The 104,302-nt window shown below is 47.7% G+C and overlaps 4 protein-coding genes across 4 annotated transcripts; 2 read left to right on the top strand and 2 right to left on the bottom strand.

The window, feature by feature from the left end:
• Positions 1 to 29,715: 29,715 nt before the first annotated feature.
• Positions 29,716 to 65,542, bottom strand: LOC306968225 (uncharacterized protein). The gene is made up of 13 exons (XM_079563562.1): positions 65,398 to 65,542; positions 64,333 to 64,484; positions 61,168 to 61,314; positions 55,275 to 56,048; positions 55,117 to 55,200; positions 54,865 to 55,029; positions 54,436 to 54,617; positions 54,266 to 54,327; positions 53,216 to 53,336; positions 48,658 to 48,778; positions 41,992 to 42,787; positions 41,814 to 41,915; positions 29,716 to 29,826 (listed from the first exon to the last, which is right to left on the bottom strand). The coding sequence occupies exons 2-13, from the start codon at positions 64,426 to 64,428 to the stop codon at positions 29,822 to 29,824; spliced, it is 2,655 nt and encodes an 884-aa protein (XP_079419688.1). The 5' UTR covers positions 64,429 to 64,484; positions 65,398 to 65,542; the 3' UTR covers positions 29,716 to 29,821.
• A 1,017-nt stretch (positions 65,543 to 66,559) lies between these two features.
• Positions 66,560 to 79,195, bottom strand: sae1 (SUMO1 activating enzyme subunit 1). The gene is made up of 9 exons (XM_079560012.1): positions 78,975 to 79,195; positions 77,578 to 77,689; positions 77,299 to 77,472; positions 73,606 to 73,751; positions 69,706 to 69,805; positions 69,427 to 69,532; positions 69,009 to 69,153; positions 67,988 to 68,057; positions 66,560 to 66,744 (listed from the first exon to the last, which is right to left on the bottom strand). Exons 1-9 carry the CDS (start codon positions 79,073 to 79,075, stop codon positions 66,652 to 66,654), a joined length of 1,047 nt encoding a protein of 348 aa, XP_079416138.1. The 5' UTR covers positions 79,076 to 79,195; the 3' UTR covers positions 66,560 to 66,651.
• Positions 79,196 to 79,326: 131 nt separating this feature from the next.
• Positions 79,327 to 96,003, top strand: zc3h4 (zinc finger CCCH-type containing 4). The gene is made up of 14 exons (XM_079560258.1): positions 79,327 to 79,621; positions 81,418 to 81,700; positions 83,062 to 83,166; positions 83,683 to 83,857; positions 85,505 to 85,647; positions 85,709 to 85,790; positions 85,881 to 86,017; positions 86,089 to 86,190; positions 86,264 to 86,383; positions 88,868 to 88,972; positions 89,053 to 89,456; positions 89,536 to 89,789; positions 89,861 to 90,088; positions 93,711 to 96,003. The coding sequence occupies exons 1-14, from the start codon at positions 79,542 to 79,544 to the stop codon at positions 95,177 to 95,179; spliced, it is 3,687 nt and encodes a 1,228-aa protein (XP_079416384.1). The 5' UTR covers positions 79,327 to 79,541; the 3' UTR covers positions 95,180 to 96,003.
• Positions 96,004 to 98,896: 2,893 nt separating this feature from the next.
• On the top strand, positions 98,897 to 100,214 carry LOC306970139 (uncharacterized protein). Its single transcript, XM_079566005.1, has one exon. The coding sequence runs from the start codon at positions 98,902 to 98,904 to the stop codon at positions 99,688 to 99,690; it is 789 nt and encodes a 262-aa protein (XP_079422131.1). The 5' UTR covers positions 98,897 to 98,901; the 3' UTR covers positions 99,691 to 100,214.
• The last annotated feature ends 4,088 nt before the right edge of the window (positions 100,215 to 104,302 follow it).

Here is a 104,302-nt window from a genome sequence, read left to right as displayed (position 1 = left end):
GGAGAGTGGAGTGAAGAGAGGAGCGGGGAGTGAAGAGAGGAGTGAAGAGAGGAGAGGGGGAGTGAAGAGAGGAGAGTGGAGTGAAGAGAGGAGCGTGGAGTGAAGAGAGGAGCGTGGAGTGAAGAGAGGAGCGGGGAGTGAAGAGAGGAGTGAAGAGAGGAGAGGGGAGTGAAGAGAGGAGAGTGGAGTGAAGAGAGGAGAGGGGGAGTGAAGAGAGGAGCGGGGAGTGAAGAGAGGAGCGAGGAGTGAAGAGAGGAGAGTGGAGTGAAGAGAGGAGAGAGGAGTGAAGAGAGGAGAGTGGAATGAAGAGAGGAGAGAGGAGTGAGGAGAGGAGTGAAGAGAGGAGAGGGGGAGTGAAGAGAGGAGAGTGGAGTGAAGAGCGGAGAGAGGAGTGAAGAGAGGAGTGAAGAGAGGGGGAGTGAAGAGAGGAGTGAAGAGAGGAGAGAGGAGTGAAGAGAGGAGTGAAGAGAGGAGTGAAGAGAGGAGTGAAGAGAGGAGAGGGGGAGTGAAGAGAGGAGAGTGGAGTGAAGAGAGGAGTGAAGAGAGGAGTGAAGAGAGGAGAGTGGAGTGAAGAGAGGAGAGTGGTGAAGAGAGGAGAGAGGAGTGAAGAGAGGAGAGAGGAGTGAAGAGAGGAGAGGGGGAGTGAAGAGAGGAGAGTGGAGTGAAGAGAGGAAAGTGGAGTGAAGAGCGGAGAGAGGAGTGAAGAGAGGAGTGAAGAGAGGGGGAGTGAAGAGAGGAGTGAAGAGAGGAGAGAGGAGTGAAGAGAGGAGTGAAGAGAGCAGTGAAGAGAGGAGTGAAGAGAGGAGAGTGGAGTGAAGAGAGGAGAGAGGAGTGAAGAGAGGAGTGAAGAGAGGAGAGTGGAGTGAAGAGAGGAGAGTGGTGAAGAGAGGAGAGAGGAGTGAAGAGAGGAGAGAGGAGTGAAGAGAGGAGAGAGGAGTGAAGAGAGGAGTGAAGAGAGGAGAGTGGAGTGAAGAGAGGAGAGAGGAGTGAAGAGAGGAGTGAAGAGAGGAGAGTGGAGTGAAGAGAGGAGAGAGGAGTGAAGAGAGGAGTGAAGAGAGGAGAGTGGAGTGAAGAGAGGAGCGTGGAGTGAAGAGAGGAGCGGGGAGTGAAGAGAGGAGAGAGGAGTGAAGAGAGGAGTGAAGAGAGGAGAGTGGAGTGAAGAGAGGAGCGTGGAGTGAAGAGAGGAGAGAGGAGTGAAGAGAGGAGTGAAGAGAGGAGTGAAGAGAGGAGAGTGGAGTGAAGAAAGGAGCGGGGAGTGAAGAGAGGAGCGGGTAGTGAAGAGAGGAGAGAGGAGTGAAGAGAGGAGAGTGGAGTGGAGTGAAGAGAGGAGCGTGGAGTGGAGAGAGGAACGGGGAGTGAAGAGAGGAGCGGGGAGTGAAGAGAGGAGTGAAGAGAGGAGCGGAGAGTGAAGAGAGGAGAGAGGAGTGAAGAGAGGAGTGAAGAGAGGAGTGAAGAGAGGAGCGTGGAGTGAAGATAGGAGCGGGGAGTGAAGAGAGGAGTGAAGAGAGGAGCGGGGAGTGAAGAGAGGAGCGGGGAGTGAAGAGAGGAGTGAAGAGAGGAGCGGGGAGTGAAGAGAGGAGTGAAGAGAGGAGCGGGGAGTGAAGAGAGGAGTGAAGAGAGGAGCGGGGAGTGAAGAGAGGAGTGAAGAGAGGAGCGGGGAGTGAAGAGAGGAGAGAGGAGTGAAGAGAGGAGTGAAGAGAGGAGCGGGGAGTGAAGAGAGGAGAGAGGAGTGAAGAGAGGAGAGAGGAGTGAAGAGAGGAGTGAAGAGAGGAGTGAAGAGAGGAGTGAAGAAAGGAGCGGGGAGTGAAGAGAGGAGCGGGGAGTGAAGAGAGGAGAAAGGAGTGAAGAGAGGAGAGTGGAGTGAAGAGAGGAGCGTGGAATGGAGAGAGGAACGGGGAGTGAAGAGAGGAGCGGGGAGTGAAGAGAGGAGCGGGGAGTGAAGAGAGGAGAGAGGAGTGAAGAGAGGAGTGAAGAGTGGAGTGAAGAAAGGAGCGGGGAGTGAAGAGAGGAGCGGGGAGTGAAGAGAGGAGAGAGGAGTGAAGAGAGGAGTGAAGAGAGGAGAGTGGAGTGAAGAGAGGAGCGTGGAGTGGAGAGAGGAACGGGGAGTGAAGAGAGGAGCGGGGAGTGAAGAGAGGAGCGGGGAGTGAAGAGAGGAGAGAGGAGTGAAGAGAGGAGTGAAGAGAGGAGTGAAGAGAGGAGAGTGGAGTGGAGAGAGGAACGGGGAGTGAAGAGAGGAGCGGGGAGTGAAGAGAGGAGTGAAGAGAGGAGCGTGGAGTGAAGAGAGGAGAGTGGAGTGGAGAGAGGAACGGGGAGTGAAGAGAGGAGCGGGGAGTGAAGAGAGGAGTGAAGAGAGGAGCGGGGAGTGAAGAGAGGAGAGAGGAGTGAAGAGAGGAGTGAAGAGAGGAGCGTGGAGTGAAGAGAGGAGCGTGGAGTGGAGAGAGGAACGGGGAGTGAAGAGAGGAGCGGGGAGTGAAGAGAGGAGTGGGAGTGAAGAGAGGAGCGTGGAGTGAAGAGAGGAGCGGGGAGTGAAGAGAGGAGAGAGGAGTGAAGAGAGGAGTGAAGAGAGGAGCGTGGAGTGAAGAGAGGAGCGGAGAGTGAAGAGAGGAGCGTGGAGTGAAGAGAGGAGCGGGGAGTGAAGAGAGGAGTGAAGAGAGGAGAGGGGGAGTGAAGAGAGGAGAGTGGAGTGAAGAGAGGAGCGGGGAGTGAAGAGAGGAGTGAAGAGAGGAGAGGGGGAGTGAAGAGAGGAGAGTGGAGTGAAGAGAGGAGCGTGGAGTGAAGAGAGGAGCGGGGAGTGAAGAGAGGAGAGTGGAGTGAAGAGAGGAGAGGGGGAGTGAAGAGAGGAGCGGGGAGTGAAGAGAGGAGCGGGGAGTGAAGAGAGGAGTGAAGAGAGGAGAGTGAAGTGAAGAGAGGAGAGAGGAGTGAAGAGAGGAGAGTGGAGTGAAGAGAGGAGAGAGGAGTGAGGAGAGGAGTGAAGAGAGGAGAGGGGGAGTGAAGAGAGGAGAGTGGAGTGAAGAGAGGAGAGTGGAGTGAAGAGCAGAGAGAGGAGTGAAGAGAGGAGTGAAGAGAGGGGGAGTGAAGAGAGGAGTGAAGAGAGGAGAGAGGAGTGAAGAGAGGAGTGAAGAGGGGAGTGAAGAGAGGAGTGAAGAGAGGAGCGTGGAGTGAAGAGAGGAGCGGGGAGTGAAGAGAGGAGAGAGGAGTGAAGAGAGGAGTGAAGAGAGGAGAGTGGAGTGAAGAGAGGAGAGAGGAGTGAAGAGAGGAGTGAAGAGAGGAGAGTGGAGTGAAGAAAGGAGCGGGGAGTGAAGAGAGGAGCGGGGAGTGAAGAGAGGAGAGAGGAGTGAAGAGAGGAGAGTGGAGTGAAGAGAGGAGCGGGGAGTGAAGAGAGGAGAGAGGAGTGAAGAGAGGAGTGAAGAGAGGAGTGAAGAGAGGAGAGTGGAGTGAAGAAAGGAGCGGGGAGTGAAGAGAGGAGCGGGGAGTGAAGAGAGGAGAGAGGAGTGAAGAGAGGAGTGAAGAGAGGAGAGTGGAGTGAAGAGAGGAGCGTGGAGTGGAGAGAGGAACGGGGAGTGAAGAGAGGAGCGGGGAGTAAAGAGAGGAGCGGGGAGTGAAGAGAGGAGAGAGGAGTGAAGAGAGGAGTGAAGAGAGGAGAGTGGAGTGGAGAGAGGAACGGGGAGTGAAGAGAGGAGCGGGGAGTGAAGAGAGGAGTGAAGAGAGGAGTGAAGAGAGGAGTGAAGAGAGGAGAGTGGAGTGGAGAGAGGAACGGGGAGTGAAGAGAGGAGCGGGGAGTGAAGAGAGGAGTGAAGAGAGGAGCGTGGAGTGAAGAGAGGAGCGGGGAGTGAAGAGAGGAGAGAGGAGTGAAGAGAGGAGTGAAGAGAGGAGCGTGGAGTGAAGAGAGGAGAGTGGAGTGAAGAGAGGAGCGGAGAGTGAAGAGAGGAGCAGGGAGTGAAGAGAGGAGCGGGGAGTGAAGAGAGGAGTGAAGAGAGGAGAGGGGGAGTGAAGAGAGGAGAGTGGAGTGAAGAGAGGAGCGGGGAGTGAAGAGAGGAGTGAAGAGAGGAGAGGGGGAGTGAAGAGAGGAGAGTGGAGTGAAGAGAGGAGCGTGGAGTGAAGAGAGGAGCGTGGAGTGAAGAGAGGAGCGGGGAGTGAAGAGAGGAGTGAAGAGAGGAGAGGGGAGTGAAGAGAGGAGAGTGGAGTGAAGAGAGGAGAGGGGGAGTGAAGAGAGGAGCGGGGAGTGAAGAGAGGAGCGAGGAGTGAAGAGAGGAGAGTGGAGTGAAGAGAGGAGAGAGGAGTGAAGAGAGGAGAGTGGAATGAAGAGAGGAGAGAGGAGTGAGGAGAGGAGTGAAGAGAGGAGAGGGGGAGTGAAGAGAGGAGAGTGGAGTGAAGAGCGGAGAGAGGAGTGAAGAGAGGAGTGAAGAGAGGGGGAGTGAAGAGAGGAGTGAAGAGAGGAGAGAGGAGTGAAGAGAGGAGTGAAGAGAGGAGTGAAGAGAGGAGTGAAGAGAGGAGAGGGGGAGTGAAGAGAGGAGAGTGGAGTGAAGAGAGGAGTGAAGAGAGGAGTGAAGAGAGGAGAGTGGAGTGAAGAGAGGAGAGTGGTGAAGAGAGGAGAGAGGAGTGAAGAGAGGAGAGAGGAGTGAAGAGAGGAGAGGGGGAGTGAAGAGAGGAGAGTGGAGTGAAGAGAGGAAAGTGGAGTGAAGAGCGGAGAGAGGAGTGAAGAGAGGAGTGAAGAGAGGGGGAGTGAAGAGAGGAGTGAAGAGAGGAGAGAGGAGTGAAGAGAGGAGTGAAGAGAGCAGTGAAGAGAGGAGTGAAGAGAGGAGAGTGGAGTGAAGAGAGGAGAGAGGAGTGAAGAGAGGAGTGAAGAGAGGAGAGTGGAGTGAAGAGAGGAGAGTGGTGAAGAGAGGAGAGAGGAGTGAAGAGAGGAGAGAGGAGTGAAGAGAGGAGAGAGGAGTGAAGAGAGGAGTGAAGAGAGGAGAGTGGAGTGAAGAGAGGAGAGAGGAGTGAAGAGAGGAGTGAAGAGAGGAGAGTGGAGTGAAGAGAGGAGAGAGGAGTGAAGAGAGGAGTGAAGAGAGGAGAGTGGAGTGAAGAGAGGAGCGTGGAGTGAAGAGAGGAGCGGGGAGTGAAGAGAGGAGAGAGGAGTGAAGAGAGGAGTGAAGAGAGGAGAGTGGAGTGAAGAGAGGAGCGTGGAGTGAAGAGAGGAGAGAGGAGTGAAGAGAGGAGTGAAGAGAGGAGTGAAGAGAGGAGAGTGGAGTGAAGAAAGGAGCGGGGAGTGAAGAGAGGAGCGGGTAGTGAAGAGAGGAGAGAGGAGTGAAGAGAGGAGAGTGGAGTGGAGTGAAGAGAGGAGCGTGGAGTGGAGAGAGGAACGGGGAGTGAAGAGAGGAGCGGGGAGTGAAGAGAGGAGTGAAGAGAGGAGCGGAGAGTGAAGAGAGGAGAGAGGAGTGAAGAGAGGAGTGAAGAGAGGAGTGAAGAGAGGAGCGTGGAGTGAAGATAGGAGCGGGGAGTGAAGAGAGGAGTGAAGAGAGGAGCGGGGAGTGAAGAGAGGAGCGGGGAGTGAAGAGAGGAGTGAAGAGAGGAGCGGGGAGTGAAGAGAGGAGTGAAGAGAGGAGCGGGGAGTGAAGAGAGGAGTGAAGAGAGGAGCGGGGAGTGAAGAGAGGAGTGAAGAGAGGAGCGGGGAGTGAAGAGAGGAGAGAGGAGTGAAGAGAGGAGTGAAGAGAGGAGCGGGGAGTGAAGAGAGGAGAGAGGAGTGAAGAGAGGAGTGAAGAGAGGAGCGTGGAGTGAAGAGAGGAGCGGGGAGTGAAGAGAGGAGCGGGGAGTGAAGAGAGGAGTGGGAGTGAAGAGAGGAGTGAAGAGAGGAGCGTGGAGTGAAGAGAGGAGCGGGGAGTGAAAAGAGGAGAGAGGAGTGAAGAGAGGAGTGAAGAGAGGAGAGAGGAGTGAAGAGAGGAGTGAAGAGAGGAGTGAAGAGAGGAGTGAAGAGAGGAGCGTGGAGTGAAGAGAGGAGCGGGGAGTGAAGAGAGGAGAGAGGAGTGAAGAGAGGAGTGAAGAGAGGAGAGTGGAGTGAAGAGAGGAGCGTGGAGTGAAGAGAGGAGCGGGGAGTGAAGAGAGGAGAGAGGAGTGAAGAGAGGAGAGTGGAGTGAAGAAAGGAGCGGGGAGTGAAGAGAGGAGAGAGGAGTGAAGAGAGGAGCGTGGAGTGAAGAGAGGAGGGAAGAGAGGAGAGAGGAGTGAAGAGAGGAGTGAAGAGAGGAGAGTGGAGTGAAGAGAGGAGTGAAGAGAGGAGTGAAGAGAGGAGAGTGGAGTGAAGAGAGGAGCGGGGAGTGAAGAGAGGAGAGAGGAGTGAAGAGAGGAGTGAAGAGAGGAGTGAAGAGAGGAGAGTGGAGTGAAGAAAGGAGCGGGGAGTGAAGAGAGGAGAGAGGAGTGAAGAGAGGAGCGTGGAGTGAAGAGAGGAGTGAAGAGAGGAGAGAGGAGTGAAGAGAGGAGTGAAGAGAGGAGAGTGGAGTGAAGAGAGGAGTGAAGAGAGGAGTGAAGAGAGGAGAGTGGAGTGAAGAGAGGAGTGAAGAGAGGAGCGTGGAGTGAAGAGAGGAGCGGGGAGTGAAGAGAGGAGAGAGGAGTGAAGAGAGGAGTGAAGAGAGGAGAGAGGAGTGAAGAGAGGAGTGAAGAGAGGAGCGTGGAGTGAAGAGAGGAGCGGGGAGTGAAGAGAGGAGAGAGGAGTGAAGAGAGGAGTGAAGAGAGGAGAGTGGAGTGAAGAGAGGAGCGTGGAGTGAAGAGAGGAGCGGGGAGTGAAGAGAGGAGAGAGGAGTGAAGAGAGGAGTGAAGAGAGGAGTGAAGAGAGGAGAGTGGAGTGAAGAAAGGAGCGGGGAGTGAAGAGAGGAGAGAGGAGTGAAGAGAGGGGCGTGGAGTGAAGAGAGGAGTGAAGAGAGGAGAGAGGAGTGAAGAGAGGAGTGAAGAGAGGAGTGAAGAGAGGAGAGTGGAGTGAAGAGAGGAGTGAAGAGAGGAGAGTGGAGTGAAGAGAGGAGCGGGGAGTGAAGAGAGGAGAGAGGAGTGAAGAGAGGAGTGAAGAGAGGAGTGAAGAGAGGAGAGTGGAGTGAAGAAAGGAGCGGGGAGTGAAGAGAGGAGAGAGGAGTGAAGAGAGGAGCGTGGAGTGAAGAGAGGAGTGAAGAGAGGAGAGAGGAGTGAAGAGAGGAGTGAAGAGAGGAGTGAAGAGAGGAGAGTGGAGTGAAGAGAGGAGTGAAGAGAGGAGTGAAGAGAGGAGAGTGGAGTGAAGAAAGGAGCGGGGAGTGAAGAGAGGAGCGGGGAGTGAAGAGAGGAGAGAGGAGTGAAGAGAGGAGTGAAGAGAGGAGAGTGGAGTGAAGAGAGGAGCGTGGAGTGGAGAGAGGAACGGGGAGTGAAGAGAGGAGCGGGGAGTGAAGAGAGGAGCGGGGAGTGAAGAGAGGAGAGAGGAGTGAGGAGAGGAGTGAAGAGAGGAGAGTGGAGTGGAGAGAGGAACGGGGAGTGAAGAGAGGAGCGGGGAGTGAAGAGAGGAGTGAAGAGAGGAGTGAAGAGAGGAGTGAAGAGAGGAGTGAAGAGAGGAGTGAAGAGAGGAGCGTGGAGTGAAGAGAGGAGCGGGGAGTGAAGAGAGGAGAGAGGAGTGAAGAGAGGAGTGAAGAGAGGAGCGTGGAGTGAAGAGAGGAACGGGGAGTGAAGAGAGGAGCGGGGAGTGAGAGGAGTGGGAGTGAAGAGAGGAGCGTGGAGTGAAGAGAGGAGCGGGGAGTGAAGAGAGGAGAGAGGAGTGAAGAGAGGAGTGAGGAGAGGAGCGTGGAGTGACGAGAGGAGAGTGGAGTGAAGAGAGGAGCGGAGAGTGAAGAGAGGAGCGTGGAGTGAAGAGAGGAGTGAAGAGAGGAGAGGGGGAGTGAAGAGAGGAGAGTGGAGTGAAGAGAGGAGCGGGGAGTGAAGAGAGGAGTGAAGAGAGGAGAGGGGGAGTGAAGAGAGGAGAGTGGAGTGAAGAGAGGAGCGTGGAGTGAAGAGAGGAGCGTGGAGGGAAGAGAGGAGTGAAGAGAGGAGAGGGGGAGTGAAGAGAGGAGAGTGGAGTGAAGAGAGGAGAGGGGGAGTGAAGAGAGGAGCGGGGAGTGAAGAGAGGAGCGGGGAGTGAAGAGAGGAGTGAAGAGAGGAGAGTGGAGTGAAGAGAGGAGAGAGGAGTGAAGAGAGGAGAGTGGAATGAAGAGAGGAGAGAGGAGTGAGGAGAGGAGTGAAGAGAGGAGAGGGGAGTGAAGAGAGGAGAGTGGAGTGAAGAGAGGAGAGTGGAGTGAAGAGCGGAGAGAGGAGTGAAGAGAGGAGTGAAGAGAGGGGGAGTGAAGAGAGGAGTGAAGAGAGGAGAGAGGAGTGAAGAGAGGAGTGAAGAGAGGAGTGAAGAGAGGAGAGGGGGAGTGAAGAGAGGAGAGTGGAGTGAAGAGAGGAGTGAAGAGAGGAGAGTGGAGTGAAGAGAGGAGTGAAGAGAGGAGTGAAGAGAGGAGAGTGGAGTGAAGAGAGGAGAGTGGTGAAGAGAGGAGAGAGGAGTGAAGAGAGGAGAGAGGAGTGAAGAGAGGAGAGAGGAGTGAAGAGAGGAGTGAAGAGAGGAGAGTGGAGTGAAGAGAGGAGAGAGGAGTGAAGAGAGGAGTGAAGAGAGGAGAGAGGAGTGAAGAGAGGAGTGAAGAGAGGAGTGAAGAGAGGAGCGTGGAGTGAAGAGAGGAGCGGGGAGTGAAGAGAGGAGAGAGGAGTGAAGAGAGGAGTGAAGAGAGGAGAGTGGAGTGAAGAGAGGAGCGTGGAGTGAAGAGAGGAGCGGGGAGTGAAGAGAGAGGAGTGAAGAGAGGAGCGGGGAGTGAAGAGAGGAGCGGGGAGTGAAGAGAGGAGTGAAGAGAGGAGCGGGGAGTGAAGAGAGGAGTGAAGAGAGGAGCGGGGAGTGAAGAGAGGAGAGAGGAGTGAAGAGAGGAGCGGGGAGTGAAGAGAGGAGAGAGGAGTGAAGAGAGGAGTGAAGAGAGGAGCGTGGAGTGAAGAGAGAAGCGGGGAGTGAAGAGAGGAGCGGGGAGTGAAGAGAGGAGTGGGAGTGAAGAGAGGAGTGAAGAGAGGAGCGGGAGTGAAGAGAGGAGAGAGGAGTGAAGAGAGGAGTGAAGAGAGGAGAGAGGAGTGAAGAGAGGAGTGAAGAGAGGAGTGAAGAGAGGAGTGAAGAGAGGAGCGTGGAGTGAAGAGAGGAGCGGGGAGTGAAGAGAGGAGAGAGGAGTGAAGAGAGGAGTGAAGAGAGGAGAGTGGAGTGAAGAGAGGAGCGTGGAGTGGAGAGAGGAACGGGGAGTGAAGAGAGGAGCGGGGAGTGAAGAGAGGAGCGGGGAGTGAAGAGAGGAGAGAGGAGTGAAGAGAGGAGTGAAGAGAGGAGAGTGGAGTGGAGAGAGGAACGGGGAGTGAAGAGAGGAGCGGGGAGTGAAGAGAGGAGTGAAGAGAGGAGTGAAGAGAGGAGTGAAGAGAGGAGCGTGGAGTGAAGAGAGGAGCGGGGAGTGAAGAGAGGAGAGAGGAGTGAAGAGAGGAGTGAAGAGAGGAGCGTGGAGTGAAGAGAGGAGCGTGGAGTGGAGAGAGGAACGGGGAGTGAAGAGAGGAGCGGGGAGTGAAGAGAGGAGTGGGAGTGAAGAGAGGAGCGTGGAGTGAAGAGAGGAGCGGGGAGTGAAGAGAGGAGAGAGGAGTGAAGAGAGGAGTGAAGAGAGGAGCGTGGAGTGACGAGAGGAGAGTGGAGTGAAGAGAGGAGCGGAGAATGAAGAGAGGAGCGTGGAGTGAAGAGAGGAGTGAAGAGAGGAGAGGGGGAGTGAAGAGAGGAGAGTGGAGTGAAGAGAGGAGCGGGGAGTGAAGAGAGGAGTGAAGAGAGGAGAGGGGGAGTGAAGAGAGGAGAGTGGAGTGAAGAGAGGAGCGTGGAGTGAAGAGAGGAGCGGGGAGGGAAGAGAGGAGTGAAGAGAGGAGAGGGGGAGTGAAGAGAGGAGAGTGGAGTGAAGAGAGGAGAGGGGGAGTGAAGAGAGGAGCGGGGAGTGAAGAGAGGAGCGGGGAGTGAAGAGAGGAGTGAAGAGAGGAGAGTGGAGTGAAGAGAGGAGAGAGGAGTGAAGAGAGGAGAGTGGAATGAAGAGAGGAGAGAGGAGTGAGGAGAGGAGTGAAGAGAGGAGAGGGGGAGGGAGAGTGGAATGAAGAGAGGAGAGAGGAGTGAGGAGAGGAGTGAAGAGAGGAGAGGGGGAGTGAAGAGAGGAGAGTGGAGTGAAGAGAGGAGAGTGGAGTGAAGAGCGGAGAGAGGAGTGAAGAGAGGAGTGAAGAGAGGGGGAGTGAAGAGAGGAGTGAAGAGAGGAGAGAGGAGTGAAGAGAGGAGTGAAGAGAGGATTGAAGAGAGGAGAGGGGGAGTGAAGAGAGGAGAGTGGAGTGAAGAGAGGAGTGAAGAGAGGAGAGTGGAGTGAAGAGAGGAGTGAAGAGAGGAGTGAAGAGAGGAGAGTGGAGTGAAGAGAGGAGAGTGGTGAAGAGAGGAGAGAGGAGTGAAGAGAGGAGAGAGGAGTGAAGAGAGGAGTGAAGAGAGGAGAGTGGAGTGAAGAGAGGAGAGAGGAGTGAAGAGAGGAGTGAAGAGAGGAGAGAGGAGTGAAGAGAGGAGTGAAGAGAGGAGTGAAGAGAGGAGCGTGGAGTGAAGAGAGGAGCGGGGAGTGAAGAGAGGAGAGAGGAGTGAAGAGAGGAGTGAAGAGAGAAGAGTGGAGTGAAGAGAGGAGCGTGGAGTGAAGAGAGGAGCGGGGAGTGAAGAGAGGAGTGAAGAGAGGAGCGGGGAGTGAAGAGAGGAGAGAGGAGTGAAGAGATGAGTGAAGAGAGGAGCGTGGAGTGAAGAGAGGAGCGGGGAGTGAAGAGAGGAGTGAAGAGAGGAGCGGGGAGTGAAGAGAGGAGCGGGGAGTGAAGAGAGGAGTGAAGAGAGGAGCGGGGAGTGAAGAGAGGAGTGAAGAGAGGAGCGGGGAGTGAAGAGAGGAGCGGGGAGTGAAGAGAGGAGTGAAGAGAGGAGCGGGGAGTGAAGAGAGGAGTGAAGAGAGGAGCGGGGAGTGAAGAGAGGAGAGAGGAGTGAAGAGAGGAGCGGGGAGTGAAGAGAGGAGCGGGGAGTGAAGAGAGGAGTGAAGAGAGGAGCGGGGAGTGAAGAGAGGAGTGAAGAGAGGAGCGGGGAGTGAAGAGAGGAGCGGGGAGTGAAGAGAGGAGTGAAGAGAGGAGCGGGGAGTGAAGAGAGGAGTGAAGAGAGGAGCGGGGAGTGAAGAGAGGAGAGAGGAGTGAAGAGAGGAGCGGGGAGTGAAGAGAGGAGAGAGGAGTGAAGAGAGGAGTGAAGAGAGGAGCGTGGAGTGAAGAGAGGAGCGGGGAGTGAAGAGAGGAGCGGGGAGTGAAGAGAGGAGTGGGAGTGAAGAGAGGAGTGAAGAGAGGAGCGGGGAGTGAAGAGAGGAGAGAGGAGTGAAGAGAGGAGTGAAGAGAGGAGAGAGGAGTGAAGAGAGGAGTGAAGAGAGGAGTGAAGAGAGGAGCGTGGAGTGAAGAGAGGAGCGGGGAGTGAAGAGAGGAGAGAGGAGTGAAGAGAGGAGTGAAGAGAGGAGAGTGGAGTGAAGAGAGGAGAGTGGAGTGAAGAGAGGAGCGTGGAGTGTAGAGAGGAGCGGGGAGTGAAGAGAGGAGAGAGGAGTGAAGAGAGGAGTGAAGAGAGGAGAGTGGAGTGAAGAAAGGAGCGGGGAGTGAAGAGAGGAGAGAGGAGTGAAGAGAGGAGCGTGGAGTGAAGAGAGGAGCGGGGAGTGAAGAGAGGAGAGAGGAGTGAAGAGAGGAGTGAAGAGAGGAGTGAAGAGAGGAGAGTGGAGTGAAGAAAGGAGCGGGGAGTGAAGAGAGGAGCGGGGAGTGAAGAGAGGAGAGAGGAGTGAAGAGAGGAGTGAAGAGAGGAGAGTGGAGTGAAGAGAGGAGCGTGGAGTGGAGAGAGGAACGGGGAGTGAAGAGAGGAGCGGGGAGTGAAGAGAGGAGCGGGGAGTGAAGAGAGGAGAGAGGAGTGAAGAGAGGAGTGAAGAGAGGAGAGTGGAGTGGAGAGAGGAACAGGGAGTGAAGAGAGGAGCGGGGAGTGAAGAGAGGAGCGGGGAGTGAAGAGAGGAGAGAGGAGTGAAGAGAGGAGTGAAGAGAGGAGAGTGGAGTGGAGAGAGGAACAGGGAGTGAAGAGAGGAGCGGGGAGTGAAGAGAGGAGTGAAGAGAGGAGTGAAGAGATGAGTGAAGAGAGGAGAGTGGAGTGGAGAGAGGAACGGGGAGTGAAGAGAGGAGCGTGGAGTGAAGAGAGGAGCGTTGAGTGAAGAGAGGAGAGAGGAGTGAAGAGAGGAGTGAAGAGAGGAGCGTGGAGTGAAGAGAGGAGCGTGGAGTGGAGAGAGGAACGGGGAGTGAAGAGAGGAGCGGGGAGTGAAGAGAGGAGTGGGAGTGAAGAGAGGAGCGTGGAGTGAAGAGAGGAGCGGGGAGTGAAGAGAGGAGTGAAGAGAGGAGAGGGGGAGTGAAGAGAGGAGAGTGGAGTGAAGAGAGGAGCGGGGAGTGAAGAGAGGAGCGGGGAGGGAAGAGAGGAGTGAAGAGAGGAGAGGGGGAGTTAAGAGAGGAGAGTGGAGTGAAGAGAGGAGAGGGGGAGTGAAGAGAGGAGCGGGGAGTGAAGAGAGGAGCGGGGAGTGAAGAGAGGAGTGAAGAGAGGAGAGTGGAGTGAAGAGAGGAGAGAGGAGTGAAGAGAGGAGAGTGGAATGAAGAGAGGAGAGAGGAGTGAGGAGAGGAGTGAAGAGAGGAGAGGGGGAGTGAAGAGAGGAGAGTGGAGTGAAGAGAGGAGAGTGGAGTGAAGAGCGGAGAGAGGAGTGAAGAGAGGAGTGAAGAGAGGGGGAGTGAAGAGAGGAGTGAAGAGAGGAGAGAGGAGTGAAGAGAGGAGTGAAGAGAGGAGTGAAGAGAGGAGAGGGGGAGTGAAGAGAGGAGAGTGGAGTGAAGAGAGGAGTGAAGAGAGGAGAGTGGAGTGAAGAGAGGAGTGAAGAGAGGAGTGAAGAGAGGAGAGTGGAGTGAAGAGAGGAGAGTGGTGAAGAGAGGAGAGAGGAGTGAAGAGAGGAGAGAGGAGTGAAGAGAGGAGTGAAGAGAGGAGAGTGGAGTGAAGAGAGGAGAGAGGAGTGAAGAGAGGAGTGAAGAGAGGAGAGTGGAGTGAAGAGAGGAGAGTGGTGAAGAGAGGAGAGGGGAGTGAAGAGAGGAGAGAGGAGTGAAGAGAGGAGAGAGGAGTGAAGAGAGGAGTGAAGAGAGGAGAGTGGAGTGAAGAGAGGAGAGAGGAGTGAAGAGAGGAGTGAAGAGAGGAGAGTGGAGTGAAGAGAGGAGAGAGGAGTGAAGAGAGGAGTGAAGAGAGGAGAGTGGAGTGAAGAGAGGAGAGAGGAGTGAAGAGAGGAGTGAAGAGAGGAGAGTGGAGTGAAGAGAGGAGCTTGGAGTGAAGAGAGGAGCGGGGAGTGAAGAGAGGAGAGAGGAGTGAAGAGAGGAGTGAAGAGAGGAGCGTGGAGTGAAGAGAGGAGAGAGGAGTGGAGAGAGGAGTGAAGAGAGGAGAGTGGAGTGAAGAGAGGAGCGTGGAGTGAAGAGAGGAGCGGGGAGTGAAGAGAGGAGAGAGGAGTGAAGAGAGGAGTGAAGAGAGGAGAGTGGAGTGAAGAGAGGAGAGTGGTGAAGAGAGGAGAGAGGAGTGAAGAGAGGAGAGAGGAGTGAAGAGAGGAGTGAAGAGAGGAGAGTGGAGTGAAGAGAGGAGTGAAGAGAGGAGAGTGGAGTGAAGAGAGGAGAGAGGAGTGAAGAGAGGAGTGAAGAGAGGAGAGTGGAGTGAAGAGAGGAGAGAGGAGTGAAGAGAGGAGTGAAGAGAGGAGAGGGGAGTGAAGAGAGGAGCGGGGAGTGAAGAGAGGAGAGAGGAGTGAAGAGAGGAGTGAAGAGAGGAAAGGGGGAGTGAAGAGGAGAGTGGAGTGAAGAGAGGAGAGAGGAGTGAAGAGAGGAGTGAAGAGAGGAGAGTGGAGTGAAGAGAGGAGAGAGGGAGTGAAGAGGAGAGTGGAGTGAAGAGAGGAGAGAGGAGTGAAGAGAGGAGTGAAGAGAGGAGAGGGGAGTGAAGAGAGGAGCGGGGAGTGAAGAGAGGAGAGTGGTGAAGAGAGGAGAGAGGAGTGAAGAGAGGAGTGAAGAGAGGAGTGAGGAGTGAAGAGACGGTAAAAAGCCCCTTTTTAAACTATACTTGCTTGAAATTATACAATATATCATTCAAGCAACCCCAAAGCTATTAATAATAGCCCTTTTTTAGGTGCCCCTGCTAAGGGCTGCCCCTTTTTGTCATTATGTATTATGATTATTTTAAAACCCCTGACATAAGTGTTTGTACCGCTACTATAACTCTATGACCTCACTGTGTGACCTCACTGTATGACCTCACTGTGTGACCTCACTGTATGACCTATCTGTGTGACCTCACTGTATGACCTCACTGTATGACCTCACTGTATGACCTATCTGTGTGACCTCACTGTATGACCTCACTGTGTGACCTCACTGTATGACCTCACTGTGTGACCTCACTGTGTGACCTCACTGTATGACCTCACTGTATGACCTATCTGTGTGACCTCACTGTGTGACCTCACTGTATGACCTCACTGTATGACCTATCTGTGTGACCTCACTGTGTGACCTCACTGTATGACCTCACTGTATGACCTATCTGTATGACCTCACTGTGTGACCTATCTGTGTGACCTCACTGTATGACCTCACTGTATGACCTATCTGTATGACCTCACTGTGTGACCTATCTGTGTGACCTCACTGTATGACCTCACTGTGTGACCTCACTGCGTGAGGAGTGAAGAGAGGAGAGTGGAGTGAAGAGAGGAGAGAGGAGTGAAGAGAGGAGAGTGGAATGAAGAGAGGAGAGAGGAGTGAGGAGAGGAGTGAAGAGAGGAGAGGGGGAGTGAAGAGAGGAGAGTGGAGTGAAGAGAGGAGAGTGGAGTGAAGAGCGGAGAGAGGAGTGAAGAGAGGAGTGAAGAGAGGGGGAGTGAAGAGAGGAGTGAAGAGAGGAGAGAGGAGTGAAGAGAGGAGTGAAGAGAGGAGTGAAGAGAGGAGAGGGGGAGTGAAGAGAGGAGAGTGGAGTGAAGAGAGGAGTGAAGAGAGGAGAGTGGAGTGAAGAGAGGAGTGAAGAGAGGAGTGAAGAGAGGAGAGTGGAGTGAAGAGAGGAGCGTGGAGTGAAGAGAGGAGCGGGGAGTGAAGAGAGGAGTGAAGAGAGGAGCGGGGAGTGAAGAGAGGAGAGAGGAGTGAAGAGATGAGTGAAGAGAGGAGCGTGGAGTGAAGAGAGGAGCGGGGAGTGAAGAGAGGAGTGAAGAGAGGAGCGGGGAGTGAAGAGAGGAGCGGGGAGTGAAGAGAGGAGTGAAGAGAGGAGCGGGGAGTGAAGAGAGGAGTGAAGAGAGGAGCGGGGAGTGAAGAGAGGAGCGGGGAGTGAAGAGAGGAGTGAAGAGAGGAGCGGGGAGTGAAGAGAGGAGTGAAGAGAGGAGCGGGGAGTGAAGAGAGGAGAGAGGAGTGAAGAGAGGAGCGGGGAGTGAAGAGAGGAGAGAGGAGTGAAGAGAGGAGTGAAGAGAGGAGCGTGGAGTGAAGAGAGGAGCGGGGAGTGAAGAGAGGAGCGGGGAGTGAAGAGAGGAGTGGGAGTGAAGAGAGGAGTGAAGAGAGGAGCGGGGAGTGAAGAGAGGAGAGAGGAGTGAAGAGAGGAGTGAAGAGAGGAGAGAGGAGTGAAGAGAGGAGTGAAGAGAGGAGTGAAGAGAGGAGTGAAGAGAGGAGCGTGGAGTGAAGAGAGGAGCGGGGAGTGAAGAGAGGAGAGAGGAGTGAAGAGAGGAGTGAAGAGAGGAGAGTGGAGTGAAGAGAGGAGCGTGGAGTGAAGAGAGGAGCGGGGAGTGAAGAGAGGAGAGAGGAGTGAAGAGAGGAGTGAAGAGAGGAGAGTGGAGTGAAGAAAGGAGCGGGGAGTGAAGAGAGGAGAGAGGAGTGAAGAGAGGAGCGTGGAGTGAAGAGAGGAGCGGGGAGTGAAGAGAGGAGAGAGGAGTGAAGAGAGGAGTGAAGAGAGGAGTGAAGAGAGGAGAGTGGAGTGAAGAAAGGAGCGGGGAGTGAAGAGAGGAGCGGGGAGTGAAGAGAGGAGAGAGGAGTGAAGAGAGGAGTGAAGAGAGGAGAGTGGAGTGAAGAGAGGAGCGTGGAGTGGAGAGAGGAACGGGGAGTGAAGAGAGGAGCGGGGAGTGAAGAGAGGAGCGGGGAGTGAAGAGAGGAGAGAGGAGTGAAGAGAGGAGTGAAGAGAGGAGAGTGGAGTGGAGAGAGGAACAGGGAGTGAAGAGAGGAGCGGGGAGTGAAGAGAGGAGCGGGGAGTGAAGAGAGGAGAGAGGAGTGAAGAGAGGAGTGAAGAGAGGAGAGTGGAGTGGAGAGAGGAACAGGGAGTGAAGAGAGGAGCGGGGAGTGAAGAGAGGAGTGAAGAGAGGAGTGAAGAGATGAGTGAAGAGAGGAGAGTGGAGTGGAGAGAGGAACGGGGAGTGAAGAGAGGAGCGTGGAGTGAAGAGAGGAGCGTTGAGTGAAGAGAGGAGAGAGGAGTGAAGAGAGGAGTGAAGAGAGGAGCGTGGAGTGAAGAGAGGAGCGTGGAGTGGAGAGAGGAACGGGGAGTGAAGAGAGGAGCGGGGAGTGAAGAGAGGAGTGGGAGTGAAGAGAGGAGCGTGGAGTGAAGAGAGGAGCGGGGAGTGAAGAGAGGAGTGAAGAGAGGAGAGGGGGAGTGAAGAGAGGAGAGTGGAGTGAAGAGAGGAGCGGGGAGTGAAGAGAGGAGCGGGGAGGGAAGAGAGGAGTGAAGAGAGGAGAGGGGGAGTGAAGAGAGGAGAGTGGAGTGAAGAGAGGAGAGGGGGAGTGAAGAGAGGAGCGGGGAGTGAAGAGAGGAGCGGGGAGTGAAGAGAGGAGTGAAGAGAGGAGAGTGGAGTGAAGAGAGGAGAGAGGAGTGAAGAGAGGAGAGTGGAATGAAGAGAGGAGAGAGGAGTGAGGAGAGGAGTGAAGAGAGGAGAGGGGGAGTGAAGAGAGGAGAGTGGAGTGAAGAGAGGAGAGTGGAGTGAAGAGCGGAGAGAGGAGTGAAGAGAGGAGTGAAGAGAGGGGGAGTGAAGAGAGGAGTGAAGAGAGGAGAGAGGAGTGAAGAGAGGAGTGAAGAGAGGAGTGAAGAGAGGAGAGGGGGAGTGAAGAGAGGAGAGTGGAGTGAAGAGAGGAGTGAAGAGAGGAGAGTGGAGTGAAGAGAGGAGTGAAGAGAGGAGTGAAGAGAGGAGAGTGGAGTGAAGAGAGGAGAGTGGTGAAGAGAGGAGAGAGGAGTGAAGAGAGGAGAGAGGAGTGAAGAGAGGAGTGAAGAGAGGAGAGTGGAGTGAAGAGAGGAGAGAGGAGTGAAGAGAGGAGTGAAGAGAGGAGAGTGGAGTGAAGAGAGGAGAGTGGTGAAGAGAGGAGAGGGGAGTGAAGAGAGGAGAGAGGAGTGAAGAGAGGAGAGAGGAGTGAAGAGAGGAGTGAAGAGAGGAGAGTGGAGTGAAGAGAGGAGAGAGGAGTGAAGAGAGGAGTGAAGAGAGGAGAGTGGAGTGAAGAGAGGAGAGAGGAGTGAAGAGAGGAGTGAAGAGAGGAGAGTGGAGTGAAGAGAGGAGAGAGGAGTGAAGAGAGGAGTGAAGAGAGGAGAGTGGAGTGAAGAGAGGAGCTTGGAGTGAAGAGAGGAGCGGGGAGTGAAGAGAGGAGAGAGGAGTGAAGAGAGGAGTGAAGAGAGGAGCGTGGAGTGAAGAAAGGAGCGGGGAGTGAAGAGAGGAGCGGGGAGTGAAGAGAGGAGAGAGGAGTGAAGAGAGGAGTGAAGAGAGGAGAGTGGAGTGAAGAGAGGAGCGTGGAGTGGAGAGAGGAACGGGGAGTGAAGAGAGGAGCGGGGAGTGAAGAGAGGAGCGGGGAGTGAAGAGAGGAGAGAGGAGTGAAGAGAGGAGTGAAGAGAGGAGAGTGGAGTGGAGAGAGGAACAGGGAGTGAAGAGAGGAGCGGGGAGTGAAGAGAGGAGCGGGGAGTGAAGAGAGGAGAGAGGAGTGAAGAGAGGAGTGAAGAGAGGAGAGTGGAGTGGAGAGAGGAACAGGGAGTGAAGAGAGGAGCGGGGAGTGAAGAGAGGAGTGAAGAGAGGAGTGAAGAGATGAGTGAAGAGAGGAGAGTGGAGTGGAGAGAGGAACGGGGAGTGAAGAGAGGAGCGTGGAGTGAAGAGAGGAGCGTTGAGTGAAGAGAGGAGAGAGGAGTGAAGAGAGGAGTGAAGAGAGGAGCGTGGAGTGAAGAGAGGAGCGTGGAGTGGAGAGAGGAACGGGGAGTGAAGAGAGGAGCGGGGAGTGAAGAGAGGAGTGGGAGTGAAGAGAGGAGCGTGGAGTGAAGAGAGGAGCGGGGAGTGAAGAGAGGAGTGAAGAGAGGAGAGGGGGAGTGAAGAGAGGAGAGTGGAGTGAAGAGAGGAGCGGGGAGTGAAGAGAGGAGCGGGGAGGGAAGAGAGGAGTGAAGAGAGGAGAGGGGGAGTGAAGAGAGGAGAGTGGAGTGAAGAGAGGAGAGGGGGAGTGAAGAGAGGAGCGGGGAGTGAAGAGAGGAGCGGGGAGTGAAGAGAGGAGTGAAGAGAGGAGAGTGGAGTGAAGAGAGGAGAGAGGAGTGAAGAGAGGAGAGTGGAATGAAGAGAGGAGAGAGGAGTGAGGAGAGGAGTGAAGAGAGGAGAGGGGGAGTGAAGAGAGGAGAGTGGAGTGAAGAGAGGAGAGTGGAGTGAAGAGCGGAGAGAGGAGTGAAGAGAGGAGTGAAGAGAGGGGGAGTGAAGAGAGGAGTGAAGAGAGGAGAGAGGAGTGAAGAGAGGAGTGAAGAGAGGAGTGAAGAGAGGAGAGGGGGAGTGAAGAGAGGAGAGTGGAGTGAAGAGAGGAGTGAAGAGAGGAGAGTGGAGTGAAGAGAGGAGTGAAGAGAGGAGTGAAGAGAGGAGAGTGGAGTGAAGAGAGGAGAGTGGTGAAGAGAGGAGAGAGGAGTGAAGAGAGGAGAGAGGAGTGAAGAGAGGAGTGAAGAGAGGAGAGTGGAGTGAAGAGAGGAGAGAGGAGTGAAGAGAGGAGTGAAGAGAGGAGAGTGGAGTGAAGAGAGGAGAGTGGTGAAGAGAGGAGAGGGGAGTGAAGAGAGGAGAGAGGAGTGAAGAGAGGAGAGAGGAGTGAAGAGAGGAGTGAAGAGAGGAGAGTGGAGTGAAGAGAGGAGAGAGGAGTGAAGAGAGGAGTGAAGAGAGGAGAGTGGAGTGAAGAGAGGAGAGAGGAGTGAAGAGAGGAGTGAAGAGAGGAGAGTGGAGTGAAGAGAGGAGAGAGGAGTGAAGAGAGGAGTGAAGAGAGGAGAGTGGAGTGAAGAGAGGAGCTTGGAGTGAAGAGAGGAGCGGGGAGTGAAGAGAGGAGAGAGGAGTGAAGAGAGGAGTGAAGAGAGGAGCGTGGAGTGAAGAGAGGAGAGAGGAGTGGAGAGAGGAGTGAAGAGAGGAGAGTGGAGTGAAGAGAGGAGCGTGGAGTGAAGAGAGGAGCGGGGAGTGAAGAGAGGAGAGAGGAGTGAAGAGAGGAGTGAAGAGAGGAGAGTGGAGTGAAGAGAGGAGAGTGGTGAAGAGAGGAGAGAGGAGTGAAGAGAGGAGAGAGGAGTGAAGAGAGGAGTGAAGAGAGGAGAGTGGAGTGAAGAGAGGAGTGAAGAGAGGAGAGTGGAGTGAAGAGAGGAGAGAGGAGTGAAGAGAGGAGTGAAGAGAGGAGAGTGGAGTGAAGAGAGGAGAGAGGAGTGAAGAGAGGAGTGAAGAGAGGAGAGGGGAGTGAAGAGAGGAGCGGGGAGTGAAGAGAGGAGAGAGGAGTGAAGAGAGGAGTGAAGAGAGGAAAGGGGGAGTGAAGAGGAGAGTGGAGTGAAGAGAGGAGAGAGGAGTGAAGAGAGGAGTGAAGAGAGGAGAGTGGAGTGAAGAGAGGAGAGAGGGAGTGAAGAGGAGAGTGGAGTGAAGAGAGGAGAGAGGAGTGAAGAGAGGAGTGAAGAGAGGAGAGGGGAGTGAAGAGAGGAGCGGGGAGTGAAGAGAGGAGAGTGGTGAAGAGAGGAGAGAGGAGTGAAGAGAGGAGTGAAGAGAGGAGTGAGGAGTGAAGAGACGGTAAAAAGCCCCTTTTTAAACTATACTTGCTTGAAATTATACAATATATCATTCAAGCAACCCCAAAGCTATTAATAATAGCCCTTTTTTAGGTGCCCCTGCTAAGGGCTGCCCCTTTTTGTCATTATGTATTATGATTATTTTAAAACCCCTGACATAAGTGTTTGTACCGCTACTATAACTCTATGACCTCACTGTGTGACCTCACTGTATGACCTCACTGTGTGACCTCACTGTATGACCTATCTGTGTGACCTCACTGTATGACCTCACTGTATGACCTCACTGTATGACCTATCTGTGTGACCTCACTGTATGACCTCACTGTGTGACATCACTGTATGACCTCACTGTGTGACCTCACTGTGTGACCTCACTGTATGACCTCACTGTATGACCTATCTGTGTGACCTCACTGTGTGACCTCACTGTATGACCTCACTGTATGACCTATCTGTGTGACCTCACTGTGTGACCTCACTGTATGACCTCACTGTATGACCTATCTGTATGACCTCACTGTGTGACCTATCTGTGTGACCTCACTGTATGACCTCACTGTATGACCTATCTGTATGACCTCACTGTGTGACCTATCTGTGTGACCTCACTGTATGACCTCACTGTGTGACCTCACTGCGTGAGGAGTGAAGAGAGGAGAGTGGAGTGAAGAGAGGAGAGAGGAGTGAAGAGAGGAGAGTGGAATGAAGAGAGGAGAGAGGAGTGAGGAGAGGAGTGAAGAGAGGAGAGGGGGAGTGAAGAGAGGAGAGTGGAGTGAAGAGAGGAGAGTGGAGTGAAGAGCGGAGAGAGGAGTGAAGAGAGGAGTGAAGAGAGGGGGAGTGAAGAGAGGAGTGAAGAGAGGAGAGAGGAGTGAAGAGAGGAGTGAAGAGAGGAGTGAAGAGAGGAGAGGGGGAGTGAAGAGAGGAGAGTGGAGTGAAGAGAGGAGTGAAGAGAGGAGAGTGGAGTGAAGAGAGGAGTGAAGAGAGGAGTGAAGAGAGGAGAGTGGAGTGAAGAGAGGAGCGTGGAGTGAAGAGAGGAGCGGGGAGTGAAGAGAGGAGTGAAGAGAGGAGCGGGGAGTGAAGAGAGGAGAGAGGAGTGAAGAGATGAGTGAAGAGAGGAGCGTGGAGTGAAGAGAGGAGCGGGGAGTGAAGAGAGGAGTGAAGAGAGGAGCGGGGAGTGAAGAGAGGAGCGGGGAGTGAAGAGAGGAGTGAAGAGAGGAGCGGGGAGTGAAGAGAGGAGTGAAGAGAGGAGCGGGGAGTGAAGAGAGGAGCGGGGAGTGAAGAGAGGAGTGAAGAGAGGAGCGGGGAGTGAAGAGAGGAGTGAAGAGAGGAGCGGGGAGTGAAGAGAGGAGAGAGGAGTGAAGAGAGGAGCGGGGAGTGAAGAGAGGAGAGAGGAGTGAAGAGAGGAGTGAAGAGAGGAGCGTGGAGTGAAGAGAGGAGCGGGGAGTGAAGAGAGGAGCGGGGAGTGAAGAGAGGAGTGGGAGTGAAGAGAGGAGTGAAGAGAGGAGCGGGGAGTGAAGAGAGGAGAGAGGAGTGAAGAGAGGAGTGAAGAGAGGAGAGAGGAGTGAAGAGAGGAGTGAAGAGAGGAGTGAAGAGAGGAGTGAAGAGAGGAGCGTGGAGTGAAGAGAGGAGCGGGGAGTGAAGAGAGGAGAGAGGAGTGAAGAGAGGAGTGAAGAGAGGAGAGTGGAGTGAAGAGAGGAGCGTGGAGTGAAGAGAGGAGCGGGGAGTGAAGAGAGGAGAGAGGAGTGAAGAGAGGAGTGAAGAGAGGAGAGTGGAGTGAAGAAAGGAGCGGGGAGTGAAGAGAGGAGAGAGGAGTGAAGAGAGGAGCGTGGAGTGAAGAGAGGAGCGGGGAGTGAAGAGAGGAGAGAGGAGTGAAGAGAGGAGTGAAGAGAGGAGTGAAGAGAGGAGAGTGGAGTGAAGAAAGGAGCGGGGAGTGAAGAGAGGAGCGGGGAGTGAAGAGAGGAGAGAGGAGTGAAGAGAGGAGTGAAGAGAGGAGAGTGGAGTGAAGAGAGGAGCGTGGAGTGGAGAGAGGAACGGGGAGTGAAGAGAGGAGCGGGGAGTGAAGAGAGGAGCGGGGAGTGAAGAGAGGAGAGAGGAGTGAAGAGAGGAGTGAAGAGAGGAGAGTGGAGTGGAGAGAGGAACAGGGAGTGAAGAGAGGAGCGGGGAGTGAAGAGAGGAGCGGGGAGTGAAGAGAGGAGAGAGGAGTGAAGAGAGGAGTGAAGAGAGGAGAGTGGAGTGGAGAGAGGAACAGGGAGTGAAGAGAGGAGCGGGGAGTGAAGAGAGGAGTGAAGAGAGGAGTGAAGAGATGAGTGAAGAGAGGAGAGTGGAGTGGAGAGAGGAACGGGGAGTGAAGAGAGGAGCGTGGAGTGAAGAGAGGAGCGTTGAGTGAAGAGAGGAGAGAGGAGTGAAGAGAGGAGCGTGGAGTGAAGAGAGGAGCGTGGAGTGAAGAGAGGAGCGTGGAGTGGAGAGAGGAACGGGGAGTGAAGAGAGGAGCGGGGAGTGAAGAGAGGAGTGGGAGTGAAGAGAGGAGCGTGGAGTGAAGAGAGGAGCGGGGAGTGAAGAGAGGAGTGAAGAGAGGAGAGGGGGAGTGAAGAGAGGAGAGTGGAGTGAAGAGAGGAGCGGGGAGTGAAGAGAGGAGCGGGGAGGGAAGAGAGGAGTGAAGAGAGGAGAGGGGGAGTGAAGAGAGGAGAGTGGAGTGAAGAGAGGAGAGGGGGAGTGAAGAGAGGAGCGGGGAGTGAAGAGAGGAGCGGGGAGTGAAGAGAGGAGTGAAGAGAGGAGAGTGGAGTGAAGAGAGGAGAGAGGAGTGAAGAGAGGAGAGTGGAATGAAGAGAGGAGAGAGGAGTGAGGAGAGGAGTGAAGAGAGGAGAGGGGGAGTGAAGAGAGGAGAGTGGAGTGAAGAGAGGAGAGTGGAGTGAAGAGCGGAGAGAGGAGTGAAGAGAGGAGTGAAGAGAGGGGGAGTGAAGAGAGGAGTGAAGAGAGGAGAGAGGAGTGAAGAGAGGAGTGAAGAGAGGAGTGAAGAGAGGAGAGGGGGAGTGAAGAGAGGAGAGTGGAGTGAAGAGAGGAGTGAAGAGAGGAGAGTGGAGTGAAGAGAGGAGTGAAGAGAGGAGTGAAGAGAGGAGAGTGGAGTGAAGAGAGGAGAGTGGTGAAGAGAGGAGAGAGGAGTGAAGAGAGGAGAGAGGAGTGAAGAGAGGAGTGAAGAGAGGAGAGTGGAGTGAAGAGAGGAGAGAGGAGTGAAGAGAGGAGTGAAGAGAGGAGAGTGGAGTGAAGAGAGGAGAGTGGTGAAGAGAGGAGAGGGGAGTGAAGAGAGGAGAGAGGAGTGAAGAGAGGAGAGAGGAGTGAAGAGAGGAGTGAAGAGAGGAGAGTGGAGTGAAGAGAGGAGAGAGGAGTGAAGAGAGGAGTGAAGAGAGGAGAGTGGAGTGAAGAGAGGAGAGAGGAGTGAAGAGAGGAGTGAAGAGAGGAGAGTGGAGTGAAGAGAGGAGAGAGGAGTGAAGAGAGGAGTGAAGAGAGGAGAGTGGAGTGAAGAGAGGAGCTTGGAGTGAAGAGAGGAGCGGGGAGTGAAGAGAGGAGAGAGGAGTGAAGAGAGGAGTGAAGAGAGGAGCGTGGAGTGAAGAAAGGAGCGGGGAGTGAAGAGAGGAGCGGGGAGTGAAGAGAGGAGAGAGGAGTGAAGAGAGGAGTGAAGAGAGGAGAGTGGAGTGAAGAGAGGAGCGTGGAGTGGAGAGAGGAACGGGGAGTGAAGAGAGGAGCGGGGAGTGAAGAGAGGAGCGGGGAGTGAAGAGAGGAGAGAGGAGTGAAGAGAGGAGTGAAGAGAGGAGAGTGGAGTGGAGAGAGGAACAGGGAGTGAAGAGAGGAGCGGGGAGTGAAGAGAGGAGCGGGGAGTGAAGAGAGGAGAGAGGAGTGAAGAGAGGAGTGAAGAGAGGAGAGTGGAGTGGAGAGAGGAACAGGGAGTGAAGAGAGGAGCGGGGAGTGAAGAGAGGAGTGAAGAGAGGAGTGAAGAGATGAGTGAAGAGAGGAGAGTGGAGTGGAGAGAGGAACGGGGAGTGAAGAGAGGAGCGTGGAGTGAAGAGAGGAGCGTTGAGTGAAGAGAGGAGAGAGGAGTGAAGAGAGGAGTGAAGAGAGGAGCGTGGAGTGAAGAGAGGAGCGTGGAGTGGAGAGAGGAACGGGGAGTGAAGAGAGGAGCGGGGAGTGAAGAGAGGAGTGGGAGTGAAGAGAGGAGCGTGGAGTGAAGAGAGGAGCGGGGAGTGAAGAGAGGAGTGAAGAGAGGAGAGGGGGAGTGAAGAGAGGAGAGTGGAGTGAAGAGAGGAGCGGGGAGTGAAGAGAGGAGCGGGGAGGGAAGAGAGGAGTGAAGAGAGGAGAGGGGGAGTGAAGAGAGGAGAGTGGAGTGAAGAGAGGAGAGGGGGAGTGAAGAGAGGAGCGGGGAGTGAAGAGAGGAGCGGGGAGTGAAGAGAGGAGTGAAGAGAGGAGAGTGGAGTGAAGAGAGGAGAGAGGAGTGAAGAGAGGAGAGTGGAATGAAGAGAGGAGAGAGGAGTGAGGAGAGGAGTGAAGAGAGGAGAGGGGGAGTGAAGAGAGGAGAGTGGAGTGAAGAGAGGAGAGTGGAGTGAAGAGCGGAGAGAGGAGTGAAGAGAGGAGTGAAGAGAGGGGGAGTGAAGAGAGGAGTGAAGAGAGGAGAGAGGAGTGAAGAGAGGAGTGAAGAGAGGAGTGAAGAGAGGAGAGGGGGAGTGAAGAGAGGAGAGTGGAGTGAAGAGAGGAGTGAAGAGAGGAGAGTGGAGTGAAGAGAGGAGTGAAGAGAGGAGTGAAGAGAGGAGAGTGGAGTGAAGAGAGGAGAGTGGTGAAGAGAGGAGAGAGGAGTGAAGAGAGGAGAGAGGAGTGAAGAGAGGAGTGAAGAGAGGAGAGTGGAGTGAAGAGAGGAGAGAGGAGTGAAGAGAGGAGTGAAGAGAGGAGAGTGGAGTGAAGAGAGGAGAGTGGTGAAGAGAGGAGAGGGGAGTGAAGAGAGGAGAGAGGAGTGAAGAGAGGAGAGAGGAGTGAAGAGAGGAGTGAAGAGAGGAGAGTGGAGTGAAGAGAGGAGAGAGGAGTGAAGAGAGGAGTGAAGAGAGGAGAGTGGAGTGAAGAGAGGAGAGAGGAGTGAAGAGAGGAGTGAAGAGAGGAGAGTGGAGTGAAGAGAGGAGAGAGGAGTGAAGAGAGGAGTGAAGAGAGGAGAGTGGAGTGAAGAGAGGAGCTTGGAGTGAAGAGAGGAGCGGGGAGTGAAGAGAGGAGAGAGGAGTGAAGAGAGGAGTGAAGAGAGGAGCGTGGAGTGAAGAGAGGAGAGAGGAGTGGAGAGAGGAGTGAAGAGAGGAGTGAAGAGAGGAGAGTGGAGTGAAGAAAGGAGCGTGGAGTGAAGAGAGGAGCGGGGAGTGAAGAGAGGAGAGAGGAGTGAAGAGAGGAGTGAAGAGAGGAGAATGGAGTGAAGAGAGGAGAGTGGTGAAGAGAGGAGAGAGGAGTGAAGAGAGGAGAGAGGAGTGAAGAGAGGAGTGAAGAGAGGAGAGTGGAGTGAAGAGAGGAGTGAAGAGAGGAGAGTGGAGTGAAGAGAGGAGAGAGGAGTGAAGAGAGGAGTGAAGAGAGGAGAGGGGAGTGAAGAGAGGAGCGGGGAGTGAAGAGAGGAGAGAGGAGTGAAGAGAGGAGTGAAGAGAGGAGAGGGGGAGTGAAGAGGAGAGTGGAGTGAAGAGAGGAGAGAGGAGTGAAGAGAGGAGTGAAGAGAGGAGAGTGGAGTGAAGAGAGGAGAGAGGGAGTGAAGAGGAGAGTGGAGTGAAGAGAGGAGAGAGGAGTGAAGAGAGGAGTGAAGAGAGGAGAGGGGAGTGAAGAGAGGAGCGGGGAGTGAAGAGAGGAGAGTGGTGAAGAGAGGAGAGAGGAGTGAAGAGAGGAGTGAAGAGAGGAGTGAGGAGTGAAGAGACGGTAAAAAGCCCCTTTTTAAACTATACTTGCTTGAAATTATACAATATATCATTCAAGCAACCCCAAAGCTATTAATAATAGCCCTTTTTTAGGTGCCCCTGCTAAGGGCTGCCCCTTTTTGTCATTATGTATTATGATTATTTTAAAACCCCTGACATAAGTGTTTGTACCGCTACTATAACTCTATGACCTCACTGTGTGACCTCACTGTATGACCTCACTGTGTGACCTCACTGTATGACCTATCTGTGTGACCTCACTGTATGACCTCACTGTATGACCTATCTGTGTGACCTCACTGTATGACCTCACTGTGTGACCTCACTGTATGACCTCACTGTGTGACCTCACTGTGTGACCTCACTGTATGACCTCACTGTATGACCTATCTGTGTGACCTCACTGTGTGACCTCACTGTATGACCTCACTGTATGACCTATCTGTGTGACCTCACTGTGTGACCTCACTGTATGACCTCACTGTATGACCTATCTGTATGACCTCACTGTGTGACCTATCTGTGTGACCTCACTGTATGACCTCACTGTATGACCTATCTGTATGACCTCACTGTGTGACCTATCTGTGTGACCTCACTGTATGACCTCACTGTGTGACCTCACTGCGTGGCCTCACTGTGTGACCTCACTGCGTGGCCTCACTGTGTGACCTATCTGTGTGACCTCACTGTATGACCTCACTGTGTGACCTCACTGTGTGACCTATCTGTGTGACCTCACTGTGTGACCTCACTGTGTGACCTCACTGTGTGACCTGTGACCTCACTGTGTGACCTATCTGTGTGACCTCACTGTGTGACATCACTGTGTGACCTCACTGTGTGACCTCACTGTGTGACCTCACTGTGTGACCTGTGACCTCACTGTGTGACCTGTGTGACCTAACCGTGTGACGTCCCTCTGTAGAATGTGGGGTCCTGTGGGGACAGCCCAAATCCCAGGCAGAGTTTGAGTAAAAGCAGCACTTTTTTCTCTCCACTGCTCGTCTTTTATTCATCATTGGAAACTGAAGCTTTTCACTTTTATAGCCTCTCTTGTTGTTGTTCAATAAATAACAGATAAACGATAATTGTTTTAGCTCGATATTTATCGTCTGTACATTTATAACCATTCCCCCATGTTATCTTTGTAAAACTTTGATTTCTATCTGAAGCCAATTCAGTAACATTATGTTTCATGTTTACCACAGCTTGTTTGGTATGTAAGGATATGATTAGAACAAAGGTTTTACTGATTACTCATTTTTATGACCTGAGAATTGACAGTATCTAGTATCGTTAGAGTCAATAATATCGTTAATCGCTATCGTTAACATATCAAACTTCAAATTTGTTATGGTGACCGGCCTAATCTCAGTGCAACTTAAAAAGAATAATGCCTCCAAACTGTCCTACAGCCTCCAGCTCCTGTCCCCAGTCTCACAGCGGGCACAGACTGCCCTGTCCTTCTGTCCCGGCTCAGTGTGGTTCTTATCCTTCACAAAGACACGACACACAGGAGGAAATGCATAGTTTATCAGAAGACAGTCTACAACAGCCTGAGCCTGAGTCAGACGCTCAGCTTCACTCGGAAGTTACACAGCCTACTGTTCAATAGGAAAAGAAACGTCTACAAATGAGCAGGTGAGGGGAGTGGCACATTGACAGTACACTGGCGGCTGGAGAGGCCACACTGCTCTTCAGGGTGCGCTACAGTCCTGATACTTTACAGCCGCTCAAGTCAGCGCGCTCAGCCCTGAGGACCGCAGCCTGGTACGGGACACTTCAGTATGGCACTGTCCTGGCGCCATACTGAGCCTCAGTATCAGGCTGCTCTGTTGTGGGACAGTCCCGTGTGCATAGTGTCCTGGAGTCACTCTGCCCTCTGCGGGCACGCGCTGACGCTTGTGTTGTTGTAGTGCGTGTCCGAGGGCTTCCAGAAGAAGACGTAGTAAATGACAAGCACAAACGCAGCCACGGACACGCACATGAAGTACGCCACGGCCATGGCCACTTTGACCCAGATGCGCGCGGACCTCCGGGCCTGTTTGTCCCGCAGCTCACCGGGGTAGCTCGGCCTGCGCCTCATGTCCCCTCCGTTCAGCTTGTGCTGCTCCCCGCAGCTGGACGCTCTCATCGCGCTTCACTGACGGGGCTGGTTCCCCTGTGGAAGTCGGCAGCGGGACCATAGAGTCCTCAGCGGACCAATGGAGGAGTTCGGACTTGTGCAGGAGCAGCGGAGGAGGAGGAGAGGGATGGGGAGGACCGAGCGACTGTTGTCAGTGCGCACTGACCGGACACATCAACTCCAGCGACTCCAGCTGCAGCTGCACGGGACTCTGTCAAGCGGAACTCACGACGCAGGCTTCCGCCACGGCCTTTCAAAATAAAACCCGTCAAGCAATCATTAGTCCTTGTCCTTGTCAGACATCCATCTGACCAGGAAACCGGAGTTCACCCCAAAAGCTCTAGCTGTGCGTGCTGTTGAAAGCACCCAGCCATACTGCGACCCAAACCCCAGGACAAGTCCCTCTGCCGGGCCATGCGGTGGACTTCCTGTCCGCTCCTCGGTTGTTATGACTTTGACGCATGTTGGCACCAGGAGGGGCTGACGCTCCGCCTAATGACCGCGGAATAAACGGCCCGCAGCTCCTGCAGATGAAACCCCAGAGTGAAGCTCTGACAGAGGCAGCTGGCTCGGATGGAACATTCCTGCGGCACAAAGAACACCTGCGAACCATGACTCACTTGAGGTGCAGGACTCTAGGCCCAGGGTTGAGCCACAGAATACACGCACTGCAGAGTGTATTTTGGGGAAACTGGAGCATTCGGCCAGAGGAAGAGCTGAAGCGACCAAATAAATATGTCCCAGTAGAAAGCAAAGAATCTAAAACGTTTTTGACTATGTGAGATTCCAGCGCAACTAAGGTTGTGCTGATTTGATCAAATAATGAATCTAAGGGTCAATTATAAGGGAAATTCGTTGGGGCGACCTGCAGGAGCAGTGGGCAGCCAGTGCCGGCGCCCGGCGTCCCATCTCCAGGCTGATGGTCAGAAACGCCTGGCTGGAGGATTCACCTATTGTATATGTTCTAGTGGTGGGGGGAAACTTGCAGAGCCACGAGCACTAAGCGCTGTGCTTCCATGCCACCCTAATGTGTCTATTTTTGGCCCAATAAAGAGAAAACAGTGGAACATTTGATAAAATCAAAAACAAAGCTTTATTGTGCTGCTACAGCAGTAATTCACAATTGTACAGTTCATTGCTGACCAGAGGCTTTATAGATGAACTCTGGAGACCCACAGACTCACACATCATTCAAGTGTGGAATGTTTATGATACAGTTAAAACACATCTTCACAGGGCCTGTTTGCATATGGCCGTTCAGGAGGCAGTGTCACTAACAGTTGTGAACATGATCAGCATCGAGCAGCTGTATTAAAAGACTGTACATGATTGACAAAGTCAGGTCAACAGCTAATGGATGAACCCATGTATTACACAATCATGGCTTCTTAAAACATTTAAAAAATCACCAAAGAAAGGTAGAAACAAAGCCTGGCCTTCCCAATCCACTGTCCACCTGCTGGCCACAGCAGGCCAGGGTTTATACTGAGCCACCAAAATGTTACAAAACAAACTGAAGCCTGTGATCATGATCCATCATTTTGCAGAGTGACGCACACCCCGGCCTTTCAGAGCTGCTCCACATCATAGGGACATCCCAGCGCTCACTGATGGGTGGAGGCCATAGGTGGCACTGTGGTCCAGTGGTCAGTCTGGAAAGACAGGAGGAAGTGGTCACCTGATATGCACAGAACATACATGCTGGAAAGAGCAGAGAGACACTCTGCACATTGACACAAGGCAGAGACACTGAATTTGTGCTGTGACCCAACCCCTAGTTTGATGTTACTCATGTCACAGTAGTCATGTGTGCTTGTATGTATTAGCACAGTATGTGTATCAGCAAACGTGAACAATCTAACAGCACTTCTCCTCAGAGTTACAGGATGTGCATCTAGCACTGTTGTGAGACCATATCTCCTTTTGGAACAATCTTCCCCTCGGTGAGCTGATACCACAGACATAATATACAAGAGAGGACGGTCAGCCATTCAGCCCCATTCATAGTAATGAGCCCACATAACATGGTGCACCATGAGCATGTTCTAGAACAGTGCTTCTCAAACTGTGTGCAGCCGTGTACCCTCTGATGCTTTGGGTGACGAGCTGCGTACCTCCTACTATGACGTGATTGAAAACACTGGGACTATCACATGTAATACTATGTATATTTCCTCCATTATTACAGTGAACTCAAGCAGGTTTTCCATATTCAATATATTTTTGCTAATCTTTGTGATAGGCTATTAACAATATGTTAATAAAATAAAAATAAAACGAGGCTGTTAGTGTAAAGGGTTGAACTGAGTGTTTTGCTTTTGTCACTCATTCTGAACATCAGACTCTGTGCTCTGGCCCCGCCCCCTCTGCGCCTCCCTCAGTCGTACTGTCAAACCACGGGTACAGACTCAGATGCGCTGGTTTAAGCTTTAGTTAAAGCGAAGATCATGTATACGCAGGGCATTATCCTCTTTGCATGTGCCGCGCATTTACAAAAGCTGACTTTTTACACAGTAACAGGAATCCACTGTAAATTTAACGCTGTCCTGAGAGAAAAAATGTTCCTTAAACCCCCGCCGTCTCCACAGTGCTCCAGAGCCCGCCAAAGACGAAGCTTAAACCTTTCAGGGAAAGGGAATACCCATGCTGCTGTGAGCGCTCGAATCATTTAGAACTGCACAACAGCCTGGGGACCATGCCCGAAATTTTGGCCTGGATTTGGACGAGCTATTCAATATACGGAAGCATGTAGTTTGTTTACGGATAAAACATGAAAAAAAAAAATGTTTATTTACATATCCAACATGACAGCAGCGACGCCATATTTTGATTAAGCTTCAGGCCGTGTTCTAAATAGTTTAGCTCGAAGTATTACAGCGGGTACGTCATACGTCATCAGATACGATGATATGATTGGCTGTGGCTACGTGCAGACGCATGATAGACATTCGTAGCGCCCAATAAACGGCTATGGACGATCGTAAACCACACCTCTCATACGAGAAAATAAATTGGTGGTCCCCAGAGTAAACATCACTTGTGATATTTCGTCTGGCAATAGCCAGGCTAGAGCCGGACAGTCCTCTGGAGGAAACGCAATACACACACCACTGCTGTACAAACGCAGGATAAAGTAAAGGAAGGTCTAGGGCCGCTCGGTGAACACTGTGGACGAGAAACATTATTGAGAAGTGGGTAATGTTATGCCAGGAGCTGTCCATGAAAATCACATCGTACAAGCGCGTTATGTTTCAGTGGGTCTGTGGGTCTATACCAGGGGTGTCCAAAGTGCGACCCGGGGGCCAAATGCGGCCCTCAGACCAATTTTTGATGGCCCTCTGCGTTTTTTCTGAATCGGGACACATCATCAGAGATAGTCCTTTTTATTTGAAATGTAATAATTCCACACAATACTAACCTTTTACTGTGAGACAGAGCTGGCATGAAGGTTTTGAGCAGAAATAAAGGTGTGGGGCGCAATTTAAACCTCTGCTAGTCAAAGGTTTTGCGGCACTAACTACCGATCTATGGCCCTTCACCCTGTGTACGCTTCAGTATGCGGCCCCCCATGAAAAAAAGTTTGGACACCCCTGGTCTATACAGAACCCTCTGAAACAGGCACAGCACACACAATTTAATATTTTACAGCATCTATTCTTGGTGATTTTTACAGACTGTCAACTACCAGCATTAACCACCGTTGGCTCTTTAAACATTCTTTAGTTGACCCTTATTTAACCAGGACAGTCCCACGGAGATTAAGAATCTCTTTTTTCAGAGGGGAATCTACTGTGTGTTGTATTTCTATTGTAGGTGAAAGTGGAACAGCAAGAAGAAACCTACACAAAATGACCCTGTCCGGCCCGGGACCGAACCCGGGACCTTCTTGCTGTGAAGCACAAGCTCTAACCACCATGCCACCATGCCGGTCAGTGGAAAAGGCCTATAACCCGTCAACCAGAGAGCTGGCAGTCAGGCCTGTCAGAGGCACACATCCGGCCTTGATAGGCATCTCCCAGAGCTAATCCAATCAGAGCAGCAGCAGGACCCCTGCACTTCCTCTCAGACCTCGGATAGATTGGATTGTCGCTCTCATTTTCTCAATTATCATTTACATTACTACCACAACAGCAGCACTCATAGCCAGCACCATCACAGCTCTTCCCCCCTCTGCCAACACGACTCACCCCACATACTGTCGCCATAACGTTTAAGTTGGCAGACATGTTTTATGATGGGGAAGACAACAGGATAAACTAACAGGCCACTTTCTTACATGAAACCCAAGGCTAAACTAATAGGAACCACTACCAGGAACATACATACAGTGGTCTGCAAAAGTTTGAGCACCCCTGCAAATGTTCATGATTTTCTTTTATAAATCATTGGTTGCCTGGATAAGAAATTTCAGTTACATATATATCATATATATCATATAGACAAACACAGTGATATTTGAGAAGTGACATAAAATGTATATGATTTATGGAAAGTGTGCCAGAATGATTTCAACCAAATCAGGCATGTGCATAAATGTTTGAACCACAGGACAACTTATGTGTATATATTCATGTACGAGAACATTTGACTGACGTTTGAAATGTATTATTAAATTTGTGTTAGTGCTTTTGAATGTGAATGTGATGCAGAGGTGTGGCTGCATTATACAGGTGTGATGCTGTGTATGTGTGTGAGTGCGAGGGTCAGTGTCAGTGAGAGGGTTTGTTCTGATTGCTTATTCATTGCATGCTATTGTATATACAATGTTACTGTATATTTTCTATGTAACCAGGGACTGAAGATGGAAACTAGCTATTTAGCTATAATCTGGTGCAGAACATATCCGTCTTTGAGCTTAATGTCTCTATTGAAGGGACAGTGCACAAAGACTAAACTAAACCAAACTAACTTTAGATAAAAAAAAAAACTCACTATTTCATGCATCCTCCTTTTGCAGAAACAACAGCCTCTCTAAAGCTTCCAATTAGTCTGGATTCTGGCGGAAGGTATTTTGGACCATTCTTCTTTACAAAACATCTCCAGTTCAGTCAGGTTTGATGGTTTCTGAGCACGGACAGCTTTAAATCACACCACAAATGTTCAATAATATTCAGGTCTGGGGACTGAGATGGCTGTTCCAGAACGTTGTACTTGTTCCTCTGCATGAGCCTTAGTAGATTCTGAGCAGTGTTTAGGGTCGTCGGCACAACTTCAACTTTGTCCTGATTCCTGGACATTGTTCTCCAGAATCTGCTGATATTGAGTGGAATCCTCAACTTTAACAAGAGTCCCAGTCCCTGCACTGGCCACACAGCCTCACAGCATGATGGAACCACCGCCACATTTTTACTGTTTTTCTTGGAATGCTGTGTTCTTTTTCTGTCATGCAGAACGGCCCTTGTTTTGCACAAATAACTCTATTCTAGTATCATCAGTCCACAGCACCTTATTCCAAAATGAAGCTGGCTTGTCCAAATGTGCTTTAGCAAACTTCAAGCCACACCATTTGTGGCGTGTGCAGAAAAAAGGCTTTTCCGCATTACTCGTCCATACAGCATCTCCTTGTGTAAAGTGCGCTGAATAGTTGATGCACAGTGACATCATCTGCAGCAGGATGATGATGTAGGTCTTTGGAGCTGCTCTGTGGGTTGACTGTGACTGTTCTCACCATCCTGAGAGTTTTCTTGGTCTGACATTTCGGGCCTAAAGAAGAACTGTGCCTCTGGTCTTGCAGTTCCTAACAATGTTCCTCACAGTTGAAACTGAGAGCTTAAATCTCTGACACAGTTTTCTGAAAATGATAAGGGTGCCTAAATTTATGCACATGGCTAAATTTGTTTTGTAAATAATTCTTGCATACTTTCCATAAATCATATTAATTTTATTTCACTGTTTGTCTCCTATATGATATATTAAACTGAAATGTCAAAATCATAAACATTTCTAGCGGTGCCCAAACTTTTGCAGACCACTGTATAAGCCTCCATTCCACCTAGCACGACCGCGCATGCCACGATCTACGTGCACGTATCGACTCTACCTGGCACACGCTTCTGTTTCCACCATACACACAACCGCAGTTGTGGGTGGCGCCCCCATGAAGGCGCACGCTGTACAGATCGTTTTTTAAAGTTTTTAGAGCCACGATGAGAACAAATGTGGACAAATGCTGTCATCTGGTGGGACTTATGGAATCATTCAGAGGTGCCAAGCTGTATTAAAACAGAATAGAAACGGCTAAATGCACCCTATGAAGGCAAGCTACATGTCAATGCTATGCTAACATCAGCTAAAGGCTAAATGCTAATATCGGCAAATTCCCCTTTTCGAACAGCAGTATGATGTTGTGAAATATTAAATCCGTATAACCTCCGTGTCAATAGTGAGAGAGGCCAGCAGTCTATTCACGTCACATTAGTACGATCCAGCGCCAACCGGGTTGACAAGGCATTGGGCTGATACGTACCTGCCTGTGAAATACGGCCTATAGGGGTCTTTCTACAGGCAGGCACGACTCAGCCCAATGCCTGGTCATCCTGGTTGGCGAACTTTTTCACAGCGGAGGCCAGGGCCGAACGAGGCTCAGGTATAAGTATAAGATTTAATATTTTACATCATCATACCGCTGTTCTAAAAGGGGATTTCGCAAATAGTAGCATTTAGCTGCTGTTAGCGCAACTTTAGCTGGTGCAAGTAGCTTAAACCTTCATAGTTTGTATTTTAGCGGTTTCTTTTCCATTTTATTAGTCTTGGCCCCTCTGACTGATTCCATAACCCCCACCAGATCACAACATTTGTTCACATTTGTTTTCCTCGCGGCTTAAAAAACTTTTAATGACGATCTGTACAGGCTCCTCTGAGGGAGCGCTCCCCACAACAACTGCGCTTGTGTGTGTGGTGAAAACAAAAGCGTGTTCTGGGTAGAGATAGGTGCATGTAGATCGTGGGATCCTATGCAGAATAGCGGCTTAAAGGAATAGGCCACCGTTTTTACATATTGAGATATGTTCTTACCTGAGCTTTGACGAGTTCTTTAGGACCTGTCTGATCTTCACCCATGCCTTCAGTCACGTAAACACAGCGCAGACGGCGTTAGCATTTAGCCTCTCCCCCTCTCCACAATAGAAATCCGCACAGTAATCTTCACTTTACTGCGCAGTAATCTTCACTTTACTGTGCAGTAATCTTCACTTTACTGCGCAGTAATCTTCACTTTACTGCGCAGTAATCTTCACTTTACTGTGCGGATGCCATTTACTCCTGGTATTATTACGCCTTACAATATAGTTCCCCCTTTTATCCGCTTAGAAAATCCACATTGTTTAATTTTGTGTAATTATACTTTGTAGTGGAACACTTCACGTAACCATATTTAAATAGGGAAAACGTGGAAGAGCTTGGTAGCTTCTATCTTGACCTGTTTTGGAGCTATAGAGGAGAGAGGGAGAGGCTAAATGCTAACGCCGTCTGCGCTGTGTTTACGTGATTGAAGGCACGGGTGAAGATCAGACAGGTCCTAAAGAACTCGTCAAAGCTAAGGTAAGAACATATCTCAGTATGTAAAAACGGTGGCCTGTTCCTTTAAGATTCAAATTGTATTTAGACATGTTCATATTCTTGACATTTTGTGCCTGTCAGATCGGCTCAGACCTCTCTCTTTAGTGTCCAGTAGTTGTAGAGGTAGAAAGTAACCATTTCAAGTTATGGAGTAAGGATTATATGCTATAAGGAGAATGCTCTAAGCGTATAGTGGTTAGTCCTCACATGAGCATGTTGCGAGTTTTTGTGGCTATCGCCTTATTTTAGCAACCAATACAGTTTAGTATGGGGGTGTGTTGCCTTTATTCCACACTCCACCACACAGTTGATAATTTACTCACCCAGAAATTCAGTATTTGAGTCTCTTTTGCACTCATGACCACAGTCCTGTTTCAAAGGCAAACAAAGCGTCATGTGAGCTGACAATTCTCCGATGACAAACCGTGGGAATACACTGCGTTCCAAATTATTATGCAAATTGGATTTTTGTGTCAAAAAGGTAAAAAAAAAAGCAATAATAATGAAACTCATGGATGGTGTCGTGTCTTGGGGCTCTATGAATCACTGACATTAATCTCAGAGACCTGGGATTATTAGTTTTCAGGTTAAGCCCAGTTAAGGGAAAAACTACTGAAAAAGGGTGTTCCACTTTATTATGCAGATCATCATTTTCAAACAATATGGTAAAGAAAAAGGGACTTTCTGCTGATGAAAAGTGTGAAATAGTTGAATGCCTTGGTCTAGGTATGAAAACCTTCGATATTTCATGAAAGATTAAGCATAATCATCATACAGATAAGAGATTTGTGGATGATTCAGAGCACACTCCGTTTTGTGCCGATAAGGGCACAATATGGACGGTTTCTGCCAGACAAACACATCAGATTATGAGAACAGATGCCACAAAGCAGCATACAGGTATTTGAAGCTGCTGGTGCCTCCGGAGTCCCCCAAACATCAAGGTGTAGGACCCTCCAGAGGCTGCAGTTGTGCATAAACCTTCTATCCGGGCCTCCCCTAAATGGTTAATTGAATGCTGATGAACAGAAACGGCTGCAACGGGCTCAGAAATACATGAGGACTCATTTTCAAACAGTCTTGTTCACTGATGAGCGCCGTGTAGTCTTGGATGGTCAATACAATGGAGCAGTGAATGGTTGGTGAATGACCACAATGTCCCAACAAGGCTGTGACGTCAGTAAAGAGGTGGCGGAGTCATGTTTTGGGCCAGAATCATGGTGAGAGAGCTGGTCGGCCCCTTTAGGCCCTTTTAGGATCCCTGAAGGTGTGAAAATGACCTTTGAAAAATATGTGGAGTTTCTGACTGACCACTGTCTTCTATGCTACAAAAAGAAGAGTTGTGCTTTCCCTAACGAAATCCTCTTCATGCATGACAACGCACCATGTTATACTGCAAAGAATACCTCTGTATCACTGGCAGCTATGGGCATAAAAGGAGAGAAACTCATGATGTGGATCCCCTCCTCCCCTGACTTCGACCCTGTTGAGAACCTTTGGAGCCTCAACAAAAAAAACTTCTATGAGGGTGGGAGGCAGTTTTCATCCAAACGGCAGCTCTGGGAGGCTATTCTAACATCCTGCAAAGAAATCCAAGCAGAAACTGTCCAAAAACTTACAAGTTTAATGGATTTAAGAATTGTGAAGCTGCTATCACACAAGGGCTCCTATGTTAAAATATAACTTGACCTGTTAATATTTTTTTGATTGAAATAGCTTTTGATTTCAGTAAGTATGACCTCCTAATGCTACAAATACAACAAATGACCATTTTCAGTTAATTACGAGCTTTAAAATGTATTAAAACGATGAGTTGCATAATAACTTGGAACAGTGGATTTTGAGGTTTTTACTATATTTATTTTTGAAAAAAATACTGTTATCACTAGGAAATTTTTTCCACCACATTTAAATGATCCTCTACCAGTTAAAGACTTAAAAATTATGCTGACTCTCATTTGAGTTGACAATTTAGAAAATCTTAGAAAAATGTCATTTGCATAATAATTTGGAACGCAGTGTACACCTCAGCCCACCTGCCACAGCTAACACGCCTCACACCAACACACATCAGCGCCATGCAGGGCCGTCCACTGGGAGCCAACAAGTAAGTTGCCCCAGGAGGAGGGGGAGGGGACCCATGGGAAAACTCCATGCCTTTACTGAAGTAAATGGAGGGCCTGCTTCCTCCACCTGTGATCAGACTCACAGTGTGGCTGGATGGACCAGTGTTAGTGCCATCTACTCTAAACCACACCACGACTCCATTAGCAAACCACAAGCTAAGTGTGTGTTGAGAGAATCTTTGGTGTTTCAGAGGAACTGCACAGGGAGCAGAGGACTTGGCAGCAGCTGGTGTGTCTCTGTCTATCGGTCAGGAAAAGGCCATTCACTTTCAATTAGTGGTGCTTAGCCGAGATGAGGCGAACTTCAAGTTTCAGGTTTCACTCACTGGCAATATGCAACTTCCTGTCAGGGTGCGTGGGCATGGCATGGTCATGTTGTAAACAATCAAATAATCATTTAAGAATATTGACAATTTAATATAAGAGTACTAATAAATGGAAGCTGCGGCTGTGTTTTGCACATTTCAAGATGACAAATATTGATTTGATTGAAACACTGTGCAACTTCAATCATATATGCTGTCATCCACAGTGCCTCTCAAAAGTACTAATACACCTTGAACTTTTGCACTTTTTGTCATGTTTACACCATAAACAAAGATTTTATCTAGAATTGTTTTACTGATACATGATTCTGTTATTTTTCAAAAAATAGAAAAGTGAAAAGTGGGGCGTGCATAAGTATTCGTACAGCATTTTCCTAACCATTAAATAGAGGCCATCTGTGTGTAATCTACTCTCAGTATAATAACAGCTGTTCTGTGAGGGCCTCAGAGCTGTGGTCGGAGTGTATTGGTCACTAAACAACATCATGAAGGCCAAGGAGCACCAGAGGTCAGGGATAAAGCTGTGGAGAAGTAAAAAGCAGCGTTAAGTTATACAAAGATTTCCCAAGATTTGAACATCTCACGGAGCAACTGTTCAATCCATCATTCAGTAATGGAAAGAGTAAAGCACCACTGCCAACTTACCAAGACACGGCCGTCCACCTAAACTAACAGACCCAACAAGGAGAGCACTGGTAAGAAATACAACCAAGTGCCCCAAGATAACTCTGGAGGAACTGTGAAGTCCTGCCGCTGAGCTGGGGGACAACTATAAGTCTTACTCTACACAAATCTGGCCTTCATGGACGAGTGGAAGAAGAAAGCCATTATTGAAAGGAGGCCATAAGAAATCCCGTTTGAAGTTTGCTAGAAGTCATATCGAGGACACAGCTCCATGTGGACGAAGGAGCTTTGGTCAGATGAGACAAAAATTGAACTTTTTGTCCCAAATGCAAAACGTTATGTATGGAGCAAACCTAACACTGCTCATCGTCCTGAGTGCACCATCCCCAGTGTCAAATATGGGGGGGGAGCATCATGCTGTGGGGCTGATTTTCCTCAGCGGGGACTGGGGAGATTGTAAGAATAGTTGTGAAGATGGATGGAGGCAAATACGGGGACATTTTGGAGGAAAACCTGCTGGAGTCACAAGAGAACTGAGGCTGGGGCGGAGATTCACCTTCAGCAGGACAATGACCCTAAACACAAAGATAAATCTACAATGGAATGATTTTAAAAAACAAAAACATATTAATGAGTTCGAATGGCCCAGTCAAAGTCCTGACCTAAATCCTATTGAAAATCTGTGGAAAGACCTGAAAACTGCTGTTCACAAACGCTCTCCTTCTAATGTGACAGAGCTTGAGTTGTTTTGTAAAGAAGAATGGGCTAAAATGTCAGTCTCTACATGTGCAAATCTTGTAGAGTCAGACCCCAAAAGACTTGCTGCTGTTATTGCAGTAAAAGGGGGTTCCACAAAGTATTCATTCATGCTGTATGAATACTTATACACGCCCTACTTTTCACTTTTCTATAAAAATAAAAAAAACAGAATCATGTATCATTTTGCTTTCACTTCACAGTTGTCTGTTACTTGTGTGTGGACTTTCAGTAAAAAATCTAAATAAAAACTTTATGTTTATGGTTGTAAACATGACAAAATGTGCAAAGGTGTTCAAGGTGTATTAGTACTTTCGAGAGGCACTGTATATAGTATCGTAAGCGCACATAAAGGTCAAATGGTAGACAGAAAACTACATTGACCGGGCTAACAAACTGAAACGGTTCCCCCAAGTAGCTAGCTTGCCAAGTGTCTGCGCACACATATCACACAGACAAAAGGGGGCTGGTTCTTAAAAGGCACCAAGAACTGCAAAATGTTTCTGTGGTGGGAAAACGGCTATTGATATTTTTACGTTTAAAAATTAACGTCTCTGTAAGAATCAAAATGGCAACAAAATACCGGGCTTGAGCTGGTGGACTTTGGCTGGGGCTCCTCCTGCTGGCAGCTGTAGGAATAACTTAATAAAAACTAAAAATTCCAGATTATGGGCCTTACATTGAACAGCTTTGCTGATTACTCAAAACTGTGTGATTGTAGCTAAATACTACCCCAAATATAACGTTATAAACATGGTAGAAAGCTTTTGCATACACTGGGTTGCAAAAGTATCCGTGCCCCTTTAACTTTGACATTTTGCCACGCTATGGTCCACAAACATAAATATAGATATAAATGAAATTTTATTTGAAAGACACACACAAAGTGACACACAATCGCGAAGTTAAATGACATTTATATGAATAAAATCTGAAAAGTGTGGTGTGCAAAAGTAACTATACCCCTTCCCTTTTAGTGCAATCAGTTGAAGTTGCATGATGATTTCTGAATGATCGCATGTTGACCTAATGATTAAATAGAGTCTACCTGTGTGTAATATAATGTCAGTTCAAATACAGCTGCTCTGTGATGGTCTCAGAGGTCTGTTAAGAGACTATTGAGGAGCAGAAGCATCATGAAGTCCAAGAACACACCAGACAGGTCTGGGATAAAGCTATTGAGAAGTATAAAGCTGGGTTAGGTTATACAGTAAAAAGATTTCCAAAGCTTTGAACATCTCTCAGTGTACAGTCAGTTAAAAACACCATCCAGGAATGGAAAGAGTCTGACATCACTGCAAACCTACCAAGACCCGGCCGTCCTCCTAAACTTACTGACCGAACAAGGACAGCACTGACCACAGCTGTTACCAAGAAGCCTATGATGACCCTGGATGAACTGCAGAGAGCTACAGCTCAGGTGGGGGAAACTGTACACAAATCTGGCCTTTATGGAAGAGTGGAAGAGCCATTTTTAAAAGAAAACCATAAGAAGTTCTGTTTTCTGTTTGTCAGAAGCCACATGGGGCATACAGCAAACATGTGGAAGAAAGTGAGATGAAACCAAAACTGATTGCAAAAGTGACACTGCACATCACCCTGAAAACTCCATCCCCGCTGTCAAACATGGTGGTGGTAGCGTCATGCCCTGGAGGTGTTTTATTTCAGCAGGAACAGGAAAGATGGTTGGAGTTGATGAGAAGATGGATGGAGCCAAATACAGGGCAAACTTGGACGAAAACATGTCGAAAAGTTAAAGGAACAGGCCACCGTTTTTCCATACCGTGATATGTTGTGGTACCTTCTAGAGATGCGCGGGTCGACCCGAAACCCGCAGTCAACCCGCGGGGCCCGCGGATTCGGTCGGGTCGGGTACCTCAAAATTCCGGCAAACTTCAGGTGCAGGTGGGTCGGGTTACAAAGCGCACTTTTTTTTTGTCGGGTTTAAATTACAGCGGGTCAGGTTGGTGCGGGTCAGACAAAAAGCCGACCCGCGCATCTCTTCCAACTTCACCCCTGTTTGGAGCTATAGGAAAACATTGGGAGAGGCCAAATGCTAACAACATCTTTGGTCTTTGTGCATGCCCTCAGTCACGCAAAACGACCAGACAGGTACGTATCAACTTGTCTAAGCTCAGGTAAGAACATATCTCAGTATGGAAAAACGGTGGCCTGTTCCTTTAAAGGGGTACAGATAGATAACCCACTGTATAGCCACTCATTTCAAAAGATACAATATCACTGACTGACCTGTGGAAGGTGTTTCTGCTGAGGCCTGGCTTTGTTCCACCTCCCCGGGACACAAGGGTGTGGCTTGACTTGGTTCCGCCCCACTGAGACACACGGCCACCTCTGTATTCACAACAACCACTTACTTCAGTCAAACACAGAGACATCTCATCTGGCATGTCTCAGAGTGGAACTGTACCTGCAGCAGAAGCACGTGGATCCACCTCAGCAGCTTTAGCATCCGGATCGGTCTGTCCCTGGGTCTGTCCCTGGGTCTGTCCCTGGGTCCGTCCCTGGGTCCGTCCCTGGGTCCGTCCCTGGGTCTCTCCCTGGGTCTCTCCCTGGGTCTCTCCCTCCGACTCTCCCTCCGACTCTCCCTCCGACTCTCCCTCCGACTCTCCCTCCGACTCTCCCTCCGACTCTCCCTCCGACTCTCCCTCCGACTCTCCCTCCGACTCTGTCTGGCCCTGGGTCTGGCCCTGGGTCTGGCCCTGGGTCTGGCCCTGGGTCTGGCCCTGGGTCTGGCCCTGGGTCTGGCCCTGGGTCTGGCCCTCGGCCTGTCCCTCGGCCTGTCCCTCGGCCTGTCCCTCGGCCTGTCCCTCGGCCTGTCCCTGTCCCGGTCTCTGTCCCTCAGCCAGCCCCTTAGATTCCGCTGGGTCTTTCTTCTGCTCCGGGCTGGTCTCCACACTGGGGGGTTTCAGAGGGCTCTCTCCCCCCATGCTGCTGCGGGGGGACAGCAGTTCCATCTCCTCGCCCCAGTCTGACACTGGCTGGTGGTCCAGGGGGCAGAAGGGGGTGAGGAGTTTGGTTCCCTCGGGGGACTCCTGGGGGGTGAGGGACTCCAGAGTGTGAGCCTTGTATCGGGGGCTGCGCTGCTGTTTGGGGGTCTGTGTGCGGGGATCCTCTAGCCCCTCCTCTTCTTCTCCATCACTGGCGTCCTCCCACTCATCCTCATCTTCCTCGGCAGGGTCGTCTCTTGCTGGGGACATTGGAAGCTGTAGAGACAGATTTCCCATTAAACTGAATAAGCATGCAACAATCTACTAATTCAACAAATGAAGCTCAGTGTGTGATCAGTTTAACGGCTGCTTTCTATTGGTGGTTTTATTAAACATTTCTAACGCTTATTTCTTGTTTTCGCATGATCGATCAGATCTAGTAGCAATAGATTCATAGACACATTCCAAGTGCAGATCAGACTGAAATTAGCCCTCGTCAACATTTTTTTCATCCTGGGTTTAGATAAAGAAATACTAAAGCGTGTCTTTGTAAACGTCACATAGCTGCTGTAGTGCACAACACAGCACGATGAAACTAATCCTCCATTAAGGTTTACATCTACCGCAGCGCCGCTCCTACGTCACTTGGATGGGAGACTGCTTGGGAAAGACCAGGAAGCCTGAATGAAGTGAGTGAGTCATCATCATCGTCATTGTCATCATCATCGCTAGTTATTCATTTCAGCAGGTATCGATACTTTGTCTTCCTCCGTCTGTATAGCACAGAGAACCCCCTCTTCCTGCTCCACGAAACCTTCTGTTGGTCTGTCAATGCAGTAAATTAGAATAACTGCCTTGTATAAAATTGCTCTTTCAAAATGGCGGTAGCAAATGACTTGAAATAGGCCCCTGTCTCTTTAAGACGCTCCCTGACCCTTTCCGACACGCCCCCTCCACACGCTGTCTGTGGCATCACAACACTGCGCTCGTTGTCTCAACAGTATTGAAACTACGATCGGTGCATTTTAATTTTTACTGTTGGAAAGGAGCTACTGTTTATCACTTTGTGAACAATGGCCACACAGGATATTATTTGGAGACGAACCTTCCACACCGGACGCTTGGAAGGGGCTCTTGCCTGAAAAATAACTGCTGTTTGGAGGCTATCTCTTTGCATCTGCCATGCCCTATGGATCTCTAACTATACCCCCATGGACGACACCAGGATCTGCAGGAGCCCATACGATTCAAAAGACGGACATTATCTGTGCAAGTGGACAATGGTTTTTCGAGGATACCCTGTTAGCTTGTTATAATCGACTACAGCTCATTGTTGATGAAAAGTCTGCAATAAACCACAAATGTGTAAAGCCAGGCTCATTGTGTGATCATCGTAAAGGCTGCTTCGAGTAGTTGCTGCTTTATTGACGTTATTTGTGCATAATATGCTGCCTGTTTTCAATGAATGTTGTGAAGGTGAAGGTTGTTAGCTTGTCGCGGCTAATAGTGTCTTAGCTCCGGGAGAAAACCACTCGGCTACGACTCACTGTAGATTAAATGTGAGCAATAAACTACGAAATCAACAAGCCCGGCTCCGTGTGTGATCATCATAAAGGCTGCTTCAAGCAGTTGCCTGTTTTAGTGACGTTTTCAATGCATAATATGCTGCTTGTATTCAGTGAATTTTCCCGTTAGCTTGTCGCGGCTAGCTTGTTAGCTCCAGGAGAAAGCCACTCGGCTATGACCCATTGTAGATGAAATGTGAGCAATAAACTTCCAAATCAACAAGCCAGGCTCCGTGTGTGATCATTGTTAAACGGTTCTTTATGTGTGTGGTGGTTTTATTGACTTTATTTGTGCATAATTCTCGTTTTCACGTGATGACTCGAGGTTTAGCTTAGCATTAGCTTTCTCCGGAGGCTCTGTGCATCATCAAGGCCCAGCGCAGAACCAGTCACTGAAATAAGTGTTCTTGTCACCGGTTTGAATCCTGGGTGTTTCGGTAACAGAAACACTGATGTGTGTCTTTGTAAAAGTCTGCTGTGGCTCCGGTTCACAACACATGAAGATAATCCTCCATGATGACTCTGTTTACATCTCCGGGCTAGACACTGCGGGGAGGGGGTTCTGCTGAGGAGCAGTGGTTGGTGACTCGGCTGGTGACGAAAGGATCGGGGCGTCTCCAGGCGGTAAAGGTGTTCCCTGAAGGAATCAGGCGTTTTATCCCTAAAATGGCCGCCATCAGAGTTTTTACAGATTACTCAAAAATACGTGAATGTGCCAAGGCAACACTTCAGGCATGGTTTTAATGAGGGAATGACATAATAACATGATGTAAAGCTTGAAAAAGTCAATTTTGCATAATACTCCCCCTTTAAGTAAATAGCTTATTTTTTAATCGTGAATATATTTGGAGCCATTTTAAAAGGTACATTTTAAACATTGTTTGGTGCTTTGATTGAATGCAGTGTTCTGCTCCCAAATGTGACAGCAGTGAGTGTTACTGTTCAGGAAGACAGTGTCTAAACATGACGGTCATGGTCAAAGTTCATTCTGTAAATAGTTAATGTTGTAGGTCAGGGGTCACAAATTAAATTTACCAAGGTCCGAATTGAAAAAAAAATTGTCAAGCAAATGCCCGGAACATACAGGGTTAATTCACGGTTATATGGGGATTTTTAAGCCTATATTAAATCTCTTACTGTGATTTGAAAATAATCCTGTTATTGTTTTTCAAAAAGAATGCATAGGCTACTGTAGCCTCTGTTATACACAATCTGCACATAATATATGGCAGTGATGTGTTTCTCCTCTTTGCTCAACAGTCTGAGCCCTGCTTAGTCCAGGTTTAGTTCAGGTTTATGCCTGGTTTAGTCCTGGTTCAGACCTGCACGCTACTGATTGGGAAACACCCGCACTATCTGCGCATTACGATTGCGCATTCATATTTATTTAGCCGTATTTCAGTCAATCCGAAAAAGTTTCCAAAAATTTTAAAAGTGTCATGGAGCAAAGATGTAGGAGTGCTTCACCAGCATTGTTTACAGTGCGGGTGGGGGTTTGCTGACCTCGACTGGGGATGTTGTCGGGCAGTGGAAGGAGTACTTCGAGGATCTCCTCAATCCCGTCGTCACGTCTTCCAATGAGGAAGCAGAGGCTGGGGACTCGGAGGTGAGCTCGCCCATCACCCAAGCTGAAGTCACCGAGGTGGTGAGAAAGCTCCTCGGTGGCAAAGCTCTGAGGGTGGATGAGATTCGCCCTGAGTACCTATAGTCGAACCTTGGATGCAGGAGGAACAATGAAGTTTTCGTCCTGGTCGTGGCACACTGGCCCAGCTCTATGCCCTTCATCGGGTGCTCGAGGGTTCATGGGAGTTCGCCCAACCAGTCCACATGTGTTTTGTGGATCTGGAGAAAGCATTCGACCGTGTCCCTCGTGGTGCCCAATGGGGGGTGCTCCGGGAGTATGGGGTCCGGGGCCCTTTGCTAAGGGCTGTGCGTTCCCTGTATGACCGCAGCAGGAGCTTGGTTCGGCCGAAATGAGTTTCCTTCGCAGGGTGGCTGTAGCCTGGCTAACACCAGACTAAAATCACAAGTGATATTTCGTCTGGGGACCACCAATTCATTTTCTAGTAGGAGAGGTGTGGTTTACGATTGCCCATAGTCATTTATTGGGCGATAAAAAATAAATTAAAAAAAAGTCTATCATGCGTCTGCACGTATCATCGTATCCGATGACGTATGACGCTGTAAACTGTTGAGCTAAACTATTTAGAACAAGGTCGAAAAATACCATAGTGTCTGCTGCTGTCATGTTGGATCCGTAAATAAACTTTTTATTTATTTATCCGTAAATAAACTACAAGCTTCCGTATATCGAATAGCGCGTCATCGTCTTGCCGTCCCTCCTCGCTCTGTGATTGGTTCCCAAATCCAATGCAAAAAATTCGGCCATGGTCCCCAGGCTGTTGTGCAGTTCCAAATGATTCAAGCGCACACAGCAGCATGGCGTTAGCCAGGTTAGGGTGGCTGGGCGCACCCTTCGAGATCGGGTGAGGAGCTCAGTTACCCAGGAGGAGCTCAGAGAAGAGTCGCTGCTCCTTCGCGTCGAAAGGAGCCAGCTGAGGTGGCTAGGGCATCTGTTTCGGATACCTCCTGGTCGCCTCGTGGAAGACCCAGGGCACGCTGGTGGGACTATGTCTCCGAGCTGGCCTGGTGTGGCCTCGGGGTCCCCCCAGAACAGCTGGAGGAGGTGTGTGTGGATCGGGAAGTTTGGGCATCTCTGCTGAGACTGCTGCCCCCGCGACCCGGCCCCGGATAAAGTGGAAGAAAATGGACGGATGGACAGCTTTTGATTTCAGTTATATGACCTCCTAATGCTGCAAATTCTACAAATTACCATTTTCAGTTAATTACAAGCTTTAAAATGTATTGAAACAATGAGCATATTTTTTTTCAATTTGGAACAGTAGATTTTGAGGGTTTTTACGATATTTATTTTTGAAAAAAAATCTGTTGTCACTGGGAGATTTTTTCAACCACATTCAATTGATTCTCTACCAGTTACAGACTTGAAAATTATGCTGACTATTATTTGAGTTGAAAATCAGAGAAAAATGTGATTTGCATAATAATTTGGAACACAATATAGATGATACTGTGGTGATAGAAAAAGAGACAAAACTGTATAACAGCAAATATAGTATACATGCGTTTCTAATGACATCACATATGGTTCCAGCGGCCATTTTGAATACTGAAGTAGAATTATGCAGTACTACAACATGGCACAAAATCTCTACTCCGTATGAAAATGAAAAAAAACTGATTGACAGTGGCGTTTTTATGTACTTGTAATCATTGCTCAAGAAGATAACAGGTAACACATTGAGTGCCAAAAACTAAAGTCGTTTCTGAAATAAATGAAGATGAACAACTTGTGAAAAATCACGATCTGGACATTTAATCACAACGCGGCAGAAATGACCACGGCCCTCGTTAGTTCATCGTGTTTTCAATGCGGTTTCCCAGCGGTCCTGCAGCAGCACAGTGCTCAGAGAGAGAGGAGGAAGTGAGAGCAGAGGGCATCTCCTGCACACAACGATCTCCACACCTGGTGCTTCAGATCGCTCTTGATTTTTTATCAGTCGGCCTTATAATCATGGACCAATGCGGTCAACAAGCCGACAGCTTTGTATGAACTGATCAAGTCTGCGGACCCTCACCGGGCTGATCAGACAGTGATGAGTCCTCCAGTGATGAGGTGGACCGGGGGGGGGGCTGTTCCGACGTCTATTTTCTGAGTCACTGAGCATAAAGCGGCTTCAGAATCACCAGAGCCGTGAGCTGCTAAGTTATTAAGCAACATCAGCTGCTCGTCTTGTAAACACTGTAGACTCGCAGGTGGTATCAGAACTACATTAATGAGGTTAAGTACAAGCAGTCGGGATTGAGTCGACACTCGATACTAGTATTGGTGTATTTTGACTACCTTCTAATCAGTACTATATACAGTATTTGACTAGCCTGGCTAACACCAGACTAAAATCACAAGTGATATTTAGTCTGGGGACCACCAATTCATTTTCTCGTAGGAGAGGTGTGGTTTACGATCGTCCATAGTCGTTTATTGGGCGATACGAAAACAAACAAAAAAAAGTCTCATGCGTCTGCACGTAGCCCCAGCCAATCATATCATCGTATGAGATGACGTATGACGTACCCGCTGTAAACTTTTGAGCTAAATTATTTAGAACAAGGTCTAAAGCTTGATCAAAAAATACCATCGTGTCTGCTGCTGTCATGTTGGATCCGTAAATAAACTTTTTTTTAAATTATCCGTAAATAAACTACAAGCTTCCATATATCGAATAACGCGTCATCGTCTTGCCGTCCCTCCTCGCTCTGTGATTGGTTCCCAAATCCACCGGAGATTTGGCCATGGTCCCCAGGCTGTTGTGCAGTTCGAAATAATTCGAGCGCACACAGCAGCCTGGTGTTAGCCAGGTTAGTATTTGACAGCAAAATTTGCCATATTGAAATTTGACTATTTGTTCTATTTGTAAAGAATAATAAAATGCTCATTAGATTATCTTATGCATGAGTCTTTGACAGCTCTGAGCTCAGAAGAATTTGTGCTGAAAGTACCTTTGGCTCTTCTGATGTTTTGGCCAGGACTTCTGCTTTCTCCTCGTGCTTTGGCTTGTCCTCCTGTTCCGCCTTCTCTTCTTTCTCTTCCTTCTCTGCTTCCCAGCGGTTGTCATGCATACTGCAATCATAAACACATTAAGATCAAGGCCCCCTCTGTTGTGTTTCCACCACGATTTCCATTAGAAATGGAGCGCAGTAGTAGAATACATGAGAATACACATTACTGAAAAAACAACAGATGTTGCGATGACAACACTGGACAAATAGTGCCTTTTGGTGGAGTTTCTAGACTTACAGAGAAGTCAAGACTAAAACTAGAGGAAAGAAGCAGAGTATTATCTGCTGTTTCCACTTATTTTTTTTGTCATTTTAGTATAAGCTAGTAACATGGCTAACGCCATGCTGCTGTGTGCGCTCAAATCATTTCGAACTGCACAGCAGCCTGGGGACCATGGCCGAAATTTTCGCGTAGATTTTGGGAACCAATCACAGAACGAGGAGGGACGGCAAGATGATGACGAGCTATTCGATATACGGAAGCTTGTAGTTTATTTACGGATAAAAAAAAAAAGTTTATTTACGGATCAAACATGACAGCAGCAGACACAACGCTATTTTTCGATCGAGCTTTAGGCCGTGTTCTAAATAGTTAAGCTCGAAAGTTTACAGCGGGTACGTCATACGTCATCGGATACGATGATACGATTGGCTAAGGCTACGTGCAGATGCATTCGTAGCGCCCCGTAAACCACACCTCTCCTACGAGGAAATTAATTGACTAAATATCACTTGTGATTTAAGTCTGGCGTTAGCCAGGCTAATAAGCTGTAATAAGTGTATTTTGCACTTAAATAGTCTAAAACCGTCTAAATCCGTGTGTGTACTGTAGGGCTGAAAAAAATATTTTTCTTGTATTCATCATCATCTTTTTTATCAGACTCGAGGTCCATATGAAGACACACAACACAAACAAAGCAATACAACACAAATAAAATGGATATTATAAAAGACAACAGTACCAGCGCTTCCACAGAGCTGGTACTGTTACTGGTAACGTATGGCACTGACAGTTAGGGATTTATCGATACTACTACTCTTATTGATACTCCTTATCGATCCGGTACTTTAATGGTACTGTTATTGGTGCTTTAAAAAAAGTTTTATTGCTCTACATTTGGACCTTATTTATTTCTCTTTTGTGCACACATTTATGGGAGGTGAAATAGAAATATAGACCAGACTCCTGTGTGCACGCGTGAGTGCATTCGCGCAGCCGTATGCAGAGTATTCGACTCCACCCGAAACTCTTTAGTTCGGGTATTTGTGAATGAAGAAAAGTGCGTGTGGCTCGTCTACAGGGTTACGTTTGGCTTTTCACTGCAGGTTAGCGGCAGCAGCTCGGGGAGCTTCTGAGAACAATAAGCAAGTTTTGAATGTCTAACAGGGAATGGGAATGCGTCAATGAGACTGTTTTTTTTTTTTTTTTCAAAAAATAGAAAACGGAAAAGTGGGGCGTGCATAAGTATTCATACAGCATGAATTAATACTTTGTGGAACCCCCTTTTACTGCAATAACAGCAGCAAGTCTTTTGGGGTTTGACTCTACAAGGTTTACACATGTAGAGACTGACATTTTAGCCCATTCCTCTTTACAAAACAACTCAAGCTCTGTCACATTAGAAGGAGAGCGTTTGTGAACAACAGTTTTCAGGTCTTTCCACAGATTTTCAATAGGATTTAGGTCAGGACTTTGACTGGGCCATTCTAACACATTAATATGTTTGTTTTTAAACCATTCCATGTAGATTTATCTTTGTGTTTAGGGTCATTGTCCTGCTGAAGGTGAATCTCCGCCCCAGCCTCAGTTCTCTTGCTGACTCCAGCAGGTTTTCCTCCAAAATGTCCCTGTATTTGGCTCCATCCATCTTCACAACTATTCTTACAATCTCCCCAGTCCCCGCTGAGGAAAAGCAGCCCCACAGCATGATGCTCCTCCCCCCATATTTGACAATGGGGATGGTGCACTCAGGACGATGAGCAGTGTCAGGTTTGCTCCATACAAAACGTTTTGCATTTGGGACAAAAAGTTACATTTTTGTCTCATCTGACCAAAGCTCCTTCTTCCACATGGAGCTGTGTCCTCCATATGACTTCTAGCAAACTTCAAACGGGATTTCTTATGGCCTCCTTTCAATAATGGCTTTCTTCTTCCACTCGTCCATGAAGGTCAGATTTGTGTACATTGCGTTCCAAATTATTATGCAAAGTGGATTTTTGTGTTAAAAAGGTTAAAAAAAAAACAATAGTAATGAAACTCATGGATGGTATCGTGTCTTGGGGCTCTTTGAATCACTGACATTAATCTCAGAGACCAGGGATGATTAGTTTCCCAGATAAGGGAAAAACTACTGAAAAAGGGTGTTCCACTTTATTATGCAGATCATCATTTTCAAGCAATATGGTAAAGAAAAAGGATCTCTCTTCTGATGAAAAGTGTGAAATAGTTGAATGCCTTGGTCTAGGTATGAAAACCTTCGATATTTCATGAAAGATTAAGCATAATCATCGTACTGATAAGAGATTTGTGGATGATTCAGAGCATCAGATAACACATCAGATTAAGAGAACAGATGCTACAAAGCAGCATACAGGTATTTGAAGCTTCTGGTGCCTCTGGAGTCTCCCGAACATCAAGGTGTGGGACCCTCCAGAGGCTGCAGTTGTGCATAAACCTTCTATCCGGGCCTCCCCTAAACTGTTCATTGAAGCTGGTGAACAGAAACGGCTGCAGTGGCTCAGAAATACATGAGGACTAATTTTCAGTCTTGTTCACTGATGAGGCCGTGTAGCCCTGGATGGTCAGATCAATGGAGTAGTGGATGGTTGGTGAATGGCCACAATGTCCCAACAAGGCTGCGACGTCAGTAAGGAGGGGGCGGAGTCATGTTTTGGGCCAGAATCATGGGGAGAGAGCTGGTCGGCCCCTTTAGGCTCCCTGAAGGTGTGAAAATGACCTTTGAAAAATATGTGGAGTTTCTGACTGACCACTGTCTTCTATACTACAAAATGAAGAGCCGTGCTTTCCTGAACAAAATCCTCTTCATGCATGACAGCGCACCATGTCATACTGCAAAGAATACCTCTGCATCACTGGCTGCTATGGGCATAAAAGGTGAGAAACTCATGATGTGGACCCCCTCCTCCCCTGACCTCAGCCCTATTGAGAACCTTTGGAGCCTCAACAAAAAAAACTTCTATGAGGGTGGGAGGCAATTTTCATCCAAATGGCAGCTCTGAGAGGGTATTCTAACATCCTGTAAACAAATCCAAGCAGAAACGTCCAAAAACTCACAAGTTTAATGGATTTAAGTATTTTGAAGCTGCTATCACACAAGGGCTCCTATGGTAAAATATAACTTGATATAATATGGAGTTAATATTTTTTTGATTGAAATAGCTTTTGATTTCAGTAAATATGACCTCCTAATGCTACAAATTCAACAAATGACCATTTTCAGTTAATTACAAGCTTTAAAATATATTGAAACGATGAGTTGCATAATAATTTGGAACAGTAGATTTTGAGGTTTTTACTATATTAATTTTTGAAAAAAATACTGTTACCACTGGGAATTTTTCCCACCACATTTAAATGATCCTCTACCAGTTAAAGACATTAAAATTATGCTGACTCTCATCTGAGTTGACAATTTAGAAATCTTAGAAAAATGTCATTTGCAAAATAATTTGGAACGCTGTGTAGATACGACTTATAGTTGTCCCATGTACAGATTCCCCCAGCTCAGCGGCAGGACTTCACAGCTCTCTCTCGCTCTCTCTCTGCAGCTCGGAGTTTAACAGCGCGTGGTTTTGCTTTGCTTTGCTTCGTACGGAAACTTAAACCCTTTTAAAATGACGAGATAGCTCTCACATCGGAGCTAGCATGGGCACGCATGGGTTTGGAATATTCTGACGAAGAACGGAGAGAGGAGAGGGAGAGGAGAGAGAGGAGGGAAAGAGGCGGTGCAGGAGTTAGAAGGTTACAAGCAGACGGACCGGGCGGCGCGTGGAGCGGCTTCAAAAATGTAAGCTACGACGCAAATGTGCACATATTGTCCCGTTCACCCACTGTTTCTTAAACATTACGTTAAAATTGAGCAAATGCAACTAATAAGCTCCGATTTACATTTGTATTAGTGTGATGAGAGCACTGGTGTTGAGGAGGAGTTGACGAATAAGTCGTTCTCTCTCACTTTTACGCACAAGTTTTAATACATTTCTGTTGCAAAAGTCGTGTTCCATGACTCTGGTCAGATCATGTTTAGTTTAGATCCATTTATCCTGCAATCTCACATTTTCCTAACATACATAGTAAAATGCAGCTTCTATATAGGCTATGTAAATGTCTTTAAAAATGCTTATAATGAGAAATGGACGATATCATTGTCCATCACGATGGTTCACTGTAAACATCGTCAACGGCCAATTAAGGGAACATCGCCCAACCCTAGTACATATAAATATAAAATTCAAATGAGTGTAAGAGAAGACCCACCTGTAGCTTGGTCTGGTCCCCCGGGTCCTGCCCCGGCTGCGGTCCCCTCTTGGTCCATGGCTTCTGCCCTGAGACAGGAAGTCCCCAAAAGTAGGAGCCTTAGGAGGTCGCTTACTGTCATCTTTGGAAAAACATGAACATGCAGTCAAAAATATGAGAACAACAACTATTACTTGGTGTCTTTGACATGGCCCATTTGTATCAATCTATTCAGTTTATTTTAAATTATTTGATTTTCCCCAAACCTATTTATTTTTAAATGTAGTTTTACTCAGGGTGGGGGAATAGTTACTCAATCACTTTATTGCATAAAAAGCTCATACATTTCATGCTGTTGAACTTGAAACCCAGTGTTGTAAGACGTGTTCGATTCTGCAAAAACATTTCAGTGCTTTCTTGTTTTAAGATTTCGGGATGCACACAAAAAAGCTTGACGTTTTGTACAAACAGAGAGAACCACTCTGTCCTGCATGCCTTAGTGGGACTCAGTAGGGCCCTGACCATTGACAGATAATGTTCATTAATGTGTACTGTCCCTGTCAAATAAACTAATTAAATTAAATTAAAAATTAAAAATAGAGACAGGGACAAGAGAACCAGAAGGGGGGAAAATCCCCCCCAGCAAATCACACCCTGGTTTTACTCATACATAATACAATATCTTGCAGAAAGAGACATGCAGTGGGACAATGAATAAAAGTCCCAAGCCTGGATGAGAAAGAAGGAGGGTAGGGGTAGTAAGCTGCTTTGCCCCTGTAAGAACTTTAACCCCCAACGTGTACATCACACAGCATCTTAAAACAGCACTTCAAGAAACACATCCAATGCTCCCAAAACAGTGATATAACTGTCGGTTGGTGCTGCCGGCTTAAAGGTTATGTGAGAGACTGGGTTCGTAGAGCTGCTCCTCCGGGATCAGGCGACCTCTGCCTCAAGGTCTCTGCCCTCCAGGGAAACAACATGCTTTTGAAGAGGTGGCTCAATGAAAGAGCCTCTTAGTGTTAATAAGAGCCAATGAGATAACTACTGTATGTGTGTGTGGTGGGGTACCTCTGCGGGCGCTCTGCTCAGTCACGGTGCCCTCGACACTCACAGCAGCGTCCTCTACGAACCTGGGAAGGTTACACACACACACACACACACACACACTCCTCAGTAAAGTGCTCTATTACTATTATGCGTTTGATGTTGCTCAGAGAGGAGATTGGTCGTGTGCTCACATGCTGTCTGACTTCTGAGCGTCCCACTCGCGTCTCCACTGCCCCGTGGCATTGCGGTGTCGTGCCAGTCTCTCCTCGTCAATCTGTTCGCGCTCCTTCTTCCAGCGCAGATACTCAGCCCGCTCCCGGCCCGTCATGGACATGGTCATATCCACAGAGCCTTTGGGCCCCGGGCGTCGACTCTGCACCAACACAGTAATGAAAAACTCATCAGCCAGCTCTAAGACACTATGGAAAGGGTTCCCTTCTTTCATTCCAGCTGACTGTTCACATTTGGTATTTTCAATGTGTAGTTGTAACTTCTCTTTGTGGAGTAAATAGCAGAGATATGCAGCCTGGAAGAGTAAGTTTGTAAGTTAAAAAAAAAAAAAGAAAAAAAAGAAAAGCAAATGATAGAACTCCATCTGCCCCACAGCAGACATAACTCACAGTCCACTCCCTCTCCAGCTCGGGCCCCGTCTTCACGTTGTCGAAGTCCAGCCCTCCCCAGTTGCGCACATGTCGCCGGCTGCCCTCTTTCCGATCCAAGTCAGGGGCTGGTCCGGAGCGCCGCGGGTCATCTAAGAAGTGTCTGCTGGGCTTGTCCCCTTCCTGCTGCAGACACAGCACGAGCCACGTCATGAACACAGTCAGAGGTGGGATACACTCAACATTTGACACAATGAGGAAAGTGCTCAATACCCGCTGTCCTCTTTCATACTCCGCTATCTTCTCCATTTCCTCGTTCATTTTCTCAATATTCTGTCGCCTCTTTTCCTCCCACTCCTGAACACAGCATCATGTGATAAGTACCAATACTGTTTACAGAAGCGGCTGAAATGTCTACTTAAGTCACATACCTTTGATCTGCGGTCACTGCCCCCTGGAGTACCCCCACTTCTGCCTCTCTGGCCCCCTCTGCCCCCCCTGCGGCCCGGAGCGTCCCCAGAATCTCTCTCTCCTCGGGCCCCCATGTGACCTGGAGTGTCCCCAGCCTCTCCCTCTCCTCTGCCCCCCCTGCGGCCCGTGTTCTCCCCAGGCTCTCCCTCTCCTCGGCCACCCCTGCGGCCTGGAGTGTCCCCAAACTCTCCCTCTCCTCGGCCCCACCTGCGGCCCGTGTTCTCCCCAGGCTCTCCCTCTCCTCGGCCCCACCTGCGGCCCGTGTTCTCCCCAGGCTCTCCTTCTCCTCGGCCACCCCTGCGGCCCGTGTTCTCCCCAGGCTCTCCCTCTCCTCGGCCACCCCTGCGGCCCGTGTTCTCCCCAGGCTCTCCTTCTCCTCGGCTCCCTCTTCGGCCCGGAGTGTCCCCAAACTCTCCCTCTCCTCGGCCCCACCTGCGGCCCGTGTTCTCCCCAGGCACTCCTTCTCCTCTGCCCCCTCTTCGGCTTGGAGTGTCCCCAAATTCTCCCTCTCCTCTGCCCCCCCTGCGGCCCGTGTTCTCCCCAGACTCTCTGACTCCTCGCCCCCCCCTGCGGGCTGGGGTCTCCCCAGGCTCTCCTTCACGTGGGCTCCTCTCCTGCAGGCCTCCTCCTCTGGGCCCTCGCCCGATTCGTCCTGACATCCTTTTGGACGGGCTCGGGCTCGGGCCCTTGGGGCCCTCGGGAGCCTCTGGTTTGTCGTTCACCACCCTCTTCTCCTGCACACAAAGAGCAGTCATTCAGGTGCATTCTGGTCAAGTACTTTGATTGCCTTTGAACAATGGCACAGCAACATTGTTCCTCTGCATTCGCCTCATCCCTCACACCACTGGGACAAGAAGCAGTGCCCAGGGATCCATCTCCAGACGTGGAACCAGGTCTGAATCATCTGTAAGTAAATAGGTATGGGAAAGGGAATGGAAGAAGTCTCTTCCCATGGGAATGGACTGTTAAGGTTAAGGTACACTCTACTGGCCCCATAGAAACATTTTACCCATCCTTCGATGTCACTGGGGCAACCTGTAAGGAGCAGTGGGCGACAGCAGTGCCTTGCCCAAGGACCAATGTCCAGATGTGGAACCAGGCTGATGGACTGAATCGTTTTAGGTCAGTCTTGAGTGTATGTGAGGCAGCGTTGAGTCAATGGCCCTCATTTATCAAACTTGCGTACGGTGAAATCAGAGCGTATGTGGGGTGTACGGTGCGCTCAAATCCTACACCAAGTCAGGAGGTGGTGTACACCATACACCAACAGGGTTCCCACTCTTTACTTGAAATCATTTTCAAGGCAATTTCCAGGATTTTCAAGGACATTTTAAAGTGCAAAAAAATAAAATATAAGCGATCACATCTACGAAAACCTGCCCTCCCCAGTTAGTCCCTTTGTGAGTTCACTCTCCATTTTGATCCGTGATGATCAGATAATGTAGTCTATGATGACAGCCATAGTTGTTTAGGTCTGAAGAGAAACAGAGCATACACGTCGTGACTGCAGGTAAGGTTCTAGGAATCATACAAAAATGGAGGTCCAACAAAAAAGCGAGCTGAGGTAGGGTTGACCAGGTCTAAACCAGAACTGAACCAGGACCTAGTCCGGACTAATGCAATAATGAATTAGGTGTAAACCAGCAATTAACCAAATGCAATCCAGATCTTATTCCATGAAAAGGGGTCAGGGGTGCAGAAGATGTGAACAATATTATCGTTTTCCATATTTTAAAGCATCAATCTGATGCATTTTCAGATGCATTTTTTGTCAACCTTGGGAGAACGGGAGAAACTTAACTTCAGCCAGGAGTCAAAAATATGATGGCCTCCTTATGCATTTACAGTATATGAGGCACAATGTATAAGGGCACCACAAATGGCTTAATGCATGACCTCCACAAGAGACTGTGGACGGGGTGTAACTGTGATTGACCCATCGTGATTGACGCCAATACAATGTTATGCCATTCAGATTTTAATACATACATAGAAACCACTATTGTGTGTTTTTGGCAGACAACCTAAAACACACAATAGTGTTTTTTAGCTCAGTGGAGGAGCTCTTATGGACCTAATTTATTTACAATTCATGCAAACACTTAATATATATATATATATACGGGAGGTAAAATAAAACAGGTAATAAAAGTATAGACCAAAATGTTAAATCAATATTTCTAAAAATGATTAAATGAAGGATTACGTCTCGTATATGTTTTGTTAATCACAGGCTGTTGGTTAGATTTGGCTATAGCGCTGAGACTGAGCCTAAAGGAAAACTTAGTGCTTGTGTCCAGTGGGTCAACACCGGCTAGCACCGATGTGCACGTGGGAGCGCGAGCGCGTTCACGCCGCTGTGTGCTCCGTACGCGTAAAAAATAGCCTCCCCCCGAAACTCTTCGGTTCGGGTGTTTGTGAATGAAGAAAAGTGCGAGGCTCGTCTGTTGAAGACAGGGTTAGCGGCACCAGCTCAATGGGTTTCTGAGAATAAGCGTGTTTTTGAAAAAAACACATGTATTTCCCGTGCACACCTGTCTTGCGGGGATGGTCCCACACCGTGCGCTCTCGTGTGGGTAGCGGGATGATGAACAGATCCGAGGGAGTGCATCCATGGACCGGCACACGTGGCCCCGGGGCCGCTTTGATACCGGGTTTGGTACTTACCCATCCCTAGTCACTGTAACACGGGCAAACGCGGACTGAATCTATCAAGGCAAACATAATGATAGCAACACGCGCGCTAAAGAAGTCAGTGCAACATTCAGCCCGACTTTACTGCACAGAAAAAACATAAAAACACTACACTCACTGTGGACTCCATCTCCTGGGGATCAGTCGTAACTTTTCACCTCTTTATCCAATGATGGTCACTCATCTGGTCAGTCCATTTGGCAAAAGCTCAACTTCTTTAATCCATAACAGGCCTGTCTTCACCTGCCCCGCGCCAATCACCACTTCTTTTACATGTCTAAAGTTGTAAATAAGTCATTAACATTAGCTACTGCAGCCGCGTGGTCATTGTTTTGGTTTCCGAGAGAAGCGCGTGAGCGAGGCTGCGTGAGAGATGCATTCAGGGACCGAAAGAAGTGCGGGAAAGGAAAGTTTTTTCCCCACAAATGCACGGAAAATTGAGACAAGTATATAACAGTGTAATTATTTCAAATAATTACATTTATATTGATCTACAACGGCAACATAAATGAAGCAGAAATATCTTCAAGGATTTCTTTTTTTTCCAAGGATGTTTGATGTTTTTTCTCATTTTCCATGCGTTTTCCATGACTTGAAAAGAGACATGCTATTTTCCAGGTTCTCCAGATTTTCAAGGACGCGTGGGAACCCTGACCAATCTTAACTAAACACTAAACAGTGCTGGAAAACAGTTTTTAACAGCATGAATTGCATTGCCACACTGCATATCATCCACATTGATGATTTAAACATGAAACAAGGCAACAGCGTTAATGTTTATGGGCAGACTTGATTCAATGTTGCGCTGCATCGACATGCTCCTCCAGGCACGGGCCGAGCGCAGAGGCTCAGCCCGACCAGAGACTCTAGAACCTGGACTGCGGGCCATAGAGACACTCATGGTGTTTTTTAAAAATATATATTTTCTTTTGTCACAAAAGACCGCTGCTGCCCAAACTTTGTGTGGATGGCTTCCCCGCCTCACATCCGGGGCCACTGCCATGTACCGGGACACCGGGACTCACGGAGCTGACCGCTGCTTTTCGCTGGTTCAGATCATGGTCCAGAGTAGCTGCAACGTTAGATCCACACTTTCTTCTTTTTACCACACACAGTTTTTTTTAATGTGTGAATATTCTGGGCCGTTTCATTCAAATGACGCTAAAATTTCTCCGTGGCATTTACCATCAGATCCTTCTGCGTACGGAGAGATCTGAGCGTAAAACACGGGTTCATAAATGCCACGCGCACTCTGGCGTATATCGCAAATACACCTACACGAACACCGTTTTTGTACGCACTGTAAAATGAGGGCCAATGTGAGCCAGTGTTGAGTCGATGTGAGCCAGTGTTGAGTCGATGTGAGCCAGTGTTGAGTCGATGTGAGCCAGTGTTGAGTCGATGTGAGCCAGTGTTGAGTCGATGTGAGCCAGTGTTGAGTCGATGTGAGCCAGTGTTGAGTCGATGTGAGCCAGTGTTGAGTCGATGTGAGCCAGTGTTGAGTCGATGTGAGCCAGTGTTGAGTCGATGTGAGCCAGTGCTGAGTCGTTGTGAGCCAGTGTTGAGTCGATGTGAGCCAGTGTTGAGTCGATGTGAGGCAGTGTTGAGTCGATGTGAGCCAGTGCTGAGTCGATGTGAGCCAGTGCTGAGTCGATGTGAGCCAGTGCTGAGTCGATGTGAGCCAGTGCTGAGTCGATGTGAGCCAGTGCTGAGTCGATGTGAGCCAGTGCTGAGTCGATGTGAGCCAGTGCTGAGTCGATGTGAGGCAGTGTTGAGTCGATGTGAGGCAGTGTTGAGTCGATGTGAGCCAGTGTTGAGTCGATGTGAGCCAGTGCTGAGTCGATGTGAGCCAGTGCTGAGTCGATGTGAGCCAGTGTTGAGTCGATGTGAGCCAGTGTTGAGTGGATGTGAGCCAGTGTTGAGTCGATGTGAGCCAGTGTTGAGTCGATGTGAGCCAGTGTTGAGTCGATGTGAGCCAGTGTTGAGTCGATGTGAGCCAGTGCTGAGTCGATGTGAGCCAGTGCTGAGTCGATGTGAGCCAGTGCTGAGTCGATGTGAGCCAGTGCTGAGTCGATGTGAGCCAGTGTTGAGTCGATGTGAGGCAGTGTTGAGTCGATGTGAGGCAGTGTTGAGTCGATGTGAGGCAGTGTTGAGTCGATGTGAGGCAGTGTTGAGTCGATGTGAGCCAGTGTTGAGTCGATGTGAGCCAGTGCTGAGTCGATGTGAGCCAGTGTTGAGTCGATGTGAGCCAGTGTTGAGTGGATGTGAGCCAGTGTTGAGTGGATGTGAGCCAGTGTTGAGTCGATGTGAGCCAGTGGTGAGTCGATGTGAGCCAGTGCTGAGTCGATGTGAGCCAGTGCTGAGTCGATGTGAGCCAGTGCTGAGTCGATGTGAGCCAGTGGTGAGTCGATGTGAGCCAGTGGTGAGTCGATGTGAGCCAGTGCTGAGTCGATGTGAGCCAGTGTTGAGTCGATGTGAGCCAGTGTTGAGTCGATGTGAGCCAGTGTTGAGTCGATGTGAGCCAGTGTTGAGTCGATGTGAGCCAGTGTTGAGTCGATGTGAGCCAGTGTTGAGTCGATGTGAGCCAGTTTTGAGTCGATGTGAGCCAGTGTTGAGTCGATGTGAGCCAGTGTTGAGTCGATGTGAGCCAGTGCTGAGTCGATGTGAGCCAGTGTTGAGTGGATGTGAGCCAGTGTTGAGTCGATGTGAGCCAGTGTTGAGTCGATGTGAGCCAGTGTTGAGTCGATGTGAGCCAGTGTTGAGTCGATGTGAGCCAGTGTTGAGTCGATGTGAGCCAGTGTTGAGTCGATGTGAACCAGTGTTGAGTCGATGTGAGCCAGTGTTGAGTCAGTGTGAGCCAGTGTTGAGTCGTTGTGAGCCAGTGTTGAGTCGTTGTGAGCCAGTGTTGAGTCGATGTGAGCCAGTGTTGAGTCGATGTGAGCCAGTGTTGAGTCGATGTGAGCCAGTGTTGAGTCGATGTGAGCCAGTGTTGAGTCGATGTGAGCCAGTGTTGAGTCGATGTGAGCCAGTGTTGAGTCGATGTGAGCCAGTGCTGAGTCGATGTGAGCCAGTGTTGAGTCGATGTGAGCCAGTGTTGAGTCGATGTGAGCCAGTGCTGAGTCGATGTGAGGCAGTGTTGAGTCGATGTGCCACACTGACCTGTGGAGAGGACAGGTCCACTGTCACGGTGAAGTTCTCCTTCTCCTGCCTACGCTTCTCCAGCTCAGGGTCGTGGGGGCGGGGCTTACGTGGGGTTGTCACGGCGATACCCTCCTGTTCGGCTTTCTTTTTGTCCTCTTCTATTTCCTGTGACACATAAAACACTATGAAAGTGTGACCACAGAACTTCACTACTCTCCATTAGGTAACATTACCCGAAATCACAATATGCATTTTCACTGTTATGCGGACGACACGCAGCTGCACTTATCAATGAAACCAGGTCAGATAGATACATTAGAGAGCCTTAGTCCCTGCGTAAAATCCATTAACAACTGGATGACTGTGAATTACCTCCTTCTTTACCCTGATAACACCAAGGTTGTTATACTAGGCCCTCAAACACTGATCTGAGCAGATCATCAATCTGGATAATGTTAACGTATCGTCAAGCTCTACAGTAAAAAAAACTTTGGAGTTTTGTTTGACAACCATTTTAAAATCGCAGATAAACCAGGCCTGTAAAACCTTGTTATTTCACCTGCGTAACATTGTTAAAATAGAAAACTTCTCACCAAAGAGACAAACTTATTCATGCATTTGTTTCATCAAGGCTGGACTACTATAACTGCCTGTTAGCAGCTTGTCCTAAAAGTTTCCTGAGAAGTTTTCAATTAGTTCAAAATGCAGCTGCAAGATTGTTAACACGGACAAAGAGAACACATCCCGCCTGCTCCTCACATATAAAGCCATAAAGGGCATGGCTCCAATCTATCTCCAAGACGCTATCGTTCCATATCGCCTAATCAGAGCACTCTGCTCTCAAAAGTCAGGGCTACTGGTGATTCATGGAGTCTCCAAAATCACTGTAGGAGGCAGAGCCTTTAGCTCCAAGCTCCGGTTTTATGGAATAAACTTCCAGCCCACGTTGAAGAAGCAGACACAGTCTCTACATTTAAGACTAGGCTATCCTCTAGTTCTTCTTACCGCAGACTTTGTCTTATTATGATACAATATGTCTTTTTATCTGAAGTCTGTTCATTACTATTCACACGGTGTCCCTGTCTCACTCAATGGCCGCTGGCTGCTCTGCTTTATGCCCACGACACTGGGGGCCGACATTGCTGTAGTACCTCCATATCGCCGCTAGACCCCCATTGAAGAGCATTGGAGTTTAGACACGTTAAAAACAACTTAAACGCCTGGTTTCAATTTTTTCAACACTAGACTAGGCTAGATATTCCTCCTGAGATAACGCTGGGTTAGTTAAAATTAAGGGGACCAGGCTGGTTTTCGTAAGAAGAATTTTAGAAATCTGGTACTTAATGAGGCTCGGACTGTTAGCATTGGAGCAGCGCGAGCTAAACGTCACGCAAGGGCCGAGTCTTCAGTGAAGATCCCGCCCTTATGCCCTTTTTAGGAACATGCTTCGTCAGAGCTGGGGAGGGGGAGTCTGTAAATCCACCATGAATTGAATTCCCCCACGACCGTAGTCATTATGGTAAACGGGGAGGAGTGAGCAGAAGCTGTCCATACAGTTGATGGTCTCACTCCCCCTTGGGAGTGTTTGTTTCAGACGGTGGGTCGCTGGTGTCGCGGTCTTCAGCCCTGTCCACAGAGGAAGATTGGACAAGAAGAACTGACGCTCTGGACGTTCTTCTGCAGTCTTTGTTATGGGGCTCCCCCCTATTAGAGTTCTTAGAAATGGTACAGTCCAGATAATATAGCGTAGTGGGAGTGTTCTACTGTTGTAACTACATGCTTAAGGCTTAAGCTACTAACCAAAGCTAAAATGTCAGTCGCTTGTCGCTCGTCATTTATCACACGTACAGTCTTGGCCCGTGGGCTGAGGGACTCCCATCGGACCTGGGTCTATCTACAGCTTGTCCGTCCATGGGAGTGGATCTCTCTGAGGTTTTTGAGTTTTTCCTCACGGTGTCGCAGAGTCTAAGGAAGGGGGACACCCATGCGGCTCGTCCTCACCAGCTTCCGACGTTTACTTGGACATTATGTTTGCCTGGATACTTGATTTGCCTGAACTTTACACTGTCCTGTTTATTGTTTTATTTCATTGCTTTAATGTTTGGTGCAGCCCTGTGAGGCAACTCTTATTGTGCTTTTGGGCGTTACAAAACAATCGATTGACTGATTGATTGTGACTTGACCGAGGTTGCATGAAAAGCCAAGAGCAGACTTTCAGAAGGCGCTGTGATCAAACAGCTAGTTAGTCACACAAATTCATTAACTACGAAAGCCTCAAATACCTACCTCAGTTCTCTTTTTGTTCTAGTTGGTCTCAGGCGTGTAAAACAAAAAACTAGAGCCACGCGGTCGACAGTCAGAGGAGAGTGCAGCATTCCAAGACGCAGAACCGCATTTGATCAACAACCATACTCATATAAAGCATCGAGCCTTTGGAACACTCCTTCCAAATGAAATGATTTCTTGCATGCACAAATGATAGTACATTTTCAAGCCTGACCTAACAGTGGTTATTACCAAAGTAAACCTGTCCGCACTGAATGACTGATATGAACGGTGTAAACTGTGAGTGAGTGATAGATCAACCTGTCCGGGGCCTCGGCATAACCTGGCATATGACATTTCTTTGGAGACACATGTTTTATTGTGCATTGTCCCTGATCAAATACCAATACAAGTCTAATTTATATAAGACTGTTGGCTCATTTCAAAAATTATTCCAGGGTTCCTGCACACTTTGCAATGTGAAATTTAAGACTTGACATGAGTTGGGTTTGTGTGCGCAGATTCCCACAGCACTTTTATAAATCTGGATTTTCCATGGCATGCACCAAACCAGGTCACTAGGCGTGTGCTCTGGCTAAGCAAAACATCTACGCAGTCTAAACACACCACCTAATCCCATATATGAAAATGTAACTTTTCAAGGCCTTATATTAAGAAAATCAAGTTTAAGACTTTTTAAGACCCCGCAGGAACCCTGTTATAGTTATTATTATTTTGCTTCTGCTTTAGTGAACCTAATCCCATTTTCAATTTAAACTACCCCTGCTGGACAATTTTCTGTGCTTCGCTAGGCACGTTTGAGCACTGCCTGCAGATCATTCACAATCTGATTGATGATTTGAAGAGCTACAGTGAAGGAATGGTGAGCATTTGTGGCGTTAGAGTTAGTGTGGTGACCTGGTACCGCCGCACCAGCGCCTGGTTCTTCTTCCGCAGAGCCTCGATCCTGCGGTCCAGCTCTGCATCCTTCTCCTCTTTGGTCTTGGGCTCCATGGCTGAGGACTGAGGGTGACACAAGGACACACTCCAGTGCAGCCTCCAGGCTCCTCCTGCAAAACATACAGCACTCTTAAACCTTTTTTACCCCGTGAGCTAACTATTATGTAACAAAGATGGCAGAGAGCTACCCAATCCTTTGAAAAAAACAACGTAACTAAGGGACATAGGTGGAGTTCAACCCATGGCGAATATTTCAACACAGTTAAAGAAAAGGTCTTGAATTTCCTTTACTAAACCTATATCATAAGTGTTTTGAGAGAAAGAAAATGCATCTTAACTCTTTAGGGAGTTACTTGGAAAGGGCTGGTGAGCTACTGGTTGGAGATCCATGATGTGAACAATACACATAATAAGAATGACAGGATCATGCGATTACCGAACACCTTCTGGTACATTAGGCAAAAAAGACTATCTAATATGTCTGGTATGTGGAAGTAATGCAGTGTAGAGTCTTTTAGACCAGAGATCCACCACCTCCCAAAGTCCAATGTGTCCTCTGCATTTGACCCTAGTATAAACTCAGTAGCCCTGTGCAGTCTGGTGGGACATGGGTCAGAAGTAAAAGCTTTAACTAACTGAGTCACACAGATAAAGGCTGCAAAGTCCAAACAAATCTGAAATACTACAGACCACTGAGAAGGAGAGCAAGTCAGTAGGAGCCCAAGACAAGTCATACTGATATTACACACTTTCCATTGGGCACCAGTGAATACAAGACATAACCTCGGGCTATAGTCGGGACAGGGGGCAGAGCATAGGACGGGGCAGTACAGTACAAACCAAAACACTCCTGATCTGTGCAGCCGGGTAAGAGTATCATGAGTGTTTTGATGCAGTGCCTGATGGGTCCACAGCACGAGTGCAGGTCTAGTCATTCCTCTCCAGTGACTGCCTCTACAGAGTCGAAAGCCAGAGCCAAACGGGGCATAAGGAGCCCCGTGGTTTTACGCACGGTCCACGTACCTCAGACCGGGCGTTGAGCGCTGGAAGGAAACCGATCAACTCGCTTTATTCAGCTCCCTAAGCTCAGAGCGCCCTCATGTTTCAGCTTCCTGTTGGCTCTTCCTCACTTCCGCTCTGTTTAAAGAGACAGTACCATGGGAGAGGACAGCGCCCCCTCCGAACAGTCACTCTCACTGCAGCTCGTCATTTATGGCTGAGAGTTTACTCTACTTTTGTTTTAATATAACCTTTATAATCAAGATTCAAGATTTATTATTGCTGCCAATTCATCCACATGTACACTAAAAAAAAAAAATGACATTGCTCACACTGAATGAAATCTCCAAAAAACAAAAGATAACTGTAAGAGTCTAATTGGTAAGGTCTGGCACCCTCAGCCAGTGAGGAGTCTGTGGAGTCTGTATGTTCATGTTCTCCTTGTGTCTGGGAGAGTTCCCTCCAGCCACAGCCAGGGACACGTATTGACTGCAGAGCATTGTGCGTGCTGCTTAGAAGGTGATTGGCTGTAGGAGGACCTGTACACCTCCAGGACCCAGAGGCATGTAGGTTGGATCACAGCTGACCCTTCTCACCCTGGACACAAACTATTCACCCCTCCTTCCTCAGGCAGGAGGCCACGGTCCATCTGGACCCATACCTCCTGCCCCCTCTGCCATCAGGCATCCAACAACTCTGTATCAGACTCATAAACGTAATAACCCGTTTCAGCCACTTGCACAGCCATTATGTCACTGTGGTACAGTCCCGATCAAAAGTCAAAGACCAGTTGAAAAATGGCAAACATTCACATTTTGCATTGTTGAATCTTAACAAGGTTCCAAGTAGAACTTCAATATGCAACAAGGAAAAATGAGAGCCTTGCATTACCATAACCATGCAAAAAGTGTTTTTCAACTGGCTTGATCGGCACTGTATGTCCACACTCATAGCTGCTAACATTAACTGGCTATTAATTATCTCTACAAGAAAATCCTGTTCACTGATAAAGGCAATAACCTAATCTGATTCTGAGACGCTCCAGTTTCCAAAGCTGGCACAGCTGACTCATGTCTCAGTGAAGCACAAAGTAAAGGGTCAAGCACCTGAAGCTCAGTCCCTTGTGCTGGGTATGCCGCTGGGCTCACACCCTAGTACTCAATGAAAGTGTATATTGGCAACGTATTGAAAAAGATAAACATTTGTTTTTGAAGACTGCTTTTATTAGAAAAGTTAAAAAAAACAAAAAACTGAAATAGTGGTTAAATACACGTTTGACTAGTTGGGCCCAAAGTAATCGACCACGCCGTTGCCTTTACGTGCGTCGAAGAAGAAGAAGTTGCGGTGTGGAGCGTCTCTCTGGTACAGGGCCTGTGAAGGAGAGCAGAGGTTACTCCTGCAGCCAGCACAGATTTCATAATCAATACTCTGACGGACACTTTTTCACTGCTAACCCTAACCCACAGGGTTAGTGCATCTACAGGGCTCCACACGAACATTTCATGTTGGTTGCGTCGGTGTCCTCAAGTATTTTCATTTAGGCACACCAGAACATAACTTTGGCACACCGCTTCAGAAATGCTTCAAATTTTCCTGAGAGCAGGAGTCACTGCCAGTATTTATTATTAAATATCTTTTGCTCCCCCAATTAATCTTCCATAGTGATACTTGTTACAAAATCATTAATAATATGTGCATGTGCATGAGTCTCATATGTCCGGGGAATAGTGACATTTTGTTTTACCATCACACACTGTTATAAGAGCTGTTCAAAATGTGGCTCCTTTTTAAAAGGTGCAGAACTCAGGGATGAAGCAGTAAATTGTATTTTACTCCATTTATAAATAATTGTGTCACATTTAGATTTGAATAATAATAATAATAATTCCAGCTTCCAAGGTCTGACGGGATCGGGCAGAGCAAAAGGCAGTATGGTATCCTCAAGTTGTTTGATTTAACTGATGATTTTAATTTCAGTATCTTTAACAAGTTTGGCTATTTATTACGTTTCTTAAATCTATTGAATTCATTATTGTATTTATTTAATTTATGACTGATGAATAAAGTAAGGGGAAATTGATATGTAGATTTATCTATCTGTGATCGGCTCTCTGGGCTCGAGACCAGTCAGATGTTTGAGCAGAGGCAGCAGCGCAGCAGCAGCATTGTGGATATTTGCTTTGGGATCTCTTCCTAATTTACATTATATTTTAACCCTGGAAATAAGATTTGACCTGGACACGTGAAGATGACAGATTATTTGGACTAACTCTATCCTGATTCATTCCTTTCCTGGTGGATGTAACTCTGGACACGTGGTTTATTCTGCTGTAGCTGGAAACACAGTTTCCTTCAAGTGTGATTTCTCGTCACAATGTGAAGCAATCTTGTGATCTCGGTATTTGTCAGTATTACATTGTGTGCATAGAATTCTTTTAAAACATTGATTTTCAAAATATTCAATATCTGTGTCACACTCAGTCACGTTAACATTTTGGGGTCTGGGTAGTCCTGACTTTTAACCTGGACCGGCATGCTTTGTGCTCGGTGGATGCCGAATCTACTTATTAGTGCAGACTTTGTAGCAGCTGCATTCAACTGCAGGGAGTCTTACCTTGACCACTTCCTGTCCCAAGACCCCGCCCACCACAGCACACACCGGTGACAGCTCCGAGAAGCAGAAGCTAGAACACATACATGCATTTGTTTTCAACTGCAGTTCACTGAGCAGGACAATCAAATCAGTCAATCAAATTGTATTTGTATAGCGCCAAGAGCCAAAAAGGTGCTTGCCAGTAAAATACATGTCGCAGAATAAAACAACATCAATAAAACTCAGACATAAAAAAAAACAACAGCAGTCAAGTGTTCAAATAATAATAAATATGTTTTTTGCTGAGATTCAGAAACAGATTTCAGAACTTGGGCCTAGAAAGGAAAAAGAACAGTCAATGGGGAACGCAGCATCATGCCATCCCAATCAACCACTCAGGATGAAAAGGAACAAACTTATTTGGAGAGATCAGTTTGAAGGGTGGCACGGCAGCACAGTGGTTAGCGCTCGTGCTTCACATCGAGAAGGGTTTGATTCCCACCTTGACGGGGCCTTTCTGTGGAGTTTACATGTTCTCCCCGTGTCGGTGTAGGTCTCCTCCGAGTACTACGGCTTCCCCTACCACTAAAACATGTACAATAGGCTAGAATGAATGTAGTGTGTGAGTGGTTGGTGGTGGTCGGAGGGGCTGATGGCACAGAATATTTGCCTTGCATCCGTCAGTCTACCCCAGGGCAGCTGTGGCTACAATAGTAGCTTACCACCACCAAGTATATATATCTCCAGTATAAGTCTATCTCAAAGACGCTATCGTTCTATATCAGTCAAACAGAGCACTCTGCTTTTAAAACGCAGCAACCGGTGAGTCCTCGAGGCTGGAAAATCACAGTAGGAAGTAGTGCCTTTAGCTGCAAGCTCCGGTTTTATGGAATCAACAATCCTCTGACTCTGACATAATATTTCCTTTATCTGTAGTCTGTGCAGTTCTATCCACAGCCCTGTGAGGTGCAGTCCTGTTGTGATATTGGGTTATACAAAAACAACTTGATTTGTTTGTTCTCTTGAGTATATATGTGGTCACCTGCTGAAAAGGTCATTTAAGAGGCTGGGGCTGACACACAGTTTCTCCATCACGTCGTCACGGATCTGCCTCAAAGCCTGGCTGTCCTCGTCAAAGGAGCGAGGGTCAGGGTCACGGCCTCGGTCTGTGCGGAACTTCAGCAGCACTGCAGAAAAGAAAGACACTCAAAACCTCCACAAGAGCTGCACAACTCGGAGTTTCTGCTCCAAACCTTTCAAAGGCACAGGCCCTTTTCCATATTGTTACAGCCTGTGATGATGAGCAGACTTCACATGCACAAGCTAAATTAAACTAAATCAAACAGACACTACTTTCACTGACAACAATAAGAGGCTTAAGCAGTTCTGCAATTACTGATGTCATGTACTGCATATGGACTCTCTTCTGCAGTTTCATGTCATATACATAATGGACTTACCCTGGAGCAGGAAATAGTCTGCTGGGGTCTTCTTGAGGGCAGCTGTGGCCTTGTCGCTGGTCCAGTCCAGCTCCAGGGCCTGCTTCAAAGAGCAGAACGACACCATCTGCAGGACAAGCATATTTATACAGTATGCTTATGATATGTTTTGATTTTTATACAGCTTAGCAATGTTCATTATGTGTCCTATCCAGCTGAAACATGTCCAGGTAAAAGAAACATCTTTATCTGCGATAGATTAGAGCTAGTGACGCACAGAGAAACAGCAGGCAGTCAGACCTTCTTGACCATAGTGGTCTCCGTGGGGTCCACCTTGGCCTTCTTGGACTCCGGACCATCAGTAGACTCCCCTGAAGGCTTCACCACTTTAGGTTTTTCCCTTCAAATACAAAGTTACAGTCAGTCCGTTCGTCTGTACATCTGTCGGTATCCGCTTTTATTTTATTACACACAGGATAATAACCAGGACATTTTGTACAAAATCAGTGCCATTTCCTGTATTTGAGGGTTTTAGATGAGGTTTTGCATAATATAAGTATGCTTTATTAGGTTTGTTTTGCTGATGGAACCATCTCCATGGTTAATTATATCTTCCATGCAGAAAACTTACCAGAAACCCTAAAACACAGCTCTTAGGATCGTGGAGCGTCCTAAGATCAGATAAACTTTATTGTCTTTCAACACAACAGGACTATTATTTGTGACCGTTCAAAATGGAGATTGCCTTTGGAACAGGGGCGCCTGCCCGATGGGAGCAGCATGAAGGAGCTGTGGAGTGGATGTGAGGGGTCTGCAGTGATCTGGGTGGCCTTCCTCAGCACTGAGCGACTATAAAGTTCAGACAGGGGGGTTTGAGCTGTACCAGTAATTTTTGAGGCCTGAGTTTGAATTTTTGTATTTAACAGTCAGATAGTTGAACCATGATGTGATACTGAAGGTGATTATGGATTTTATGAGTGATTTATAAAGCAGGAGGCCACTGGGATGGAAAGCAAAGGCGCCAAGTCAACCACTCACACAGCCACAGGGTCAATGAAAGGTCAAAGACGCACTGATATAAGTGACATAATGCACCTTTAAAGGAATAGGCCACCGTTTTTACATACTAAGACATGTTCTTACCTAGCCTTAGACGTGTTAATATATCCCCGTCTGGTCTTTGTCCGTGCGCACTGTCACGCAAACGGAGCACATACGCAGCCTCTCCCACATGTCATATAGCTCCGAAAAAGCTCACGATAGAAGCTACCAAGCTCTTCCACGTGTTTCCTATTTAAATAAAGTTACGTGAAGTGTTTTCATGCAAAGTATATTTACACAGAAATGTAACATGTCGATTTTATAAGCAAATAAAAAGGGGGACTATATTGTGAGGCGTAATGATACGAGGAGCAAAACGTCCGCGCAGTAACTCCTAAAGACTTCCCCCGCTCACTTCCGTCAATAACCTTTAGGAGTTACTGCACGGACGTTTTACTCCTCGTATCATTACGCCTCACAATATAGTCCCCCTTTTTATCTGCTTATAAAATCGACATGTTACATTTCTGTGTAAATAAACTTCGCATGAAAACACTTCACGTAACTTTATTTAAATAGGGAACACGTGGAAGAGCTTGGTAGCTTCTATCGTGAGCTTTTTTGGAGCTATGTGACATGTGGGAGAGGCTGCGTATGTGCTCCGTTTGCGTGACAGAGCGCACGGACAAAGACCAGACGGGGATATATTAACTCGACTAAAGTGAGGTAAGAGCATATCTTAGTATATAAAAACGGTGGCCTATTCCTTTAATGTAATGAAGCAATGTGCATGCCACTCTCTCAGGGCAGCTGCAAAATCTCCTGCCGTTTTCAAGCCTGAACACGGTACAGGATACTGTGACAGGAAATGTGCAACTATCGCCATCATCTTTGACCTTTCATTGACCCTATGTATTGTGTAGTTGTTGTCCTTGCCTGTTTTGTCTGTAATGTACTGCTGTGTGTTGTGGCTTATATGTTTTATATTTTGTATGTTCTTGTCTTGTTTTTTATGGGACTGCGGATGGAAATTAGCCTTGAGCTAAATCCGGCATATTTACAGCACTAGTTGTCTGTTCATCAATATGCACTGTCCCATTCAAATAAATTCATAAATGAAATCTGACTGCACTGGGAATTTAACTGCATTTTCTCCGTGAATGTGCGCAGGTTTTCTCCGGGTCATCGTCATCCTCCTCATCATCATCATCATCTATTGATGGGCTAAATGAGCCGAGGTATCGACACACGTATCAAGCACAGAAAGCTACACCTCGGCTGAGCTGTGCCAGCTGAAGGAGAACATCTGCTGGGCTCAAGCAGCTGCCCAAATCTTTGGCCACCAGGCAAATTTGCCCAGATAATAAAAGCTTAAAAAATGCGCGTAGAGCCGTCTCTTTTCACATCAGAGTGTGGATCAATTAAAAAAAATGTAAGCACAGCGCCAGAACAAAAGATTAAAGATATTGTTTTGTTAGTACATTTTTCCCTTGAAGTACTGCTCACTTAGCTTTGTAGCAAAAGCAACCGGTTTGTAGTTATTCGGTTGTGAGTAGGGCTGGGTACCTACTTGGTACTGACCGAAAAGCTCCGGTAGGGGGCGGTATCGAAAAACAAAAATTATTTCGTACCTCATTTCAGTATCTCCATCATATCCATATCTGACCCGCAGCCAGTGTGCACATAATTAACCAGTTTGACGCAAAGGTGTTTGTAATTATTAGAGATGGCAGAGCCGGTCTGAGCCAAGACTAAACCAGGACTTTTGGTTTAAAAAATACAGGACATTTTCTACCGCCCGCTGCAAGCCCATTTGCCAGCCGTCTCACCAGCCCAATCAAGCCCCAAGACGGGTGAAATACGGTAGTTTCCCGGCCAAAACGGGAGACTTGACACTCAGCCTTCTGCAGGCGGCATTTTGACGTGTGAAGCACTTTAGCTTCGTCACAGCACAGCGTGGATTTGTCCCTGACAAAGACAAGAGCTCTGTGATGAACAGAAGTAAAATAAATGACGATCAAAAACTAGTGAAAAGTCACGATCTGGACATTATTGCATTTCTTTTCTTTTTTGGTCCGATGCGGCGTGGTGTTGCGCAGCGAAGCTGCAGAGGCGACCCATGGAAAGATCAAAACAGTTGAGATTTGAACATTTCTCTGAGTTTTTAAATGGTTACAATCGGTACAAGGACGACTGAGAAACATCTGGGTTAGTCTTCAATCCAAGAACCAGGCTGTTTAAAAGCTCACACAATAAGCAAAAGTGATCGTTCAAAATGTGTCAACAATGTAGTCCTTGAAAATTGACTTGAAACTGAGATATTTAGGCATTTGCCTCTTCTCCCAACGTTAGTGCCTGAGAAGAGAGGAGGCAAGAGGAGTGAGGAGGACAGAGGAGGAGAGAGGAGTTAATCAGAAAGGAGCAATATGTCAGTTTCTAGAAAAAAAATCTGATTCTGATCAAAACTAGCCTCCGTGTTTAGCTTATATTTCTCAGGAACCGAGGCACGTAGAATTAAAACTTTCACCTACTGAGAGCTAAGAGTCTCCCTTTCAAACACGCCATAGCATGTAACATAGAATGTGCTGTGGTGCCCCAAATATCATGAAAAATGGTCTGGATTGTTGGCACTCTACAGCTAAATCCCCAAAACAGCACGGCCTCAACGTGTTAAGTGGGAATTCTGCTGAAAACATGAAGCTGCAGCGCGTGCAGTTTCATGACATCCTGAACAATGCTTTTCTTATGCCCATGTTATTTTTATTGAATTAAAATAACATGGGCATTGAAAAAAGGACCGTTAAGGCACCAGTACCAAAAACCAGGTATTGATAAAGTAGTGGCATCAAAAACGGTACCCAGCCCTAGTTGTGAGAGGTTTATCGATTGACTGGACACCCACTGGTAAAACATAAATGCTGTGACATACAGTATGTGCCCTACTGAGATGGTTATCACTGATCATTCTAATTCATGTTTCTATTTTCATAATCCTGAGCTGTTTTCCTTTAACTGATCACTCTGCCATTCAGATCAAATATATGGGTGGATTTGCAACAGGTTACGAAGTCCGGAGGACTTATCAGAAAGTGTTATCCAAATAAATAATATTAAAGCTTGTAAAAGTTGAAGAGGGGGGACAGACGGACAGACACTTACTCCACAAAGTGGTACTGTGGGCCCAGGTTGGTGAACATGTAGCCGTAGTAGCCATAGACATCTCCGCAGAACACCTTGATGTTGTGCTGAGAGCAGAGCTGGTCCAGGCGCAGCATCAGGTCACGGGAACAGCGTGTCAGCACCACCTGCACCACACGTCAGGCATCGCACTGTAATGATTGACTGACATTACTTTGTTTTCACATGTCCTCTCTGTTCAACAAACATTTCAACCGGTTTGATTCTCCCCCCACTCCCTCCTCTTCACACGTCTCCAGCCCAGTGGACACTGCCCCCCTCCCCCGACCACCTTCACCTGCCTCCAGCCCCCCTGCACCCACGTCTCCAGCCCCCACCATACGGACTTCCTCTAGCACCTGCCCCACCCCCGGCAGTCCACCCCCACACCAGTCCCCCCTCTCCATCACACCGGACCAGGTGAGGAGAGAGCTGAGGCGACTGAAGCGGGGGAAAGCTGCAGGACCAGATGGCATCAGTCCCAGGCTGCTGAGGACCTGTGCAGACCAGCTCTCCGAGGTCCTCTGCCGCATCTACAACCTGAGCCTCAGCCTGGAGAAGGTCCCCGACCTGTGGAAGACCTCCTGTCTGATCCCGGTTCCTAAAACAGCGCACGCCAGGGAACCGGCCCACTACAGACCAGTCGCCCTTGACCCGCTGCAGTTTGCCTACAGACCCAACATCGGAGTAGAGGACGCTGTCATCTACCTGTCGGAGCACGCCGGGAACGCTGTGAGGGTCATGTTCTTTGACTTCTCCAGTGCCTTCAACACCATCAGGCCGGCGCTGCTGCGGGGGAGGCTGGAGGACGCGGGAGTGGATGAACATCTCACCGCATGGACCATAGACTACCTCACGGACCGACCACAGTATGTGCGGCTGCGCAGCTGTGAGTCTGAGGTGGTCGTCTGCAGCACCGGGGCCCCTCAGGGCACCGTCCTCTCACCGTTTCTCTTCACCATCTACACATCGGACTTCACACACAACACGGACAGTTGTCATCTCCAGAAGTTCTCCGACGACTCCGCCATCGTGGGCTGTGTGTCTAAGGGGAACGACCTGGAGAACCGGTCAGTCATCCTAGACTTTGTGGACTGGTGTGAGCGTGACCACCTGTGCTTGAACATCAGTAAGACGAAGGAGATGGTGATCGACTTCACGAGGAAGCCACTACCGCACACACCGCTGAACATCCAGGAGGACATTGAGGAGGTGGACAGTTTCAAGTACCTGGGTGTTCACCTCAACAATAAACTGGACTGGTCCCACAACACCAACTCCCTGTACAAGAAGGGCCAAAGTCGCCTCCACCTTCTGAGGAGACTGAGGTCGTTCGGAGTGAGCAGGCCTCTGCTCAGGACTTTTTATGACTCTGTGGTGGCCTCTGCTCTCCACTACGCTGCCGTGTGCTGGGCCCCGGGCAGCACAGAGCGGGACAAGAACAGACTGAACAAGCTGGTCAGGAGGGCCAGCTCCGTCCTGGGCTGCCCCCTGGACTCTGTGGAGGAGGTGAGGGACAGGAGGGTGTTAGCCAAGCTCACCTCCATCATGGACAACACCTCCCACCCACTGCACGGGACTGTAGAAGAGCTGAGCAGCTCTCTCAGTGGCAGACTGAGACACCCTCAGTGCAGGACGGAGCGCTACCGCAAAGCCTTCATCCCCACTGCTGTCAGACTGTACAATAAGACTGTAAAGCAACATGTGCAATAATCTCTGTATCAGCTGCACTTTATTAACTCTGAGTGATCTTCTTGACTCCGACTGTAACAAGTGAATTTCTCCTTTGTGAGATCACAACAATTCTGGACATTTATTCATAGTCAGTCTCAATTAACACTCAGGCCCTCCTCTTAAGGCTATTTTTGTCATAGGGTTCCTTGTTGGAAAAAACAAAACAAAAAAACATGACCAAATGTTTTGTGATTTTGAGATCATTAACCTCTGCCCTCTTCATAGAGTACCAGTGTTCCGCCCAAACAATTCAACTTTGGTTTGCAAAAGAGCAAGAGGATCAGCACCTCCAAATCTGAGGCCATGGTTCTCCACCAGAAAAAGGTGGCTTCCCCTCTTCAGGTCGGTGGGGAGTCCTTGCCTCAAACGGAGTAGTTCAAGTATCTCGGGGTCGTGTTCACGAGTGAGGGACGGATGGAGTGTGAGCTCATTAGATGGATCGGTGCAGCGTCGGCAGTGATGCGGTCGCTGTATCGGAAGGCTCTCGATTTACCAATCCCACTCTCACCAAGCGACTGAAATGACTTCCTTCGCAGGGTGGCTGGGCGCACCCTTAGAGATCATAGAGATCAGGTGAGGAGCTCAGTAGAGTCACTGCTAATTCCCGTCGAAAGGAGCCAGTGGAGGTGGCTAGGGCATCTGTTCCGGATGCCTCCTGGTCACCTTCCTCGGGAGGTGTTCCAGGCGTGTCCTATTGGGAGGAGGCCCCGTGGAAGGCCCAGGACACGCTAGAGGGACTATGTCTCTGATCTGGCTTGGTTGTGTCTCGGGGTCCCCCCAGAACAGCTGGAGGAGGTGTGCGTGGATCAGCAAGGCTGGGCATCTCTGCTGCTGCATCCGCGACCCGGCCCCGGATAAAGCGGAAGAAAATGGATGGATGAAAGAGCACTTGAGTGCTCACAGCACTACTGGCAAAATATACTGTGGACTGATTAACCCAAAGATAAATAGTTTGGGTGGAACACACAATGTCATGTGTTGAGGAAAACTGCTTGCTATCATCAATGGAAAAATGAATTCACAAGTTTATCAAGATATTTTGCAAAAACCTGAGACATTTGCAACAGCGAGGAACAAGTGAACCCCTGTATTAATTATCTGCTGATTCTTCTTTTGTAGCAATGACTGCTTTTCTGTAGTTGCAGATTAGACGCTCACAACGATCAGGATGAATTTTAGACCATTCCCCTTTACAAAACTGCGGCGGTTCAGTGAGATTCAGGAGGTGTTCTGTGTTCACTTTTTCCTCCCAATCCTGTTTATTCATTCTTATGATTTAAAGATCAGACCACATTTTATGACCAATTTAGGCAGAAATGCGAGACAGGCCATTCCTCATTTGAAAGCTAAGAACTTCGAGAGTTAACTGCACTAACACTGATTAGGACTTGTATTGGGGATTGTGGAAGTATGTTTATTTTCATACATATTTATTTTTAGACATGGGACCAAGTAACTCTTTGATTATATAAAATGATATAAAACCTGACCTATTGTTGCTCTCAGACAAAAAGGGGGAGGTATCTTTGGGTTAGTCTAACCAGGTAACAGACACTTATTCAGCTTTGGAGTTTAGGTACCAGGTGAACAGCAGCGACCGCTTCACAAACTTGGCATGGGATTTTGTGATGTTTCTGTTCTGAAGTGCAGATTTTAGATTCATCGACAGGTGTTGGCAGATGTCAGATAAAATTAAGAAAATAAAATTAAGATTTTAAACTAACACTATTAAGATTGTGGCTCTAAAATGTTATGTAAAAACAATTAAAAATCTTAAAAATCTAAAATTGTACCGGATTTGGACCCAACTTTGAACTTTCACTAGTTTTGTTTTGTTCATTTGCATCACTGACCAATATATCCATTACACGCACAGCTCTGATGTTACATCATTAACAGCAAATAGGCAAAGCCATAGGTGCAAAGAGAGGCTCCACTGACCGCATCGAACTGCAGGAAGAAGTCGTCGGGCTTGTCCTGGACGTGTGTGGGGTCAGCGTGCACCTCGACCATGGGGTTGAGGTTCTGGGCTCTCTCCAGCGAAGCCTGGGCGCGGTTCTGACCCTGGGCACTGACTGGCACCAGGAACTGCGCTCTGCACGACTCCTCCGACACCTAGGGCAACATGGCAATTACAAAGGGTGAAGCACTGCCCTGGTGTTCACACAGGCTGAAGCACTGCCCTGGTGTTCACAGTGTTGAGGGATGGACAGGACTGACCTGCTCGTGGTCCAGCAGGGTTAACCCTTTGACTCCAGCCAGGATCAGGTTCTTGGCCACCTCAGCTCCAAGTCCTCCTAACCCCGCCAGCAGCACACGAGAGGCCCGCAGTCTGCAACGCCAAAAGCACGCACAAGTATCATAACACATGAACAATGGGAGTCATCATCTCACTGGAGACTGAGCGGAGCACACAGGGAACATACAAAGTCATGTACTGTTGTGACAAAAGCAAATGAATGTTTTTTTTATTAGTAAAAGGTAAATGGTCAGTTCTGTAGCGCTTTTCTACCTACATTGGCACTCAAACAGGGGCATTGCTAGGGAGAGCTGCATGAGGGGAATAGTCGGGGCAGCGTTTCCTCACACTCACACTCACACTCACACTCACACTCACACTCACACTCACACTCACACTCACACTCACACTCACACTCACACTCACCCACCCCCCCCCCCCCCCCCCCCCCCAGCAGCTGCCTGCATTAGAAACACATCCAGCCAATTTCTAGCGTAAGTTCGAATACAGAAAAATAATTGTATGCCGAGTAGACAAAATCCAAGGCAATTAGTCATACAGTTAGCATTAGTTAGTAATTGCCCTGCTTCGAGTCTGTTAGTTGGTCCAGTATGGAGATTTTATGTCCAAAATATAAAAGAGAAATTTATTGCAAACTTTGTTAGACTGCTTTAGGCAGCTATGTTTTTAGCAGCAGATAAGGTAGAATTCATTAAATGAGACCTAAAGTGGCTGTAAAACGACATAAAATTGTTATTTGTCATTCCTCTTTACATACTTTACATTGTGTATCACTGTCTGAGCAAGCTCTTAGTCGTGCAGTTGTCCATCCTTGGGTGTACTCTGTAGTTGAAGTGTAGGATCTTTCGCCTATCATCCAAAAGGCTTCGTCAGCAAGACTAAGGTTTCCAGCTCACCTGAAGACTAGATAAAGACCACTAGGAGGGGTTAGCTTGGCTTAGTCTCCCCTCTTTATTCTTCAGCAAGGCTACTCTCAACCTGTAGGTAAACAACCTTTGTGTAACACTGTGTATACACGTGATGTTAAGGGCTTTAAACCAATTAAAATGTTGTAAATAACGGAAAATATGACAAATTCATATTTTACAGTCCTTGTGCCACCCTAGTGAAACTTGTCTGGACACGCTGCTGCACTCACCCATTCACTCTCTCATTCACACACCAATGTCAGAAACTTGGGGCCACATGGGTGAAGTGTCTTGCCCAAGGACACAATGACAGTGTGCACCTGCAGGATACATATAGCCCCACATACACATACACATACACATACACATACACATACACATACACATACACATACACATACACATACACATACACATGTAAGCTACTATAATGCAATCAGCAGCCGCACCTCTTCTGCGCCTCCAGCCCCCACAGCCGGATCTGCCGGTCGTACTGCGCCGCCTCCTCCTCACTAATCATCGCTTCTTCTTTTTCGATCATATCAATCATTGCTTTTACTTCAATCGTGTAGTTTCGGTATGAATACAGTGAATCTTTTGTCTACGACACTCTTTTCTCAACTCACGAACCTCTTGCTGCTGCTGAATGAACAGTCGCAAACTGATTACATGGTACACAAAAGTCGTCTTCTTATGACGTCAGATCTTTAACTGTCGGACGGACTCGGACATTTCCGTACATTGTGCGCCGTCATCTTCGGCATATCCCTCCCTTCAGTCGTTGATGAAGACGGCTCGGCCATTTTAAGTTTGTCAGTCGTCATTACATGGCTACAATAGGACGGACAACGTCAGGACAATTTCACCATATTTACCTTACAACTGTAGTGGAGCATCACCTACTGTGAACTGAAACGCTTCCTAAATATCCAAAAGTAGATCCTAGTGAAGTGACGCACAAGCCAGTAGTTCCAGTGCCGAGTGTCATTTTTGCTACCTCAATGTAGCGTGTGGGAATGGCTGTGGAAAGCATGACTGTCCATCCAAACTCCCCAACCTCCAACCACGAACACAACAGTCTTCTGACTGACGAAAGGTCGAGTAATTCTACACTCAATATCAAATTATTTATTTCTCCTGCTCTTTTACACAAAGCCTGGGTTATTTTTCTTTATTTTTGACGAAGGGATTAAACTCGCCTTTTCTGGAAAACAGGTACAGTGGTAACGACAACGCCAACTGGGAGGCAAAACAGGATAAAATACGCCCTTAACTTTTATTTTGCCAACTTGCCAACGAAAGGCTCATTAGAAAAATGTGGATATAAGACCGCGGAACTAGCCAACGCACGGTGTCTGAGCTGTGGTACCGAATTCGAAGAGAATGTGAAAAGTCAACAGACTTCCATCATCAGCTGTAGCTAACCTTGTGTTTTGGTAATGAAGATCACTTCGGTGTGGCTTGCACGAAGTAATTTGGCTCATTAACTTCATTTATGAGGCCTACTGTGAGGCCTGGCTATGCTAGGAGAGTAGCTTGTAAGCTAACGATAGCCAAACGCTCTGAGCTGATGCGACGCGTTTTAAAGGGCATTACTATTTTATTCAAAAAGTAAACCCCATGACGTGATCCCGACAACACAGGGCCGTCTCTATATTGTTATACTTTGCAGCCTACTTGGAATATGTTTTTGTTTCATGTTGGCTACGTTCGCGCTAGCTTCTTGGGAAAACACGGAAGTGTTTATCACAGTGGTTGCGACATAGAAGCAGGACCATTTTCGTCGCCTCAGACATTTTCCTACCTGATTAAATTGGTTTACATTAGAACTTTAATTGTATTTAGCTGAGAATCACTAAATATCTATACATCCATCAAAGGAAGCACATCTGCAAAGTATCCAAAAGAAGAGAGTCACAAATGTTCCCCTGGCTCTCCTTTGTTTTGTTTCTATTCTGGAAACATCCCTCGATCCCCAAACAACCCCTACACTACAATATATATATATATATATATATATATATAAAACAGTTATAAGTGCAAAATGTGAAGAAGCATGTCACAGTAAGTAACCCCGCAGTTATTATGACCATTCAATGGATCTAGCTGTGACAATATTCCAATGAGTCTCGTTTTCCCTTACATTGGCTACTATGCAGTCAGAGCCTGTTTGGTTTGGGTTGGTAAGTTTAGCCTACTCAGTCAAGGACTGGCTTTAAGCCTAAGCTAAAAGTCAGGCACAATTTTCTACAAACACCAAAGTTGTACATAGCTTAATTAGGGAGTTTGTCTTCACCAAGAAAATTCACTTCAAATCAACAATGCATTTCTATTCTATTCTGTTACTTCTGTTTGAAGTCATGTGTTTAGATCTCTTTTGGGCAGCTAGATTTGGTCCCATTTAAGATCAGATCTTTTTGTGTGTGTGATCGAACGCCAACATTACCACATTTCGTAATGTAAACATAAGTGTTTGGTTGGTTATCGGCCTACGCAAAAGTCATCCCACCAGGGTATGTATTTAAACACAGTGTTTTAGTGAGCATTGTAACAACCAGTGATACAGGTTAATTTCCTGGTTACTGTTTGTTCTTGAGAGCTCATGTAACAAGTTAATTTTTCCATTATGAGATCAATAGTGTCCTATCTTAATATCATACACAATATACACAAAGCAAAGACACTCATTAAGTATTTTTAAAAAAAACTTAAAAAGAAAGCAGCTGTTATCTATGAACGTTTTTTCAAGTCACTCATAATACCTAAAAAATTCTCGGCTTTAAGACCAAGAGCAGTTTAAATATGGGCTGGCCTGATCTTCTGGTCTGATATAGACCACTTCTATCAAAGCAATAGAATACTGAGTTCAAATGTTGAACTTCTGGTGCACAGGCCTGAGGATGGTGAGCTGGAGGAGGGAGAGTTGGAGGATGATGGGGCGGAGATGGAGAAAGACGACACTGGCGCAACAGGCGGTGGGGACGGAGCTGACGAGGTTGCCCCCGGGGCAGGGGAGCCTGGAGGAGATGACAAAACTCCGCGCAGCAAAGACCGGCACCAAAGCAGTGACTCCGGGGATGACAAGGCGCATCGACGGAAGAGGAAAAGGAAGAAAGAGAAGGAGCGTGAACGAGAGAAGAGACGCTCCAAGAAGAAACGAAAATCCAAACACAAAGTGAGTACAGCACTGATGTGAGCTTGGTTGGTAATGACTGTTTGCCCAAATGTGGGTGTGGGGTATAAAACTTGAGCTCTAATGTTGTAAATAGAACAATTATGCTCTAAAAGCTAAAAAATACAGATTTACAGGTGAAACTCAAGAAATAAGAATATCGTTAAAAAGTGCATTCATTTCTGTTATTCAACCTAAACTGTGAAACTAATACATGATAGACTCATTACATGCAAAGCGAGATATGTGTAGCCTTTATTTGTTATAATTTCGATTACTATGGCTCAGCTTGTTAAAACCCCAAATTGAAAATCTCATCAAATTAGAATATGAAAAATTGAAATTGGACTGTCAGCCATAATCATCAAAATTAAAACAAAGGCTTGACTGCAACTCCGTAACTGCGGTCTCTATATTAAGCTCGTGCATGACGGCACCTTTCTGAGTGACAGTGCAGGATTTTAGAGGCAGTTGTGGTGAACAGGTCTGAGCTCATTCTACACATTAGGACATGGCTGGAACATGTAGGGGGAGGAAAATACTTAGTTTTAACATTTTTAAACTCTATATAGTCCCTTCAAGTTGAATTACAGAAATAAATGAATTTTTGAATTCTTATTCTAATTTTTTTCCACTTTAGTCAGTTTATTCGGTCAAAATTATAACAAAAGATTTACAATTCTCTCTGAGTTTCACCTGTACATGTTTACTTTGTTACATATTTATTCTTCTGTGCTGCATTTAAGATCAATGAGTTTGCCATTTTTTTGAATCCATCTTCAGGGCAGCAAGTGTAGGGGAGTGAGGGGCATGAGTGAGGAATGCCCAAGGAGGGTTCATCATTCACCTACTTCCGAACAAAAAATGTGGCTTTAAGATATCCACACATTCGAAAAGTGAACATAACTAAGGGATCACCAGCTTGTCCAGAGCTGAAGACTACTTCAAGAGCATTGTTTGAGGGCACCAGTATAAAGATAAAAGATAGACAAAATATTTAAAATGACAGAAACAACTCTATTCAAGTAATCAGAAATAGAACAAATGTATTTTGCTGCTGCAAGGGTACCATGATGCGACACCTTTGTGAACAATTGTTGTATTCTAAGGGCAACCTCCTCCTTTCAAGGTTTGAAAACATCATCATGGTTTGTGAATGAGTGACTTGGTTGGTGGAGGTTGGAGAGGCTGGTGCCACAGATTGGCGACCACCTGCCATATGCTCACCCCAGGGCAGCTGTAGCTTGCTACCATTGAGTGAATAATGATGATGATGAATAACATTATTATTACTACACTATTATAGTATATATATGTTGCATTTTTATTTTAAAGTATTTCAATTATTATTTCCTCTCTACCAGCGCCATGCCTCCTCCAATGACGAGCACTCAGACTACAGCGAGGACTCCGACTACAGCCCTAGTGAGAAGAGGAAGTACAGGGAGTACAGCCCTCCATACCAGTCTGTAAGTGCTAGCATTCTCACAATCATATCCCCATTGTGTGACTGCAATTAGCACCAAAACTGCAATTTAGGCGGATTAACATCATTGGCAGACATCATAATATCGCTGTTATTGTTTACTAAAGCAATTCCCGGATGTTTTGGTCAATGGTTGGCAGCAGCTGATGCATCCAGGCGTTTAACGCTGTTTTATAAAATTATCGATCCGTTGCAATGCAAGGAAAAAAAATGTCTGTCTGTGAACATTGTTTTTGCCTATCTTAGAGCTACTATTGATTTGAAATATTAAATTCTTACCATATCCCCCTGTGGTCATATGATCCAAACACTCGCTAATTAATGTTCAATGAATTGTAAATACTGTTGTTGATCAGTTCAATGCATGTTCAAACATTTGTTTCAATTGGTTTTATTTTATTAATTTTGGGTAGAAAAATAAGATAACAAGCTAAAAAAAAAAAAAAAAAAGGTGTATGCAGCTCAGTTGACCGTAAACTTCACTCTTTTCTGTTCTCAGTCTCATGGTGCCTACAGTGGCCCCAAGAAGAGGAGTTACGGGGCCTATGACAACTATGATGAAGACCACTATGAGGGTGAGGAGGAAGAGGACTTGGCTGATGAAGAGTATGATGACTTTACCAAGGAGCTAAACCAGTATCGAAAGGCCAAGGAGGGCGGGCGCAGCGTGAGAGGTGTGTCCCAGTGGTTCTCTGTCTCTGAAGGCATTGACTCCATCTCAAACACGACAAATTACCTATTCAATAGCACACTTAAAATATGAGTGTGGTCAATATGGCAATTTTTGTTTTTACAATTTTTTTTTTTTTTTGGGGGGGGGGGGGGTCAGCTTCCCTTGTAGCCTCATTCGTACAGCATGAGCCAATATGATAAATAGTGATTTAAATGAGTGACCAGTGACAGTCACAGTGACTTACTGTTTCTTCTATTCATTTAGTTCATAATTCACTCTTCTCTCCAAGGTTAGTGCTTAATATGATGTCATTTTAATTGTTCACAGTGAACTGAATCAAACATTGCAAATCCAATATTACCTAGGGACCAGGTCTGCGAATTAGCTGTTGGCTCTATGGCCTATGAACATGGCATCTGTTATTTGTAACAATGCTTCCTGTTCAGTCCCTATCAAATAAACATATAAATAAATAAAACCTTAATTTTGTGACTAGTGATGCACGATAATGCCAATTTTAACCGATAACCGATAACCGATAATTCCGCATGTCCCGATACCGATAACCAATAATGACACCGATAATTATGTATATATATTTGCACTTTATTTTGTGACAAGAACTCGCTGTAACAGTTCACAGTTCTCCCCAAAATGTATTAACTCTACCAAGCAATATACAAGTGTATAAATAAAAATCAAATAATGAGTTTTACTTTGGGTTTGGGTCTCACCTTTTTCTAAAGCTGTGTTTTTTTTACAGTTCCATCATGAGCAGGTCTGTCTCTGCTCATCTGTGTCACATCTTATTTAAAAAAAAAAAAATAATAATAATAATAATAATATTACTACTACTGCTTAATTCCTAGTATTTTTCTTTTTGTTGACATCATACTAATGAATTCTTATTTACAATACTGGAATATAATCCTGCATTGGGCTCATTTATTCATTTGTGCCTCGTGTGGTAAAAAAAAAAAAAAACATAGCTGCGTGGCTCATGTAAAACTCCTCTCGTTCATAGCGCTTTAATCGCGGGGCTATTGTGTTTATTTGATCAGAAATGCTAAGATAATACATGTGTGTTCAGGCCCCGCTGTGTTCCAGTAATGCTCACTTACGTGAGCGGGTCCGCGGTTCGCATTTCCTCGTCTTTTTCTCATTTTGTTGCGGTGCTAATGTTGAAGTGACTTCGATGTAAAAAGTCGAAAAACTCTTCCTTCACGGAGAGCGCCTGCACACAGCTGTTTTGCTGGAATACTCGTCGTATTTTTCTGCTAAAACCGTGCACAAGTCGGCCGTGGAGAGCGTATATCTGCTGCTGTAAATGTGCTGTCCTGAGTCTGCAGCAGCTCCGGGCTGCAGGACGTGCGGGGCGGCGCCGCCGAGAGAAAGGCAGCGAGCTGGAGCCGCAGATTCAATGTAATTTGAGCTTATAATTATCGGGCCTAATTATCGGCCGAATTTTTTTTTATCGGCTTTATCGGGGATGGCGCCAAAATGCAGATAAATGCCGATAATTATCGGCGGCCGATATTATCGTGCATCCCTATTTGTGACCCTTCTGTACTCTGCATTATGAGGAACATCACACTCACATGAATCAAGCAATAGTAAGAGTAAACCTGTACGTTGTCTCTCTGTGCAGGCACTCGGGGGCGTATGAGGAGTCTACGGGGCCGTGGAGGTGTGAGAGGGGGCCGCAGAGGCAGGGGGGGCAGTCGAGGCCGCCCAGGACGAGGGGGAAAGATGGCGGACGATGATGGAGAAGGTTTTGGAGAGGAGGTGGAGGTAGGACCCAGACCCTCTCCCATGTGCTGTTAGTGAAGTACTGAGTGTGCTCTTCCCTCAGCAGTATGCAGACGAAGAATATGACAATGACGAGGACTATGATGACTATTCACATTACAGGAAGTCCAAAGACCGGGGCCGAGGTGGGTCTGGTCTCACCACTGTGCTGTTCAATTCAACTCACGTGACAGATACTGTAGTTCAAAGTGTTGTTTGTGACTGCTCTGAATCAGGAGGCAAAGGGGGGCGTGTGCGAGGCAGAGGGCGGGGCATGCGAGGGATGCTGCGTGGTGGAAAGGGCCGTGGTCGCGGAAGGGGCCGTGGGGAAGGAGGACACGATGATGACCACACTGGAGACGTAGACAATGGGGTGAGGTCCTTCAAACATCTCAGGGTGTTTATGGGAGCCCAGCAGACTGTTGACTGGTGTTCTGTGTTCAGGACGGGCCAGCAGAGGGGGGCAGAAGAGGCCCCCATGACAAGCCCATGGACAAGAAAGGAAAGCCCATTTGCAAGTACTACATGGAGGGCAGATGCACATGGGTGAGACGTTTGGTTTATGCACTACTTCTCTTAAGAAACCATGTGAGGTAACTCGTTCTTTTTCTGTTACTAGGGGGAGCACTGTAATTTTAGCCACGATATGGAGCTGCCAAAGAAGAAGGAACTGTGTAAATTTTATATCACTGGATTCTGCGCCCGCGCCGATCACTGCCCCTACATGCACGATATCCTTGTCTGCTCTTTCATGTTGTCTATGCACTCTAACCTACTCTCAAATACTCTTATGTGCTCTCAAATACTCTCCAGTACTCTTAACATACTCTAACGTACTCTCAAGTACTCTTAAAGTAGTAGTACTTTTTTGTCTTGCAGACCCCATGGATCCTTTAGTAGTACTCTGTGTACTCCGTCCATCATTATATTTAAAGATGATGATCAGATTCACTTTCTAGTGAATAGTCCCATATACCCCCTGATAAGTCCTCAGGCACCCCAAGGGGCCACTATACCTCTGATTGGGAACCACTGCTCTAACGAACTCTAGCGTACTCTCCAGTAGGGCTGGGTATTGATTCGGATTTCCCAAATTGATTAGATTCACAAGGGCCCGATTCAATTTGATTGATTTTCGATTCAGTTAAGGATATGACGCAGTACCAATTTTACTTGGAAATGGAAGACATTCTCAGAAGAACTAATGCCACAAGCAGAAAGAAACTAACTTAAAATATTAATATTTACTTTATATTTAATTTAGCCTAATGTGGGTGCATTAATCATGTATTTTGTATTTAATATGACCTGACCAAAGCAAAAAATATTATTTTATTATGGGATTATTGGGACATTCAAAGGAAAATGTATTAATTAAACTCAGCCATACTCTCCAATACCCTCCCAATACCCTCCAATACCCTCCAATACTCTCCAATACCCTCCAATACCACCCAATACTCTCCAATACCCTCCAATACTCTCCAATACCCTCCAATACCACCCAATACTCTCCAATACCCTCCAATACCCTCCAATACCCTCCAATACCACCCAATACTCTCCAATACCATCCAATACTCTCCAATACCCTCCAATACCACCCAATACTCTCCAATACTCTCCAATACTCTCCAATACCCTCCAATACCCTCCAATACCCTCCAATACTCTCCAATACCCTCCAATACTCTCCAATACCCTCCAATACCACCCAATACTCTCCAATACCCTCCAATACCCTCCAATACCCTCCAATACCCTCCAATACCCTCCAATACCCTCCAATACTCTCCAATACCCTCCAATACCCTCCAATACTCTCCAATACCCTCCAATACCCTCCAATACTCTCCAATACCCTCCAATACTCTCCAATACCCTCCAATACCACCCAATACCCTCCAATACCCTCCAATACCACCCAATACTCTCCAATACTCTCCAATACCCTCCAATACCCTCCAATACTCTCCAATACTCTCCAATACCCTCAAAAACTCTCCAATACTCTCCAATACCCTCCAATACTCTCCAATACTCTCCAATACCCTCCAATACCCTCCAATACTCTCCAATACTCTCCAATACTCTCCAATACCCTCCAATACTCTCCAGTACTCTCCAGTACTCTCCAATACCCTCCAATACCCTCCAATACCCTCCAATACCCTCCAATACTCTCCAATACTCTCCAATACTCTCCAATACCCTCCAATACTCTCCAGTACTCTCCAGTACCCTCCAATACTCTCCAATACTCTCCAATACCCTCCAATACCCTCCAATACCCTCCAATATCCTCCAATACCCTCCAATACCCTCCAATATCCTCCAATACTCTCCAATACTCTCCAATACCACCCAATACCCTCCAATACTCTCCAATACTCTCCAATACTCTCCAATACCACCCAATACCCTCCAATACTCTCCAATACCCTCCAATACCACCCAATACTCTCCAGTACCCTCCAATACTCTCCAATACTCTCCAATACTCTCCAATACCCTCCAATACCCTCCAATACCCTCCAATACTCTCCAATACTCTCCAATACCCTCCAATACCCTCCAATACCCTCCAATACCCTCCAATACTCTCCAGTACTCTCCAATACTCTCCAATACTCTCCAATACTCTCCAATACCCTCCAATACCCTCCAGTACTCTCCAGTACTCTCCAGTACCCTCCAATACTCTCCAATACTCTCCAATACCCTCCAATACCCTCCAATACCCTCCAATACCCTCCAATACCCTCCAATACCCTCCAATACTCTCCAATACCCTCCAATACTCTCCAATACCCTCCAATACTCTCCAATACCCTCCAGTACTCTCCAGTACTCTCCAGTACTCTCCAATACCCTCCAATACTCTCCAATACCCTCCAATACCCTCCAATACCCTCCAATACTCTCCAATACTCTCCAATACCCTCCAATACCCTCCAGTACCCTCCAATACTCTCCAATACCCTCCAATACCCTCCAATACCCTCCAATACCCTCCAATACTCTCCAATACCCTCCAATACCCTCCAATACCCTCCAATACTCTCCAATACCCTCCAATACCCTAACACAGTGGTTCCCAACCTATTTTCCTTGAAGCACCCTCTCTTCCCCTCGCCTGTTCGCCCCCCCACCCCTCCTTCTGTCCCCCTCCCGTCCTGCAGTTCATATCTGACTGTTCCTCCTTGACTCTGGCCCACGGGAGTTTCCCTGTAAGCTGTTCCACACCACCGGGAACTGTGTGAACGGAGACGAGTGCATGTTCTCCCACGACGTTCTCAACGACGACACACAGGACCTGCTCAGCAAGGTACTGTTTCAGCAGCGCCGGCACTGTGGCCCCGTCAGGGATCAGTGGGCAGTCGTTTAAGTCTGTGTGTGTTTGCTCAGATGTTGGCGGAGGATGCTGAGGCGGGAGCAGAAGATGAGAAAGAGGTGGAAGAGTTGAAAAAGCAGGGTATCAATCCTCTCCCAAAGCCCCCTCCCGGAGTGGGGCTGCTGCCAACTCCGCCCCGGCCACTCCCGGTGGAGGCCAGCCCCAGTCCAGATTTCACTGCGGACTTTGGCTCCAATCAGGGCCCTCCTGTGGTGCCCATTGCCAACCCCCCTGCGACCCATGGTCCTGATGACGGTCTATACCCAGGTGTGCCCCCAAATCCCACAGTCCCTCCTGCACCCATCGGACCTCCCCCTCATGCGGCTGGAGGGGGTGTAGGTCCAGGAAAGAAAATCCCATCCTTGTTTGAAATTAAAGTTCAGCCAACAGGGCAACTGGCACAGAAACTCTTAGTTCGGTGAGTCGCGCTCTGTGACATGATACTGACTGAAGTAAGCATCTCCTCCATGTGAATGTTACTGTGGGTTATGTTTCAGGGGCCAAACTCCTTCAGGGACTCCAGGGCAGACTGCTGCACCTCCAGGTGTGCCGGGTGCTCCTCCCACACACTTCCCCACACCTGGGGCTGCCATGGCTCCTGACATGGAGTGTGGCCTTAATGGGGTGGCCATGGGAGCGGGATATCCAACCGATCCTAGAGGGCCTCCAGGGCCTGAGCAGGGCGATGGAAACTATTACAATAATTTTTTCAATCAGGACGGCAGTCAGTCAGAAGGAGCCATGTCTGAAGGTGTGTGCACATCAGAGAGCACGGCCTCCTGTTGAGTGTGGGACCCTAACACTGCATTTGTTTCCTCACAGGGGACACTTACCAGGGATTCTCTGGGGACAGCAGAGCAGCGTCAGGTGCACAGTCTAGTGGCCCTGAAGCATCCAATAGCAGTAGTCAGGGAGGGGTCTCAGTCCCAGACTTCCTGCCTCCTGCCCAGAGGGTTCTGTTCATGAGGATCCAGCAGAAACAACACGAGGAGGAGGAGCGCGCCCGCAGGCAGGCTGAAGGAGACCTCAGCAAGAGCCGCGAGACTGAGGGTAAGACCAGGGTTAGCTGTTAGGGCCCGGCCAATGTAGAGTTTCAGGGTACCAATACCAATACAATATGAAGGGATTATGATTTCATTTTATTGGTAAATACACATTTTTGGATCTCCCCAAGTCCCAAATAGCCCATATTTTTACATATATTACTACAGCAAGGATTCAGTCGTAAAAATAAACATTTCGGTTTCGTAAAACAGCTTTGTAAAAGGCAAATTCATTGTTTTATAATGAACATTACGTTTCTGAACTATTTTTCTGCAGAAGTTGTGGAAATATAAAGAAATTATGGGATAAATCAGAGGTTACATTAACCAAAGATTCTCTGTCATTTATGGAATATTTTTAGCTTTGACAGACAATTTTGAATGCCGTTCGTCATTGACTGATTGAAAATCAGGCTGTAATGAAAGTTCAGACAAAGCGCTGATCTTTCTCTGAGCGCGCGGGGCTGTGTCTTCACTGTTTACACCGCATGGTTTCCTTTTTGCTTTCCGCACGGCAGCTGAACAGCTTATGGATCTGACAGATCTGACATCGGAGCTGAGAGCACATGCTGTTGGACAAACACACGAAGAGAGAGGAGATTCATTAGATGTCTGAGACTTTTATGCACGAGTTTATCCACATTTCAGTTGCAAAATTTGTATTCCATAACTCCGTTCCGATCATGTTTAGTGAAGCTCAATTCATCCTGCAATCTCGCGTTTTTTTCTAACATAAACAATATGCAGCATATATAAAGGAAATATAATATCTTAAAAATGCTCATAATGAGAGATTAAATACATGAGGGATTTTTTACAAGCCTGTCTGGCAAAATGAAGGAGAGAAATTATCCCTAGCAAAACCACTGGTCTAAATTATTTTTAGCTGAAATTGGACACAATATTTATCCCATAAGTCTCACGTTGTGGCTGATTTAATTTTGAATATAAAATATTCCTCTCATTCCTCTGTCTGATGGAACATTTACAAATCTTAAATGCAACATACACTGTTTGTTGTGCCTGTGGTAGTACTGGGCGATATGGGAAAAAAGCATGTATCACGATATGGACTATTTTATAAAAAGATATATATCATGATGTCTCACAATAATTTAAAGCACGTTTTCAGACATTCTGTGAAAAGTTTGACAAAAATATAATTGCTTACTTTTTCAACTTTATTTGGAAGCAGTGGCATCGCTAGGGATTATTTGTATTTTCTCAATGTTAACGTAATGCTTAAGAAACAGTGGTGGGCGAGCAGTTGGCATATGCGTCTCAAGCTGCGTCTATCCGCCTCTTACCTCCTGCACCTCTCTGTCCTTCGTGTATTTATATAAATCCTGTTTAGTGTCCGTGTGAAAAGCAAAGTCAAACCACACGGTGTTAAGCAGTGGAGTAGCTGCTTTTAGAAAGAGCCCCACACGGTCAGAGCAGCTGGTTCAAAGCTAAAAATATTCTGTAAAGGACAGAGAATGTTCGATTTATGTAACCTCTGTTTTGAAGTGACATTTAACTGAACGATAGACTACACTGTGGGAAATAACGTTGAGTGTTGTAGTAGGGGTATATGTCCAAGAGATGACGCCGTTGCTACAGCAGCTGACAGCAATAATGTAAAGCACCGTCGCAAAAACAGTTTCCACTTTACCAGTTTCTTATTTATTCCTGTTTATGATCATTTATATAAACTTAAACACTAATACATTCTTAAATAATTGATTGAAATAGGTTAGAAACTACATTAAAAGGATTGTATTTGGGCCTTAAAATGGAAATCAAAAGCATTAAATCTGACTTGCCTGTAGAACCCCTTTTTTAACACAGCCTCTGACTACATTTGCAGTAAATGGTCTCAACTTATATAGCGATTTTCCACCTACATTAGGCACTGAAAGCACTTTACAGCAAGGATCCACGCACCCATTCACACTCTCATTCATACACCAATGTACGCAGACACTGGGGGCAATGTGGGTGTCTTGCCCAAGGACACAACGACCTTCCGATCATGAGACGATCCGCTCTACCAGCTGCTGCGCAGTTTGTGGGTCAGCTCGGTGGAACCTGGGGGGAAGCGAGAGGGGCGTCCACACACTCCTGATGCTTTGTGAATGTAATACAGAAAAGCTAAACCTACACTTCCTCCTGTGCTGGGCGTGATCAGGGAATGCTCCGCTGATCAGATCGCTGTGTGCCCATGACATGGAGCAATACTTTTACACAAATTTCCACCAAAAGAAAATCCAAACTCCATTTACTTTTCAGCCATGGGGGGGCAGTACACACATGGTTCTAGACGGTTTGGGACTATTTAAAGTTAAATAAGTTAAGTGGGAACAGCAGATAATTCTCTTTAACTACACTCATGAGGCCCAAAGTCATTTTCTACCATATTTAGTCCAACCTCGTGACTGGCCACGGTTAATAAAAAATGTACTGCCATTATTTTTACATGTACCCAGAGAAGCTAAAAGTTTGCAAAACAGGAAGTGAGTCAAAACATGTGCTCAACACTTACCGCCCAGATGTATTAGGTTTGTCAGTAATAGATTGCTTTGAATCAATAAAGAAATACAGAGGGTTGCATAAGTATCCGCCCCCTTAAACTTTTTTACATTTTACTACGCTATGGACCACAAACATAAATATATTTAATTAAAATTTTACGTGAAAGACACACACTAAGTGACACACAATCGTGAAGTGAAATGAAATATATACATGATTTCTTTATAAATGAAAAACTTAAAGGTATAGCGGAGGATGTTCTATTTCCGGGTGGATCATCAAGACGATTGGTCCTCCTAATTGTCAATCATTCTGGTGATATGCCTACGTAAGGCCGTCGTGCGCGCTCGCCCCTTGTTCATTTCTGCGCATGCGCACTTTCAGGCCTATGTGAGTTACGCTGTCAGCCATTCATTGCTGCTGCAGACGCACCGAGTCGTTTGAAAATGGCAGAAAAAGTGTCTTCGAAGTGTATGAGAAGAAGAGAAAGGCTTCAGAAGAGAGAAACAAGAGTGTTTTTGGGAGATTCTTCCTCCTCGGAGGCAGGTGGAGGCAGGCGTTGCGCATGCGCATTTTTGTTTTTAAAGTGGAGAGGGTGGTTCTTTCCTAAAATTCTGGAAAATCCTCCTGTATACCTTTAACAGTGGGGTTTGCAATAGTATCCATACCCCTTTCCTCTTAGTGTAAGCAATTGCTTTCAGAAGTTGCCTGAATGTTGACCTAATGACGAAATAGTGTCTGCCCGTGTGTGATCCACAGTGCATTCAATCTTCTACTTGACGCAGCAAAAACATTATTTAAGTATGAATTTACGATAATGTAATCTAAAATTGTTGGATTGTGATGAGTTGAAATGATTACTCAAATTCACTTGAGCCAAGTTGATCTGATGGAGAGCGTTATTTTGCATTTTGAGACTGATGCAATTGTATATTAAGATCTGCCTGTAATGCTGCTCTTTTTGGAGCTAGAATGTGGAATGAAGCATTTGACTCACTGTTTATGTAAAGCCACCTGAAGAGCCCTGATGGAGTTGAACCTGTTCTTTTTAACTAGTTATACTAAAGTGCTAAATAAAATTGTTTTTTAAAAACCTAACACTTTGCTCTGTCCAGGAGACTCGGGTAACTGGTACTCCAGTGAGGACGAGGATGGTGGGAGCAGTGTGACCTCCATCCTAAAGACCCTTCGACAGCAAACACAGGCCCCATCGAAGGCAGAGACCCAGCCCAGCGACCCCCGCCTTCAAAAGCCCTCCACCACAGCCCCTCCCTCCCGCCCCCTGGATCCTCGATTAGCCCGGGACCCCCGGCTGGTCCGTGCTGGCGATGTCCCTCAAAGCACAGACAGCGCCTCTTCAGGTCCCCCTGCGGACCCCCGCCTGGCCCGGCTCACTACATCCCAGCAAGCCTCCAGCCCAAAGCCAGACCACCCTCCAGTGTACAAGCCGCCCCCCCTGACATCGGCACCAGTGGAGGAGGAGGAGCCAGAGCGCGTGTTGCGGGACAAGCCTGTGCCCATCCCCTTGGATCCCCTGATGGGCCTGCAGCTCCGGGACCCCCGGCAACAGCTGCAGCAGTTCAGCCACATCAAGAAGGACACTCTGCTGCCATTGCCGGCTTTCTCCAAAGCTGTCACCTGGTCCCCTCAGGACCTGCTGCCCCTGCCCCTCCCCAAACAGGACCCACTGCCCCTGCCCCCCGGTATAGTCCCAGCCCCGTCCTTAGACCCACGCATGTCCCGCGCCCTGACGCCTTCTGTGGAGCCTTCTTCAGGCTCATCTCTACCTGACCTGGAGCTGCTTTCCCGGATCCTCAAGACGGTTAACTCCAGTCCGAGCCAGAGCCCCCCCCTGCCCTCTGCTGCCCCCGCAGACAACAAACCGGCAGACCCCCGGACTGACCAGCGCTCCGACCCAAGAGTGTCTCGCAAGGGCCCTTCCGATCCTAGGCTGCAGCAACAGAGAACTACCTTGAAGCAGGTTTTGGATCTAGCCCCGTCCACGTCGCCCCCATCAGCGTCCCAGTCGCCCCCCACCACAGCCCCCTATGACCCCCGGCTGCTGTCCTCTGGAGGGGCAGGTAAAGTCGGGACATCTGTGGCCTCAGGGAGCCCCAATGTGCTGAGCAACATCAGCCTGTACGACCCCCGCACTCCCAAACTAGACTGTCCAGGTGGGGGGGGTTCGCCCACAGAAGCTCGCTCTGACTCCAAGGGCAAGTCTAAAGAACCTCTTTTCATTCGCAAATCTGCTTTAGAACAACCTGAGCCCGAGAAGAGATCAGAGCAGGGCACTGACCGCTACAACAGCTACAACCGGCCCCGGCCTAGGCCTGCCCCCGACCCAAACTCCAGTGCCCAGGGGGGGGGCTCGTCGGGGGCCTCGGGCCAGGCAGGGGCTGAGAACCTCGCAGTGCCCTCCTTGTTTGGGATGGTGAAGCAGAGTAAGGCTGGGGGTGCTGGGAGCCCTTTTGAGGGGGGCAGCCCAGCGGACACAGAACAGACCTCTGCAGAACAGGACAATGGCTCTCTCAAAGACGTTTTTAAAGGCTTTGACCCCACGGCCTCACCTTTCTGCCAGTGACCCCCCCCCACTCCCTCTGCCAGTGACCCTCCCTCCCCACCTTCCAGTGAGACCCCCCCCTCCCTCTGCCAATAAAGTGCCGCCCTCAGGAACACTCAAAGTCAGGGTCGTTGGTGTCAAGAGTGGATTTTTAATCATCTAACACAGCCCTTCCCAAAGTCCAGCCCGTCGTGGCCCTTGGCGATCCAAAGATCCTACGGGCCCCTCCCACATTATGAATTCACGTGTTTCAAAGAAAATGTAACCTTTTTCCTCATTAATTTCGCAGTAATTCTCATTCATTTTTGGATGAATGATGAGTAACCTTTCCTGCTTCAGCTCTGGGACTGCTTCATCTGTGTGGAAAGTTTCATATTTAGCCTCTGTTTCCCAAGTGTCTAACCTGATTCTTGGAGCCTCTTCAACGCAGTAGACAATCACGAGCCTTGGTTGTGGTTTGGTGCTTCCTCTGTGGTACTGTCCTGTATATGTTCATTGGTTCCGTCTGCTGACATTTTTTTTATTGATAGCATTTTAAAGGTAAGAACAGTACCACAGCAGAAGCACAACATTTCAAAGCTCCCATTGCACTCACTCTGCAGTTAGGAGTGCATCTCCATATTGTCCACTCTGCCCACGCTTCTGTGTGTGTGGAGGGGGGGTCCTGAACTGGAGATCGATGAGCCTGAAGTCAAAATGTTTAATTTATTTTTATACTTGCATCCTTTTATGAAGCCTGTAGGATAAGAGTGTACCGTTGGACTTATTTTTGTATTGCTGTGTGCTCTTGGACGTGCGGACGGCGCCGGATGATTTGGACTTGTGTGTTTTATGTTTGTAAGTTGACAGAGCCTGTACAAGGGCGTGTCTGCGTTTAAATAAAGTTGGCACATGTTCAACTGGCTCCAGTGCCATGGCTCCTACTGGGGTTTGCATTCATGAACTTTTTGGGTTAGTCCAATGAAGAGTGTTTTTTTCATAAGTTACATGTTACATTAGTATGACATATGGTGCAGACTCCCAAGCTTTATTTGCAGTCATTCGTATTTGAAATGAAACCGTCTCAAAGGGGTCAGAACTGGAGCCCCAAAGGAACCACCTCAGACTCTGTTCATCTACAAATGTTTCAGAGCAACCCTATTTTTCTAGTCATCTTATTTATGATGCAAGATGACAGCATCATTTTCATCATCTTACATAAGAATAACGGTTTAAACGTTCTTAAACAGTTTTTAAACTAGAAACAGTTTAAGAATGGTTTCCTACCGCGCTCCAAACTGTTGGACCGTCTGATTGTCACCATGTGCTTTCACAGAACAGCATGGACTGTAGGAGTGTGCATAAGGCTGAAATGGCTGTAATTAGTGAGACATGTCTGTAGTGACGTGAGGTGATTCGTAGCACTGAAATGGTCAAATGCTGATGTCAGCAGGTGCAACAGAGCGTTTTGAGTTCAGCAAACACAATATGTGAATGTCTAAAACATAACCTGGTCAGTTTTTCAAGAGAACACTGAACACTTGAGGGCCTGTGTGCGCGGGGCTAATCCTGTTTGGCCCAGAGCTACCTGCTGCGTGTATATTTAGAAGCCCAATCCTCTTACAGGATGTAAACAGAGCGACTCCTCTCATATCGGGCTGGTTCCTGTTCCTGGACGCCACACACACAATGCCGTGTTTCCGGTGCAGATATCCTGAGGGCCAGCCTGTGTGTGCTTCACCTCGGCTGGAGTCATCGAAAAACACTCTTCATCCTGTTGGGCTTGATCCCAATGAGTAATGTGTTCTTTACTGTTAGGTGCAGGCAGTGCTTCATTTGACCACCATCAAATCAAAATTAGATTTGATGGTTTGGGGGAACGCATTCCCCCAATTGGGTAAAGGATCCGGGAAATATTTAGGACGATCTGGCAAAAAATGGATCTGATATAATGGTGTTTAATGAGAGTGTTCCAGGAAATGTTTTGGCCTGTTCCCCCAATCCATCACATCAGACCAAAAGTGTTCCTGAAAATACAAATTTACAAATGAAGCACTGGGTGCAGGGGTTCCCAAACCCCCAAAATCAACCAATTAAACGATGGTCAAGCCACGCTGTAGAATCCAAGTTAAAGCGCAAACATTGTTTGGAGACATGTGACGTGAGTCCGGTGTATGAGAGTGAATCAGCTTCGTCCCTGTCCTGAGGGAAAAGCTTGTTCTGATGGGAGTCTTACTGTGAAAGGCCGTAGCGGATGTTCCGCTGCTTCAGCGTGTGCGCTTCACCAGGGCCCAGTTCTGTGGAGTCCGCTCAGACCCAGCTCAGACCACACCTCATCGGGACGGGACACAGGGCACACTGGAGACACGGGGGACACCGGAGACACAGGAGAGCGGCCAAAGGTACGGCTTTATTTTGTGCTCGTCTCTTCACCGGGACCTGGTGGTTTTCGGTGAAACCACCTGAACTCTGGCTTTGGATCAGTGCCGTGCGCTCCTGTCTCTTAAGCGCGTTCACACGTGCAGCACGGCCCCCCAGAACTTTGCCCCCGATATTCCGAACCTAAAACACAAGACAGTTATTTTTATCTTGTGATAATTCATGTTTTAGAAAAGAAAAAAACTTTTTTCTTAGAATTTGTAGGATCTCTGATGCACCCGCGGGCTGAGTCCAGAAAACCAAGGAGTGGTCAGTAAACTTTCATCAACACATTTCATCAGACAGAAGCTTTACACACGTCAGCCCCAAACTGTAAACATGTGATCCCGCACAGCCTCGTCCTGACAGGCTGCGTGCACGCACGAGCTTTTGGGTTTGGAGTTGTTACAGTTCTCTCTTCTAAGTGGAGTCCGACGCTCAGGCCTCAGGAAGCGGCCAGAAGCTCTTATGTAACCCGCTCCATCCGCGGAGGTTTTCTCACTCAACCTAACCTAACCTAACCCCTGCTGGCCCACACGTGTGTGACCGGTCAGGGGCTGTTTGCAGTTTGGTAGCCCATACTGAGGCTATAGAAGTGTGAGCAGGGAAGGTTTGAAAGTTCATTCTGTTTCTTGGAAGATCTCATAATCAAGATCATTTTGACTCACACCAGGGGTCCAAACTTTTCAGTCCCAAATGTAACTTGCATTTAGTAATAATCGACCATTTCAAAACCATTTTAAACATATTCTCTTGAAATCATCACATGACCTCACTTTGGGAATCTCTGACTTGGCCCAAGTGGAACAACATGTTTCTCTGAGCTCATGCTCTGTGTCAAACTGGGGTGAAACATTCTCAACAAAAGCTCCTCTTTAGTCATGTCCCTCCTCCGTCATGGGTTAGTCAAGAGCTGCCTCTGCTCTGTCATTACCACCGCTATGCTAGTATTCACTATACTGAAGTACTGCAGTAGTACTGTGACGTGACCTCAGAGGAATGTGCTCGCAGCTAAGCATCTTCACTCCGTTTGGGCTGCCCCAGGGTTCCGCCTCAGGCCCAAAGTATGGAACAGACTGCGTGACCCAACTAACACTAAAGGTCTGCTCAGCCCTGGTGTACTCCCTGACAAAATCCACTTTATGCACATGAGGAAAATAGCACTAACTTGTAACATTTCTGTTTGCTTAGCGCTGGGCACAGATTGCTCCGGAAGTGAGTTCCCTCGTCTGAAGTGGACTGAGCGTGAACACACCCAGAGCTGACCACGGGAATGTTATTGTGAAACAAATCCCTTTGTAGAATCATAAAGTCCTAACTTGTCTGTCTTCACAGGTCACTGGACCATGCCCGCTAAAACTCCCATCTACCTGAAAGCCCCCACTGACAGGAAAGGCAGGAGGCCAAAGCTACGGGACATCCTGTCTGGGGACATGATCAGCCCTCCCCTGGGGGACGTGAGGCACAGTGCTCACGTGGGGCCCCAGGGCCAGGACGATATGTTTGGCGATGTGGCCTTCCTCCAGGGCAGTATGGACATCTTACCTTCCCTAAGGGCCCCTCATAATGGACACGAGCCTTCACCCCAGGCCGTCAGCCCTCATCAGGACCCCCTACAGTGGAGCCTCATCTCCCAGGACCAGGCCCCTCCAAAACCCCCTCGCTTGCACCTGGACCCGCCCCCTCAGCATGGAGCCACCCACTACCCACACCTGGACCCACCACCTCAGCATGGACCCACCCACTACCCACACCTGAACACGCCCCATCAGCATGGACCCACCCACTACCCACACCTGAACACGCCCCATCAGCATGCACCCGCCCCAGGTCCACCTCATCGGGACAATTCACTGGCCTACACCATACAACGGCTGGTAACCTCATCAGGCTCATCTTCTGAGGACTCCTTGTTTGACACATGTGGACCCCTGGGGGTCCCGCAGGGCCTCTCTCTGGACTCCGATGCTGCTCTGAGTAATGAGGACCTGCGCAGTGAGGAATCCCCCACCACACTACCCAGAAGAGACTCCATATTGGCCTCACTCAACCTGGACCTGGGCCCCTCTATCATGGAAGACGTGTTGAGCATCATGGACCGCTACAGGGGCCCCTCTGTGAGCCAGGGCCCCTGAGCATCAGTCAGGGTTTCTGAATGTGACCAGTGTGTCCTGGGGCACAAACCAAATGGACTGAATGTATGATTAAGTATTGTCCGTGGAAGTGCTCCGAGTGGATGATGCTCATGTTCTCCATAAGGAGGCGCTGTCTCTGGCTCTGGGATGGCTGGCTTTCAGCAGAGTGGTTTACATCTATGCTAACCATTTATGCCTTATAATATACTGTACTTTGGCACATCTGTAGTCTTTTCTATGATTTGTTCATAGCTGCGTGCGCTGTGATCCTGAGGCACAGGCGCTCAGAGAACCAGCATACTGCAGAACACTGATATGTGCTTTTCTGAGTCCATGTTCTATATTATTCATATTGCTGGGACTGGAATCTGGAGAGGGCAAGAGGGGTGAAGTGTGACCCTATGACCTCCAGATAAACATATATACCACTGCACCGCCTCAAACCAAGCAGCCAGAGTATCTCTAAAACAATGTCATTATGAAAACTCTAAATGAATAAAGTTTTATTTATAATGCATTTTTTATTCACTTATCCCAGTCTGATGACGCCGCAGTGGGAATGGAGATAATACAGTCATATTAGAGTGGTAAGCAAACCTCCATGAGGCACTCAGCGCTTTACAGCAAGCAACCACTCACCCATGCATACACCAAAGTGCGCTGGAGGCCAGGTGGTTGAAGTGTCTTGCCCAAGGACTACGCAGTGCTTAATTTGATCCCCCGTTTGGGGGTACGCATTCCCCCACCTTTCCAGGTTTTCAGGGTAAGGATCCGGGAACTAATAATGAGGATTCTGCAAAGATTTGATTTGATATAATGGTGTTACATGAGAGTGTTCCAGCAACTGTTTTGGCCTGTTCCCCCAATCCATCACATCAGACCAAAAGTGTTCCTGAAACTACCAATCTACTAATTAAGCACTGACACTACGGCTGTGTGCACCTGCAAGAGCCCCAACCCTCCAACCATGAGACCACCTGCACCACTGTCGCCCAACACCCAAAGGACACCAGACGTAGGGTCACACAGTGGACGTTAAATGGAATATACAGAGCTTAAAAAAAAAAAATTAAAAAAGTATTTTCCTCCCCCTACATGTTCCAGCCATGTTCTAATGTGTAGAAGGAGCTCAGACCTGTTCACCACAACTGCCTCTAAAAAGGCACGAGCTTAGAGGGATTTTGGAGATTTTTGACACAGGGCCTCATTTCCTAGTTTTCCAGAGTGTTGCTGATTTCTGGAGATATTTTTTTTCTTAAATTCATGCAGTTCTTATATTTGAAGAGCTTAGTGGCGCTAGGCTAGTACATGTCTATGGTATCAGCTAGCCTGCATTAAAAACAGTGTGACCCGCTCCACAGAGCACCTGAGGCAAATCACTGATATCACCAGACTAACCATATAAATGTCTGTGTCCATAGAATCATTTTTGGAATATTACTGACCTGCATCACATGAATTTTGAGGGACTATTTTCAAGCAGATCCCTCCGCCGCTGCGTAGCTTATACAACCACGAAGCTGATGCTGCTCAAATATAAATGCAAAACAGTTCTAATGATTCTATCGACACAGACGTTTATATGGTTAGTCTGGTGTTATAAGTGATTTGCCTCAGGTGCTCTGTGGAGCGGGTGAGATTGTTTTAAATGCAGGCTAGCTGATACCATAGAAATGCACTAGCCTAGCGCCACTAAGCTTTTCAAATATAAGAGCTGCATGAATTTAAGAAAAAAATATCTCCAGAAATCAGCAACACTCTGGATAACGAGGGAATAAGGCCCTGTGTCAAAAATCCTGAAATATCCCTTTAATACAGAACCTGCAGTTACGCGTAAGACCTGAGGTGGCAGTAGTGAGTATAAAAATGACCAACTTGCATCTAGTCCCTTTAGCTTTGGGACACACAGGTACGTTCCATTGAAAAAGGGCAGCGCTCGGTCTGCTGTGTTGAACTAGTGTTCCATTAGTTAAGTAGAATTTATGTATGCCTGATTTAAAACCTTTAAACACAGATGTCTGTTTATTCCATGAGATACAGATTTTATAATTGAGTCCCCGCCGACCGCTGGACAGACCCAAATCACACACAGATATAAATGCAAGACAGCGACGGGCAGAGCTCAGTGTACTGCCGCGGAGCCAAATGAATAGTTAGATATTTTGCTTAAGTGGCCTAAGCTACCCGTTAGCGCCACCATGTGTGCGCTGTTCAAAGGGACGTTGTGCCATGACGGGCTCCAGTGAAGGGACCCACAGCACCACTGTCGGACAGAGCACCCCAGCGCCGGCACGCAACATTTGAGAACAACCCTAGTTTAAACTGATTATTATTATTATTATTATTATTATTATTATTATTATTATTATGATTATTATTATTATTATTATTATTATTATTGTTATTATTATTGTTATTATTACAATCTCTATAGTTTACAATACATTCATTAATGCTGACACGACTGATGATCTAAAATATATATTTTCAAATATCGAGTAAAACTATTAAAATCCACAGACAGTTTCAGACGGTCTGGAAGTTCGTTCCACTGTTTAATGGAGCGACACGAGGAGGCACATCGTGCAAAGGCTGACCATCTTTTTGGAATGACAGTTTTTATTTGCAGTGGATCGAGTGGCTCTAGTGTTTTGCTCAGAACAAAGTGACAAAGTTCTTCAGTGGTGGTGGAGCTGCGTCATTGGTGATTTTGAATATAGTTCTTAGATTATTGTATAAAATTAGATTGTCAAAACTGAGCAGTTTGTACTTACTCAGTATATTGCAGTGATGATGATGAAGTGTTTTTTTATCGAGTGCCTTTAAAGCCTGATTATACACGGATCTGAGTGCTTTGAGTGTGGTCTCCTTTGCCTGTGACCAGCTGGATAAACAGTCAGTAAAGTGAGGAATTATCATGGCGTTGAAATAAGTGAAAGCCGCCGCGTCTGTCAGGCTGTTCCGCATATGTTTAGAGAGGAAATATTATATTTAATTGTGTTGGTTACCTTTTTAATACGCTTTTTGAACGTCAGTGTTTGGTCTAAATAGAGCCCTAAGTATTTTGTTTCTGTTACATTTTTTAGTGCCTCTCCATTCACATAGATGTTAGGCATCTCCTTTGTATTATTTGTTTTGTGAAAATACATGCCAACTGTTTTACGAGTGTTAAATGTCAGACATGAGGATTGGAGCCAATTTTGGATTTCTTCCAATGCTGAAGACAACTTTGAGGCCACTGTCTGCATATCCTTTCCATGTGTGAATATGACGGCATCATCTGCATATCCAGGTCTTTGCACACATCAGGGAGGTGATTAATATAAATGCTGAACAGCAAGGGCCCCAGGATTGATCCTTGTGGGACCCCGGTTGTGCAAGGCTTAAAGGAGGACATTGCATTATTTGTTCTCACACACTGTGTCCGGTCAGTAAGGTATGAATATAACCATTCCAGTGCTTCACTGGGCAAACCGGGACAGGAGGACAGATTGGTTTACCGTGTCCAAGGCCTTTCGTAAGTCCAAGAACACGGCACCCACCGTGCCCCCCTTGTCCAAACCGGCCCTAATGCTCTCCGTTAGCAGCAGGCAGCGTCAATGGAATGATGTCTGCGAAAACCAAATTGCATTTGGTGCAAAGCATTGTTATCATTTAGATGTTGTGCCCTATGATTGCTTTTCCTAATATTTTTGATACTACAGGTAGTATACTAATGGGTCTATAGTTACTAACCTCATTTTTACTACCAGATTTATGAATTGGGGTACTAACTGCTACTTTAAAGACACTTTCATTAATAGATTTGTTAACAATTTGGGTTATTGTTGTTGTTAGAGTCTCCCTGTGTTTTTGATAAGCGTGTTATCAAGTCCCCAGTAGTCTTTGGCCTTTGAATTTGATAGATTGTATTATTTTATCTGTTTTGGCATCATCAATACTTTGGAATTTTAGTGCAGTATTGGACAGAAATGCAGGCGGTGAGAACAATTGAAGGGAACCAGAGGTTTGTGATGTGATTTCGTTCACAGAGTCTATAAAATAGTTGCTGAAGTGATCAGCCACTGTACCATCATTAATGTAAGTTTATCTGTTTTAAGCCCTACGGTCGTGCATTTTGGTTTCCCTCTTCCTGTAATTTTGTTTGTTTTGTTTGTTTGCCACAGCTTTTTGGAATTTCCCTGTGCCTGTTTAATTATATTAAGAATGAATGTCGCCCTAGCTTTTCTAAAAACCTGTGTAACTTTATTTTGAAGCCCAGTAAATATTAATCGAGTTTTGTTTTAAAATTTATTTTTAGAGCTGAGTCTCTTTCTCTCATCAATTTCCATAATACATCATTCATCCAAGGTAGGGGACTTCTCCCATTATGCTTTACCTTTGTTACTTTTGTATATTTAGATTAGCCTGGCTAGCACCAGACTAAAATCACAAGTGATATTTAGTCTGGGGACCACCAATTCATTTTCTCGTAGGAGAGGTGTGGTTTACGATCGTCCATAGTCGTTTATTGGGCGATACGAAAAAAAAAAAAGTCTATCATGCGTCTGCACGTAGCCATGGCCAATCGTATCATGGTATGAGATGATATATGACGTATGACGTACCCGCT

The sequence above is a fragment of the Gobius niger genome, assembly GCF_951799975.1.
Source record: "Gobius niger genome assembly, chromosome: 1".
Classification (NCBI taxonomy): domain Eukaryota; kingdom Metazoa; phylum Chordata; class Actinopteri; order Gobiiformes; family Gobiidae; genus Gobius; species Gobius niger.
The sequence above is the reverse complement of the archived record's forward strand: the minus strand, read 5'-3'. Positions and strand labels throughout refer to the sequence as shown.

Coding starts and splice junctions, on each gene's coding strand:
- LOC306968225 (XM_079563562.1), bottom strand. CDS start 64,428: ATGGAGCCCAAGACCAAAGAGGAGAAGGATGCAGAGCTGGACCGCAGG. Junction 61,315..64,332: donor CGCTGGTGCGGCGGTACCAG/GTCACCACACTA, acceptor TATGTGTCACAG/GAAATAGAAGAGGACAAAAA. Junction 54,618..54,864: donor AGCTGGAGAGGGAGTGGACT/GTGAGTTATGTC, acceptor GTGTTGGTGCAG/AGTCGACGCCCGGGGCCCAA.
- sae1 (XM_079560012.1), bottom strand. CDS start 79,075: ATGATTGATATGATCGAAAAAGAAGAAGCGATGATTAGTGAGGAGGAG. Junction 77,473..77,577: donor CCCTGCTGGACCACGAGCAG/GTCAGTCCTGTC, acceptor ATGTTGCCCTAG/GTGTCGGAGGAGTCGTGCAG. Junction 73,752..77,298: donor TCTTCCTGCAGTTCGATGCG/GTCAGTGGAGCC, acceptor CGTGTGGTGCAG/GTGGTGCTGACACGCTGTTC.
- zc3h4 (XM_079560258.1), top strand. CDS start 79,542: ATGGCTGTGGAAAGCATGACTGTCCATCCAAACTCCCCAACCTCCAAC. Junction 79,622..81,417: donor AGTCTTCTGACTGACGAAAG/GTCGAGTAATTC, acceptor TCTGGTGCACAG/GCCTGAGGATGGTGAGCTGG. Junction 86,191..86,263: donor TGGAGGGCAGATGCACATGG/GTGAGACGTTTG, acceptor TTCTGTTACTAG/GGGGAGCACTGTAATTTTAG.
- LOC306970139 (XM_079566005.1), top strand. CDS start 98,902: ATGCCCGCTAAAACTCCCATCTACCTGAAAGCCCCCACTGACAGGAAA.